This window comes from Chionomys nivalis, chromosome 12 (genome assembly GCF_950005125.1).
Source record: "Chionomys nivalis chromosome 12, mChiNiv1.1, whole genome shotgun sequence".
Taxonomy (NCBI): Eukaryota; Metazoa; Chordata; class Mammalia; order Rodentia; family Cricetidae; genus Chionomys; species Chionomys nivalis.
The window spans coordinates 55,423,417-55,544,128 of record NC_080097.1 but is presented as its reverse complement, the minus strand read 5'-3'; the positions used below and the strand labels follow the sequence as shown (position 1 = coordinate 55,544,128).

Below are 120,712 nucleotides of genomic sequence, written 5' to 3'. Positions count from 1 at the left end.
GGAGGAAAAAGCCTCTGGTCCCCACTGGCCAAAGTTGGAAGGAGGGAAGAAAAGAGAGTCGGGTAGGATCAGGCTGTTTCTTAGCCACCACTGTCACCACTCACTGCTGCTTTGCTCTCCCTGGGTCCAGGTGGAGGCCAGGAAGGGCTGGTGACAGAGAGCATATGATCCTAGGCTCACTGCTTCCCTTAAGGATGCTTCGTGATCTCTGAATCTGGCTGATATTCAAGGCTGGTAGTGTCTCTCGGCCTCTTGGATGGACTGGCCCTCTAGAGGGACCCTCTGGGTTGTTCAAACTAACTCCTGTGCCTGGGAGGAGCCCTCTGCTCCTTTGCCTGCCTTCCCTCCCTCAGACTTCCTGTGGCCTGTTTGCATGCACACTCTAGTGTGGGAGTCTTGCCGATCTCGGCGAACCTGTCCTCTTTGTCTGGAATCACATGGTCCCAGGGATCTCCCAAGTGTTCCTCATCTGTGTTCACTTCAAAAACTCAGAGTTTTGCTGAGCTCAGCCGAGCAACATTCTCTGCCTTTGCTGAGCTGCTTCATGCTTTCAGAGTCAGCCAACCACATGGCAAATACATTTTTGAAAAAGTACTACATCTGTAAGAAACATGTAGAGACTTTTCTCTTGTAACTGTTCCCTCAGCAATCAATGTAACGATTTCCATACCGTTGGCCTTCTTGTGGCACTGTAAGTCATCTGAAGAATGTACATAGTGGCCGGGTGGTGGTGGCGCACGCCTTTAATCCCAGCACTTGGGAGGCAGAGGCAGGCGGATCTCTGTGAGTTCGAGACCAGCCTGGTCTACAAGAGCTAGTTCCAGGACAGGCTCCAAAACCACAGAGAAACCCTGTCTCGAAAAACCAAAAAAAAAAAAAAAAAAAAAGAATGTACATAGGTTCTGTGTAAATACTATTTCATTTTATTTAAGAGTCCTGTGCATCTATAGATTTGGATATTTGCACACCCAACTACCACCACTTTTAAATCCACAGCAGAATCTTAACTAGAAAGAACAGCTAGCTTTAGATCCTCTCTCCTGCCGTCTGTCCTTCCTGGCCACTTAATAGTCACCCTGTCTCAGTGTTCTTTCTGCCTGTTGTCCTGGACCCACATATGTGAACTCCAGTGTGAAGACCCACACCGTCAGAATGGCTGATCTAGCTCTATCGATATCTATGGTCAGTCTCGATTCATGATATGTTTTCTTTGCAATAATGGTTGCTTTTTTTGTTTTTGTTTTTTTTTTTAATTTGGCTTTTTTTGAGACAGGGTTTCTCTGTTGTTTTGGTGCGTTTCCTGGAACTAGCTCTTGTAGACCAGGCTGGCCTGGAACTCACAGAGATCTGCCTGCCTCTGCCTCCGAAGTGCTGGAATCAAAGGCATGTGCCACCACTGCCCGGCAACTGTCCCAATTTCTGTGTGTACATGTTCATATTGTATGTAGGTATGCATGTGAGCGCACATCTACGCACCTGAGCGGAGCGATCAGAGGTGTTTTCCTCAATTTCTCTTCACCTTATTTTTCCCAGTGTGCTCCAGGGATTTGCCTGTCTTCACCTCTCAGGCACCGAGACCACATACACACGCCCCTGAGCTGGCTAATTATATGGTTCCTGGGACCCAAACCTGAGTCCTCGTGCTTATGGGACAAGCACTTCTATGGAGCCATCTTCCCAGCATCAAAGGTGTTTTGTTTGTTTGCTTTTCAACCAAACCAAGATACTTTACTGCCATCTTCTGGAAGATTGCTTTTTTGTTTTTACTATTACTATTATTATAAGTATCAGATCTATGATGCCCATGATATAAATAGGACCACCATAGGTAGTTATGACCCCATCAGACAATGCGCAATCTATCCAACCATGCATAACAAAAGCTGTGATCATCATAATATTGTTTAGGAAACTTGATAAGCTTGAATGTAACCATATTCAGACAGATGGTGCTCTTCATCAGAAAGTCCTGTTTCTAACAGCATGTACAATTACTATGACTTCTTTCCATGTAATCATTGAGTTCACTAAGAGGTGTCAAATCACATATATGTTAAACATGCGTGAATGCTCTGAATGGCAGGTGAATTGTCCGTAGGTGATGGACGTCCTAAGTGTGACATCTATCCAAAGGCGAGAAGTTAATTCAACACGCGCAGTCTTCGTCAAGGAAATGGAATGATTACACCATGACCCGGGGTGACTTCTGAGGTTGTTTGTTTGTGCTAGGAATGGGAGTTAGGCTTAGAGACTTCTAAGCAAGCAAGCGGTCCATTGGTAAGCTGCCCACAGCCTCCTTTGACTTTCTTTCCTGGGGTTTCAGAGGACAGATTAAGTGCCCCGTTTGTAGCTGCTAATGGTAGTGACGAAGATTTCTCACGGTTCTGCAACCACCACCACCACCACCCACGTGTATCTACCCCGAATTTGAAAACAGAGTCCATCTGTCTGTCTCTCCTCGTGGCCCACTGTAGCCATTTGGGAACTGTGCCTTCCCTGGCTGGCACTGGCTGCTCGCGGGACTGGTTGTTCACTGTCACCACTTGGGGACCTGCACCGTTTCTACCACTGCAGCCACTTGGGGATCCACAAGAATTTTACTTAATCCATTACAAATATTTCTTTGGAGATTCTAGTGTTCTTGTTTGTTGGTGATTTTGGAGGCTGAACAAGGGAGAGGGTGTTTACCTTGGGTTGGAAAGGACATTTCTGTTTCTTCCCAAACCACATACTAGTCTAGCCTTCACTGTTCCTACTTCAAGGTGAAAGTTGGATTTGCTCTATCATCATGAAAGCAGCTCCATTACTGACACAGGCAAGCAGAAAAAAACAAAAACACGTTATACTAGGATTAAGGCTTTTAATAGGCAAGCACATTTAAAGCAGAAAAGGGGAACACCCTTTTCTGGATATTTACTTTGCACATAAGATACACAGACCATCTTTTCATTGGCTTTAGACAGCACGAAGCCTAGGCTGCAACAAGGCAGCAGTGTGCAGGGCCCGGTGAAGGGACCTAGTATGAGCTCTTCACCGGGCTTCACTTTGCTCCAAGCACACTCAGGGGCTCGTGGGCAGCAATTAGAGGGCACCACAGACTCCCTTTTAGCCATTTTCCATCTATAAAAGCGACTCGAACATTTACTATTTTTCCATATGTCTTTTCCCCAGGTCTGTAACATTCCTCGCAGTTTTAATGAGCGCTCCCCTACACCCTGAATACTGAACCCGACCTATGTTCCCTTTGGCAATTGCAGAAATTCCTTCCCTTGTGAACAATGGGGCAGTTAAGTGCCTGCCGGGCCAAATTGCTTTCCTGACAGGTAAAAAGACAGATGAGATCAAAGGACCCAAAAGCCATTGTGGTGTCAGGAGGTCAAGTCTGACCCCTCCCTTTCACAGGTGAAAAGATGATTCTAGAACAAGAAAGGACTTGGCCAAAGATGCACAGTGCTGAAAAAGTAATGTTGAAGAGAGAACCGGAAGCCCCAACTTAAACAGGCTTTCCAACACACTTACCTGTCTGGATCAAGGCCCAGCCTTCCTCCAAGTCTTACACTGTCTCTGTTAAAAACCTTCCTTAGTTGTATCGGAGACCACCTTCAACAAGGATACCACTTACCTGGGTAAGGGCATGGGGATTAGAAAAATAAGTAAATAGAATAAAGACACAAGTGAAAATAATAAAACAGAAACATAGTATAGCATCAGGAGGGAGTTCCAGTGATACTGAAAACTGCCCATGTTTAATTTCCATTTGCTTAAATATCCTGACCCCAAAACTAGGATAAAATAAAAAACGGCATTCACATAATACAAGAAATGAATGAGCCGGGCGGTGGTGGCGCACGCCTTTAATCCCAGCACTCGGGAGGCAGAGGCAGGCGGATCTCTGTGAGTTCGAGACCAGCCTGGTCTACAAGAGCTAGTTCCAGGACAGGCTCCAAAACCACAAAAAAAAACAAAACAAAACAAAACAAAAAGAAATGAATGAACAGACCAGTTGAAGAATTACAGGCTACATTCTTAGTTAAACATTCTGTTGCCAGAACAAGACAAGTAACACTCACACCCTAGACCAAAGCATTCTGTAGGCAAGTCACTCCCTGGGTGGAATCCATTGCTATCTCCCTAAAGGCATAGCAATTTAGGTGGATCCTTAGACTTCGTGTGTGTGTGTGTGTGTGTGTGTGTGTGTGTGTGTGTGTTAGAAACAAATCTACTTCTTAATACCTGAAATACTAGGTCTGGATTTAACACCTGTTATTTGAACTGTTGACAATAACCTTGAAGGGACAGAAGTAAGTTCTAACTCTCTGATCTTTGGTTAAGGTAGATGGGCCCTGTCAGTGGTGGTGGCACATATCCTGGAGGCAGAGGCAGGAGTGCCACAAGTTGGAGACCAGTCTGAGTTATATAGGACCCCTTGATGATCTCTCACACAAGGTAGGCCTCTCTCTCTGTCTCCCTCTGTCTCTGTCTCTCTCTCTCTCTCACACACACACACAGAAATTAAATGTTTTTTAAAAGTGTACAGTAATATCCCCTTATCCACGAACAAGCATATACCAAAACCCCCAATAGTATTTGAAACTAATGATAGCAACAAACTCTACATATGTGATATATATATATATATAGTTTTTCCTACACATATATACATATAATTAAATTTTATTCATAAACTAGGCTCAGTAAGAGATTAGCAACAATAATTAATAATAGAATAAAACACTACAACACTCTATCATATAAGTTATGTGAGTGTGCTGTTTTCCTCTCTAGAGTATCTAAGTTTCTTGTTTCACTACAGCAATAGTTTCACACTGGGTTGCTGTGATAAAACACCATGACCAAGGCAACTTAGAAAGGGGTTTATTTGAGGAGTATAGTTCCAAAGAGTTAGGGCTCATAATGGGGGACAGTAGGCAGGGAACATGGCAGCTGGAGCTGGAAGCCAAGAATTCACATCTTGACTGCAAGTAGAAAATGGAGAGAGCACACGGGAAACACACACAAAGGATCTGTTATGGCCAGGGCAGGATGTCCAAGCCAGGAGGCGACGGAAAGGTATTGTGAGTGTCAGACATTTTGAGACGTCCAGCATCTGAACACCTTTTCCTTCCGAGAGACTCCCTGAAAGGGGGAATGGAAATTTAAGGGGAGCCCATACTCCTTTTAACTTCCTAATTTGAAGACCTTGGCATTTTAGCCTAAATTGGTCAGTTCATTCCCCACTACTGGACTTTAGCTTGAAAGGGCTTGAAAAGGCAAGATGGTGAGAAAGGCCCACCTTTCTCAGACTTTAAGACAATTCTGAAGCCATTTTGACAATTCTGAATCCTCTCAGCCTCCGTGCCATAGTGCTTCCCCTCCTCCCCTGGGAACCAAGGACCTAACAGCTACACTTGCACGTACTCAGTTCCTGAACAATTACCCATATATGTATGTTTTGATTCGGTTGCCTGGGAAATGGGGTCAAAATGACCTCTTACCTCATCTGATCTGGCAACAGCTCTCCAGCCAATTATTGGTAATAGTCCTTTTAAATAAGCCAATCACAACCCCCTTTGCTTCTGTGGCCTTCTCCTTTAAAAGTAGCCTGTGCCATCTTTTTGGGGTCTCTCGGCTTCCCGAATGCTCAGAATCTTCTGTTGCCCCATGGCTACAGCTGACCCTTGGCTCCTAGGCAAACTCTCAATTTCCTGGTGTACCTACATGTCTATGATGGTGTTATTGAGCCCTGTGGTCTTACTCAGAATTCTTTGTTCCTGCTAATGGAAGCAGAAAAGGATGTGGGAGTTGTTTGTTTTAAAAGGCATCAGGTAGCTTGGTGAGTTGTTAGAGAGGCTAAAGAGCAAGGCTTGGAAGAACAGAAGCTCAGTGAGGTGAGACAGCCAGATGGTGGCCCAGGAACCAGCTGCTTCTGTTACAGAACTTAGAACTCCCAGCCTACTCAGAGTAAGTTGTTTATTCTACTTAACCTGCTGTTGTAATGAATACCTCACCACACAGCGTATCCTACATGCCTGGCACTTTCTGCCTTGCTAATGACAGGGCTCCTTTGTGGGTACTGTTGGACTCTAGCGTCCAAACACCAAGGAGGAGTCACCCCCAGAGACCACCTCATACACCACAGCCGATGTGATCAAATTTTTCACATGAGTATGATCCCTCAGGGTAGTGTGGAACCGGCCGCATGAGGGTAAGATGCAAGACCAAAATGAAAGTCATGCAAACATCCAGGAAGTCCTGGTAACAGAAAGTCCTCCAAGTTGTAAGAGGAAGGAGAGAGGAAGAGTGATTGCCGGAAACATAGTTTCCTTTGGGTTGCCAGCTCACAAAAAACAACATGGAGACTTGTTGTAATATCTGAGGCAGGGCTGTGTCCCCGGCATCCGGCTGCCCGCATGGCTTATGCCCCGAAATAATTACACGGAAACTGTATTCTTTTAATCACTGCCTGGCCCATTAGTTCCAGCCTCTTATTGGCTAGCTCTTACATATTGATCTAACCCATTTCTAATATTCTGTGTAGCACCATGAGCTGGCTTACCAGGGAAGGTCTTAACCTGCGTCTGTCTGGAGTGGGAGAATCATGGCGACTCCTGACTCGGCTTCTTTCTCCCAGCATTCTGTCTGTTTACTCCACCCACCTAAGGGCTGGCCTATAAATGGGCCTAGGCAGTTTCTTTATTATTTAACCAATGACCTTCCTCCATCAGAGACTTATTATGTCTCCATGATTTTGGCTCCTTCTTGCAAACCCTCTGCACTATGCATCTCGGATCATCATAATGCTGTTTCAAGCCCATTCCAACTTCCTCCTTGTTTGTCCTCAGTCATTGCTATCTGGTTTGTAGTGGACTTTTCCACTCTAGTGACTTCAAACCTTGGACTCCACATTATAAATGGCTTCCACCAGACTATACCCATCAACTGTTAGACCTTGTCTCCCACTTCCATCATCCCTAATTCAAAAAGTCCAACGTCCAATCTGTTGATATCCTATTGCAACTGTGCTAACCTCATCCATACTTTTAGAAGAATTTCTACTTTACAATTACTGTGTAATGTATGAGTGCAGACATGCTTGTACCACAGCACACATGTGATCAGAGGACAACTATCGGCAGTAGGTTTTCTACTACTTCCAGCCTGGGTGCTTGCAAAGGAACTCAGGTTGTCAGGCTTGCGAGAGAAGCACTTTACCCCTCATCTGCACTGCTAAAGTGATTCCTCCACTCCCCCCCCCAACTCACCCACCATTCAATAGCTCTATCAGCTTCAGTTCCTTCAGTATTTATACTAAACTTCATGTCTATCACCAAAACATTTGCTCTTCTGTCCTTTCCTTGCAACTGTTTGCAGAAGTTCAACCCCACGCAAATCCTGCCACCTGCCTCTTACTTGTCCATGTCTACTGAAGGCTCAGTGAAGATGGGGCCATGGGAACACCAGACCATGGGATAGAAAAACAAAGCTACAAGCTCATTAGCACTGGTGTCAATCTAGTCCCCAGATTAAAACAGTTCACGTGCTCCTTTCCTCATGGATTCTTCTAGTCTTTCTCTGCCATTCTTTAGCCCCCTTATCCTCAGTCATCTCTCCTTCCTCCTCAGCTTCTTTCTACTGTTTTATCTCCAACAACATTAACATGCTCTAATCTCTTCCTTCTTGAAAAAGATACCCCAAATTATCCTCAGGCCCTCACCATACCCCACGGCCTTATTTGTTTCTTCCTATTCATAGCCAGGCTTCATGAGTTTCTTCATCACTTCTGTGGCCTGGAAGCAGTTTTCCCTCCAATGTCCATGTATTAGAAGCTTTGTCCCAAGGGCGGTGGTAATGAGACACAGTGTGGAATCTCTAAGAAGTGGGGCCACTGGGAGATCTGTGTGCTCTTAAAAAAGAATAAGAAATTTTCTTTAGGACCCTAATTTAGTTCTAATACAAAGAATGACATAAAATCCTAAACACCAGCATGTAGAAAGTTGGGAAAGATGAATTTTGAGTTTGAGAACAGCCTGGGTCACACATAACAAGACCCTGTATCGCCAGGTGGTGGTAATGCATGCTTTTAATCCCAGCACTCAGGAGGCAGAGGCAGGTGGATCTCTGTGAGTTTGAGGCCAGCCTGTCTACAAGAGCTAGTTCCAGGACAGGGTCCAAAACCACAGAGAAACCCTGTCTCAAAAAACAAAAACAAAACAAGACTCTGTATCAAAAAACAAAACAACAGTTGGGGATGTGGCTCAGTAGAATGCTTGACTAATCTAGATGAGGTCCTAGATTCAATCCCCAGCTTGGCATAAAAACTAAATGTGTTGATACAGACCTGTCATTACAGCACTCAAGGGGGATTGGGAATTCAAGGTCATCCTTGCTACTTAGGAAGTTTGAGGTCAGCCTGGGATACAAGAGACTGTCTCAAAAACAAAACAAAGACAAACCTCCACTGTCAGTTTTATGTCAACTTCACATAGGCTAGAGTGTTTAAAAGGAGAGAGCCTCAATTGAGACAATGCCTCCACAAGATCCAGCTGTAGGTAATTTTATTATTTGGTGATTAATGGGGGGGAGGACCCACTCCATATGGGTGGTCCCATCCCTGGGCTGGTAGTCCTGAATTCTATAAGAAAGTAGACTGAGCAAACCATGAGGAGCAAGTCAGTAAGCAGCACCCCTCCATGGCCTCTGTACCAGCTCCTGCCTCCAACTCCCCAACCTGTCTGAGTTCTTGAATTGACTTTCTTTGATAATCAATGCTATGAAAATGTAAACCAAATAAATCCTGGCCTCCCCAGATTGCTTTTAGTCATAGTGTGTCATCATAGCAATAATAACCCTAACTAAGATACCCACCCAAAACAAACAAAATCAACAAGAACAGAAGAAAACAGGGTGCAGCCAGGCCACAGCCAGTGGTGGCTTCCTGCCTGGTATTGTGATCAGTTGCTCATACTCACGCTGCTCCAATGTGTCATGAGGCTCTTCTCAGAGCCTGACTCATGTCACTCGTACGTTCATCCTCCAAAAAACATGTGCAAAATAAATGTCTCCAAAGTTAATTACCTCAGGTGTTTCATTGTAGTAACATGAGACAGATTAATACAATCCCCAATAACTAGCTAGCCCTGTAAAATCAGGCTTTTATTCCACTATCCATTGAGAGTTCCTGATAAATCAAAGGCGATCTTCAAGTTACTAAATATAGTAAAACATCTTTTGCTTAAACTTAATCCCTCAACCACATCCCTTCTGTGTGTTCAATTTCTTCGTGTTCAGCACACTGGCTTCCTTGTCTTCCAGTGCTTTCTCTGATTTTTGCCTTCATATGTCTAATCACTGAGGAGTCATTAAAGGCTTTTCTTCTGTAAGATCTAAATACTAAGGGTCGGTTCTAGGATTTTTAAAGAAGTGTTTTAAACTGCTATATGCTTACATATAATGGGTTCATTAGAACATTTCCACACATAGTCACATAATCTGTTCTGATCACACTTACCCACCCTGATTACCTTTTCTTGTCCTTCCTCTTTTGCCTTTCTACCTCCCCTTACCCTAAAATACATCTCCCTCACTCACAGGCTTCCAAACCATCTTTCAAACGAATTAATGACTCCCAAGTATGTATCTCTAGATGGGGTCCCTTTTCTGAGCTTTGTTTACTGCGACGCTGGGAATCCAGATCGGGGCTTTGTATGTGCGAAGGAAGTGTTCTAACACTGAGTTACATCCCCAGCCCTCTTTCCCGAGCTTTTTATCTTTATATACAACTGCTTACTCAGAATCCTTTCTTGCGCATTCTACAGGCACCCGACTCTCCGCGTGTTCCAAACTAAACTCATTTCCCCCTCAAACCTGCTTTTCCTCTGGTGTTCTCCGTATTCATGCACGGAACTCACTCTTACTCTGACTCCTGTCCAGGGACTCGCGCTTGTTTGCCTCCCACTCACCCCACTTCATATGTGAATAACTACAAACCTGGCAATTCACTCAATAATTATTGAGTGAACAAGTCGAAAATATCTGTTGCCTGAGGAACTTTTATTTTAACAAAATATAATGTTTTCTTCTCAGATGGGGACTGGGCACCCTGATGTGCAATCATTAAAAAAGATACAGTGCTGGGGGTGGAGGGCTCAGACAGAGGCAAGCAAAGTTCTGTGAGTTTGAGGCCAGGCTGGTCTACAGAGCATATTCCAGGATACAGAGAGAAACTCTGTCTTGAAAAACAAAAAACAAACAAGAAAATTCAGTGACTCTAATTTTTTTTAATCTTTCTGCATTGAAGTGCAGAACTTGAAATAAGAGCTCTATGATATTCACTATAATTTAGTGATATATAATTTAACATATAATTATTGACTATTTGCTCGAAGTGATGCAGTAGCCAGCTACTGTAACTGTAGGATTTATCCCACTTGCAAGCTAATACATTAGCTAAACACTGTTGCCTTCTGAATGCTGTTACAAAACACTTGGATCAGAACGAAGGGCTTTAATCTCCAAGGCATACCAAGTAACCTGAGCCTGATCAACCAAACAGTTTGTCCCCTATCCCATCTCCATCTGTACCGTGATGGGTAAGGTGGATGCTACAAACTCAATGACTTCCTGACACAACCGAGCAATTCAAGGTTAGGAAACCTCGGTCTTTTATAACGGACTTCAAGTCAACATGCCCGGCTTTTGTTCCGGAGGGAAACATTATTTTGCTATTAAGACAAGGTCTTGCGTCGCCCTGTTAGCCTTGTATTCCCATCGTCCGGTCTCCACCTCCCAAGTGATGGGATTACAGACGTGCGTCATCACACCTAGCATGGCACTGCTTTTATTAATTCTCCAGACTAAACTTATCTAGAAAGAACCCCGACACATCTGACAATTTATCGTGTTTTGACTATTATCTCTATAGACGCAACGTTCCACAGAAAACAGCCAAGGTTCCCAAGTTGTGGGTGATGGGTGACTCCGGGACACATTCCATTCACCCGGCCATCACGCTCTGGTCGCCCGCTCTCGAGATGGGATTGCTTCGAGGGTCACACGACCTTTGTTTTCTTCTGTGATTACCCCAGCGTACTAGGCAACTCCCGGCCAGTGACAAAGCCCGAGAAGCACTAGGCTGGCCGCCTCCGCGGTCCACAGTTCCCGGCAGCCCTGCATTTCCGGTCCTGAGCTTCCGGCCTCGCCCAGGCGGCGCAGAGGACTGTGGGAGCGGCTTCCTTGGATTCGCGCCTGGCAACGGCTGGGCGTCCAGCTCTGGCCTGCGGAGGCTCAGGCGTCGCGTCTTCTCCCGGCCCACTCGCGGTCAGCCCGCTCCCCTCGGCGCGAGGTAGGGGAAGGGCCCGGATCCTCGTGGCCGCCCGCCCTGCTCCTGCTCCCTGCCCGGTGCGTGAGCGGCCGGCGGGGTCGCGAGGACAGACGGGCTGGTGGCTCCCCAGCCACGCTCTGGCGAATGCGCGTCCGTAGCCAACACTTTGTACTTTGTTAGTGGACATCCCTGCTCCTCCAGGCGTGGCGACGCGGGCCAGAGTGACACGAGTTGGCGATGCCGTGGCACCAGTGAAACTTTCAGAGTTTCACAGTGGGTAACAGCGAATATTTCTAATACTTGCCTCAGGTCAACCTTTGAAATTTCCTAGTAATCAGGACCGAATACAGAAGTACAGAAAAGAAAGCAGTAAGCACAGTCTCACAAAGATAAAAGCATATCCTCTAGGGGTTGGTTCTAGACACCCACTTTCCCGGGATACCAAACTTCTCAGGTGCTCACTCACATGTATAAGGTGGTATGATATTTACATTGTTTCTAAGCCGTTTTCCAACTCTGTCATCTTAGATATTCATTGCTACATAAATAATCTTTATACTGAGTTGTTCAGGGAATGGTGAAAAGGAAAAACCAAAAAAAAAAGTCTATGTTTAGTAAAGATAAATTTTTCTCCCAAGTATCTTCAGTTTGCAGCTGGTTGAATCCAAAGATGCACAGATAAAGGTGGCTGAATCTACCTACTGTTTTCCCAGGATTCTACCCCTAAAATTCCACTGCTTTTTTTTTTTTTTTTTTTTTAAGGCAGGGTGGTAGTTCGAGACAGGCTTTTACCGTGTAACAGCCCCGGCTGTCTTGGAACTACCTCTGTAGACCAGGCTGGCCTCGAACTCACAGAGATCAGCCTGCCTCTGCATCCCGAGTGCTAGGATTAAAGGCATGCGCCACCACTGCCTGGCACAGCTTTTGCTCTTTATAGACTTTTTATTCTCTACTCTGATTATGAGTTTTGGAGAAACTACAATTGACATTTTGAGTCTGGACTGTCTATCATGGTAGAAATATATAGAACTTTCCCATGCAAAATGGTTTCATTGGCAATATCGAGATGACAGTATCCCAAATTATTTTCAGAACACTTTGGAAAATCTAGAAGCCCTGAGTTGTACTATTACTGAGTTGTTAGCCACTCATGGTTGTTTGTAAAGAGTAATTAATCCACTTAATCTTTCCTAACCTTGCTTTCCACATCTTTAAAACTGGTGTATTCCAGTATTGATCTGTTCAGCTGTCTATGATGTCTCCTAGGTGTGTTTAAATCTGGTTGTAACCCAGAAGAAAGGAGGTCTAGTTTTAAAAGCTGATTGTTTCAATGCCTTATGAATAAGTTAAATGGACATCAGAAAGGTTTGTAAGCAGAAAATTCTTCAGCTTGTGATTCTGAAAGTGTGGTCCCAGTTGGGCAGTGGTGATGCTCATCTTTAATTCCAGCACTCAGGAAGCAGAGGCAGGCGGATCTCTGTAAGTTCGAGGCCAGCCTGGTCTACAAGAGCTAGTTCCAGACAGGTCCCAAAGCTACAGAGAAACCCTGTCTCAAAAATCCAAAACCAAACAAAACAAACAAACGAAAACCAAAAAACTGTGTGGTCCCTGAACCAGCAGCGTCAGCATCACTTGGATCCTGTTTGGAATCTAGGACTGGGGAGATGACTCAGTGCGTAAAGTTCTTGCTGCAAAAGCATGAGAACCTGAGTTGGTCCCAGCATCCCACTTTAAAAGTGTCGTGTAGTCACTGGCACATGCTTGTAATCTCAGCTTTGGAAAGTGAAGACCGGAGGACTTGTGCTGCTCACTGCTCAGCCAACTTGGCTGAATCTGATCCAGGGCCCAGTGAGAGAGCTCGTCTCAGAAACCAAGGTAGGCAGTGCCTGCAGATGATGACACCCCAGGGTGACCTCTCCCCTCCACAGGCACACATACCCACATGTCTACACATGCATGCAAGAACAACCATACCCACAACACATAAAACATATGCACATGTGTATACTCACATGCAGGAACAACCATACCTGCAAAAAAGAAATTCATGTTCTGACTGGGCAAAATAACTCATATCTCTCACCCCAGCTCTTGGGAGATAGAAGCAGGAGTTCAGGGCTAGCCTTGGCTATGTAATGAGTTCAAGACCAGCCTAGGCCACATAAGACCCTGTCTCAGAAGCAAAAATACCCCCATTCCAAAGAAATCCCAATAAATTTATGTTCTGAGACATCAAAGGATCTTCTTAAGATTTCCTGAATCAGAAGCATAGATGGCTGGAGAGCGGCTGTCTGAAATGAAGAAACCTTTAAACTTCTGGAGCATGCTCAGGTTTGAGAGGTCCTGGTTAGCACAGTCTTTCCCTCTTGTGTGTAGAGGATGTAGTCCAAGACCTCATACCACGCTGAACCTTTCATATGCTTTTTGTTTTGTTTTTTAGGTTTTTTTGGCAAATAAACAATTTTATTAAGAGAATGATGACACACAACTCCAAATTATCGAGGAAATAGAGTGTTTTTTAGTTTTTCAGGACAAGGTTTATCTGTGTAAGAGCTGGCTGTCCTGGAACTTGCTTTGTAGACCAGACTGGCCTTGAACTCACAGAGATCCACCTGCCTCTGCCTTTTGAATGATCAAAGGTGTGCATCGCCATGCCTGGCCTTGCTGTTTCTGTTTCTTCATATACATATATACCTATGATAAAATTTAAATTATAAATTAGGCACTTTAAGAGATTGAAAGCAATAGTAAAATAGAAAATTATTGTAGTATACTGTAATGAAAGTAATGTATGTTCTGTTTTTCTAAACTTTTTTTGTTCTGTATTCACTCTTCTTTAATAAAGTGAGTTGGTACTTAAAGACGATACTTCCCTGCTTCTCTTTGGCATGTTTGAATTGCCAACAGCTCTGTTCTTGTGCTTTGGGACCAAAGAGAAGAAAAAACAAGGACTGCAATACCGAAACAGTTAATCTGACAACTGCGATAGCTGCTGTGTGGCTAATGGGCAGGTGGCCTATATAGTGTGTATATGGACAAAAAGCAGTGGCATTGATTAGGATGGTATAATATTTATCACTCTGCTCAGAAAATGGGCAGTTGTTTCATAAGCTAACAAAGTTGCTTTATGACCCAGCAATTCCATACCTTGGGTTGGCTCTACTTGAGAACTTTTATGAATAACCCTGTTATGAATGTTTATATACAAGTTTTTACATGAATACACTTTCTTTTTTAAATTTAGGTGTCTGCATTGGGAGTTGCTAACATGGGTGCTGGAAACTGAACTCGGGTCCTCTGGAAAAGCAGCAAGTGCTTACACCACTGAACCATCTTTCTAGCCTTAGTTGAATGTATGCTCAATTCTCCTGGGTATACACCAATGTTGTAAATTTGTTATTGAGCCATGCAAAAGAATGCAGTATAATGAAACTGTATCATGAACCCTGAAGACATGCTAAATGAAGGAAGCTAGACTTAACTGCTACATGCTGCATGGTTTCCTGCACATGAAATGTCTGGACCTGGCTCATCTATAAAGGCAGGACGTTATTGAGTGGCTTTCAGGGGCTGGGAAAAGGAGGGATGGGATGTAATTGCTAAAGAGCCTCAGGTTTCTGTTTTTATAGGGTGAAGAAAATGTTCTGGAATTGGATAGCAATGATGGTTGTATACCTTTTGGATATACTGAAACCCAATGATATAATTTATTTATTGAAATCTAAGCTGGTCTCTAACTTGCTATGTAGCTAAGACTGACCTTGAAATTCTGAGTCTTCAACATCTACTTCCTTAGAGTGCCACAGTTCTCTTTACGGTAGTTTAAAAGGGAGAGTCTTGATCTTTTTTTTTTAAAGATTTATTTATTTATTATGTATACAGTGGTCTGCCTGCACGTGTCCCTGTCTAGAAGTTGGCACCAGATCTTATTACCGGTGGTTGTGAGCCACCATATGGTTGCTGGGAATTGAACTCAGGACCTCTGGAAGAGCAGTCAATTCTCTTAACCACTGAGCCATCTCTCCAGCTCCCGAGTTTTGATCTTTTAAGAGAGCTGAAGAGAACAGTGGTCATGGTTCACTATTACATTGACCCAGAAATGCTCCACAGCTACACAAACCAAGAGATTCAAAGCTGAGTGTTCTATTGCGCATGGTGGCACATGTCTTTAGTTCAAGCACTTGGGAGGCCGAACCAGGCAGATTTTGAAGAGTTCGAGGCCAGCCTGGTGTATATAATTAGTTCTAGGCCAGCCAGGGTTACATCTCAAAAAAGAATAAAACAAACAGAAAACAACCAGCCCCCACCAAACAATGCAACAAAACAAAAAACACTTGTGAAACTGGCCAGGTCATCAAAGGTAGGCATATCAAAAACAAAACAAAAAAAGCCACCAAGTATGTGTGTGTGTGTATATTTATGTATATGTGTGTGTGTATACACACACCTTTTTGTGCTTTTATTTAAAATTTGTTATGTATACAATATTCTGTCTGTGTGTATGCCTGCAGGGCAGAAGAGGGCACCAGACCTCATTACATATGGTTGTGAGCCACCATGTGGTTGCTGGGAATTGAACTCAGGACCTTTGGAAGAGCAGGCAATGCTCTTAACCACTGAGCCGTCTCTCCAGCCCCTTTTTGTGCTTTTCAAAGTAAATTACAGACATTAAACTTTCCCTTAAATATACCACATGTACCTTATGTTTGGACATTTGTTTAGATTTTTTTTTCTTTTGATATAAAATTTCAAAGAATAACTGAAGCCGTGTGGTGGTGGCGCATGCCTTGCTAGTTCAAGGACAGGTTCCTAAGCTACAGAGAAACCCTGTCTCGAGAAACAAACAAACAAACAAACAAACAAATAAATAACATTGCTATAAACATTCTTACATTAATATTTTGGCACACATGTTTTCATTTCTGTTACAAAATTATTCTAGAGTAGACTCTCTAGGCCATAAAAGGTTAATAGTATGAAGCAGCAGACTTTTTTTTTTCTTTTTTTTGGATTTTCGAGACAGGGTTTCTCCGTAGCTTTTTGGTTCCTGTCCTGGAACTAGCTCTTGTAGACCAGGCTGGCCTCGAACTTACAGAGTGCTGGGATTAAAGGCGTGCGCCACCACCGCCCGGCCTCTGTACTTGATTTTAACCTCTCTGTTGCCTGTTACTTACATAGAAGATGTGGAACAAGTATGCAATGAGGGTAGTAGATGTGCGTTTTGACAGTTTGGGGAATTTGGAAAAAAACATGCTGTAAAATATAAATGAATTTAACTGAGCTAAGAATTGTTTCTTTGGGTGTGGCTTGTGAGGCTCTGGGTTCAGTTCATAGCATCTGGAAAGTGAATTCTTATACCAGGAATGCTTTTATACTGCTTTTATAGGCACAGATGATGGAAAATGTGCACCTGGCGCCAGAAACAGATGAGGACGATCTTTATTCTGGTTTTAATGACTACAATCCAGCCTATGATACTGAGGTAAAGACATTTTTTATATTGGTCTTTTGTTAACCAATTCAGCTGGTTCATGAGGATTTGGGGTGTAATTGATTGTTACTTTTTATGTGCTTCAGATTAAGTAAAGTATTAAAAGTAGGAAAGTATTTCATGAAGAACCTCATAATTCCTACCGTGACAGTGGCTACAGCAGAAGGGACAATCATGAGAAAGAAAGCTCCTGTGACTGAACCAGGGTAGCTGTGCCTTTGGACTCTTCAGCGCTAGCTATCGCAGAAGTGAAAGACCCGGATAACCCAGAGATACCTAAGTTTTGATTGGTTTGTGTGTGTGCCTGGTGCCTGCAAAGGTCAGAAGAGGACATCAGCTCCTCTAGAACTGAGCCATGGTGCTGGGAACCAAACGCAGGTCCTTCACAAGAGCAGCAAGTGCTCTTAATCAGTGAGCCATCTCTCCAGCCTCAGTTTGTTTTGCTGTTCCAGTCTCTACTCACTAATTTGGGATGTGTTGACATACAAGGTTGTCTTGTGGTCCCCAAGGATCATAAGGCTGGGAATGCAGCTCAGCTGATAGAGTGCTTGCCTGGCATGCACAAAGCCCTGAGTTCAGTCTCCAGCATTAGCTTCAAGAATCTTAGTGAAAACCAGCTCTGTGGTAAGATGAATTATAAAGGGTCTTGGATATAAATCAGAAGAGTTTAAATTTTGTCATGTTTACTTGAATTTGTCTTTTTATTTTAGGAGTTGGAGAATGACACCGGTTTTCAGCAAGCGGTGAGAACCAGTCATGGCAGAAGACCTCCAGTAAGCAACTTAAAAATAAAGCTATAGAAATCATGTGATAAAATTCACCATCGTAATCATTTACATGTACTCGTGTGCAACCCAGTAGTGCTAAGTTTGCTTACGCTGTCATGAGACAGCGCTGCAGAATGGCCTCCTTGCAGACCTAAGACTCCTGCACATTAAATAGCGCCCCTGCCAGCTTTTCCTTCCCCAGCACTCAGTAGCTCCACTCAGGTCTTTGTTTCTACACCCTGGACTACTAGACACCTCATGGTGGGATCTGCAGTATTAGTGTGTTGGGTGTGGCACACCCCTTTACTTGGTAAATGGTCTTCTGGGTTCACCATTATAGTGTCTGTTGATCTCTTTCAGATCCATGATTTTCAAAGTTTTCCTCCCGTTCTGTGGGCTATTTACATGTTGATTATATTCTCTGGTACTGAAAGGCTTTTGACTCGATGCAGTGCCATTTGTCTACCTTATTGCTTATGCTTTGGTGTCATGTCCTAGAAATCATCGCCGAGGCTAAGGCTGTAAACTTTCTTCTATATTTTTTCCCAGAAAATTTGTAGGTTTTGCTCTTTAATATATTTTGAATTAATTTTATGTGTGTGGTGTAAGATACAGGCTCAAGTTCTTCCTTTTTTAAAAAAAATATTTATTATGTATACAGTATTCTGCATGCATGTATGCCTACAGGCCAGAAGAGGGCACCAGATCTCATTATAGATGGTTGTGAGCGACCTTGTGGTTGCTGGGAATTGTCTTTAAACAAACATCTTTGTCTCCACCTTTTTTAGTTGTTCTTAGTAGAAAGATGTGGTAAAACGGTCCAAAACAGCAAGAAATAGAATTCCTTTTTTTTAATTAATTTATTTATTAAAGATTTCTGCCTCCTCCCCACCACCGCCTCCCATTTCCCTCCCCCTCCCCCATCAAGTCCCCCTCCCCCGTCAGCCCTAAGAGCAATCAGGGTTCCCTGCCCTGTGGGAAGTCCAAGGACCACCCACCTCCATCCAGGTCTAGTAGGGTGAGCATCCAAACTGCCTAGGCCCCCACAAAGCCAGTGCATGCAGTAGGATCAAAAACCATTGCCGGGGCTGGAGAGATGGCTCAGTGGTTAAGAACATTGCCTACTCTTCCAAAGGTTCTGAGTTCAATTCCCAGCAACCACATGATGGCTCACAACCATCTGTAATGAGGTCCGGTGCCTTCTTCTGGCCTGCAGACATACACACAGACAGAATATTGTATACAGAATAAATAAATAAATATTTAAAAAAAAAAAAAAAAAGAAAGAAACCCATTGCCATTGTTCTTGAGTTCTCAGTAGTCCTCATTGTCCGCTATGTTCAGTGAGTCTGGTTTTATCCCATGCTTTTTCAGACCCAGGCCAGCTGGCCTTGGTGAGTTCCCGATAGAACATCCCCATTGTCTCAGTGTGTGGGTGCACCCCTTGCGGTCCTGAGTTCCTTGCTCGTGCTCTCTCTCCTTCTGCTCCTGATTTGGACCTTGAGATTTCAGTCCGGTGCTCCAGTGTTGGACTCTGTCTCTGTCTCCTTTCATCGCCTGATGAAGGTTAATATTCAGGAGGATGCCTATATGTTTTTCTTTGGGTTCACCTTCTTATTTAGCTTCTCTAGGATCACGAATTATAGGCTCAATGTCCTTTATTTATGGCTAGAAACCAAATATGAGTGAGTACATCCCATGTTCCTCTTTTTGGGTCTGGCTTCACTCAGGATAGTGTTTTCTATTTCCGTCCATTTGCACGCAAAATTCAAGAAGTCATTGTTTTTTACTGCTGAGTAGTACTGTAATATGTATATATTCCATACTTTCTTCATCCATTCTTCTATTGAAGGGCATCTAGGTTGTTTCCAGGTTCTGGCTATTACAAACAATGCTGCTATGAACATAGTTGAGCATATACTTTTGTTGTATGATAGGGCATCTCTTGGATATATTCCCAAGAGTGATATTGCTGGGTCCAGGGGTAGGTTGATCCCGAATTTCCTGAGAAACCGCCACACTGCTTTCCAAAGTGGTTACACAAGTTTGCACTTCCACCAGCAATGGATGAGTGTACCCTTTTCTCCACAACCTCTCCAGCAAAGGCTATCATTGGTGTTTTTGATTTTAGCCATTCTGACAGGTGTAAGATGGTATCTTAAAGTTGTCTTGATTTGCATTTCCTTGATCGCTAAAGAAGTTGAGCATGCCCTTAAGTGTCTTTTGGTCATTTGAACTTCTTCTGTTGAGAATTCTCTGTTCAGCTCAGTGCCCCATTTTATAATTGGGTTGATTAGCCTTTTACGGTCTAGTTTCTTGAGTTCTTTATATATTTTGGAGATCAGACCTTTGTCAGTTGCGGGGTTGGTGAAGATCTTCTCCCAGTCAGTGGGTTGCCTTTTTGTCTTAGTGACAGTGTCCTTTGCTTTACAGAAGCTTCTCAGTCTCAGGAGGTCCCATTTAGTTAATGATGCCCTTAATGTCTGTGCTGCTGGGGTTATACGTAGGAAGTGTTCTCCTGTGCCCATGTGTTGTAGAGGACTTCCCACTTTCTCTTCTATCAGGTTCAGTGTGTTCGGACTGATATTGAGGTCTTTAATCCATTTGGACTTGAGTTTTGTGCATGGTGATAGATATGGATCTATTTTCATTCTTCTACAGATTGACATCCAGTTTTGCCAGCACAATTTGTTGAAGATGCTCTCTTTTTTCCATTGTATACTTTTAGCTCCTTTATCGAAAATCAGGTGTTCATAGGTTTGTGGGTTAAAGTCCGGATCTTCTATTCGATAGAATTCCTTTTTGAACGATAATCAGTTATGTCCAGCGACTAACCTGCTGAGGACACTTTGACGTACTCCCTTTTGATCCTAGTTCCAATTGTATGATGTGATATTTGTATCCTTTGTATTCAGTATCCATTTGGTCTCAAAGATAGTAAATATAGTGAGGGAGAAAAGGGATTCCAATCCCGTAGACTCCAGAGCCTGCGTCTGTTGTTGGGTTCTGTGGCTGTAGTACCACAACATGCATGCATGTAGTATGTAGCATGCATTTTGAATGAGTGGTGGATGCAAGCATAGAAACTGAACTTACTTGTTAGGATCTCAGTTCACCCCAAAGCCCCTTTCCTTTAAAATGAAGACTGAGTCTCCTTCTAGCACATTCAGTAACTAAACTCCCTAGTATTTAAGCAATTATTCTAAGTATGACATTTCTCTCTCTCTCTCTCTCTCTTTGAGGTTGTAATTACATTTTCTCCCTTCCTTCTCTCCAGACCCTTCCATATACCCCTCCCCACTCTCCTTTTAATTCATGGGCTCTTTTTTCATTGTTATCGCATGCCTGTGTGTGTGTGTGTGTGTGTATTCTTAAATATAACCTGCTCAGTTCATATAATGTTACTTGCATGTATGACCATTTGGCATCAGACAGCTGGTTGGTGTGCTCTTCCCTGGGGGAGGACCACCAAATAAAACATTTCTTTAGCACTGAGTCTGCATTTTCTAGTACATTGTCTGATCTGAGTACTGCTGACAATGCCCCTTTTCCTCCCCAAGGTAACTGCTAAAATACCAAGCACAGCAGTCAGCAGACCCTTAGCCACTGGATATGGGGTAGGTTCTTATGGAAAATATTAAGATGCTTCTTAAAATATATGTAAGTTCATATGCAAGAATTGTAAATAGTTTGGGCTTTGTCAAGTCATGACCCAGATACATAGTTACACATATTAAAAAGTCTAATTTGAGTAATAGCTTTGAATATTTTGGTAAGTTTGATTTTTGCACAGTTGTATTTTATTGCCCTTTCTATTTGTAGACCTTGTTTGTTACTGATTTCTGTTTCTTACATAATATAACCGACTCTTGTATACAGTCCATTCATGAGTTCTACATGAAGATGTTATATAAACATAACAGTGTTTATGAGAACTTAACCAATGATAAGATGAAATTTAAGAAAACGTTTCAGGGATGTATGTCTGGGTTTTATCTTCTCCACTGTTTGGGGAAAATAGTCCTAAACTCCCTAGGAGTAGTAATCCTTTTAATCTTGTTTAATTTACCTAAGTATGTTCTGACTTACACAAAATAAGAAAGGATGGTAGAAAAAAGCAAGACTGCAGTGGAGAAGCTTTTTAAAATATTTATGATCACGTACTCTAAGGTCAGCAAAATGGCTTCACAGCCCAGAGGCCCAGAGCGTTTGCCTTCACAGCATGCCTTACAGGGGTAGGAAAGCAGCTTCCTGCAGGAAGTCTGAGGATGGAGTTACATTTGGTCTTGCTTCACAGTAAGAGGTGGTGAAGGGACAGATATTTCCAGTTTTGCAGATCAAATGGTCTTTGTCACAAGTGTCCATGCAGTGGTGTTTGTAATACAAAAGCAGCCACAGGTAGTGTGTAAATGGGTGGGGCTTTGCTGTAGTCCAGTAAACCCTGTTCACAAGGCAGGTGGGCGGTTGTTTGCTGACCCCTGTTTAAGAGTTTTACAAATTGATCCCACACTATTAAATGACAGATGGGAAAAAATTGTGTTAAGGGTAGATAGCAAGAAATGCCTGCAGTTTGATTTGTAAAGTTTCAGGCAGCTGTTTAGGACTCGGTTTAACTTGCTCTTTTGTTTATTAGTCTAAGACATCCCTGGCATCATCAATGGGAAGACCAATGACAGGGACTATTCAGGTATGTCTGCCTTGTGGTTTATTTTGTGACTTAGACTTTATCCCCAAAGTTTTTCCTCTTCTTGTATTTTAACAGTTCTAACAAGGATGTTACTTACATAGTATCACCTTTACACTGTGTGGTAACATTTGGGCTGCCTTGAATCTTCAGAAGCACGCTTTCTTGGGATTGGTATGCTGCAGTCTCAAGTGAGAGTCTGGTGGAGTCGACATAGACCGATGCTTTACTGTTCTGGGGTATCTGGAACTCGTTCTCCTGTGCTACCCTGTACAACAGTTTCTATGGACTCTCTTGTAGCGTATGGGAGATCAGCCAGAAGCACAGGAGCAGCTGACAGATAAACTAGTTAGTCCTTTTATAGCCAAGAGGAGACTAGCTGAGTTGTTAGAGTCCGTGGGCCCCAACATAGATAACTATTTTCCCTAATTGGACTGGTACGGAGCCGCAAGGAATAATCAGACACAGCTTACATGGTCATCACGGAAGGGCATCTCAGGATTCTTCTCTCCTCAAGATCTCCCCGCGTTTATTATCCAAACAACTTTTATACCAACACATAAACTGAGCGAGAAAATACACCAGACCTGTCCTCCAGGTAACCAGGTGAATGGTGTTTTGTCACGTCCGCATCTACCTGTCTGCTGTGTATGCTAGCTGTCATGTAGGCTTGAATCAGCTTCTCTATAAGGCATCCTCCAAATTACAAAGAAAGGAGCAACAACATCCTGACCCCTTGTTAGGCAGAGATAGCCTGTCTGCAGGGCTACGTGACTACCTCAGATCAGACCTATGGCTTTAGTGCCTGGCTGCCACACCATATAGAAATATGGGCCTACACTGGGTCAAGGCATTGAAATTTTAGAGGGGAGCGACAAAGCAATAGGGTTGCTGCACGGGGATGCAGAAGTAAGGCTTGAGGAACAGGTTCCTAAAAATCAGGGCTAAAGGGGCTGGAGAGATCAGCAGTTAAGAGCACTGGCTCCTCTTCCAGAGGACCTAGGTTCAATTCCCAGCTCCCGCATGGCAGTTCACAACTGTCTATAACTTCAGTTCCAGGGGACCCAGAACCCTCACAGACAGAGATGCAAGCAAAACAACAATTTACAGAAAAAAATGTTATAAATAAATCATTTATTAAAAACCAGGACTAAAGTAGGCTGTGCATTATATGCAGAGCTGTCCATAAGTATAATTCTTATTCATAAGTTTTAAATGATTCTTGTTCTTTGAAGGATGGAGTTGCTCGACCCATGACGGCAGTGAGAGCAGCTGGCTTTTCCAAGTCAGCTTTGAGAGGTTGGTTCATTTCCTCAGCACCTGTCCCCATCATTGTATGTGCATATCATTTCCATTTTAAATAAGATCAAACATGCCATTGATTACAAGATGCACCATGATTTTAGGTACCATTGAGAAAGAAAGGGGTAAGCTGACTGCGGTGGTTCATACCTGTAACCCCAGCACTTGGACACTAACGGTGTCCGCAGGGTCTCTAGCCCAGACTACATGTGCAAAGCCTGCTCAAACAGACGGCCAAGAGGAAAGGACTGGTGACACTGTACTGTAGCTCACTTGGGGTAGTAGTTACACCACTGTAATTTGTGAAAATGTGTTGAAGTATGCACCTAATATATGGTTTATATAAGTTAAATTTGATCTTAAAAATGAAAGGTGGAAATATCCTTTAAATATATAGGTTAAATAATTAAAAATAAAACCAACAAAAAAATAGTGTTTATCATACTAGTAAGAAAACTTGGAAAGTTAATCCCAGGTTATACCTTACGTACTTGATAATTTAGAATTCACACTAGAAATACAGACCTATGAAGGGAGAAAGTAAATACAGAGAGAGCAATCTATTTTTGTTTTTGTTAATCTGTAAATTCTGTTTATCATTTCATGTGCATTAAAAATCTTAAGAGGCTGGCAGTGGTGGCGCACGCCTTTAATCCCAGAACTCAGGAGGCAGAGGCAGGCGGATCTCTGTGAGTTCCAGGCCAGCCTGGTCTCCAAGAGGTAGTTCCAGGACAGCTAGGGCTGTTATACAGAGAAATCCTGTCTCAAAACAAAAACAGAAACTTAACAGTTTCCATAAAATATTTTTGTGTGATAAAGTATTTTGCCTGTTGAGCTTATACCATATAATAAATGATAATTTATTATGTACAAGATTCTCTTCAACTTTGCTGGATCATAAATTCTTGAATTGTGTCTCAGGCTCTGCATTTGATCCCTTCGGCCAGTCCAGGGGCCCTGCTCCTCCTTTGGAAGCTAAAAACGAAGATAGGTACGTAAGGCCTCCTGCTGCTGCTGCTCCTGCTGCTGCATGCTTTTCTTTTCTAGGTAGATAATTTAAGCTTGTGTGAGCAGCGTGCTGATGAGACTCCATCCCCAACTCTTGAACGTAGCAGAGAAATAAAAATCTAGGAATAGACATGTGAAATCGTGCGATTTCGCTGGATTGTTAGTTGATTGAAGTTGTGATCTAACTTTCAAGAGTTAGAATTCTCTTGAAGGCCAAACAGGATTATAAATGATACACTTCTTTTAAAAGGGTATTTTTCAAAGAAAATTTAAGAGAAAAATAGCAAGCTAGTTTGCCATATTATTTACTGAGCAGTTTCATTTTGTATATGTGTGTGGTGCTGGCGTCAACCCAGGACTTTGCATTTGCTGTGCATGTGCTTTATTGCCAAGCCACAGCCTTAGCCTGAGCATTGCGTTTTCTAGAGAATTAACTCTTTATAGTTATCTAGACAGAAACCTGAAAGCTTCAGGGTTCACCCTGTGTGCACTCACGCTGCCTATGGCCCTTGATGCACACCCTGCACATGAAGAGCCGCTAGCAGTTAGTGAGTTTCCTGTGTGCAGGCACTGAGGAGCTTCACACATGAAAATAAATGTGTCACAGGTTGAGAGAAGGAGTGCAAGCCCAGGGACTTCACCTGCTGAGGTTGATTAAGGGTGTGGCTGAGACAAACTCAGTTTGTCAAGTTCTGGGGTGCACGTTGTTAGTTACTGTGTGTGAGAGTGCGAGTATGCACTCGTGTGTGTGTGTGTGTGTATGTGTGAGAGAGAGAGAGAGAGAGAGAGAGAGAGAGAGAGAGAGAGAGAGAGAGAGAGAGAGAATGATTGGTTGGCTTTGTGATGCTGAAGGTTTAGCCCAGAACCTAATACATGCCAGCGAGCACCCTACTACACTGCATCCCCAGTCCCTCCTATTGTTTAAAATTGTAATTCTTGAACACAGCTTTAGGGCTATTGTGTATGTTATATAAGTACCCTTTTGACTAACCTCTATAGATGACCAGTTTATTTTATATTCAGGCTAGTGAGGGGAAAGGTGTTACTTAAGTAGTAATGTAATTTAGGCTGTTTTTTACTGCTCACAAAGAATAGAAATCTGGAAACATATACACATAATTAGAGCATTTATTGTGTTACACAGTGTGAGTTCTGGAGGAAGGGCCGTTCTGGTGTGGCTGATTTTACTGCTCAATAACATCAGCGCTTGTTTGGCTTTTCCTCCACCCTTTTGGCTTTTCCCAAGAGCCTGCTTATCCGTGCGATGCCCAGAGAGTGGAGAGAGCTCAGAATAACACTTAATTGAAAAGTTGAGCAGCTGAAAGCTGAACATTTCAGTTCCTTTCAATAAAACTAAGAGCTTGGCAGCTCTCTCTACCACAGACTCTTGTGCCTTTGTTTCTCATAGACCTCGGATGCATCACACACAGGCTTAGGGCTGAGCCAACTGCTGGGAGGGAGAGGGGGGTGCTCTACACTATCTTGGGATCTGTACTAGCTAGCAGGTGCTTGTCAGATACCTAACAGTGTCTACGTATCCGTTTTATTTCATTAGTATTTTTTAGGGCATAAGTTACTTTGAGTGTCTTCTTAAAATTCTCTTACAGATTTTTAGCTAAAATTTTTTATTAATGTTTTTGGTTTAATATCAATCTATAAATAACATTTAAAAACATTTATTGGAGCTGGATGGTGGTAGCATATGCCTTTAACTCTAGCACTGAGGAGGCAGAGGCAGGTGAATCTTTGTGTTTAAGGCCAGCCTCGTCTTACAGAATGAGCTGCAAGATAGCCAGGGCTACACAGAGGAACCCTTTCTGAAAAATCAAAAAAACAAAACAAAAAACATTTATTGGAGTGTTTCAGACAAGTTGAGTATATATAGACTTCACTGTAAACCTATAAACTTTTAAATTTCTTTTTATTTTAAATATGTAAGTGTTTTGTCTGCATTTATGTCTGTGTACCACTTGCAAACCTGCTGTCCACAGAGGCCATAAAAGGACATCAAATCCCCTAGAACTGGTTTTACAGATAGCTTGTGAGCTATCCTGTGGGTGCTGGGAATTGAACCCTGGTCTTCTGGAAGAGCAGTTAATGCTCTTAGCCACTGAGCCATCTCTCCAGTCCTTCACTATTTTTTAATAAAAGTTTCCATGTTATGCTGTTGCTAAATTTGAATTTAAAGCTCTTTATAGACTACTAACATGCATAGTCTTAGTCTCCCACAGAATAGAAGTCTATAGATAAAACTGTACTGTATTCTTTTAAAAAGTCCATTTATAGTGAATTAAGAGAGTTATCTACTTGATTGTAGGTGGATTTTTCTTTGGGCTGCTAGCTCACAAAAAAATGACATGGAGACTTATTATTAATTATAAAAGATCCTAAGCGTGTAGCTTAGACTTGTCCCACTAGCTCTTATAACCCATTAACCCATGGCTATTCATCTCCACGCTGCCACGTGATGTATGTCTTTACCTCTCCTCTGCATGTTTTCCTCCCTCTACATCAGGCTGGCAACTTCTTCTTTCTTCTTCCCAGAGCTCTCTCTGTCCAGAAGTCCCAGCTATACCTAGCCATTGGCTGTTTAACTTTTTATTAAACCAATTAGTGACATATCTTTACACAGTGTAATCAAATATCAAATATCTCGCAGCACTTGGATGTAACTTCAGTGGGATTTTATTTAGGTATCAGTGTAAATATAGAGAGTTATACTATTTTCCTGGAAGAAAGTGGTAGCAAATCAACATTAACATTATTTTCAAATGTGACTGCTTTGGCAATTGTTTTTGTGTGTGTGTTACTAGAAATTGAATAGGACCTTGCACATGCCCAGCAATTGAATTGTTCTGCAACTGAGCTGTATCTACAGGTCCAGGATAATTTGTACTTAGTAAAATCAAGGCTTTTTAAAATTAATACATTATTTTTATTCTTTGAGAATTGCATACATGCATACAATGTATTCTGATCATATATACTTCCTCACTCTTCCACTCTTCCACACTTCTAAACCACCTTTCAACAACTTAATATCTTTTAAATATTTTTTATAATCCACTGCTGCATAGATATGAGCCATTTATTGGAACATGGTCGACCTATCAGTGACCACACCCATAAGGAACCTCGATGGCTGTTTGGGATTTTGTTTGTTTGTTTGCCTAGTGTTTTTGAGACAGGATCTCAACTATGTAGCCTTGTCTGGCATGGAATGCTTTATGTGCACCACGGGGGGCCTCTAAGTCATAGATCTGCCTTCCTCTACTGCCCAAAGGAATGTGCTACCACAGGGCCCAGGAGCCAAGTTTTTAAACTATTTAATCTCATTAGACATTTTCTTTATACCATTCTTAATTTTATAAATAATCTTAAATCTCTTTTATGAGCTTTTGTTTTCCTAGCCACAGGGGAAGTTTTCATTTTTTCATAGGATCTAAAAAACACAGCCACTTCTTTCTGGAGCAGCGATGCAGTGTGCCTGCCTGGTCCAGATCCTGCCTCTATTACTTGCTAACTTTGTGCTCTTGAGCAAAATTTTCTCTATCTTTCATTGAAATATAATTGCAAGTCGGCGGTGGTGGCGCACGCCTTTAATCCCAGCACGCGGGAGGCAGAGGCAGGCGGATCTCTGTGAGTTCGAGACCAGCCTGGTCTACAAGAGCTAGTTCCAGGACAGGCTCCAAAACCACAGAGAAACCCTGTCTCGAAAAAACCAAAAATAAAAAAAAAAAACCCAAAAAAAGAAAAAGAAATATAATTGCAGTTCTCAAATCATGTGTTTTATGAGAAGTAATTGATGTTGTTAGGGTGGCACGTTTAGTTCAGTGTGTGATTATTACACCTGGTGCTAAATAAATGTTCATTTTGCTTTCATGTTTATTATGAATAATTCACTAATGTAATTATTAAGAACAACAGTAGGGTTTTTTTTTTTTTTTTTGGATTTTTCGAGACAGGGTTTCTCCGTAGTTTTTGGTTCCTGTCCTGGAACTACTACCTCTTGTAGACCAGGCTGGCCTCGAACTCACAGAGATCCACCTGTCTCTGCCTCCTGAGTGCTGGGATTAAAGGCATGCACCACCACCGCCCGGCTCAGTAGGGTTTTTTTGTTTGTTTGTTTGTTTTGTAGTTCCATGTATATCTTAATTTGAAATCTAGCTTTAAAGCTTAATGGCATTACTAGGCAATGTCCAAAGGTAACTTGTGGTGTAGATTTTAGTGGTTGAGTGGTTTAAACGACACCCACTGTTTTCTCAACAGCCCAGAAGAAAAGATCAGACAGCTGGAGAAGAAAGTGAACGAGCTGGTAGAGGAGAGCTGTATCGCCAACAGCTGTGGGGACTTAAAACTGGTGAGTTCATAAGCACGGCTTATGACATATGTGTTGATGTCCGTATCTACTTTTAAATACGCACGTACATGTGCACATTTTCTTTTTGCTATTGACTGGTCTTAGGCTTTGACTAAGGCAATTATTTTGAGAATTTTGCTTTACAAATTCGGATACTACAATTGAGTGATTTTACAGTTTTTGACATAGTTTTTTCAAAGATTTACTAATATTTTATGTTTAAGAATGTTTTGCCTGTATGTGTATATGTAAATCACATGTGTGAAGTGCCTGTAGAGACCAGAAAAATGTGTTAGATCCCCTGGAACATGAGTTACGGATTGTTGGAACTGCCATGTGGGTGCTGGGAACGAAACCCTAGTCCTGTGCAAAAGCAGCAAGTGCTCTTAACCCCTGAGCCATCTGTCCAGCCCAGCACTGACACTGGTCTTTTTAAAGTGGAAACATTCTGTGTAGTACTTCCAAAACTCAGCTACCATGACTCCTGACACACACTGTGGGCTATAGAGGACTATTTCCCCTTTTCACTGAGACGGGATCTCACTGGAGCCAAGAGTAGCCTAGAATTCTTGATCCTCCTGCCTGCACGTTTTCATCTTCTGAGTGCTACCATGCCCAGTTTCCTGAGTTCTGTCTTCTCATCGAAACCTCACCGGCTTTTTTTTCTAAGTAAACCACAAATCCTGGTTTACCTTTCAGGATTTCATCTGCTTTTTAATGTGCAGATTAAATGCATTAGTGATTAATTCCCAAGTTACCAATAATGCAGTAAGAAATAAAAGCCCTTCCTTCCACTTTAGAGTCGTTTAACCAAGATTGCGTTCAGATTGGAATTCTCTGCTTCACATTCCCTGTGTCTTCTGTCCATCTTCTCTGTCTGTTGTATGAGTCTGAATCTGTGACTGCATTTGTATTCTTGTCTGTCTTGTGTGTCTGTCTCTGTGTGTCTGTCTCTGTGTGTCTATCCCTCATGAAGGACTTCACCTGCATGTACTAGACAGCACAGAAAGCATCACATGGGGGAAGGAATTCGATTCTTTACAGAAATTTTAGCAGAGTTTTACATGGGATTAAGTCTCTGGCTGCAACTGATCCCAACTGACCCAGACAACAATAATACTATACAAATTATTGTCTGTAGACCAATATCCACAACGGTTGCTTTCAACCTTGTTGTAGACTTTGGGAAGTCGCTTTCAATTTCTGGTACACATGCATTGTCTGGGTCAGGGGTGTGGAAGAGAACATGGCTTAAGATTGCAAATATGCGTTAGCTTAGGTTGTAAAGTTGACTACATGGGAAGCCCAAAGCAAGAAAGGTTGGTTGTTATATTATTCTCTTAAAGGCAGGTTCTTCAGCAAGTAGTTTAACTACACAGTAGGGTAGCAGTAGTCCTCTATAGCCCACAGTGTGTGTCAGGAGTCATGGTAGCTGAGTTTCAGAAGTACTACACAGAATGTTTCCACTTTAAAAAGACCAGTGTTGGACTGGACAAATGGCTCAGGGGTTAAGAGCACTTGCTGCTCTTGCACAGGACTAGTGTTTGGTTCATTTCTTGTAATATTAGGACATAATTATTTCATAGTTTACTGAACTTTGAATATCCCCAATGCCAAACAAAATCCATCCAAGTGCCTACTTTTTAAGATTGAATTAAAATACTCAAAACACTTAGGAATTGGGAGGGAAAAAGAATTACATAGGCGTAATCAAGTCCAAAAGGTAGCAGGAAAGAGTGGCACAATATTAACTTGCAGTAAATACACCCTTTTCCAACAAAGCAGTTCTATATTTCAGAGCACCATTTTAACAATATTCCGGGGAATTTTGTATGAGGCTACAAAGGGGCATCCGGGAATCTGAGGTGGAAGATGAATTCAGTCACGCATCGTATAAATGCATGAATATTGATGAAAGCATCAGCCTATCTTAACCAAGTATAAATCTGATCTCAGGCCTTAGAAAAGGCAAAAGATGCAGGAAGAAAAGAGAGAGTCCTGGTGAGGCAACGAGAGCAAGTTACGACTCCAGAAAATATCAACTTGGATTTAACGTACTCTGTAAGTATCCGTGTGCCTACTGAGTACTATGTTTACCAGGGTCTCTCCATTCCAAGTCTCCATTTTTGTCTGTTTTGTTTTTTGTTTTTTTCTCCAGTGATAAGGATCAAACCCAGGGCATTGTATATGCCTGTTCAGTATTCTGTCACATCCATCCCTAGTCCTCTTTTTTTTTAAATATTTATTTATTATGTATACAATATTCTGTCTACATGTATGCCTGCAGGCCAGAAGAGGGTATTAGATCTCATTACAGATGGTTGTGAGCCACCATGTGGTTGCTGGGAATTGAACTCAGGACCTTTGGAAGAGCAGGAAATGCTCTTAACCGCTGAGTCATCTCTCCAGCCCATCCCTAGTCCTCTTGTTGCATTTAGAAAAAGATTTTTTAACAAATCATAAAATTTGTTCAGACTTATGGGGTGCTGTCTTAGTACCTTTCTATTGCTGTAGCAATAGACCATGACCAAGGCAACTTATAAAAGAAAGCATTTAATTTGGGCTCTCAGTTTCAGAAGGTGGATTCATGACCACCATGGCAAGTAGCATAGCAACAGGCAGGTAGGCATGGAGCTGGAGAAGTAGCTGAAAGGTAACATTTGGGTCAACAAACCATAAGGCAGAGAGAGAAAAAAACTTACTGTGAACAATGTAAGCTTTTTAAGACCTCAAAACTCACCCCCCAGTGCCACACCTCCTAAATCCTTCCTAAACAGTTCCACCAGTTATGGACCATGCATTCAAATACATAAGGGCCATTTTTGTGTAGACCACCACAGGTTCCATGTGACATTTTGACAAATGATACTTAAATCAAATTAAGTATATCTATCTCTTCAAACATTGATCATTTATTAAGAACATTCCAATTCCTTTTTTCTAGCTTTGAAAAATACGAGGTTCTCTTAGTGTAAAGTAATACATCACACTAAAAATGTGTCTTTTGTTGAGACACGTTCTTACTACATAGCCCAGGCTGACCTTAAATTTCTAATCCTCCTGCCTCAGACTCTCATGTGCTGGGATTATAGGCATGTGCCATCATGCCCAGCTACGCCATAACTTCATACTATAACTAACTTGGCTAGTACCCATTGGCTAGTCCTCTTCCTTTCCTTTGTTTTTCCTGCTCTTTTTGGTTTTGCCTTGTTTAATTTGATTCTTTCTTCTGTATCCAGCATTAGGCTAATATATTTGGTCCATGAGACACTCTTGTCTTTGGTTTGCATAAGAGTTCTTTTGTTTAGCTGGGCAGTGGTGGTGCATGCCTTTAATCCCAGCACTCAGGAGGCAGAAGCAGGTGGATTTCTATGAGTTCGAGCCCAGCCTGATCTATAGAGCGAGTCCCAGGACAGGCAGAGCTATTGCACAGAGAAACCCTATCTTGGGGGGGGGGGGATTTCTTTTGTTAATTAGTTATTCAGTTGTTTTTATTGGTGACGAAAATTGAACCTAGGGTCTCATGCATGCTGCATAAGTGCCTCACCATGAGCTGAGTTCCCAGGCCTCAATTGTAAACACACATTCTTATGCCTCAATTTTTCAGACATTCTTAATATTTGTGCTACACCAGGGTTATCTTAATGAGGTGCTGATGTTGATTTTTGAGCCAGTAAATATGTGAATCTAGTGGGAAAATCAATGCCTTTCTTTAGTTTCTTTTTTTGGTTTTTTCGAGACAGAGTTTCTCTGTAGTTTTGGTGCCTGTCCCGGACCTAGCTCTTATAGACCAGGCTGGCCTCGAACTCCCAGAGATCCCCCTGCCTCTGCCTCCTGAGTGCTGGAATTAAAGGCGTGCGCCACCACCGCCTGGCCTTTCTTTAGTTTCTAACAAAATATCTTTAATACTAAAAAGATTCTTCCTTGATATTTATTTACACTGCTGTTTAAAAGAGTGGATTTTTAGTGGACTGAGTCTTATATGTCAAATAAATAAAAAAGGAACATCTGAAACGTTAAAAATATTAGATATAGGCCCATGCCTTTAATCCCAACATTTAGGAGGCTGAAGCAGGCAGATCTCTGCGAGCTGGAGACAGCTTAGTCCACATAGATAGTTTCAGGCCAGCCTGGGCTACATAGTGAGACCCTGTCTCAGAAAAAGTTTTGTTATACAAATCCTTCTCTGATATGCTTTAGAGTTTAAGCTATTTCTATATAATTTTTCATTTCTACTTGTAAGGAGAACTAAATAATCCTTTTCTTGATTATTTCTTTTTCAACCAGTAGCATTAGCAAAGCACATTTATTCTTTGTGGGTCTTCCTAAAATCACTGATGGTTAATACTACTCAAATTAAAATAAGAATACAAAGAAAATTAAGTGAAGTTTAGAGGTCAGCGCCCCATCATCTGCATTCTCTTTACTTGTAACACAAGGCAGGTTTGTGCTTGATGGGATATCTTGAGACACAGCTCTGTTCAAGTGTTTTAACCTCTAGAAAGACTGCAAGTGAACGGGGCCAAGGATGGTCATTATGTGGCTTTTTATAGTGTTTCTTTCCTAGGTTCTCTTCAACTTGGCCAGTCAGTATTCAGCCAATGAAATGTATGCAGAAGCACTGAACACATATCAAGTGATAGTGAAAAATAAGATGTTTAGCAATGCAGGTAGGTGTATATAACCAACATTTCACAGATACATAGTTCTTTTGTAGTGTTAATCTCATTTCCTCACTTTGTTTTCTTATAATAAAAGGATCCATGCTTTAAGTTAATTGTTATTTATGATGTGGTGTCCTGCTTAAAGATACTATGTTTGAAAAAACATACATGTATAGGAATAAATGCAGTTGACATGAAATAAACTGCCTAGTACTAAACACAAGATATATTCCAAGCTGGGCAAGGTGATGCTTGCTTTTAATCCCAGCACTGGTGAGGCAGAGGCAGGTGGATCTCTTGAGTTCAAGGCTACCTGATCTGCATAAGGAGCTCCAGGACAGCCAGGGCTACATAGTGAGACCCTGCCTCAAAACACATTCACGAGCCAGGCGGTGGTGGCGCACGCCTTTAATCCCAGCACTCGGGAGGCAGAGACAGGCGGATCTCTGTGAGTTCGAGACCAGCCTGGTCTACAAGAGCTAGTTCCAGGACAGGCTCCAAAACCACAGAGAAACCCTGTCTCAAAAAAAAAAAAAAAAAAAAAAACACATCCACGAGTACTGCATCCTCATAAGAAGAAGGAGCCATGCCAACCAAATGGAACATTTCTCTCATTTGACTGTGTTCCCACGAGACGATTGTATATTTATATTGTGTAGTTTTTGTGACAATATTAAGGTTTATTGGAATATTATTTCCTTTAATAAGATTAAAATTATGTGTCATTATAGAGTAATTTACAAATGTCTTGTATCCCTTTTTAAGTCTGTATAGTGTGTGTGTGTGTGTATATATAAATATAAATACATGAATGTTATGGTGTGTGTGTCGAGCCAGAGGACAGCTCGCAAGAATCTGTTCTTTTCTTCCACTCTATCTTCCCAGATGGAATCAGCTCCTCAGGCTTGCACAGCCAGAACTCTTCCCGTAGAACTCTCTCTCCTGCCTTGTGTTTTTCTTAGCATAATGCACTTCAGTTTTGTAATGAAAACTGTTGTCTAACCATATTTTCAAGAAGTTCCATTTCTCCATACTTAAGTGTATGAATGTATGACAAGGGTGTACTGTTTCAATGTTAGAATTTTATGTCTAAAACCTCTAACTGGGCCAGAACATTTACTCAATGGTAGACATACTTGTACCTATGGCTAATGACCTAAGTTTAATCTCCAGATCCTAGAAGTGGCAGGAGGGGACCAGCTTCCATGAGTTTTCCTCTGACCTGCACACATATACACAAAATAAAAAGTATTTAAAGCATCCTAACTTGGAAAAAAAGCTTTAGAGAATATAAACTAAGATTATCTAAAATATCATAGGAAAAGTACAAACATGAGAATGTTTACCCTCATTTTTTTTTTAATTAGGGAGACTGAAAGTGAATATGGGAAATATTTATTTAAAGCAGAGGAATTACTCCAAAGCCATTAAGTTCTACCGAATGGCCTTAGATCAGATCCCGAGTGTCCATAAGGAAATGAGGTAAGTGTGGAGCCTGGTGACTGTAAAGCTCAAGTGTCTTCTTGGGAGCAAGCTGGCTTGTGGTTTGCTGTCACTGGACTGAAGGTTTTGAACTGTGTGTAGATGGGAGGTATAGATTCATGGTTCAGATGTGGATTTTTGCTCTGTTCACTTGTGACTATTTGCATATCTCACATATTGGCAAATTAAAGGTTAAAGGATTAGTACTTGATCAATAAAAATAAAACTAAGCTAACCATGCGGCTGTTAAGAACATCATATAGCTTCATGCCAGCATAGCCCTACAGCGGTCGTGGCAGTAGAGTGGACCACAGCGCACACCTCCTACTGTTTGAGAGCACTGTGGAGTGGAAAGGGTAGAGAAGTCGGGGTATCTTCTACTCCTCCAATATTCAAGAACAGAAATAGTATATTTATTGACTTAATTTTGCTTCCGTTGTGAATCATAATGTAAATATCTGATATGCAGTATATCTGATATGAAAATCTTGCTCGGGGTGTGAGTAGTCGGGTCACTCACTACTCACAGGTTGAGAACTACTGCTCCAGAAACACCTTTAACCTGGCAACCACCAAGAATTTGAGCATTTCTTTTTTTTTTTTTTTTTGGTTTTTCGAGACAGGGTTTCTCTGTGGTTTTGGAGCCTGTCCTGGAACTAGCTCTTGTAGACCAGGCTGGTCTCGAACTCACAGAGATCCGCCTGCCTCTGCCTCCCGAGTGCTGGGATTAAAGGCGTGCGCCACCACCGCCCGGCTGAATTTGAGCATTTCTAGAAAGTGTAATTTAGGGACATACATTACGTGCTTAATAGTAACTGAGGCAGTGGGTACTATAGTAATTTAGCCAAGGTAGTAACTACCAAGGATTTGAGGTAGAATGCATTCTAAACAAAAAGAATACCATGAATGAGTGATTCTGATCCAGTCAGCTAGTTATGAATCAGCAGTGGGGTTATGTTTGGATACACTTGTCAGTGCAGTGGGACCATCTCCACAAGAATGGCCCTAAGGGACTGACAGTGACAGGTACTGATGCAGACGCTGAGACATTAGAAATCTCATGCACTGGATATGTGAAATGGTACAGCTACTTTTCAAGACAGGCAGTGTCTTAAAAGGCCAACAATTCTATTCCTGGGTATATACTTAAAAGAAATGAAAATTTACATTATTTCAAAGACTTGAATGTAAATGTTCATAGTAGTAGTAATCATAGTATCAAAAAAGTGGAAGTAACCCATTTCCACCAAGCAGGCGTAGGTAAGAAAACATGGAAAGGCCAGGTGTTGTGACACATCTCTTAATTCCAGTACTCTGAAGCAGAGGCGAACAGATCTCTGTGAATTTGAGGCCAACTTGGTCTACATAAAGTCCCAAGCCACCAAAGCAGCCAGGGCTACATAGTGAGACCCTGTTTCAAAAAATAAAGTGATGTATATCTATACTGTAGAGTTCTACTTAGTGATTTTTTTTTTTAAGAAGTGAAGCACTGATACTCCAGTATAGAGGAACCTCAGGATTGTGTCAGGGGGGTGGACCTCACACTTCATATGGTCTGTTTATAGGCAATAACTAGAAAAGGCAGAGAGACAGACAGTAGATTAGTGGTCCCCAGCCTGTGAGGACGGGAACAACTGTTAGTAGCATAGGTTTCCTTTTCAGGTAATAGAAATGCTTAAATATGCACTTATTACCCCACAAGTGTAAATATGGCTGTAATCATTAAATGTTGTGATCTGTGTGTTATACTATTTACAATTTAAATTAAATTTAAAAATAAAATTTAAAAAAAGAAAGACAAAGGGAAGTGCAAAAACTAGAATGTCATATCAGTTCAGACTTTCCAGACTAACCCGTTTCTCCTTGTTTAGGATTAAAATAATGCAGAACATTGGGATTACATTTATAAAAACTGGTCAATATTCAGATGCCATTAATTCATTCGAGCACATCATGAGTATGGCCCCAAATCTGAAGGCAGGCTTCAACCTAATTCTCAGTTGTTTTGCCATTGGAGACCGAGAAAAAATGAAGAAGGCGTTCCAGAAGTTAATTGCTGTTCCGTTAGAAATTGATGAAGATGATAAGTACATCTCCCCAAGTGTGAGTACGAGCATGACAGCCTCTTGGCTCTTCTGCTTGTCTGTCCGTGGAAACGAGCAAATGGGAGTGTCTTGAGTTTCCCAACAGGCAGTTCGCATACTTCATTTGCTATTTATTTTGAGTTAAGACTGGGACTTAGGGTTAGAGGTTATAGTTAAAACAGACCACACATGTGGGTGACAGCTGTGTAGCTTAGACTGTCTGTGGGGCCCCTAGCAGTGGGATCAGGACGTGTCCCTGGCGCATGGGCTGGCTTTTGGAAACTCATTCCCCATGTAGGGATGCCTCACCCAGCCTTGATGTAGGGGAGGAACTTGGTTTTGCCTCAACTTGATATGCTACGCTTTGTGACTCCCATGGGAGACCTGCCCCTTTTGAATGGAGAAAGAGTAGATGGAGTCTGGTAGATAGGACGTGGGGGAGGGAGCAGGAGGAAAGGAGGGAGGGAAAACTGTGACTGGTATATAAAATACATGGAAAAAATTAATAAAAAATAAAATAAAGCCCCCCCCAAAGATCAGACTGCACAATTTTCGTCAAAGCTTTTAGAAAAATTATTAAAAATAAGATTTGACTACACCTTGACCATGTGACTGTGGAACTACTTTTTTCCTGGTTAGTTTTTGTCAACTTGACACAACTAGGGACACCTGGGAAGAAGGACCCTCAACTGAGGAATTGCTTCCATCAGGTTGACCTGTGTGTGGCTGGATCTGTTGGGCATTTTCTTGATGAAGGTTTGGTATGGGAGGGCTCAGATATCTGTAGGCAGTGCCACCCCTGGGCAGGTGGTCCTGGGTTGTTATAAGAAAAGAGGCTGAACAACCCATGAAGAGCAGGCCAGAAAGAGCACTCTGTAGTTTTTGCTTCTGTCCCTTGACACCAGGCTCCTGCCTGCCTGAGCGTCCGTCCTGCCCTGGATTCCACTGGTGATAAACTGAAAGCTGCAAGCTAAATAATAACTCCCATATCATAAGGTTGTTTGGTTAGTGTTTTTATCAGATCACTAGGAAACAAACTAGAACAGTAGTACTGAGGAGTGAACCTAAGACTTTGCTCATGATCTGCCACTGAGCTATACCCCTGTCCATCTATCATGGAACCTAAATTCTTTTTTTGTTTGGTTATTTGTTTGTTTGTTTGGTTGGTTGGTTGGTTGTTTTTTGTTTTGTTTGACATAGTATCTCACTATCCCAAGCTGGCCTCAAATTTGCTGTGTAGCTAAGGATGATTTTGAACTTCTGACACTCCTAACTTCACTTCCCAAATGCTGTGATTAAAGGCATATGCCACTTGTGCCCAGTCTTACATAGTCTTGGGATTGAACTCAGGGCTTCATGGATCACAGGCAAACATTATACCAACTGAACTATATCCTCGACACCCTCAGCCTCTGGAAAGTCTTGTTTTTAAAGACTCAAAGGGATATTATATGATGTTAAGTGAAGAGTTATAGGCCCATACCCATGAGAAACTAGGGGAAAACACACCAAAATAGAAACAGTAGTTTCTGGGCAATTGGATGTTGTTGTTTTTTATTCTTCCTCCTCCCTCTTTTCTTCCTTCCCACCTCTTCTTTGTTTTTCTTAATACTTTGAAAACATTTTCCCGATTTTTATGCATAGATTGTTAGCATTCTATTACGTTAAGTCAAACCATATGAAATTGCCTGTATTTGAAGGGCAAAGTTGTATATTTTTTCAGTTTAATAGAGTTGAACTTCATTATTTTTTGAGGATCTCTTAAATTTGGCTGTCCTGAAACTCATCCTGTAGTCTAGGCTGGCCTCGAAACTCTGAATCCTCCAGACTCAGCCTCTATAGTGCTGGAATTGCAGGCATAGTTCACTATACCCAACAGAAGATTTCCATATTCTCTCTCTCTCTCTGGATATGAATATAAATATGTGTGTGCCTATGATATGAAGACCAGAGGTTAATATTGGGTGTCTTCCTCAGTAGCTCTCCACCTTATTTTTTGAGATAGTCTTAAAATCTGGAGCTTAGGGCTGGAGAGATGGTTAAGAGCATTGCTTGCTCTTCCAAAGGTCCTGAGTTCAATTCCCAGCAACCACATGGTGGCTCACAACCATCTGTAATGGGGTCTGGTGCCCTCTTCTGGCCTGCAGACATGCACACAGACAGAATATTGTATACATAATAAAAAAAATAATAATAATAAAAAAAAATCTGGAGCTTACTAATATAGGTAGAGAGGCTAGACAGGCTCTCTCTCTCTCTCTCTCTGTGTGTGTGTGTGTGTGTGTCTGTCTGTCTGTCTGTCTGTCTGTCTGTCTCTCTTTCCCTCTCTCTCTTTCTCTTCCTCCCTCCCTCCCTCTCTCCCTCCCCCTCTCCCTCCATCTCTCCCTCTTTCCTGGTAGTAGATTTTTCTTGATAGAATGTAAGGGTATTATTGCTCCTAGTAAAGAGAGTGTGGGCTATGAAGCCTGATGCCTGGCTGCCACTCAGGACTTATTCCTCTTGCAGCTCAGTTCCTTTATATATAAAATGGGACAGTTTGTATATAAACCAGCCTTGTAGGATTGTGAGGGTTAAATGGCCAATGTATATAAAATGTTGAAAGTATACCTGGAACATAGTACTGGATAAACATGGATTTTTTTATGCATTACTTTCATGCTGAGAAAAATGGTGTGTGTTGTTTAAAAACATCAGTGTATGGTTAGGTGGTGCTGGCAATTAAAGCCACGCCTTCCATGGTTGGTACCGTGCCACCCCCTCAGCCCCAGTCTTGTCTTCATTCTCAATGGGGAGTTACATGGACTATCTAAGCAGTGGCTAACCATGCACACCTTTGCATTTGAGTTTACAATCTATAGTATCACATATTTATATGAGCAATCCTAGCTTTGTGTATTTGATTTTATTCTTCCTGGCCTGACCCTTTTATCTACTGCTCAGGATATATATTAGTTCCATGGAGAGTGTGATAGGCAATCATAAAAACAGAACAAAACCAAGTTCTGCTCTATGTAAGGACAGTAAGCTAATTTACACAGCATTTTATTTTATTATCATAATATTTGGGGGAGGGTTTTGAGACAGGGTTTCTCTGAATAGCCTCACTGTCCTGGAACTCACTCTGTAGACCAGGCTGGCCTCAAACTCACAGAGATCTGCCTACCTCTGCCTCTCAAGTGTTGGGATTAAAGGCGTGTGCCACCACTGCCTGGCCATACACACCATTTTATAAAACTAGTTGTTGGGGTATTGATTAGAACTCTGAAATTTTTATTTCTGACTTCCTTTCTCTTTTCTTTTCCCAGGACGATCGCCATACTAACTTACTGATTGAAGCCATAAAAAATGACCATCTTAGGCAAATGGAACGTGAAAGGTAATATTTTGGCTGCAGTTTTTAGGAAAGTACTGCCTCCTCACTGGTTCTTAGAAAACTTGTCAGCTGCACCTGTCTCCTGGCCGAGCTATCACACCATCCTCTACTTTTTCTCCTTGAGTTTCAGCCCTCCTGCTGGCCCAGTTACCATTATCAAGTTGTGTGTTTAGCAGTAGAATGTTATGCCATGGCCCCTTTTCCACCCTGGCGATGTCTCTAGCATTTTCTTTGCTTTTTATTTTGAAGTAGGCTCACTAAGTTGCCTGATCTACCCTTGAGTTTACTCAGTAACTCAGGCTTGCTTTCAACTTGTGATCCTCTTGCCCTAAACTGGGATTACAAACCTGCTTCACCAGGGCTGGTCTTATGCAGCAATTCTTAACCATTTCTCTGTTATTTTCTTTCCCCACATTTGGTACTATATTGCAATTTAGTTACCTTGATTTTTTTTAATTGTCTTATGTATGTATGTCTTGCCTGCCAATTAAATATCAAGCCTGAAGAAACATATGTATTTATTTTATTATTTCCTTTTGCTAATATGGACCACATCTGTTTTCTCTTTTTTATTTTTATCTTTCACACATGTGTATAATGAATTTTGATTGTATTAACCCCTTTAGCATCTTCTCAAAAGTCTTCCTCCTACTGTCATGTCATGTGTGTCTCCGTGTGTGTGTGTGTGTGTGTGTGTGTGTGTGCTGTTTCTACTTCTAATACCAAAATATGGGACTTTACCACACCAAGATTGTTCAGCTCTCTGAACATCCAGTAGGTGTCCAGCAATTAATTCACTTTTGATGTAGACTCCACAGGAAAAGGCTCGGGCCCGCCAGCCTCTTCATTCCCCCAGTATGGTCAGCAGCAATAAGCAGAGGCCTTCCTTTCTGACTGGCTTCCTATGAGACAGGTTTTTACCAACCCTCCTTGGGCTCTGTAATTTGCAAGAAGAGCACAGAACTTGAAGAAACCCTTTATTTGCATGTGCCAGTTTGTTGTAAAGGATCCAGCTGAGAAACAACCAGATAGGAAGGTGCATAGCATGTTTTGGGGGAGACGTATAGGTTCCCTTATCACCTCTGTGTATTCACCAACCCGATCCTCCCCAAGCAAGGTTCTGCAGTGTAGACATGACTGATGGTGTCACTGGCCATTGGTGATGGTCTCTATCTTCAGCTCCTGTCCTCTCTCTGGAGACTGGGATGTGTCCTAGTCAATGTTCTATCCTTGTGAAGAGACACTATGCCCAAGGCAACTCTTAGAAAGGAAAGCATTTAATTAGGGCTTCTTGCAGTTTCAGAGGTTTAGTCCGTTATCCTCGCGTGGGGGATCCTGGCAGCAGGAATGGCAAACGTGGTGCTGGAGATACAGCAGAGAGCTAACCTGATCCACAAGGAGAGAGAGAGAGAGAGAATGCCTGGGCCTGGCATCAGCCCTCTCCCAGTGACTTGCTTCCTCTAACAAGACCACATCTTCTAATTCTTTTAACCCTTTCAGAGTTTCACTCCCTGGTGACTCAGCATTCAAATATATGAGCCTATGAGAGCCATTCTTGTTCAAATCACCACAGGATGTAAGACTGAAAATTCTGTTGATTCTTCTGTTTCTACCCTTTTGAGATGGGGTCTCACAGAATCTATGCTGATTTCAATCTTGTTCTGTAAGAAAGGATGACCTTGAACCCTGGTTCTCCTGACCCCACCTCCCAAGTGCTCATATTTCTACCTTGAACCTTTCTAGGCACATTCGCCTCATTAGCGTATCTCATGGTCAGCAAAAAGCAAACTTGTAGCATGGAGGAAATCCCAAAAGTTTTGGGGAGCTCTTTGCAACATATTTTTCTCTCTTATTTTGAGGGTTTTACTATCTTGCCTTCTGCCTAGCACTGTGACTATAGGCGCACACCATCACACCAAATTTTGTTTCTTATTCTAATGCATTCCTTCACACACCTAGCCTCCATCAAGTGTAACTGAAAGGGTTAAGAGTTATTGAACATGTTATATGTATATATCACATGTGTATATATATATATATATATATATATATATATATCATGTATATATCACAAGTGGTAAAGGACACCTAATGGTGGCAAAATAGATACAATGTAAAATATATCATCTTGAAATTTATTTACTTAGATTAGACATATAGTCCAGGTTGGGTTGGAGTCTTTGGTCTTCCTGCCTTCTAGGTTGTATGAACTATTATTCTACATTCTTCCTCTGTGATTTTCATTAGTGTAGATACCTTATAAGTGGAATTATATACTGTTTTTTTTAAGATATATTTTTATTTATTTTTGTTTTATGTGGATCAGTGTTTACCTGCATGCGTATGTGTATACCACATGCATGTCCAGTGCCAATAGAGCCAGAAAAGAGCATCAGATCTCCTGGAACTGGAGTTTCAGGCAGTTATAAGTCACGATGTGGGTGCTGGGAAGTGAACCAAGTCCTCTGGAAGGGAACCAGTGCTCTTTAACTACTCAGCCACCTCTCTAGCCCCTTGCTGTGTTTATAAATCCAAGAAAGATAGACAAAAATAAATATTATTGATCATTATAAATTGGTGCATAAATACACACATTTACATACTTTCAAAAGTAACATACACCTGGGCATGGTGACCCATCCCACATCGTTAATGTCATCATTTAAGAGGTAAAGGCAGGTAGATCTTGGTGAGATTGAGGCCACCCTGGTCTACATAACAAGTTCCAGGTCAGCCAGGACTACAGAGTGCAGAGTGAGATCCTGTCTCAAAAACAAACACAGGCAATATGTTATGACTCTTGTTTTAATAACACAGTTTTTTTGTGGGTTGTATGCATGTGTGGTTTGTGTGTGTGTGTGTGTGTATTTGTGTATGCCTGGATGTGCAAGCATAGAGGCCAAAAGTCAACCATTGCAGTTCCTCCTCTGTCATGCCCCACCTTTGTTCACTGATCTGGAGTGACTGCTCAGTGAGCCCCCAGGATCCTCATCTCTCTGCATCCCAGTGCTAGAACTACAGGCGCACTGGGGAACCCAGCTTAGGTCCTCGTGCCCACTGAGGCGCCTGCCCAGGCCCACACACCGTTTCTTTAGTGGCTGTTTACCCTCACTTTCCTGTCCACAGGTAGTTGTGTAAGGTAGCTGCAGAGCTCTGTCTGTGTTCCGTTGTTTCTTCACCTTGTCAGAAGGCGTCCTCAAGCAAGAGAAGAAGGGCACACTGGTGCCCAGGAGGCACACATTAGCAGTCGTGTTTGCTACTTGTTGTTAGTCTGATTTACAAGCTCCTTCCTCTGTACTGGGAGTGGCAGTGCTGGATTAAACCAGTTTAGTCATGCTGGGCCAGTGCTCGAACACGTAAACTACAGCCCTAGCGCTTGTCTGGGGGTCAGGGTTTTACTGTGTGATCCAGAGTGGCCTGTGACTGGCTGACCTCAAACTCACCGCCCTCCTGCCTCCACCCTCCACTTCCCTTGTGCTAGGATTGTATGTACAACCACTCCAAGCCTTTTTTTGTTTTGGTTTCATTTTAGTTTTGTTTGGAGTGTTTTTTGCTTGTTTTTGTTTTTAGAGATGAAGTATCTCAATATAGTCCAGGCTGTCCTGGGAACTTGCTATGTAGATCAGGCTAGCCTTGAACTCAGAGATCCACTTGCCTTTTTTTTTGCTTTCTCAGTGCCAGGAGACATGGCCTGCGCCCTCCTAACCTTTGTAAACACATTTCTTTCATGGCTGTCTGTCCTTTGGTTAGCTTCTGTGGTATGCTAGTTTTGATAGATAATCTTTATACTTACATTTTAAGAATTAAATATAACTTGCTTTCATGCCACATCTAAATATAACTTCTTTGTTTGTCTATATAGGAAAGCCATGGCAGAAAAATACATTATGACAGCTGCAAAACTCATCGCTCCTGTAATCGAAGCGTCTTTTGCTGTGGGCTATAACTGGTAAGGTTGAGACTCAGTGTGTCTGTGGGTGTGGTGTTTCGTCATTTATATTGGCGTTAGAAAGGTGAATACATGGCGGTCAGCATCAGTCAGTCCTGTCCATGCCGATTATCTTATGTTAAGGTTCAGGTTACCCACTGGGAAAGTTCTCATAAGGTAAATTTCTTATTGCTCAGGTGACTAAGCCCAATGCGCGGCCATTGTTATGATTCTTTTGTTGTAGAAATTCTGATCTGTTCTTTTTAAAAAAAAAAAAAATTCTCCTTTTTTTTCTGCCTTAATTTTGGCATTAGTATTAAACTTTCTATCCTGGGTAATAGTTCTAAAGAGGCCATTGTCCTCATATATAATCTATTTCCTGGAAAGAAGTAAAGCATTTTAGAATGGTTAAATCCTAGAACATTTTTTTACAAGAGCAGGGGATTAAATTGTTTCCTGCTCCTATACCTCGCATGGGGCTTTATTGTCTCTGATAGGTGATCACTTAGTTTCTGCATGGAATCTACTTTTTTTTTTAAAGATTTTATTTATTTATTATGTATACAACATTCTGCCTCCATGTATGCCTGCAGTCCAGAAGAGGGCGCCAGATCTCATTACAGATGGTTGTGAGCCACCATGTGGTTGCTGGGAATTGAACTCAGGTCCTCTGGAAGAACAGTCAATGCTCTTAACCACTGAGCCATCTCTCCAGCCCTGGAATCTACTTTTTATTTGCTTTGTTTTGTTTAAATATCTGTAAGGAGTTAAAAGTTCTTTCTTGATTGAATACAGATCTGACCTTTATAGAAACCTTTTGTTGTTTTGTTTTGTTTGTCAAGACAGGGTTTCTCTGTAGCTTTGGGGCCTGTCCTGGAACTAGCTCTTGTAGATCAGGCTGGCCTCAAACTCATGGCCTGTCTCTGCACCCTGTGTGCTGGGATTAAAGGCGTGTGCCACCACCACCCAGCTACAGAATTCTTATTTTGGACTTTTAAACAAACAGAGCACCTTACCAGAATATTTAAAACCTGAAGCACACACGCATGGTTTCTAAAAAGTGAAGGAAGTATGGACACATCCCCGGCCTAATTTTCTGAGTGCTTTTTCATTTCTCCTGAGACAAAGAACACAGTGCCCTGTTTATTGAAAGTCTTTGAGTTGTGGTTAGCGCTCGGAATCAACTCCTTCCCGGACCTATTGTCTTGTTCCAGTTTGTGCTGGAGGCTTCAGTTTGGCCCATGACATTTTGTTTTGTTTTCCAGTTGCCTATTTACCTTTCTTTCTGTTTGTCCTTCCTCCTTTCTTTTTCCCTCTCTTTCATTTCCTTTCCTCTCTTTCTTTAGACAGATCAAACACACTCTGAGCAGTCCTCCCTCAGCAGGGATCACAGAGCCACCCTACCTGACTCTGACCCTGCATCTTTGCTCCTGTGCACTCAGGTTTGCTCACTCTCCCTCACGGAATCTCTCTGTCTTTGCTTCCTTTTCTATAAGTGGTTACAGTTTTGACCTGGGGCTGAATGCCATCTTGGGGTCTGCTTTGATTTCTTTCCAGGTTTGAACTCTTATTTAACAAGGAGTAGCTTTGCCCGGTGGTGGTGGTGCACACCTTTAATCCCAGCACTCGGGAGGCATAGGCAGGAGGATCTCTGTGAGTTCAAGACCAGCCTGGTCTACAAGAAATAGTTCCAGGACAGGCAGGCTCCAAAGCTACACAGAGAAACCCTGTCTCAAAGCTTTGAGCACTTGTGTCTTTTGGGCTAGGTTTGTTGGTGACCAGATGTCTATTGCTACTCTAGTCTGTTATTTCTAGGTGACCTGTATTTTTTTTTCTAAACATTTCAATAATTTTTCCCTAGCTTTGTTTCTCTGAAATTCTATAACTGTGTGTTTAAATTTGTCTTTTTTTTCCCCTGTCTTTGTCTCATGGATTCTGTACATCTCTGCATAGTCTTGTTTCTGTTCAACTTGGGGAGCATGTGCTGTAATTCTTTGGTGATTTGCTCTCTTCACACCTGGTTATTAATTCCCACCAGATTTAGACTCCCAGGTCACTTCCTTCTGTGACTTGGTATTTCCTGTCTCTGGTGTTTCCTTGGTTTCTGAGACTTCGTTGGATTTCTCACCTAAACTTCCCTTTTTTGTATGCTTTTGTTTGTCCGAGGGCTCTATTTTTCTGTTTTGTTTGTTTGTTTGTTGGCAGGAGTGATTGTGGAAGATGGGGGGAGGGGCATCTTCAGTATTTTATGTTTCTTAAAAGACTATTATTGTAGTTGTCTTAGGATTTTTGCTGCTAGTTTATAAGTGGCATAGTGAAGATTTATCAAACTCACACTAGTGTGACTGAACATTTCCTCTAAATGAAAACTTCAATTTTTAATTTTTTTAATTGATTTTTTTGGGCAGTGGCATCATGCACCCCAATCCTGCTCATCTCCCAGTCCTTCCTTATCCATTCTTCACTCTTAAATTTCTTTTCCCAAAGGAAAACTAAAAAAAGAATAAAAATTAAATAAAAATAAATAATAATTTTTAAAAAAGGAAAACCCTTGACTCCTCTTTCCTTCCAGCCTCTTCATTGGTCTCAGTGGCACTGGGAGCTGCACTGTGTCAAACAGCAGACCCTTTTGTCTAAACAGCAGTATTTGTAAATGTTTTTTGTGTAATGTGTTGTTTGTCAGACTTTAATTCTTAACTGCTTTTGTTAAGTTAGACTTAGTTCATGGCAGGCTAGGCAAGTCTACTCCTTCATTGTGGGTTTTAGACAAAGTCTTTTGTACCTTAGGCTGCCTTTGAATTCCCTAAGTGGCTGGGAATGACCTTGAATGACCGTCCTCCCTCCGTCTCCTTAGTTTTAGGATCACAGGAGTGCTCCATTAAGTCAGCCAACTTGTTTGCCTGCCCCCTCCCCTTTTCTTTTGAGACAGGTTCTCATTCTGTAGTTGCATTTGTCAGGGTTCTTTAGAGGAACAGAGTGATAGAATGAAAAAAGACCGTAGGGGGCTAGAGAGATGGCTCAGCAGTTAAGAGCACTGGCGGCTCTTCCAGAGGTCCTGAGTTCAGTTCCCGCACCCACATGTGGCTCACAATCGTCTATAACTACAGCATATAACTGTAGTCCCATGTGATCCTATGCCCTCTTCTGATGCACAGATAAAAAACATGCAGAGAAAAAAATATACAAAAAATACATAGATAAATAAATCTTTAAAATATGTGTATATATATATATATATATACATGTTTATGTATATATGAGTGTGTGTGTGTGTGTGTGTGTACACAAAGGATGTTTTAGAGTATGTTACAGGCTGTGGTCAGGTAGTCAACAGTGGCTGTCTCAGTCCCTGCCTGGCACTGGAGTCTTGAGGATTTCTGCTGATCGTCACTATATATTGGGATCTCAAAGTTAGCTCTAATACAGGCGAAGAATCGCTTCAGTAGCAGGATAGATGAACTTGCCAGAGAGAGTGAGAGCAATCAGGCAAAAAACAAAAGCTTCCTTCTTCCGTGTCTTTTAATGTGAGCTACCACTAGAAGGTGTGACCCAGATTTAGTGGGAGTCTTCCAGTCTCAAGTAATCCAATCAAGAAAATCTGTCAACAGCTTGTGCTTTAGTTCATCCAGGTTAGTCAAACTGACAACCAGGATTAGCCGTCACAGTGGACCAGCTGGAGCTCACTTGCTCCTTCTACCGCAGCCTCCCAGGGCTAGGCTCACAGGCACAGGGGACAGTGTATACAGCTCCCATGTGGCATCTCTAATCCTTCAGATCACTCTAGACAGGTGTTTCTTTCAACCTAACGACCCTTGCTTCAAGCCAAGGTAAATATTCTTCTTGAGTCTATTTCTGTTGTGAAATGATAGCCTCCCAGTTAACAAAAAGGTAGGTTTGCTTAGGACATGTTAACAGAGGGCAATGACATAGGGAATGAGCTACTGCTAGTGGAGTCTGTCTAAAGAGACGCACATCAGTCCATCAATAGGAGGGATCTAGGTTCACCCTCATGCAGTTTTTATCTTGGCTTAACATTTTTAAATATGAATGTTTATTTGTTTTAACCAAAGAGCATAGTGTTCTATTATTTTTATTTCTTACATTTTTAATTATTATTTTATTTTCCATATGGTGTTTTGCCTGCATGTATGTCTGTGTACTTTGTGTGTGCCTGGTACTCTCGGAGGCCAAAAGAGGGCATCAGAACCCCTAAAGCTGGAGTTACAGAAGTGAGCCACCAAGTTAAGGTCCTCTTAAGAGGTTCAGAGGTGCTCTTAGCCAGAGCCATCAGCCCCTTACTATATTTCTTACCATGAAGGGCTTTCAGGATTTCATTTGCAACCTAAAATATGTCTTATTTTCCTATGTGTTATCTAGATAGGCACCCATTCCTTTTTTAAATTGGGACCGGCCAATTAAAAAAAAAAAGTGCTAGGAGGTGGACCTATGGACCTAGGGGACAAATGACGTATTGTCCCATTGGTAACAACCTGTATGGGCCAGGCTGAAGGGGGTGGCAAAGCTTCCCTGGGGAGTCAGAGGGATTGGTCAGTGTGTGTGAAGACAAACAGCTGCAGTTGCCTTCTCCAGCTTACTGCCTGAGCCTGGTCACCCACAGAGACTTCATGCCCTGTGTGCTGTACTGTACCGCATAAACACGTGTCTGTCTTCCAGATCCTCACTGCCTCTAGTCAGGGTTCCAGGACTCAGGCCTTGCAGGATTTGGAAGTAGTTGACATGTACATGTATATGAATTTGTGTTTATAGATGAATATTTTGTATCCATGTTATAATATACACATATAAGCTCTGTTTGTATGTATGACTTTTTATATGTACATAAATATACTTGCAGATAGAGCATAGTGGGTAATACTCTTTGGAGACAACCTTAGAGTTTATGACTGAGATTAGACTATCTCAGGCCTCTGTCTCTGAACCTGCTGTTTGCCCACCATCTTGGGATCCATTGCCGTGTTCCGTCCGTATTCAGGAAGTCCAGGGGTGTCTGGGCAGCCTCTGTCACTCTGTGGTACGCTGTTGTGAAGAGAACCTTAGGGCAGACACAGGTGTCGAGAAGCCAGAGATGGTAGTACGGGATGACCACAGCAGCCTGGTGGCCTTGGGGCACTGCATAGCCAAACCTGAATTGTTCTCCAAGCTAGAGTGTTAATTTGCACCATGGAATGTATCAGAAGTCTTAGTCCACAGCCTTCTAGAAAAACCCTAGGTCCAGGAGGTGAGTGAGATGTGTAAAGCAGAAGAGAATTAAAGGAAGAATTTGGGCGTAGTTGTCTCCTAGCTTGGGAAGAAGATGGTTTGTACAAGAAACCTGTGAGAATTCTGCTGTGTCTCAGGGCAAAGTGGGCAGTTTGAGCACATGCATTGGAGCCCTTTTCCTAACCTATATTCCTGTCTACATCCTACCAGTGGCTAGAGGAAGAAGGAGTGAAGGAGGAGAGGTTGGGTATCCCACGGCATTTTCTGTACACTTAATGGAATAAGAAATGGACAGGAGGCGCAGGGAGAGGAGGAATGGGTGAGAGTGAAGGAGGGCAGGAAGAGGCAGGCTTCTAGCATTAGTATGCAGGAGCACTCCACACGACAGTCATTGCTATGCTTCTGCCTTCTGCTTCTTCCCTGCACCTCACTAGCTGCCGATGATTAAGCCACAGTCTTTTCAAGACATGACAGCTGTTCAGTGTTTGGAGAACTTTTAAGACTTGAAATTAAATAAAACATTTAAATTACGCCATTTGATATCTGTTCTGTTTATATATAATTTTAAGCTGACATTCCTAAGAAAGATGCCAATCAACCCTTACGTTTAATTTAACTTCTTGAGCAGGTCTGTGTTTGTATGTTTAAAATTATTCTGTTAAAGGGAAGCTGCTTCGAAGTCCAAAGACTGCTTTCTGTCATTCAGACCAGCTTTTTGAGCTCATTTCTACTTAAAAGGATTTTAATGGTAGCCATGGGGTTGTTTTTTAAGTGGTTACTAGTTTTGCTGTGAAACACTTTAGCACATTGAAATCTGGACTATGGTGAGGGGATGAGCGGGGGTGGGGGTAGGGGGTCCCTGCAAGCCCTACTGCCAGCAGGGAAATGACCGTGTGAAGAAAACCGGAAAACTCGGTTTTGCTCAGCTAGGCGAGGCTGGATCAAACTTGGGGAGTCTGATGGCAGGAGGTTTATTGTGAGCCTATATGAACACAGTACAGTTTGGAAAAGAGTTTCCAGGCAACACATTGCAGTTCCAGCCCCTAGAAGATATCTATTTGTGCTGCAGGACAGAATAGGACAAGCATTATAAGTCCTCTCCTTTGTTCCTCAGGATTGCTGTATCTATTGTTGCTCCTTTAGAATCGGTTTTCAGTGTGTACTCTCTCTGTCTCTGTCTCCCTCTCCCCAACCACTGAGATTTAAGCCCAAGTCTATAAATAATATTAATTTAAGAAATTAATGGACGGGCTGGGGCAATGGCTCAGTGATTAAGAGCACTGGCTGCTCTTCTAGAGGACCCAGGTTCAATTCCCAGCATCCACATGGCAGCTCACAACTGCCTGTAACTCCAGTTCCAGAGGATTTGACAAACAGCAATGCATGTGTAATAAAAATAAATAATTTTAAAAAAAGAAAAAGAAATTAATGGACTTAATTTTAGGGCATGGCAAAATTGAACAGAATATACAGAATATCTCCACATAGCCTTCATCACCCCCTACCTAGACTCCCTTACCTTCACCATTCCACACTGGATTACATAGATAAGCCTACACAGACACACTGTTATTACCCCACGCCGATGGTTTAGGATTCCCTTTGAGCTGTGAAACAAAACAAGCTTGTATTTTATGTATCTACCGGTATACCTTTGCCATAAAACTTCCCTGCTAATTCCTTCATCAGCTCAAAGCTTCAACTACATGGATCTGTGTTTCGCTTCCACGGTTTTATCTTTTTGTGACTGTCATAGTGTTGAACTCATATATTATGTAGCTTTTTCATGTTAGCTCTGGCATGCAGTAGCCTGCCTGTAAGTTTTCTCCATGTGTTTTTGAGGTTTAATAGTTCATTACATTTTAACTCTTAGTAATGTTTCATTTCACAAGTATCTACTCATTGATCATTCAAGGACACCTTGGTTGCTTCTAAGTTTTGGCATTTGTGAATAACACTGTTAAAAGCATGCACGCATAGGTTTCTGTTTGAACCTACGTTTTCAACTCCTGAATAAATACCAAGGAATGCAGCAGCCAGACCATTTTGTATGGAACTACCCCACTGTCTTCCAAAGCATCTGTACCCTTCTGAATTCCTCCTAGCAGTGTTGCTTTGCATCCTTGCCAAAATCTGTTATTGGTGTCTTGAGTTTTGTCTTGTCTAATTGATGTGGAGTAGTATCTCATTGGCATTGTAATTTGTAATTTTCTATGAAATCAAGCATCCTTTCTAAGGCTTTCTTATTTGCCAAGTGGCTATCTTATATGATTAATTCTTTTGCTAAGTTTTAATTTTATAATTATTTATTTGCTGGTACTTGGGATGGAGCCATCAGCAGCCCTTGGATTTTTTTTTTTTTTTTTTGAGTCCCCATGTGATTCAGGCGAGTCTTAAACCCACCATATAGCTGAGGCTACTCTAGAACTTTCCATCCTCCTGCCTCCTAGGATTACAGGAGTGCACCATCCCAATTTTGATAGTTTTTGTTATTGTTTGGTCTCAGGAGTCCTTTACATATCTTTTGTTCTGGTCCTTTATTGAACAAGTGCTTCACAGCTCTCCTTCCCTACTCTGTAGATTTTCTTCTCATGCTCTTGACCTAAGGGGAAGTGCTCAGGATGGTGCTGCAGCCAGTAGATGCGGAGAGGGAGACACAGCACCTACGTATTGTGAGCCTTCCAGCCCATGACCATGACAGATGCCTCCATTTATTTAGGTCTTCTAAGTTTCCTTCAGTAACACATTTTAGTTTTAAGTCTAGTATATCATTTGTTACATTTGTCCTATTTGGTATTACTTTGGTTGTAAATATCTCAGTTGTTAAATTGAATTTTTTACTTGAGTTTTGCTGATACATAGTCATACAATTTTTAATGTATTATCCCCGTTGACCTTCACAAAGTAGTTTATTCTTTCAGTATTTTTAATGAATGTTTGTGTATGTGTGCACATGCTGGTGGTGATGCTGGTGCCTAAGAGGCCAGGATTTCCTGGAGCTGGAGTTAAAGGCTGTGAGCCATCTAGCATGGGTGCTAGGAATAGAACTCGGGTCCTCTGAAAAAGCAGTACATTCTCTACCCCCAAGCATCTCTCCAGCCCCCAGCAGATTAACTTACTAACTTGAGTAGCCATCTCTGAATGTTCTTTGAATATCCACAATTACACCATCTACGGATAATCACAGTTTCATTTTTCTTGTTGACCTTTATACTTTGCTTGGGGAGGATGTGTGTTTGTGCGTGTGTATGTTTGTGCGTGCTCACGTTTGTGTATACTGTTGAACCTCACCTTCTGAACCTTGTTTGAGGCAGGGTCTCTCTTCTTTTCCTCCCTACTGTTTATGGCAGGTTAGCTGGTCCTCTAATGTTCGTGGATTTTCTTGTGCTTTCCTCCAGTCTTCTCAGAGGAGTGCTGGAGTCACAGAGGCTTCTAGGGATTTGAACTCATGTTTTTGTGGCAAGCACTTTACTGACTGAGCTATCTCCCTTGTCTGTCTGTTGGTTTCTGAGACAGGGTTTTGCTGTCTATCCTAGGCTGGCCTCAAGCTTGCAGTCCTCCTGCCTCTACCATCAGGCCTATCTGAGCTCCTTTGCCTTAGTAGGGCCTTCATGTCAGTTGTGAGGAGAAGTGGTTGAGGAGATGTTTTGGTTTGGTTTCTCATATAATAGACAGGAACATTTTACCTCATTGTATTTTGAGATAATAATTATTTGTATTATTCAGCACGTTTTCATGAGCATATCAGACATTGTCTTTTCAAGTCTTGTTATTTTAGAATTGGGTTGTCATTTTGTTGTTGAGCTTTAGGAATTCTCTGTATCTAGATATTAATACCAGCTATGACTCATAAGTAGTTTCTTACATTTTGTGGATTGTCTTTCTGCACAAATTCTAATTTTTCTGTTTCTTCTTTCATTGTCTGTGCTTCTGGTTACATATCCAAGATATAATTGCAAACCAGATGGCTTAGTTTTTTACATGTTTATTTGGGAGGAAGGGCATGAACATGCCACTATGTGCACGTGGAGGTCATACTCATGGGAATCAGTTTTCTCTCCACCATATGGATCCAGGGACAGAACTCAGGTCAGGAGGTTTAGCAGCGTGTGCCTCTACCTGTGGAGCCGTCTCACCAGCCCTGTCTTAAAGCATTTGCCTTATGGTTTCTTCTGAGAGTTATACAGTTTTAGGCCTTACAATTAGGCTTTAAGTTAACTTTTGTGACTGAATTAAGGTTGGCCCTAACTTCATTCTTTTGCATCTAAAGAGCTAGTGTTGAGAAACCACTGGTTCTGAGAACCGCACCTAAACCATCTGACTATATGTATACGTATCCCAAACAACCTGAGCCCAGAACATGAGAACTAGTCCCAGTGTGCTGTATGACCCAAGAGAGGCTGACAGATCTGCAAGAACTGCACAGAGCGCCATTTCCTTGTGCTGGGGTGCTCACTAACAGAAGCATGGTCTGAGGGGTTTGCAAAACCCTATAATTTGAGTCAGAAGATTGGAATTTATAAAGTGGTCAAGACAAAAGTACCTTCTTAGCCAGGCTATAACTGGTTTAAAGCAAGCAGAGAGTATAGAATCAGGTTGGTTCCTGGTGCTAGGGTCAGCTGTTAAAGCTCCATATACCACACTAATGGGATTGTCTGTCACATGCTGGAAAACCACATAGGGAAAACAAGGATGCTCACTGAGGGTATAATTCAGGTGTTGAACTAGCAGCTTCGTTGGTAACAGTGATTGGGAAAACCATGGCTGATTGCCTCTGACCTCAGGTGTCTGAATTCTGAAAAAGTTTTAATCCAACAAGGAATTACTATAAATGATTTTCTAGGAGGACTTTTAGAAATGAAATTATCAGTCTTCTTTGTCATTTATGATTTACTATCATGCTTAGAAAGGCAACAGCTACACCAAAAGCAAATACTTGTTATTGAAGTTAATGATCAGTCAAAAAACTTTTTCAGTTTTTTCATTCAAGAAGTTCACAGTTGAACTAAGTTGACAAATGATTATATTAACAACAAAGCAATCTAAATGGTTATTACCCTGACATAGTAACACTTTCTAGGGCACTATGACGTCATTTGGTAGGAGAGCCTAATTTATAAATGGAGCCATGGAAATCGTGTATTGCTATCTGGGTTGAGAACTGAAACACTGGCAAAGATAACAGTGGAGGGAAGGACAACAGCCTAAGTAGAAGGGAGAGTGCTCTCGGTGTTGCGGATGTCTGCAGCCCTTCGCACATCTAGTGCTCAAAGTGCTGCGACTTTAAGGTGGAGGACCCTGCGTGCTAAGGACCCTTCCATATCTCACCAGGATGCACCGCGTTATCTCTTTATTTATCGGATGTGGATGCGGGTGGCATGGCACACACAGAGAAGGCAGAGGACCACTTTGTGGAGTCCATTCTCCTTCCTTTAGGTTGGCCTCGAAGTCACACTCAAGTTGTCAGGTTGTGCAGCAAGTGCTTCAGTCATTCAGCCATCTTACTGAGCCATCATCCCCTTCTTTATCCGTGTCCTTCATAATGCTCTTTGTGATGAGCTGGTACGATTCTGTGTGCCGTGACAGCAAGTAGTGGGTCCCGAGGAGCTGATGAGAGCCTCCTCTCTGCTGCTACATTCAGGGTGCAGTGTGAACCCGGACCCACTGCACAGCAGGGCTTGGAATGTCGGACAGCCCTGTGCTCATTAAGTCAGTCACAGAAGTGAGTTAAATATAAGACAGCTAGTTTTTGTGCTAAGAGAAACAGAAGCTCTCTTTGTGTAGAAGCCTCTAGACAGTCTGTGTTGGATGTGTGAGGAGAAAGGTTTTTCAGTTCAATGTTTCTGCCTCTTACTGTCGGTTATATCTGTCAAATCCCAAGTACTTTTTCTAAAACTCAGTGTTGTATTGTAGGCTCACATGCTCAACTGCCAGCTCAGCCTGTGTTCTCTATGTTCTTTATGCTTGTAATTCAGACTTTTTAGTCCCAAGCTTATCTTTTAACCTGTGTTAACGTGAATTTACATGCACCATCCTGAACTGCCCATCTGAGGCAATGATACCACTAATTAAGCAGCTGTCCAAGCCAGAGATCAAAGCTTAGCTCCATGTCCTTTATTCCAGCAGCCACCCATCACTTCTGCCTCCTTTTCTCTCAGAATGGCCTCCTGAAGCCTCTTTCTACCTGCCGTATAGGTTCAAACCTCTTTTTGTTCAGAACCCTCCCATCCTGCCTACCTATCATCTGATGGTTCTCCACCACTGTTAGAGTAATTCTTCTAAGTGCAGAATTTGCGCCGACACTCAGTTTCTTACTGTCCTCAATCCTTGTCCTGAACTTTGAGAGTACAGTGAGCATTCTTGTCTTGCCACAGTTCTGAATGACGTGACTTCTGCCTGCTTCTCAGGCCATCTCTCTTTCCACTTCCTAAGAGCTTTCTACCCCATGGAGCAATTGAGTCTCCTAAATAGGTCCAGCTTGCTGGTCTTCTGCATTGTTTATTCATCCTAGGATACCTTTCCTTTTCTCAATTCATTCATTCTTGTGCTCCAAACTGAGCTGCAGTATCTGTGGAAGACGAGTGTTGTTCCCCAGACTCCTTAAATTCTTTTGTAAAGAGCTTGCCTTACTGTTCTTTCCTATTCTCTACTGTATTCACTCTTGCAGCCCGTATACCAACACATAATGTCTGACATGTAGTAAACATTTAATAAATATTTGCTGTGTAGTTCTGAGTTTTCAGGTACAGTACAGAGATGACCTCGAGTCCCCTGTCCCTGTCAGGTACAGTGCAGAGACCTCGAGTCCTCTGTCCCTGTCAGGTACAGTGCAGAGAGACCTCGAGTCCTCTGTCCCTGTCAGGTACAGTGCAGAGAGACCTCGAGTCCTCTGTCCCTGTCAGGTACAGTGCAGAGAGACCTCGAGTCCTCTGTCCCTGTCAGGTACAGTGCAGAGAGACCTCGAGTCCCCTGCCCCTGTGTCAGGCAGGCAGACTCTTCTATATAAGGCTTCTCAGGAAAGCCTCTGTTGAAGAAAGGATTCTGTGTTTTGAATTATGGAATAGGCCACCGATCCACACCCTTAGGACAAATACTCCTCTTCTTTATTCCCTGGAGCAGGGGTAATGAAACAGCCCATGCCTTCTGTTGTTGTTGTTCTTCTTCTTCTTCTTTTTCTTCTTTTGTTTGTTTTTCAAAACAGGGTTTCTCTGTGTAACATCTTGAGCTGTCCTGGAACTCACTTTGTAGACCAGGCTGGCCTTGAACTCCTTGAAATCGACTGCCCCCATCTCCTGAATGCTGGGATTAAAGGCCTGTGCCACCACTGCCCAGCTAATTGTTTTTAAAATTAGTAAGTGTTTTTGTTTGAATAAGAATGACCCTGATAGGCTCATATATTTGAATGCTTAGTCACCATGGAGTGGCATTATTAGAAAGAATAGAAGGATTAGGAAGTGTAGCATTGTTGGAAGAAGTGTATCACTGAGGGTGGACTTGGAGGTTTCAAAAGCTCATGCCAGGCCCAGGCTCTCTCTGCCTGCAGACCAGGATTTAGCTCTTAACCATTTCAGCACCATGCCTGCTGTGCCTGCTGCCAGTCTCCCCGCCATGCTGATCTGAAACTGTAAGCCAGGCCCCAGTTAAATACTTTCTCTTGTAAGAGTTGCCGTTGTCATGGTGGAGAATGATAGAGGATGTCACTGACCTTGATCTTTGGACTCCGTATATGTGCACACACACATATGTATATGTATACACCCAAAAATGGGTATATACGTTGTGCAAACACACACACGTACACATACTTGGAGAGAGAGAAAATGGGGGGTCAAGAACACAAGTAAGTGAAATGAAAGCAAGTACCCCTTTTGTCTCGCCTTTCTTGTAGGTGTGTGGAAGTAGTGAAAGCATCTCAGTACGTAGAGCTGGCCAACGATCTGGAGATTAACAAAGCGATTACATACTTGAGACAAAAGGACTTTAACCAAGTAAGTTCAGCAGCATCTCATGTTTGTTGGTCCAAGTGGCAAACACAGGGAAACTCCTTTCTAGAACGTTATTGAAGTGCCCTACCCCTGAGCTCTACCCCACCCATAAAACTCTAACAATTTTTTATATGTTGGTTCTGTTTCTTGAAATACAAATACTATGCCGGGCGATGGTGGCGCACGCCTTTAATCCCAGCACTCGGGAGGCAGAGGCAGGCGGATCTCTGTGAGTTCAAGACCAGCTTGGTCTACAGAGCTAGTTCCAGGACAGGCTCCAAAGCCACAGAGAAACCCTGTCTCGAAAAACCAAAAAAAAAAAAAAAAAAAAAAAAAACCAAACACTTTCCTTACACATCATATTGTTAAATTACTAACCCTGGCCCAGGCCTAGGAATTTCCAGACTGCTCTGCAAAGTGCTAAGGCATGGAGAAGCAGGTGTGTGCGGGGAGCCCAAATAGCAGTCCGATGTTCCTGTCTTGTCCTCTATGAATAGCTTTCTCAGAGGCCATTTCAAATGCTTCTTGGGATTGAAGGGTTCCCTGTGCTAGACACTGGCTTAGAACCCTGGCATCCCTCACTGGCAAGCTCCTACCTGGTTGTCTAGGGGGTGAGGTAGAGTCTTTTGTTCCTTTCCGTGCTAGCTCAGGTAGAGCAGAGCTGAGACAGAAGCAGAGGATTGCAGGGTTTTAAGAAGAAGCAGGATAGCAAAGAGAGCAAGCTGTATGACCGTGGTTTCCTGGTTCCTAAGTTGGTGAGGGCATCATGTGTGCCTGCAACTCATAACTTCATTCGACCCAGGCAGCAAGGCTTGGGAAGCCATAGCACCTTCCCCAAACTGGCCGAGCCTGTGCCTTCTCTCTTCTTCCTGATTGAAGGATCCTCCTCTTGTCTGGAAGACAATAGAAAGGAGTAACTGCACTCCTGAAACTGGGGAGAACACCCTTTACTCTGAACATGAGAACAGAGTGACGTATCCCTGTGTTCATGTAGTAATTAATGCTATGCTGTAGGACCAGGAAGTGGGCAATTGTGTGTATCCAATCACCATACTTAAGTCTTTCAGTATTTACAAAGCACTAAAACTTCCAGAGAATCCTCTGGAATGTCTGTTCTGTCATTTTATTAACCCATCACACCTTTAACCATTAAACACGCTGCTGTCGGGGGCTGGAAGAATGGCTCAGAGGTTAAGAGCACATACTTCTGCAGAGGTTCTGAGTTTGGTTCCCAACACCCACGTCTGGAAGCTCACAGCTGCCTATATATCCAGCTCCAGGAGACCTGACACTCTCCTCTGGACACTAGGCCACCTGCACTCTCATGTGCATCACCACACAAGGACACACATACACATAATTAGAATAATAATTAAAATAAATCTTTTTTAATACCACCGTCAGCCTCAGTGGTTCATGCCTACAATTCTGGCACTGGGGAGGTGGAGGCAGGAGAATCAGAAGTTGAGGTCATCCTCAGCTATTGTTAAGTTTGAGGTCAACTGAGTTCCTTGAAACCATGTATCAAACAGACAGCTACTGTAAGCCCTGTTGCAGTGGAATCATAGGATGTGAGACAAATTGGTCTTTGTTACATTGCTGAAGTGATCTTGGGACCTGAAAAATAATCTATGAATATGAAGTATACTGTTATAGGAGACATAGTGGAGAAAATTCTATCTGTTTTATCTTGGCATTATATTTTTAAGTTTGTTTTTATTTTTTAAAAACAGGTTAATAGTGCATTGCCATAGTTCATATTTTTATAACTGTCTATCCAAAACTAACCATTCTTGCTGCTGGAGTGCTGGCTCAGCAGTTAAGAAACTGGCTGTTCTCCAGAGGACCTGGGATTGGTTCCCAGCACCCACATGACGGCTCACAACCACCTGTGATTCCAGCTCCATGAATCTAGTGCCCCCTATGACCTCTACAAGCCTCATGCATATAAGCAGTACAGAGTACAGACATACATATAGGTAAAACACTAACACATATAATATAATAAAATAAAAATTAAAAAAATAAGCACTCTTAACTTTTTCTATTAAAATTAACTCAGATCTTGTTATCTCCTTTTTTTCCTGTTTTATTTGCTCATTTTTTTGTTGGTTTGGTTTGGTTGGGGGGGTGTTTTTTGTTTGTTTGTTGGTTGGTTGGTGTGTGTGCATGTGTGTGTGGTTTTGTGTTTTGAGGCAGAGTTTTGCTGTGAAGTCCACACTGACCTTGAGCTCACTGTGGTCTGCCTTCCTTCCTCAGCTTGATGTAGGGTATTTCCTTTCTGGTGTTAGACTAGCCTAGAAATGACTAACCGTTTTTTAAGGTCATTGAAACTGTTTGAAATAGTGCTAGCATATGGGAACCAACATTATGAAATTTGGGGTTTTGTTGTTATTGTTGTTGTCTTGTGATGCTAAGCATCACACCAAGACCTTTCTACATTCTCGGCCAGCTGTACCTGCACAACACCAGTAGCCTTGGAATCCAGTAGTTTATTTATTTATTTTTTTTAAGACTCAATGTCCTTTATTTATGGCTAGAAACAAATTATGAGTGAGTACATCCCATGTTCATCTTTTTGGGTCTGTGTTACCTCACTCAGGATAGTGTTTTCTATTTCCATCCATTTGCATGTAAAATTCACGATGTCATTGTTTTTTTTTTTTTAATTAATTTTTTTTTTATTCTTTTTTACTTAAAATTTCCAACTGCTCCCCGTTTCCCATTTCCCTCCCCCTCCTCCCACATATTGCCCCCTCCCCCCGCTCCCCTCCCCCTATCCCCACTCCACTTCTCCTCCCCCTAGTCCACTCCCCCTCCCTCTCGATACTGAAGAGCAGTCCAAATTCCCTGCTCTACATGAAGACCAAGGTCCTCCCACTTCTATCTAGGTCCAGGAAGGTGAGCATCCAAACAGGCTACGCTCCCACAAAGCCAGTTCATGTATTAGGATCGAAACCTAGTGCCATTGTCCTTGGCTTCTCATCAGCCTTCATTGTCCGCCTTGTTCAGAGAGTCCAGTTTCAACCCATGCTTATTCAGTCCCAGTCCAGCTGGCCTTGGAGAGCTCCCAATAGATCAGTTCCACTGTCACAGTGGGTGGGTGCACCCCTCGTGGTCCTGATTTCCTTGCTCATGTTCTCCCTCCTTCTGCTCCTCATTTGGACCTTAAGAGCTCAGACGGTTGATCCAAATTGGGTCTCTGTCTCTCTCTCGATCCATCGCCAGATGAAAGTTCCTGTGCCATTCTCCTTGGCCTCTCGTCAGCTCTCATTGTCCACCACATTAAGAGAGTCCGGTTTTATCCCATGTTTTTTTCAGTAGCAGTCCAGCTGGCCTTGGTGAGCTCCCAATAGATCGGCCCCCCTGTCTCAGTGGTTGGGTGCACCCCGGAATCCAGTAGTTTAAAAACTCATTCTTATTCAAACCTGGATCAGCGTGCTTGCTGGCCCAGCATTAGACTCCAGCCCTGCGTGGCACATTCTCCTGGCTAGTGGCAGTAGGTGTAGCTGATGGTGGCAGGAAACAGAGGCAGGATTTTTGCTTGCACACAAGTGCTTGTCATAAATCGGAAACACCAAGATGTCAAGCATAAATATATTTTTTTAAAAAGGAATAAAATAAAAACCCACTATCCCTTTTCGCCTTTTCCTTCTTGTATGAAAATCATTTCTAGGTTGAATAACCACGCACTGTTCGCGTAAGGTGTCTAACTGTTCTACATACCATTTGTGTAGCATTATCAGACTTGGCAGGTAGCTAAACATGTACTTTCCTTTCTTGGGACTTGAAGATGTAATTATATTTATCTACTTTAGATAATAATTTGGTAACATTCCCAGAATTGTTTTCTATTATCGATTTTGAAAACTGTTCAGCGATTCATTTTCCTCCTCCTCCGAGCATCCCAGTTACATTTATAAAAGCCGTTTTTCCTGTGCTCGCCTCTGTCTTGTGTTCTTTTTAAAGAACATTTTTCTTAAAATATATTCATCCTTTTGCTGTACTTTATTCGGAACCCTTTGTGGGATCTTGGTCTTCAAGTTCTAGTTACCTCAGTAGCTCTCCAGTGCTTCCAAGTTGTTTATAGTGTTTCTTTAACTTCTCTGGTTGCTTTCTGTTGGAAAATAGTCCACAGATTAGTCTGTAATAGCTGTAACTAGAAGCCTCAGAATATTCGGTCACGAAGAAGTTATACCAAGTTAGGTAAAAGTTTTGAGGTCCTCATCCCAGCCATGCTGCAGGGTGAAGAGGGAACTGCTTCTCTGACTGACAAGGCTCACTATTCCCAGCTGACCGCCTCCAGTCATCTGTCCTTTCTTCAGCTCGGTCTGATGGGCTCTTACATCATCTGTGTGCTCTTAATGCAACTGTGATTCCTCGCGATAAGATTTCCACCCTTTCCTGCTTGAAGAGTTCTTGAATGAAATTTTTCTCCTGCCAACTGTCTTCTTGAATTTCTAGCTGCTCCCCTGTCCCCTCTGTCCCCAGTCCACACAGACCCCTTCCCCAACCGTACCTTTGGATACTGCTGTATGACGGGCAGTAATTTCAGACATGCTGTTTCTAGGCTGTAGACACTTTGAAGATGTTTGAAAAGAAGGACAGCAGAGTGAAAAGTGCAGCTGCCACCAACCTCTCGTTCCTGTATTACCTGGTAGGTTTGCTTCTCTACAGCTGAGAGCTGTTGATAGGATATTTTTGCATTGCTAAATCTCCGCCTAAGCAAGCACCTAAGGAAAGTTCTCCAGAGAAGACTGATGCAAAATGTGAGGGGAAAGAGGTAAACTGAGGGCTGCCTGGGACAAGTGCTGCGAGGGGCCGAGTTTGTAGACATGAGCAAGAAGACTGTCTCTAAAGAAGTGAGGGAGAGAGGCTGCCAGTGAAGACCCCAGCCGTCGTGGACTGACAGCCGCGAGACCGTGCTGAGCCGTGGTGCTGTGATGAAGAACGGGGTATCTCAGGTTAAATGACTTAGGTAGGGTTGCGGAACACCATCTGTAACAAGCATTCACTGGGTGCCTACTAGATGCCAATCACTGGGGCTCCTGAAAGTAGGTGGGCGCCACTTATGCCAGTTGCCTTCCAGCTACAGACTTGATTTGCCCTTTACTCCGCCTCAGATGGCAGCTCCTTCCCACCTCTGCAGGCTCCGCTCAGTTCCCCTCGGCAGTCCCAACAGCAGCCCTCTCAGCGTTTCTAAGTTCTTGTTGTTGTCCAGAAGACAGTCGTAGGGCTTAGCTTTCTCACAGCCGCACTCCACTTCCTGGTAGCAGCTTTTGTATAATTTGTAGTTCAGAGTCCACACATACATGTTCCTAACAACCAAAAGGTAAATGAAAGCAGCATAAGTGCATCAGTGACCGAGGGATAAACCCCGTGTGGTCCATACATGGATGCTAGTCGGCCATAAGAGACCTTACAAACGCACTAAGAACAAGAAGCCAGACCCAGAGGTCCCAGATAATAGCCAGCGTCCAGATAGGAAGGGAACTAGAAAGCAGAGCACAGGTTTCCAGAGCCAGGGAAGAGAAAGCAGAGTGTGGCTGCTGGCAGACACGGGGTTTCTCTTGAGGGGCAGAAAAGGACCCTGGAGGAAGGCAATAGTGGTAACTGCTCCAACCCTGTGGAGTGTTTGCCACTGCCTTGGGCATTTTAAAGGGGTTCTCAGTCTCACTGTGCTGACCTGGCTCAGCTGGCCATGTCCCAATGAAATGAAGGGCTCCATGGGCGTCATGTGAACCATGGCAAGGTCCTGATCAAGCTTGTGGCTGAGAGAGGAAGAGAAAGCCCTGCATGGGCAGAAATGCAAACGCCTGGTGTGTGCCGCAGCCAGGTGCAGAGCAGGGGACGCTGAGGCCCTTCCATCTATTTCAGTGCTTCAGGTGGGAAGGCAGTGCACAGCAAATGAGGACACGGGGCTTGGGCGTTGAACATGGAACCACCTACATATAAATACTGTTGTTATCAAAGCATGAGACTAGAAAAGCCAGTCCTACGATACTTGGCTGTTTGAGCTTGACAACTGCAAATAGCCTGTCAAAACTAAGATATTTAAAATATTTGTTTCTGTTCATCTTTGTTTATAATCTCAGAAAGTCCATTTATTGTTTTAATAATCTCAGAACAATCTGAGGAGATTTGAAATTTAGACTTGAAATTGTATATCTTTTATACTTTAGGAAAATGAATTTGCTCAAGCCAGCAGCTATGCAGACTTAGCTGTGAACTCAGATAGATACAACCCATCCGCTCTCACTAATAAAGGGAACACGGTTTTTGCAAACGGTGATTATGAGAAGGCAGCTGAATTCTATAAGGAGGCCCTGAGAAACGATTCTTCTTGTACTGAAGCACTTTATAACATTGGTGAGTTCAACGTGGCTCGCGACATTAAGGCATTGTCGACATCTTTTAAAAAATAGCATTATTCTTAGTGGAGTTAATGATTCAAAAGCCATGCTATGTAAAATTTGGGTCAGCATTGTTATGTTGTTCTCCAAAAAGACTTTTCTAACATCTCTGTCTACCACAGTTATAAGACTGACTGTGTCCCCAAGTTTTGATGATATGAGATGGTGTTTTTAAACGTTTCCCAAATGGGGGGGGCACCTATTTTCCTTTTTAATTAGGAAAAATGTCAAATATACAGAAAGTACTTGGAAGCTGTTTAGTGCCACAATTTGACACATTTTAATATTTTGCCAGATATTCTTCAGAATTTTTAATACTTTTTCCATGTTTATGTGTGTGGGTGTTTTGTCCGCATGCCTGTCTGTGCACCACTTGTGTGGCTGGAACACACAGAGGCCAGAGCAGGGTGCCAGATCTCTAGGAACTGGAGTTACAGGTGGTTGTAGCCACTGTGTGGCTGCTAGGAACCAAACCTAGGTCCTCCGGAAGAGCAGCCAGTGCTCTTAACCACTGAGCATCTCTCCAGCACCTCAGACTATATTATTTGTACTCTTATAAGACATGAAGGCTCATGACCATCTCATTCCCTTCCTGTCCTCAGAGGCTGTCTGATATGAGCACTGTTGCTTCTAAGGTGCTGCCAAACACATACATGTCTGCAGTATGGGACTAGTGTCTTTGGCTATCGGTGCTTCTTTTCAAATATGCTTCTTTTTGAATGTGTTTTTATTTGATTATGAATTTAGTTTGTATTTTTGGTTTTTTTTTTCTTTTCTGTTTTTTTTTTCTTGTCTTTTTTGCATTGTTACCTTTCCTTGGTTGTCTGATGCTCTTAAACTATTTCCTGGTGTTTAGGAATTTGCAAATAAAAATTCAGTCGGGGGTGCTGAGGAGATGACTGTTGGTAAAGTGCTTGCCACACAAGCAAGAGAACCTAAGTTCTGATCCTCAACACTCACTTAAAAAGTCAGGGAAGGCAACATATACCCATCATCCCACCGCTAGGCAGGCAAAAAAAAAGGCAGGTCACCTGGAGTTTGCTGGTTCAGTAACTTTATTTTTATTTCCAAAAAATAAAGGTAGAGAGTATTTGAGGAAGATACCGAGCATGATCTCTGGCCTCAGCATGTGTGTGCACATGTGCCTGCACACATACACGTACATACCACAGGAAGAGGGGAGGATGAATAGATCTGTGTTCATTAGAACGATGAACGGAGAGTTACGTAAGCACCCAGTCTGGACTGCTCTGTTTGGTTGAAGACTGGCCTGCCAGTCGATTGTCTGCCGGCCCTGGAGATGAGGTGTGGGACCAGGGAAGAAGTAGGGAGTGGAGACACCTCACTGAGAAATGGCAAGAAGAGACTGAGGAGGTGACATTTGAAATCTGGAAAGGGTTGTACTGGCTAGGTAAGAGAAGGGCACAGTCCTTCTGGTCACTTAATTGTCTGCTTAGATGCTGTTCTTACTTTATAAATTTGAGATTTTTTTAGACTCGCACAGCTTTATTTTTCCTATGTAATTTAAAAGTAAATTTTGAATTTTTAAAACATTTTATTAGCGAGTATTAATCATACATAATAATAGGTTTAATTATGACATGTTCATGACATTTTCATGAACACAAAGTATTTTTATCGTATTTGCCTTGTCTGCCCATTGTCCTCCCTAGTGTCCACACTCCTGCTGACCCCTTTCCTTTCCTAGCTAGGCCTCTTCTACTCTTGTCCTTTGAATTTTTTTGTAATAACAGAAGGCGTACCCTTGTCCCTGTTGTGTACAATCACTAGCGCAGTTCATCACGTTTATCCCTTCTGTTAGGTTTTGTGGCTGGATCCATGTCCGCAGTATGTATTCCATTCTCTGAGTCTATTTGTCGGTTCCTGTCTGCTGTCCCTGATGAACTGCCCCCCGTCGCCCCCCGATTTTAAAATCACAGGAACTGTCTATAGCATGTCTCATGTCTGCTTGGAGAAATCCCAGCCTATATGGTTCTTTATCACTTTCTCTTCTGGATGATTTTGCATGCATTTAAATATTTAACGTGTTGCTTTGAGTACAGTTCTGCCTGTGATGCTGCTGTTTTCTGTCTTCTCAAGGCCTCACCTATAAGAAGCTAAACCGTCTAGACGAAGCCTTGGACTCCTTTCTGAAACTGCATGCAATCCTTCGGAACAGCGCTCAAGTTCTTTGCCAGATAGCAAATGTGTATCTCTATTGAAAGCTTACGGGCATTATTAATTCCCTCAATTGGAAATTAAATATCAATTATTAAATAATATTAGCCATGGAGATAATTGATAAGGGTGATACGACAGGTTAACTTGCTGAAAGTAGTTCAGTTGGTGAAAGATCATTTGCATCCTAAGAAGAATTAGTTAATAATGGTCGTTTATTTTTATTTTAAAAAACTAATTGAAGAAATTGAGGATATTTTGAATCCATATAATCTCTGACTAGAAGTTAATTAGATACTTTAACGCATTGTACTAATTCTGATTTTGTTTTAAAAGCTCATGTAGGCTATTGAAGATTCATGACTAACTAGTACTATTGAGTTTGGATAATGGATTAATTTTAGCTGTTGTGCAGATATAGTGAATATAGCTCTCTGGAGACTTATCCTCAAAAATCTTCAGTGCTGCATGGCCTCGTTCATTAGCACTCTCGCTGGTGTGTGCTGTGTGCAGGATTAGATCCTGTGCTTGGCTCTCTGCATGCAGTAAGTATTGCTGTCATGTCAGCGTCTGCAGCACTCAGCTTCCTGTTTTCCCCACTCATGATTAGGAAAGTCGATGTGTTCGTCTTGTAATGCCCCTCACTGTATTGGAAAAGCACTGTGATTTCTCTCACTTTGATGAACTTTGGCCACGCCATTTGGAAGAGCTCATATTTAGGTAGGTTTTAATATACTGTTACCTTGATATATTTCATGTAAATATGTTTAGAGAAAGGTGGGGTATATTGTTAAACTAAGTACTATCCATTCTACTTTGGATAAAGTATATTTTAATTTTTTCATAAAGTTTTAGAGCAGATAGTATTATAGTTATTCCTTTTATTTATTTTTTTGTGTGTGTTTCAAACAGTGCTTAAGATAGCGCCTTGCTCTTGCTGGGTAAATGCTCTACCATTGAGCTACACCCAAGGAGGTATAATTTGTCCTTTTTTCCTGAAACTAAGCATCATGATTCTGCTTGTGCCTAGTTAGTGACTGGGCAGTAGTTAGTTGATGCATTTGAAACTCTTTGAATGAATCTTATGGTTTTTTTTCTTGTGGTATCACATTTGCTTTGCCATGTTCAAAACAAGGACCAAGCTGAGTGTGAGTCCCTATAACCCTAGCTGCCAGGAGGCTGAGGCAGGATGATCTGGAGAACAAGGCCTGCTTGGCAACACTTTAGCTCACCCCATCTCCAAAACAACAACAGAAACCAAACAAGACTGGAAACTGCAGGAGACTTCTTGCTAAATAAAAAAGAACCTTATGTTGGGGTGTGTTCATTTCATTCATTATCAGATATAAATAAGTAATAGTCAATAAATGTTGATACAAACAAAATGCTTGTGCATTTGCAGAGGCCTTACTAGGTATTAAAGGAAACTACAGAGAGAAAATGCCCTGTCCTTAGGGTTATACTATAATTAGGAAAAACATACAGGAAAAATGCAGGAAGACAATTTCTTTACTGTGCTGAGCTTAAGAGAGCTGGGGTCATTGAGCAAACATTCCGCCATTTTCTTCAAGTGATTCTGCTAGACATTTGGTCTTGGTTCCATTTCCAGCTCTACAAAAACATTGTAATAATCTAAAATTTTGTGAAAAAAAATTAAACCTACATCTAGAATGGGTAGTACTTAAAGTTTTACAGGTGTACCTACCCTTTTCCTAAACATATTTACATGAAACATATCAAGGTGACAATATATGAAACCTCTACCTAAACTTTTACTCTTCCCCAATGTCGCAGTCAAAGCTCATCAAAATGAGAGAGTCCCAGTGCTCTCGAGTGCCGAGTGCCGTGAGGGGTATCACAACACGGACACACGTCTGCTTTTCTGAGTGCAGGAGAAACAACTGAAGAAAGCCACAGGGAAGCAGACTAGACAGAGAGCAAGGGTGTTGCTGGGCAGCACTGCCCTGCCTCCCGCCTCCTGCAGAGATGTAGGGTTAACAATGCAGACAGCACAGTCCTGAGGCCTAGAACCATTTTCACTATCACATTCCAATCTCACTTATTGGTGCCTGAATCTTAACTGACATTGCCCAAGATACGAGCTAATGGAAGATCCCAACCAAGCGATTGAGTGGCTGATGCAGCTCATCAGTGTTGTTCCGACTGATTCCCAAGCTCTGTCTAAACTGGGCGAGCTGTACGACAGTGAAGGGGACAAGTCCCAGGCCTTCCAGTATTACTACGAGGTGGGTGTGTGTCTTGCTTCCTTACAGTTTCTCACAGACCCTAACTTTTCAGAAAAGCGTATTAGTTTAGAACTAATAATTATTTGTTAAAATTCAACTTTCTTAAACTATAGTTTTGATTATATTAATTAAAACGAAAAATACTAACTCATTTTCCTTAAACCATGATTTGCATCTTCTGATTCTCTTAAATTTTTTTTTTGTTGTTGTTGTTTTGTTTTTTTTTTTGTTTTGTTTTTCGAGACAGGGTTTCTCTGTAGTTTTTGGTTCCTGTCCTGGAACTAGCTCTCGTAGACCAGACTGGCCTCGAACTCCCAGAGATCCGCCTGCCTCTGCCTCCCGAGTGCTGGGATTAAAGGCGTGTGCCACCACCTCCTGGCTTGATTCTCTTAAATATTACTATGACTCAGATTATAACTGAAACTGTCAAGCTTACCTACGTTCTCTAAGTATTGTATACTTTTAGAACTTGTCAAGTTCTTTTGCTAGTTCATGCTTTTATAAATAGGTCCACTAACAGGAAAAGTAATCAGGAGTAGCTTCCGTGTTGCTGCTGATGTCACATTGTCGCTCTCTGGGTGTTCTCTAGTCATACAGGTATTTCCCTTCTAATATTGAGGTCATTGAGTGGCTTGGAGCCTATTACATCGATACCCAGTTCTGTGAAAAAGCTATTCAGTACTTTGAAAGAGCATCTCTAATACAGTAAGTAGCTGTTTAGATTTTATATTTAGTTAATGTCTTTCATTGAGACTATTTTTAATTCCTAAAAATTAAGTATCTGATAAGTGTAATAAATTCATGAACATCTTTTAATGAGTTTTTGTTTCCTTGTATTTTTTTTCATTTTAGTTTGTTTCTATTGTGACAGATATATTTGCCTTTGCATAAAAACTTTAAATACCTTTTATAGTGTACTTTGTCTGTTTTCCTTACCCAAACCTCAGTGAACAAGAAGTATTTATTCCCAGATCAGAAGGTGACTTTCTCAGCCTTAGGACAGGTTTGTTGCTAGAAGAGCCTTAATAGGAGGAGGCTGTGTTGGTCTCGGTTCACAGTTGCCTTTTGTTGAACATTACTCTTTGTTTCTCTTTTAATCTCAGCCTCCCCCTGGCTTCAGTTCTGAGCATGGCCTTTCTGGAACGTCTCGTTGCTCATATCTATTTCCTTTCTTGCTGACTCCTCAACTCCATTTCCTCTCTTGTTTTGCTGGCCTGTCTGCTCTCCCAGAGTTTTGTCTTGGGTTAATTCAGCCATTTATTCCACCAGGAACAGCTGTCCAGATAAGTTATGTGACCTGGTAAACAATGCCATATACATCTGTGTCACATCAGCGTCTCCTCGTTCCTCTCAGAGCTCCTCAGTTCCTCTCCATGCTTCATGCTTCAAGTTTCCCTGAAAATGGATGTCTTTCATGTAAAGTCCCTTTACACATCTTTCTCTACTTTTCTCTGCATTTACCTTCATTTGTTTCTGGTCTTACTTTTTTTTTAAGTGACAGAGGCATTCAGTATACATTAATTACATTTCCTCCATATTTTTGATCATGTAGTTTCTATACTATACACTGTAATTTCCTTTCTGGTATGCTAAATTATTTTTAAAATACATTTTTATTTTGCCAGGCGTGGTGACACATGCCTTTAATCACAGCACTCAGGAGGCAGAAGCAGATGGATTTCTGAGTTTGAGGCCAGATTGGTCTACAAAGCAAGTTTCAGGACAGTCAAGGCTACACAGAGAAACCCTGTCTCAAAAAACAAAAAATTATTTAAAAAATTGTTTTCAACTGATACATAATAATTGTAGCTATATGTGCTAAGTATTTATTGCTGTATAAAATCTGCCTCTTCCATAAGAACATAAGCTCTTAAGGAATGGGAATGTTCATTCCTCTGTCATATAACTCCTTACATGTTATGGCAACTTGGCAAATGGTTTAATTCAGTTTTATTGCTTCTTGTGATGCTCATGCTAGAAACCTCTCCAGTCGTGTCACTTATGTTTTGTGTCTTCGTGATGGAGTGGTTCTTACTGGTCCAAGCCTATACTTCTGTTTTCTATTTTCTGTATATCTATAAGTTACATATTAAAATATTATGAAATACTAGCCCACAATGATTATAGTCTTCCACATCTGTAATCCCAGTGCTTGAAAGCTGAGTCAGGAGATTTTTTTCCAAGTTCAAAGCCAGTTTCTTGGCATACAGTGTGAAAACCCATTTCAAAAAAGAAAGAAGAAAGGAATGAAGGTAAAAAGGAAAAGAAAAAAAATTCTATTCCTGTTGGTCCATTATTCAATGCAATTCTATTACTTAACTGTTTTAGAGAATGTTATTTTAATATGCTCATCGTGATCACTATCCTAAAACACCATCAGAGGACCAGTATTTGCCCATGGGAACTCCAGGAAGAGAAAGAGCAGAGAAACTACTGGAACACATTGTGGCCAGCATTTCCCACAGTTGAGCAAAGGTTGTGGATCTGTGAGTCTACAGAGCTCAGTGAACTCTGAGTGGAAAAAACTCGAGGGAGCTCCATGAGACATTTAGCCACACTATTGAGAAAGTCTTGAGAGCGTCAAGAGGAGGTGTCATCACATCCAAGGGATGCTGGATAAGATTAAGCAGAAACCCTGCAGGCCAGAAGACAATGCATAGTATATAAAGTCCTGGAATCTCTGATTGTAAAGATGACCATACATACAAAAATCTCTGAGGAATGTATGCACAAAATTGAAATACAATAAAAGAATTCAGTAAAATTGCAGGATGTAAAATCACATACAATCTTTTTTTATTTCTGTAGACTTGCAATAAACAATCTAAAATGACAACTATGAGATTAGTAAAAATAATATCATTTATAACTGAATTAAAAAGAATAAGGTAACTAGTTGCTGATTTAATTGTGTAGCTAAAAAGCATGCACTTAAAGCTATGAATAACTCCTGAAAGAGATTAAGGACATAAACAAATGGAAAGACATCATGTACATGGATTAGAAGACTAGGGTTATTAGCAATAATAATGATCAGAGTGATAACAATCAGAGTGATCTTAAGGTCAAGGCTCTCCCTATCAAAATCTCTATAGTATTTTATAGACATAGAAAGTCCACCTAATATTCATATAGAATCTCTAGGGACTCTGTATAGTCAATCCAAAAAGGAGCAAAGTTGGAAAATTCCAAATCCCTCTTTTCAGAATGTGCTTGCATACTGCCATAATCAAAACGGTGTGGCATTTCAGGGCTAGAAAGGCCGCCGAGAGAATAGGCACTAGATCCCCACAGTAACCCCTCTCATGTATGGTAAGTTGGTTTCCTACAACAGTAGTGAAAGCGTGGAGGAACAATGGTTTTTTAAGCTAAAAATGTTTGACAAACTAGATATTTACATGGCAGAAAAATGAAGTTTGAAACCAACCGATGGCGCACACCAGTAATCCGGTTACTCTGTGGCTGAGGTGGGAGGATTGAGAGTTCAAGGACAGCCTGGGTTACAAATCAGTCCTCCATCTCAAAAACAACAACCACAAAAAATTTAACACTTAGTTTATCCCATATGCAAAACTAAATTTAAAACAGATTAAAGACCCAAATAAATGTAAGACTAAAAACTATAAAATACTCACAAGAGAGGACAGGAGAGATAGCTCAAGCAGTTAAGAGCATTGGCTGCTCTTCCAGAGGATATGAGTTCAGTTCCCCACACCCACATGGCAGGTCACAGCTGTCTGTACCTCCTCTTCCAGAGATCCTATACCCTCACAGAGACATACACACAGGCAAAACACAAATGTACACAAAATTAAAAAAGAAAAACACTCATAAAAACTCTTAGTGGAAATTGTTCATGCCATTGAATGTGACAAAAACTCTTAGAAATGCCATCAAAACACAGAAATAGGCAATATTAGACTTCACCAAATTTTCAGTATTCTGCTTAACAAATAAGAGTACAAAAGCAACCCACAGAGTAGGTCGTTACCCAAAATGTATAAAGAGCTCCGACAACTCAACAGTAACAAAAATGAGCAAAGATTGAGGACATTTTTCCCCAAAGACAGTGTATACACCGCTGATAAACATATACAAAGATGCTTAGCAGCGTCCAGCGTTGGGCAGTGCGAGTCACACCCATGCACACATGGCAGCATAATTGGACTTAGTGAGTCATCTAAAAAGAAGATAGGAATAGGACGTGTTGGGAGGTGCCCTGGGAAAGTTGGAGGGGCGAATTAGAAATGGATCTGATCTTATTTTATTGTATACATGTATGAAATTCTCAAAGAATAAAAAAATGGGGTTGGAGAACAAGGTCTCACTATGTTGCCCTGGCGGTCCTAAAACAGTCCTGGAACTGGCTCTTCTGCCTCTGCCTCCTGAGTGCTGGGATTAAAGGTGTGCACCCCCACTGCCTGGCTAGAACCCTGGGTGTAACATGTGGGTAGAGAAGGTGGCAGGCTTCTTAGAGGAAAGTAATACAATTAACTGCATATTTTATTTAGATTGCAGTGGATAGGTGTGTGGGCAGTGGGCTTAAAATTAATAACTTGCACATCGCAGTGTTGAAATTGAAGCCCTTATGTGTTCACACAGGTTGGTAGGCTCGCTATCAGACTAGCTTGGCGTTGGAAGGCCTTCTGGAAGCCCCTGGGGAAGCACGAGGGAGATTTGGAGGGCAGGGAATCTTAAACACTTCTCTAGACTGCTCCTGATTCAGATGGGGGGGGTCTCCCATAGTAGCCCAGCCCAGCCCAGAACTCACTGCATAGCCAAGGGTGGCTTCAGAATCATAGCAATCCTCCTGCCTCAGCCTTCTGTGAGTGCTGAGAACACAAGCATGTGCCAGCATGCCTGTCTTGGGTGTTTGTAAAGTCAGTCTCTAGAGGTCCTGGTTGTGATTATTACTTTAGAAAAGAATGTGATTTTTGTTAAAGGTGAAAAGGGCATAGATTGAGTTCTCTTTCCCTCTCTTTGGATTAAAGCCTGGCTATTATAACACAAGATCAAGTATTTTTTATGTTCTAAATGTGTGAGCCTGTATGTTATTAATAAAGACTAAATAAACAAAAGGTCTGAAGTATTCAAAGGAATTAGAGGTAGAAAGCTTAATGAATGTTTCACCATCTCATTATTTTTTTCATCTCTAATTTCCACTAATTTCTTTCTTTTCTAGACCCACACAAGTGAAATGGCAGCTGATGGTAGCTAGCTGTTTCAGAAGAAGTGGTAAGCGTTTTGACTTTATTCATTTCTTATTTAGTTTCTGTCTTTTCTTTAGGTAGTTATGCATATAAATTTGTTCCAGTTGAATGTTTATTAAACATTAACTTTCTGAATAACCACACATAATTTATTATACATATTATGTGAAAAACATAGTAATTACTACATACAGGAAAGGTCATGCTTACAAAGTGGGGGTGTTTTGTTTTTATTTAAGGCAAGGGCCGTGAATTGGCACTGGGTTTGAATTTAATAGCAAACACTCTACCACTAAGTACACCATAGCCTGCAGGCTATTCCAGGAACTCTCCTAAAAATGAGTTCTTTCTCAAAATTAACGTGAAATCATTGCATGTTAACCACAAAATATTCTTTTTATATTAGTTTCTATTTCCATTTTCTGCCCGAGTGATTAATTCAGACCTGGGACAGCGAGAACTGTGTATTATTTACAACAAACGCCATTAGGTGCAGAGGTTTGTGCTTCTGTCCAAAGAAGATGCCTGTAGCTTAAATGCCAGAGAGTCGACTAGGAGGTCAGTGTTAAGTCCATGAACACAGACCATAGAACGCCCAGGAAAAGATAATCCTGACCCCACAGGAAGCATAAACTGAGGTTGTCCGTGTGCTTACCTGATAGCTGTCAGTGTCTTCAAAGTGGCCAGGACATCCATCACAGACTTAGTTTGGTCCTGCACTGGAGGGCTCACTCTTTAGCATGACCATGGCTCCGGTCAGATGAACAGTTTGAGATGCACATTCCTTTGCACGGGACCACTGAGCCACACCCCACTCAGAGTGGATCTTAACATCAGCTGGTCACTGCATTAGTTCTGTTGAGAAGCGAATACTAAATCTCAACCATTTCCTTCCACTCTGACCCTTTTTCAGTTTTTTTTTTTTTTTTTTTTTTTTTTTTTGGTTTTTCGAGACAGGGTTTCTCTGTGGATTTGGAGCCTGTCCTGGAACTAGCTCTTGTAGACCAGGCTGGCCTCGAACTCACAGAGATCCGCCTACCTCTGCCTCCCAAATGCTGGGAGTAAAGGCGTGCGCCACCACCACCCGGCTAGTTTTGTTTATTCATATATTTTGGGGGGTTTTGTTTTGTTTTTTGAAACCCAGTCTTACTGTGTAACCCTGGCTGTCCTGAAACTCACTGTGTGATCAGGCTGACCTCTACATGACAGAAGTCCCCTTCCTCTGCTTCCTGAGTGCCAAGGTTAGAGGAATGAAACAGCACACCCACATTGTATATATATTTTTCCCAGAAATGACTCAAGAATTGTGCAAACATGAAAAGTAAGCTTTTATCTAAACCATTATGGTATACCAATGCTTTGGATTAGAATCAACATTTTAATTAAATTTAGTAATATTTCTATAACTTTATATAGCTATTATTACATTTTTTTCTCTGTTTACTTACAGGTAACTACCAAAAGGCCTTAGATACTTACAAAGAGATTCACAGGAAATTTCCAGAGAATGTTGAATGTAAGTGACCTTGTATTTTGTAACTTTGAAGGCAAAGATACCACATTCTGTGTTCTAATAGATAGTTAAATTTGCTGTAGTAACAGTATTCATAAACGAAGCCTCATTTGTGCTACATATCTTTAAAGTTTTTATACAATCAGAAAATTTGACTCCTTAAGTGTGCATTTTTATAGAACTTATATGTTGATAGGTTTAAGTATAATACCCACATTCTATTTATTTTAAGCAAATCTGCATCTCAGTCCTTTATTAAAAAGTTTAAGGACAAATCTTGGGGAAGCAGCTGTAGCACTGTTGGTAGAATGATGCTTGCCTGGCATGAACAAAGTCCTGCTTTGACCCCCTCGCCAACTCAAAGCAGCCGTGCTCTGAGTGCCGGGTGGTGAAGGCGGGAGGGCTAGAGGTTCAGAGTTCAGGTCAGTCTCGGTCACCTGAGTTTATATAGCCGCCAATGCTGTATAGGGAAGGCGTTTGTAGGATTTTTATTGGAGTGTGTATATAATGTGTGGTAGGCACACGTACGCCATAGTGTGCCTGTGTAGGCCAGAGGGCAACTTTGTGGAGTGGGGTCTCTCGCCCATGTTTACGTGGGTTTTGAGGATTGAACTTAAGTTACAAGATCTGCATGGAAACCACCTTTAGCGGATGAGCCATGTTGCCAAACCCAAGAGAAGCACTTTTTAACTTTTTTATTTTAATGGTTTTGTTTTGTTTTGTTTCAAGATAGGGTTTCTCTGTGTAGCCCTGGCTGTCCTGGGACTCACTCTGTAGCCCAGGCTGTCCTGGGACTCACTCTGTAGCCCAGGCTGTCCTGGGACTCACTCTGTAGCCCAGGCTGTCCTGGGACTCACTCTGTAGCCCAGGCTGTCCTGGGACTCACTCTGTAGCCCAGGCTGTCCTGGGACTCACTCTGTAGCCCAGGCTGTCCTGGGACTCACTCTGTAGACCAGGCTGGCCGCAGACTCAGAGATCTGCCTGCATCTGCCTCCCGAGTCCTGGGATTAAAGACATGTACCACTGGCATGGGCGGAGGCGAGATTTCCCCCACTGACTGAGACAGGTGGGAGAGCTGTCCCCATCACTCCTCCGAACGGTCAGGGGAGAGAGATAAGTGTGAGAAAACTACCCTGAGGATGTGACGACAGCGGTAGACTGGCCCTCATAGCTGCAAGGGCTCAACTAGCCATGGCAGTGCTGGGGAGTGCACCCTGGTGGTGAAGACAGGGAGAGGTGTGGGCTGACCACCCTGCAACTACCCAGGCCCACCCCAACATCCAGCCCATCTGTGATCTGCTGGAGCATAGGCTGAGGCGGGGAGCAGTCCTTCCAGCCCAGGCCTCAGAATCTCTGTGAGACAGGGCAGCAACAGGATGTCTGGGAAGAGTCCCAGTGAGGGCCCGGTGTCAGTGGTGCAGCAGAGACAGGCCTCAAACCAAACCAGTGATTCTTTGTGATGAATGCCTGCGTGTAAAGATGGAGGGATAAAGGGTTTACTGTGACTCACTGTGTCACACTGCAGCTTCCATGTGGAGATTTCCCCTTCTTCCTTGTTTCTTTCTTTTTTTCCTTTTTTATCTTAAATTTTGTTTTGTTTTGTTGGGGGGGTGTTTCAGAGGGAACAGGAGATGAGTGGGATCAGGATGCATGATGTAAAAGACACAAAGACCAGCTTGTCTTTAAGAGTCTTTTAATGTATATGTGTGTATACCTGTGTGAATTCATATGTACCACATGTGTGCAGGGGATCAGAAAGGCCAGAGGGTGTCAGGTCCTTTGCAACTGGAGTTGCAAGTAATTGGGAGCTGCCTGATGTAGGTGCTAGGAACTAAACCCAGGTCCTCTGCAAGAGCAGTAAGTCCTGTGGGCAGTCCCGTGAAAGGCATTTTTAACTGCCCACTTTAGTGTTTAATGTTTTCAGGTTGGAAAAAAAAGATACTTTTACTATCTTAAAAAACAAAGCATGAATAATCTTGCAGGTGATTTTTTTTTTGTTTGTTTTTGTTTTTGTTTTTCGAGACAGGGTTGTCCTAGAACTAACTCTGTAGACCAGGCTGGTCTCGAACTCACAGAGATCCGCCTGCCTCTGCCTCCCGAGTGCCAGGATTAAAGGCGTGCGCCACCACCGCCCAGTTGCAGGTGATTTTTTTAGTGGCACTTAAATATATTTGTGTGTGTGGTCACTGTGCACACAGGCACATGCGTGTGCTAGAGGTCAGTGTCCGGAGTCTTCCTCGATTGCTCTCTACCTCAGTTCTTGGGAGGGTCTCTTACTGTCCGGGAGCTTGCCAGTGAGCCCCAGAGACCCACCTGTCCCCGTCTTCCAGCACTGGAACTCTGTGCCACCGTGCTTGGTGTTCCGTTGTGTGTTCCGGGGACCCAAACTCAGATCCTCATGTTTGCACAGCGAGCGCTTTACTGGCTGTTCGTCTCTCCCACCCCTAGATTTAAAATGCTATCCTGACATGTTACTTGCTTGTGAGTTGTGAAATGAGCTTTGCAGAAGCGTCCATGTGCCGCCTCTCTTGTCGCTGTGCCCGGTCCTGTCATAGTGACAAGGAGACGGATTACTGCAGGATTACTGCAAAATCTGAGCTAAGGAAAGAGAAAACAGCCATCTTCATTGCTGCATCTCACCACTAATTGTCAGTTTTGTCCTGAGTTGCATTTAGTCAAAGAGGAAAGTCAGCTGGGTGCCGATGGCTCACACCTTTGATCCCAGCAGAGGCAGACAGATCTCTGAGTTCAAGGCCAGCCTCTTCTACTTAGCGTAGTGAGTTCCAGGACAGCCAGGGCTACACAGAGAAAATCCTGTCTTGAAAAACCAAAAAGAAAAGAGGAAAGTCATAGTCAATTTAGAATTTTTACCATCTTTGTTAGGAAACAAAAAGCAACTCCTTGAGAAGAAATCTCTTCATTCATGGTGAGGATAGTCATTGAGAGGTGTGGGCGGTGCTGAGATCAGCGCTGCAGTGAAGAGAACATCTTTGAAAAGTCTTTTTCATCTTGTTCTCTAAAATAATAAACACAGGCAGCACATTACAGTAAACACACCTCTCCTGAGCTCGGGTTTCTGATGATGCAGCCTGATCCAAGGAGTAGGTGGAGTCTCTGCCTGGTTCTTGGAAGAGCTGCACTGCCAAGGACTGAGAAGAGATGCAGGATCAAGAAGTAGGTTCCTCACCTGATAGCCACAGGAGGCAGACACCAGAGAGGAAAGGGCCTACAGGGCCATCATTGTAGAACTCTTAAAAAGTACAGATTTGTAGTTTGCAATTGGCTCAAGCATCTATTTTCCCTGTTCCTTTTCAAAAAGAAACTTTCTGTGTGGTTTTTAGTCTCAGTCACTTTAGAGACCATTCAGGAGCAAGAAGTCCAGGGACAGTATTTGAAAGTGGAACCTGCCTGCCACCTGGTTCATTGAAGGGATCCCCTTCAGGTGTCAGACAGGGAAGCGAACCTCAAGAAAGACGAGAATGAAAACCTCATCAACCTGGATCAGAGACTTCTGATCACTGTTCACTGTCAGCATATTTAAAACATAGTATAATTTGGGGGAAGGTTTCCGGGCAACAATCAGTCAAGTGTGACTATATAGTGTTCTAGGGAAAGAAGAGTCTAGGATAATCATTCTGGGGAATTTGGGTGAGGTCTGTCTCTAAGCAAAAGGTGGGTAAGGTTTGCCACACCCACTTTCTTTCTCCACAGATAGCAAAAAGGTTACCAGCTTATTAACAAAATCCACTCCCAGTCTTCTGGGCAAGATATCAGGACCTTTGAGAAGAGAACCAGGTGTTTAACATTCCTAGTTTCCCTAGAGATCTGTGGGTGCAAGGACTTTTGTGCTCCAATAGTTGATCCTAGAATGTGGCCATCCAGCAGGTTTGTAAGCAGCATCCTCAGCCTTCACCTGCTAGTGGCACTCCCGTCCCGTTCGTTGAAACCTGAAGTCTCCAGGCTTGGCAAAATGCCCCTTCAAGGGTAGAATTGCTTCCTGATGAAAATCTCTGGAGCAGCCACAATGGCTTGGTGCAGGGCCAGCAAGGCCACATTGTTTCCCTTTACAGAGTGTTTTAAGAGTTACCCTAAAAGTTAAATGAATGACTGTGTACACTGTAAGGAATATCTAAGATGACTTTGGCCTATATAATTCTCAAAACAAGTGTAATCAATTGACGGCCATAGCTGGAGCCTTAGTGGGGGAAACTGTGGAATGTTATCTGAAACAGAATCATTTTCTGGGGAACCCATCAAGATTCTGAGGGAACTGTATGCATGTGGTGCAGACATATGTGCAGGCAAGACATCCATACACACAAAATAAAGTTTTTTAAATTTAAAAATTGGCCTATTTTACAGCCTTCCAGATGGACAACTACCTAAACTGGTTGGGGTTTGTTTGTCTAAGCAGGGTCTCATGTAGCCCATGCTAGGCAAGAACTTACTATGTAACTCAGGTTGACCTTGGAAATGGTCATTTTATTTTCTATAAATTGCCTCTAAGCTGCTCTTCTGTGGGAAGGGGGAAGGGAGCAACAATGGTATATTATTCCTAAAGCATAGACTACCTTTTCATTGTGGATTACTGAGATAAGTGTGTACACAGAAGACTTACCTAGTAATTGCGACATTGCAAATTATTTTAGGCCTGCTGCTTTCAGTGTCTTACTGATCAGAAATTGACTATTTTTGTACACATTCTTATGAATGAAGACTATATTCCAGACACTATTCAACACTGATGTAGCATAGACCACTGAGGGTCCACTGAGAGACCCTTTCTCAAATATAAGGTGGAGAGCAATTGAGGAAGATACCTGGCACCCACATTAATGCATGTACACCATACACACATGAATGTGTACACATGCATACATCACACTTGGCACCCACATAAATACACATATACCCAAACACACATGAACAGGTACACATGTGTGTATCCCATCTGGTACCCATATAGATAAACATATACTCAAACACACATGAACATGTACACATGCATATATCACATCTGGTACCCACATAAATACACATACACTCATACACACATGAACATGTACACATGCATACATCACATCTGGTACCACATAAATACACATACACTCATACACACATGAACATGTACACATGCATTCATCACATCTGGTACCACATAAATACACATACACTCATACACACATGAACATGTACACATGCATTCATCACATCTGGTATCACATAAATACACATACACTCATACACACATGAACATGTACACATGCATTCATCACATCTGGTACCACATAAATATACATACACTCATACACACATGAACATGTACACATGCATTCATCACATCTGGTACCACATAAATACACATACACTCATACACACATGAACATGTACACATGCATTCATCACATCTGGTACCACATAAATACACATACACTCATACACACATGAACATGTACACATGCATTCATCACATCTGGTACCACATAAATACACATACACTCATACACACATGAACATGTACACATGCATTCATCACATCTGGTACCACATAAATACACATACACTCATACACACATGAACATGTACACATGCATACATCACATGCACATACTCAAACAAGATATTTAATAGTCATAATGAGTAATTGTGAAAGTAGGCGAAAGAGAAGTGTAACTTAAGTATTTATGTAGAGGAAATGTAGGAGGAAGAGTTGGGGTGGTGATGTCAGCGTGGGGCAGGTGTTCTTGGGTCTTGTGATGTGGCTGAACTATCCAAGCTCCTCTAACAAAGTCACCATGATATGTAGAGACAACTGTGGTAAACACTGAGGAGAAATGTGCATTTGGAGTGAGAAACTAGCTTTAAATTATTAAGATGTAGCCTGACTGAGGTTGATAAGTGGGTGCGACATCTCAGGAGAGATGATAAATTAATAGTCCAAGAGTGGACCTGCAGAACAGCAACATTCAAGTGGAGGAGAGGATGCGTAGGGGATTGAGAAAGGAGGTCTGAGAGCAGACAAGAACAGTGCCCCCAAAGCCAAGGGAGATGGACTTCAGGAAGACATTATGACTTGTGGTACTTGAAGTTGGGACTGTCACTCAGTGGCGATGCTTGCATGATACTCAGATGCTCCGGATTTCATATGCAGCACTGAGAAAAAAAATCATAGAAGTTACCAACCAAAAGCCACTGACTTTGGAAAGTCATTGGGAAAGTAGAGGCAGAAACAGAAGAGCAGCAGGTTGAAATACGCAATGGGCGTGAGGAGTGCTCTAGGGCTGCTTCTCTAAGGATGGAAGAGGTGGCTGTTTGTCGACTGCAGGGAACAGTGTAGTAGAAAAGGAGAAATTAGAGATGTGCCAGGGAGCACAGCAATGAAAAACGACATCTGTGGGAATGGAGTCAACCATAGAGAGTGCAGGGTAATTCTGAAAAGTACTGGAGCCCTGCTTATAGAAGAGAGGACTTAATCAACCAACTGCTGTCATTCATATGAGGTCGCTTGTTCGTTCCAGCCCAGCAGTTCAGACCTGAAATAATCACACAGAAACTGTATTATTTAAAACACTGCTTGGTCCATTAGCTCTAGCTGCTTATTGGCTAACACTTATATCTGAATTTAACCCATTGCTAGTAATCTGTGTATCGCCATGTGGCTGTGATTTACCAGGTAAAGTTCCCAGCATCTGTCTCCAACTACATAGCTTCTCTCTGACCCCACTCTTCTTTCTCGCAGTATTCAGTTTAGTTTTCCCTGCCTAGACAAAAGTAAGAATTCAACTCAAACAAGAATTACAGTTACAATATTTATATATACTTTATCTTTTATTATTCGTAAATAAAGTTATATTATTACTATCTACTCTTCAACTCCTTCAAAGACTCCAGAAGGATATAATATTACCTAAGTAAACAGGAAGTGCATTGTAAGCAACTTCTAAAACTCTAGAATTGACAGAGACATCTTTTTTTTTTTTTTTTTTTTTTTTTTTTTTTTTTTAGTTTTTCGAGACAAGGTTTCTCTGTAGCTTTGGAGCCTGTCCTGGCACTAGCTCTTGTAGACCAGGCTGGCCTCGAACTCACAGAGATCCACCTGCCTCTGCCTCCCGAGTGCTGGGATTAAAGGCGTGCGCCACCACCGCCCGGCCCGACAGAGACATCTTGCTGCCTGGACAGTCACTCAAAGTTCTTCTCTAACATTGGGGCATCCATCTTCAGCCTACTGGTCCATAGTATCCAGCAGACTTTTCCATGAAACAGGAAATTTCAAAGACAGTTACACCTATATTGGCAGTTTGCCAGTCACTTTCTTCTGGTGGTATACACTTTTAATCCCAATACTTGGGAGACAGAGGCAAGTGGATATCTGTGAATTAAAAGCCAACCAGGTCTACAGAGTGAGTTCTGGAACAGCCAGAGTAGTTACACAGAGAAGATCTGTCTTGAAAAACAAAAGGCAAAAAAAGAAAAGAAATTAATTTTTGACATCTAGCTAATGATTATAAAGTATAATTTTGATGGTAGTTGTGGTAAGGGGAGAAGTGTGCTCTATACCCCCTTACTCTAAGGCTGTCAGGAAGTATGGTTGAAGCCTGGCAGGATGGTAGGTGCCTGCAGCCCAGCAGTACTAAAGGAAGCGAGACAAACAGCCTGGCAGCATAGTAGAGCAAGAGGGAGAATGTAAACCTGGGTCGTGGTAGACAGAAGCAGTACAGAGCCAGCGCACCTACTGTGTGTGCAGTACTCCGCCCAATAGAGAGGAACATGGTGACTCAGAAACTCACGTGCCTGGGAGCTGGTCCAGGCTCCCTGGAAGCTGGAACTGAGCTAGCTATCAGGAGCCTCTGAGTGATCAGATCAGAAGTTCAGATTTGTGGGGTCTTCTGCTTTGTAGTTTATCGCAAGGAAACGGGTACATTTTGGAACTACTTTTTCAATTAAATAAACACAATTTCATCACATTATGGCTATTTTTTAGGTATTAGAAATTTATTTTTAGGGGTTAAAAATATAATTTAGTTGGTAGAGAACTTGCCCAGAAACGAAGGAGCCCTGACTTTGATCCCCAGCATTGCTGAAGCTGGGTGTGGTGTTGCTTGTCTGGGAGGCAGAGACAGAAGGGTTAGAAGTCATAGGCTAGCCCCAACTACATAATGAGTTGTGGGCCACTCTGGGCCACATGCCTGACTCCCTGCCTTTAAAAGAAACAAAACAAAAAACTAGTGGGTTATTTTTCTTTTCATGTATTCTTTTCTCATACAGTATATCCCAACCACAGCCTGTCCGCCAGCTCCTCCCAGTCCCAAGCACACATCCCCTATCCCCCAGATCCACTGCTCCTCCATTTCCTTTCAGAAAAGAGCAGGGCTCCCAGGGACATCAACCAAAAATGGCATAACAAGACACAAAAAGACTAGGCACAAACTGTCATAGCAAGGCTTGACAAGGCACCCAATAGGAGGAAAAGTTCCCAAGAACAGGCAAAAGAGTCAGAGACAACCCCACTGTTAGGAAGGAGTCCACAAAAGCCCCAAGCTAAACAGCCTCAGCCTGTCTGCCGAGGACCTGGTGCAGACCTCTGCAGGCTCCTCTGTTCTTGTTGCCTCAGTCTCTGAGAGTCCCCATAGGCCCTGCCTAGTTGATTCTCCTAGTGTTCTCGACCCCTCTGGGCCTTGTAATTCTTCCTCCCCTCTTCCTTGGGGTTCTCTGAGCTCCTAAGGTTTGGCTATGGTGTCTACATCATCAGCTGATGGCAGTATCCCATCACCCTCCATAGGAAGCCTCTCTGATGGCAGTTGGGCTGGGCACCGATCTATGAGTGTAGCAGAATACCATTAGGAATCATTTCATTGACTTGTTTCTTTTGTTAATCATGTTTGGTTCTACCCTAGGTCTTTGAGCCATCCAACTCCAGATCCTGGCCATCCAGGAAGTGAGGGCATGGGCTCCTTCTCATGGCTTGGGCCTCAAGTTAGACCAGTCATTGCTTGGCCACTCCCACAAGCTCTGAACCGCCTTTGCCCCAGCACATCTTACAGGCAGGACAGATATGGGACACTGGATGCCTTGCCTGGCTACAGAAGATGGCCTATTCAGGCTATGTATCCTCCATCACTAGGAGTCCTCACTAGGAAGTTCCAGGAAGTTTCCACTGCACTAGGTTTCCACATTGCCCCTCATTCCAGTTGTCTTGCCTGTACTCTCTCCCTCCATCCCTCCAAAACTAGGTTTTAACTTAGCTTTTGCTTATTGTCTTGATAACTGACAAGAGAGTACAAAGAAATATCTAAAATGTTTAGCTCTGTCTGAGGGTAGAGGAGAAATGATTAACTTTTTTTTTTTGTTTTTTGTTTTGTTTTTTTTTTCTTGCTGATTTTTTTTATTAATTAATTTAATTATTAAAGATTTCTGCCTCTTCCCCGCCACCACCTCCCATTCCCTCCCCCTCCCCCAATCAAGTCATTAACTTTCATTTTTTCTTTGTACCTGTACTTAACTTACAGATGCTCTACCATGGTCTTCATTGCTCTGGTATTGATAGAAACCAAATCTTTTGAACTGACATAAAAGTGTCACAAAGCAACGAGACAACAAATGGCGGACGTCTTATGCATTGTGTTCTCATTGGTCAGAGAGAAATCACTTGGTTTCCTTTTCATTCTTTGCATCTTAAAACTTTGTTCTTTTGAGATGGGGCTCACTCTTAGTCCAGGCTGGCCTGGACTGTGGCAATCCTCCTGCCTCAGCTTTTCAATTCTGGGACTACGGCTATAAATCACACCTTTGCTAATTTATCAATACAATCTTAAATCCAAAAGCAAACTCTAATATACATACCAATAATAAAGCAGACTTGGTGGCTTGTGCCTGTAGTCTCAGCTCTGTGGAGGAAAAGCCAGATCACCCTCGGCTACCTAGCAAGTTTGAGGCCAGCCTAGGATACATGAGACCTTGTCTCTAAATAAACTAATCATTTGTGTAAACCCAACTAAATATGTTGAGTGAGATGTATAAGTGGTGAGAGGATTTTCTTGCTGTTTTATGATGTGATGATCATACACACAGTAGTTCCAGGAGCGGAAGTGTGGGGTGGGTGGGAAGAGCACAGGCTGAGGCAAAGTGTGGGACTCTTCCAGGGCCTCGCCTGGGTGTCAGCTCCGAGGTGTGCACATCCACCTTCTCTTGTAATTATCTTATACATATTTGATATTGGCTTCAAGCCCAACTATAAAGTGTGCTTCTTTAATGTGAATAATATTGATTAAAACAATGAATTTACCAGCAGTAAAAAGAACATTTACTGGAAATATCTTCCTCCTCCTTCCCTGTGCACTCTACATTTTGTAGCCAAGTCTCCCTTAGGAGTCTTTGTGTGTCTGTCATTGGCACATTAACAAACGCTGCAGCCCTGAGATGCCATCCTTGTGCTGTGCTCTCTCTGTGGTCTGGTGGCATGACGGGGCAGGTCACCTACAAGGAAGTTGGTGCTCCCAGGTCTAGAGACTGTGAGGTGTAATGAGTTTGGGTTGGGGTGGGGAACTGAGACAAACTCTCACTATGTTACTCTGGCTGTTCTGGAACTCACTCTGTAGACCAAGCTGGCCTCGAACTCACAGAGGTCTGCCTGCCTCTGCCTCCCGAGTGCTGGGGTTAAAGATGTGCAGCACCACCACCCGACTATATGTTTTAAGAGAAAACAAAGTGCTGTCAGCATCCAGCCTCTGCTAAATGTCAGGCTTGCTCTGTGCATCTTTCCTTTCCTAAATTTTTGTTTTGTTTTTGGTTTTTTTAATTTAGGTTTGCGTTTCTTGGTTCGTCTCTGCACAGATATTGGATTAAAAGAAGTTCAAGAATATGCCACAAAACTCAAGCGGTTGGAAAAAATGAAAGAAATGCGGGAACAGGTATCTCATGTGGGCCGGAAACTATTGTCTGTTAATTTTCAAAATGTCAGCCTGCTGTAGCTGAAATGCACGGGGTTAGGAGCATACATCACAACAGAACTGGAATTTTACTCAACAGTAGCAAAAAATGAAATTTTCTTGAAAATGAATTGAATGATTCATAAAAACTCAGAGAAATTGAAGTTCAACCTGAAGGTCAGAAAAAGCAGCCAGTCACTGGCTCTTACCTCAACCTCAGTCCGAAATGGCCATCCTGCCTCCAGGAATCTCAGAATGAGACTGAGCCTGAGAACTGTCTCCTGTTTTATATTCCTCTCTAGTGCTAGGATTAAAGGCAATACCCGGTTTCTATGGCAACTAGTGTGGCTACTAGGATTAAAGGTGTGTGTAACCACTGCCTGGTCTGTAAGGCTGATCAGTGGAACTGTTTTACTCTCTGATCTTCAGGCAAACTTTATTACAAATGAAATATCACTACAGTGAATAGATCTGGAAAGTATGTTTAGTGAGGCAACTTAAACTCTGTAAGACAGAAGCACGTGTTCTCTTTCATGTGTGCATCCCAACTGTGTGTGTGTGTGTCTGTGTCGCCAAAATCCTAGAAAGGAGACCAAGAGAGGGTGAAGATAGGTAGTGAGGAAGGATGGGGATAGGCATAAGACACATTAAGCTTGAAAAAGAGATGGGGTGAGGGGCACAAGAGAGAACCAAGGGTGGCAGGGGGAGAAGAGTTGATGGGAAGGAGATTACTAAAACCCGTTCTGTTCAAAATGCTGTGATATCTATACTGTGAATGCCAATTTTCACAACAAAAAATATCTTAGAAGTCAATACAGAACTTTACTTGTCAATACTAAAATCTGAGAATGGTGTGTACATTTGCAGGCACTTGAGCAGCATTTCCAGTGCAGCCATTGTGTTTTTACTGTTTAGATAGTGGTTTGCCCTAGAAAATAAAGTAATGCCAGGCAGTAGTGTGCATGCTTTTAATCCCAGCACTCAAGAGGCAGAGGTAGGTGGATCTCTGAGTTCCAGGACAGCCTCTAAAGCTACAGAGAATCCCTGTCTTGAAAAAATAAAATAAAAATTTAAAAAAATGATAAAATGAACAGTATTTAAAGCAGAGTTGAAGAGCTGGGGCTGTATCTCATGATAGCTCACTTTCTTAGTGAGCGTGCACAGGACCTGGGTTCAGTTCCTAGCATGGCAGGAAGAGGCAGAGTTGAACTGCTTTTTCCACTCTTTTAAATATTTATTACAATATTCTGTCTGTATGCCTGCAGGCCAGAAGAGGGCACCAGACCCCATTACAGATGGTTGTGAGCCACCATGTGGTTGCTGGGAATTGAACTCAGGACCTTTGGAAGAGCAGGCAATGCTCTTAACCTCTGAGCCATCTCTCCAGCCCTTTCCACTCTATTGTAATGGAAATATCTTTGAAATTATCTAAATAGGGCAGCTTCTAGGATAGGACTCCAGATGGCTTCTATGGAGTCCTTAGCAGAGGGCTACCGATAGATGAATAATTTCCATTTTTCCAGAGGAGGAAGTAACTGAGAATGTCACTTGCTGTGGCGTCAGGCTTTGTGCCTGAGGTGTGTCTGTGGCAGAACACGGTGCAGAGAAGCCATTGTCAGCGCATTTCTGCAGCAGATGGATAGCAGGGTTCCCGCTTGCACTACCTCCCCCACACCTGAGCCTAGAACATCTAGCGTGTACATGAGTTTTGAATATTTGCCCGTTACCAAGAAAACATATGTTCTTAAAGCTAATATTGATATATTGAAATTAAAACTCTTTCTTTGTTGTTTTGAGACAAGATCTCACTATGTAGCTCTGGTTGTCCTGGAACTCACTCTGTAGGCCAGGCTGGCTTGAACTCACAGAGATCCTCCTGCCTCTACCTCTCTAGTGCTGGGATTAAACGCGAGCACCACAACGTCCAGCTAGAAATAAAATTCTAGGCGAGGCTTAGTGTCGCTGCAATGACTTTTATGTAGTTATCCTGGCTGTAGAGAGGATCTAATTCTCACATGCTTGCAGAATGTGGCTGGCTGTCTTCGCTTCTCAGATGTGATCTAATATCCTGTAAAAATATTATGAGCAAACTAGTTTTACTTTAAAAGTCCTATAAAACATCAAGTTGTTTATTTGCCGAGCTAGGCTACACCATTAAAATGTGCTGTAATAGCCAGTCTGTGCTCCGTACCAAAGCTAATGAAATAGCTGAGAGGCTTGTGACACATGCACTGCTGTAAGAAGTTCAGGTGACTGTGTTTAATAGGAGTCGAAAAAGTATGTATTTAAATGAGGCACATTTTGGAATTGAATTCATTGTTGGGGCCCCTCATACAGAACCATGGGAGCATGTGCAAAGATGAGTCTCTTACTAAACAAGCATGCCTGAGTCGAGTCTTTACAGTCTACAGTAAGCCCAAACTTCTACTGTTGGGTCCCCCTCATCCCGCAAGGAGGACGCGCAACACCGGAGCTCTTCCTGCTGCAGTTTTATTCAGGACCTTTTGACAATTGTAAAATCCCTCTCACTCTCTCCCTCTCTTTTCCTCTCTCCTTCTCAGGCAAAACCTCCCAGCCCTTAAGTAGGCATGGGCAACCAACCCCAGATTGCCAGGTGGGCACTGCCCATAGGTCCACGCATATGCAAGCAGCTGACAATCATTGCGTGATCACAGCATAAGTCAGGTCTTAGCCATAATTAGGAGCTGATTATCAGATGTGGCTTCACGCAGCTCGCTACAGTTCCCCTTTTGTTTTGTAAAGCAAACAGGCAAGAGTAGAGGTCTGATCTCTGTTAAAAATGGAACATGTACTAGTGTCTGTCCAGGTGTCATCCACCCAGAGAACACTAGACCTGTCCGGTGTCCTTTTACAGAGGTGGGAGCTAGACACCAACCCACATGCAATCAGACTTGCTCTTCTTGAGGTTGATGTATGCTTACCTCAAGTGCAGTGCGCAAGCCTCGCATCCTGTGCTCAAATATAATCAAGCTTGAGGGGACTGTCCTGCTTCAATGACTGTGAAGGCCTGAATGATCATAACTGCATTGCAATGCTGTGAAACCCTTATGTGACAGACGCACCACAGGCATACCAGGGAGGCAAGCACCATTAAGCCTGCCAGGGTTCCTACTCCCGCCCACTCCTTCAGGTGATCCATGGAGTGATCCAGGAGGATAGTCCTTCTGCCAGGCTGGTATCCATGCGTGTGGAATCTGCAGTCGCCACTCGCAGCTTTTCCAGTTGTTTCCGAATTCACCAGACCAATTACCTAAAAGATATCTAGACAATTCTTTAGACAGATTAGCTGCATGAGTCATATTGAATGCTGGTCACACACAGCCCCGGATGGATAGAAATGTCTGACAGACTAGGGTATGGACTTGCCTCTCAACATACCCCAGCTGCCATACACCCGTGGCACATTCATTCTTGTCAGCTGAGTGCATGGAAGACACCTTCTCCCTCGTGCACCTCTTTGGCTTCCCTAGCAGCTCAGCTGATCCTGCTTCTGCTAAGTGACCATATGCTGCATTCTCATGGGTTGTCTGATCTTACACAGGATTTAAAGATAAATGCCCATGACAACAGGTGTTGAGATTGCCAGCAGTAAGGTTCCCAATCACCACTAGACCCAACCTCCCATTTGGGCTATGGTATTTTACCAACCCTTTGGCTAAAACAGTACACACAGGTACCGGCTCCTTCAATAGGGCAGTCTCTTGATTTAAATTCGCTCTGTTGCAGACTCTTCAGCGGCGTGCAGAACCTGAAACTGCCATTGCCTTTTCCTTGCCCTGCAGCTATGCTGCGTTCTCGGGCAGCCCTGTGGGGTCTGTGCTCCAGCTTGTCTCAGCTCCAGCACTTGTTGCTTTGCTGATACTCTTAGCACTGCTGTGGCATCCGCCAGGCTAGGCACCGACTGCTGAGGCAATGTGCCTTCCACCACAGCCACCTAGCAAAGCTCTGCTCCAGCTGCCTTTCTGCCCCAGCTGCATTCGTTCTGGGTCCAGACTGGTGCATGGAGTGGAGCAGAACTCAGGAAAGCAGGCTTGCTGCTCTGAAAGAACCCCGCTTAAATTATCTTATAGGGAATTTGGACGTTGTCAATGTCTCTGGCTACTTCCTGCTGAGCGGGGACGTTGCATTCTTGCTGCCATTTTCAGCCGCGCTCGGATGCAGGTCACAGCAGTGGGGGGTGGGGGAGGCGGAGACTCTACCTCCCCACAGAGCTGTAAGGTGGAGGCATAGCAGCAGCACAGAGCGGCCAGCCGGACCCCATCAGGGTAGGACGGATCCTGTCTAGGCCTGTTGCCTGGGGCAGGGACAGAGGTCCAGGCCTACAGATCTTATCACAGTTATGCTTCTATGCCCTGAGGCACACGCTGGGAGTGGCCTAGCTTTCTGGCCTTGTCCGTCCTCAAGACAGGTCCTGGGTGTTTGCAGCTTCGCAGACCCTCAGTGCTGCTTGGCCTTGGAGCCGCAGCTGCTCACACGCCACTGCAAACTCAGGAGGTCTCGGTAATTCAAACCACGTGAATCTAACTCCCTTCCTTAGCGTACCTTGTTCAGCGGCAAAATTCAGATCTCTACCAAGCTTGTCCCAGGACGACACATTAAGATTACCAGAGACGGCAAACCAAGAAGCAATTGTGTCACATTCAGTCAAAAATCTTTCCAATGCACTCCTTAACAGCTCATTAAGAGCCAGAAAAATCAGGTGTGATGTTGAAGCGCCCATTCTAAAATCCCATTCCTCCTTTTAGTTTTACTTTAAACTGTCCACTTTGGTCGTGGCTCTCACTTTGATCCGCGCTATAGTCGCGGCACTCATTACCTCCACTCTCCCTTCTACCGGCGAGAGCGGAAAACCCGCTTTCTTTCACGGATCCCCAGCCTTTACCTGAGGATTATCTGGTGCATCCCCTGACTGCAGCAAGTTCTGGGCTCCACGGAGAGAGGTTTGGAGGTTCCCCGTATGCGGCACCACTTGTCCCTGTAAGGGCCACCACTTGTCGCGGCTCTACCTCGTCCCGCAAGGAGGACGCGCAACACAGGAGCTCTTCCTGCTGCAGTTTTATTCAGGACCTTTTGACAATTGTAAAATCTCTCTCCCTCTCTTTTCTTCTCTCCTTCTCGGGCAAAACCTCCCAGCCCTTAAGTAGGCATGGGCAACCAACCCCGGATTGCCAGGTGGGCACTGCCCATAGGTCCACGCATATGCAAGCAGCTGACAATCATTGCGTGATCACAGCATAAGTCAGGTCTTAGCCATAATTAGGAGCTGATTATCAGTGGCTTCACGCAGCTCGCTACATTCTACAGATACCATTAGTCACTTCTGCGCCTCCGGCCCTGGTCCTGGTTTCCTAGACTTCCAAGAAGAATTCCGTCTCCACTCTCAAAAGTAGCCTCTTGGCTTCTTGGCACTTGTGGGTAGTTCATAAGCAACTTTTGTTTTGTTTTGGAGACAGGGTCTCACTATGTGACCCATCCTTATGAGTTACATGGAACTCTCTGTGCAGCTCAAGTTGGCCTCAAACTAATGGCAATTCTTTTTCCTCAGTCTGCTAGAATTATAGGAATGTACTGCTGCACCAAGGCCACAATGGCTTAACTTTATTGTAAGCATAAGCTTTAAGGAACATTGATTGTGGGCTGGAGAGATGGCTCAGTGGCTAAGAGCACCAACTGTTCTTACAGAGGTCCTGAGTTCAATTCCCAGCAACCACATGGTGGCTCATGACTATCTATAGTGGGATCCTGATCTGGCATGTAGGTGTACTTGTAGATAGAGCACTCATATACATAAAATAAATAAATAAACCTTAAAAAAAAGAAACATTGATTGCAAAAAATTTCTGAGCAATGAAATTTGGGGATTAAGTATACTTAGAGTTCATTTTCTCGCAACATTTTCAGTTCGCCACTAGTAAAATCCCATCTTAACTTTAAGCTGAGTTGGGTCAATGTGGTTGCTGTTCATTCTTCATTTCTGTGGGAGTCACTTTTGCCTCTTCTCTGTCTCCTTTGGCCCTGATATCTTCTCTTGCCCTCTTTTGCCTTATTACAGTTTCTATAGTAATGGGACCCTTCTTAAAATCTGGCTGACATCTTTAGACTGATAGTCCAGGAACTAAAGGACACTACTGAATTTAACTGACTAGAGAGACATCATTGGACCCACTCTTCCTTCTTGTTCCTGCTCAGCCTTCTCATTTCTCTGCATCAGAATGTTTATATGTTCATTAAGGAGCACAGACCTGAAGAAATAAAGCTCCCTTCTTATGGTGAAAAGAATGGTTTCTTCTGAGGATCCATCCTAATGGGGATTAGACCAGGATCTGGCAAGCCTTGTTGTCATCAGGAGGGTGCAATCAATCATGGAAACTGTACATCAAAGGAACAAACCGTTTGCCAGGGAACCTCAGGGATTAGAGAAATCTTTTTAACAAATAATTGATTTCTTTCTCTGCCGCTAATTCTTATTCCTGGATGGCTCCCTCAGACTCTTCTGTGTCTGTCTCACCTATCACCACATCAACAGCTCTGCCCACTCAGGGCCTCAGATACTGCATCACTAGGGTCAGGGTAACCTGTGGCGCCCACTGTCACGTAGACGTGCTCTGTCACTAGAGCTTTCCCTAAATGGTTCATAGTCTACCTCAGTCTTCAGTTTCCTCGGGACCTTCGACTTCTACACACTGTGCTCCCTGTGTTTCTCTTCTCCCGTCCACCCATGATTCTATTTGCATAAGAGCATTGTTTTTGGCGCACGCCTTTGATCCCAGCACTCGGGAGGCAGAGGCAGGCGGATCTCTGTGAGTTCGAGGCCAGCCTGGTCTCCAGAGGAGTGTCAGGACAGTCAGGACTATACAAAGAAACCCTGTCTCAAAAACATAAAAAAATAAAAAATAAAAAATAAGGAAATAAGGAAAAACAAAAAAGAAAGAAAAAAGAAAAAACTGTTTTCTTTGTTCTTCAGTGTTTCTTTTTGCATCATGCATCAAAGAAACATTTCTGGGTGGTCTCTTCCTTAAGTCTGAGTTATCAGCATGGAGTGGGGAGGAGCAGGGTCAGGGACAGGTGGAAGGAATAAGAAGGGCTGAAAGAGGAAGGATGGACACATGGGAAAGCCAGCTTCTTGAATAATTGGTGTGGGTCCCATCTCAGTTGGTTGGTCTTAGATTGTGAGCCTATGGGGCAGGTCTCTGTTTCATAGTTTCTACAAGGAAAATAAAAACATTATTAATGGGAGAAAATATAATAAACTTCTGAATTAAGGATGTTCTCTTCTAAAGTTGAAGCTTTATCTGTGTGTTTCTTGTTTACAATCCTTAGGGTTTTTTTCTTCTGTAATTAAATTTTCTTCAGAGGGCTGGAGAGATGGCTCAGTGGTTAAGAGCATTGCCTGCTCTTCCAAAGGTCCTGAGTTCAATTCCCAGCAACCACATGGTGGCTCACGACCATCTGTAATGAGGTCTGATGCCCTCTTCTGGCCTGCAGACATACGCACAGACAGAATATTGTATAAATAACAAATAAATAAATATATAAAAAAATTTTCTTCAGAGACATCATTGTTGATACCTATATAGGTATATTTTAATTTATTGAAACATTTCCACATTTCTGGGCTTTCCCATGTCTTTTTTTAATGCAGTTTTCTATGACCAGTCAGATTTTCAGGGTTTTGTTTGTTTATTTGTTTTGTTTTGCTGTAGTTCTTAACCCCTATAATTTTAGTTGTGAGCTCTTCCTGCAAGAGAAGTTGACCAGAGACATTTTGTGCAATGGCCATGTGACTGAATTCAATACTTTTGTCACAGCTGGCTTTTACCTGGAATTGCTGGAGAATCCACACCTAACTAACCCTGTGATCAGAAAGGAAGAGGGATTCAGGGGTTGGCAACAGGAAAGAGAGCCAGAGCGAAGAGCTTGGGTGACCCTAGCAGTCTTCTCCGTGTTCCTAGTGGCAGCTTTCCCTCTATTAACTTTAGTACGTTAACTGCACTAGACAGTGATTGTAACCATGGGGACTGGGGTGTAGCGCGAGCTGAAGTACCTGCTGAGTGTGCGGGAGGCCTGGATTCCATCCCCAGCACTGCAGATGAAAACAGCAGCTCATGTTTATGGAGCATTTTAGAGGCCGGCACTGTCTAAGCACTCGGCCTTGCTAACTAATTCAGCTGCTCTCACCGATACTGTGATACTGAATGAGAAAGCTCAGACCCACTGACCACAGAGCTTGTACCCAGTCCTGTGCTCTAGCTTGACCTTTCTCACTCTGTTCTCCTCTCCCCACCTACTAAGTGAGATTTTCAAATTAAGAGTGCTATCTCTTTTTCCTATTATTGAAACAATAAATATTCGTTTAAAAATTCAGAGCTGGATCTGCGGGCTAATCCGACACTGCTCAGACGGCTGAGGCAGGAGGATGACAAATTTATGGCCAACCAAAACAACAAGACTGTGTCTCAAATAATTAAAAGAGGATTAGAGGCTGGGCGGTGGTGGCACATGCCTTTAATCCCAGCACTTAGGCAGCAAAGACAGGAGATATGAGTTCGAGGCTAGCCTGGTCTACAGAGCGAGTTCCAGGACAGCCAAAGCTACACACAGAAAAACCCTGTCTCGAAAAACAAAAAAAGAAAGAGGAGAGAGAGAGAAAAATAGAGCTGATGGCAGTGTCGAGCACTTCCGTGGTGTGTCTGTAGCCCTGTGCCCAGTCCCAGCAGCTGGGGAAAGTCAGGCAGATTCCTTTGTAAACCACTCTGGTTTGCTGAGAAAGGATCTCAGAAGTTCCCAAGGTGATCTCACACTCGCATTTCTCCCACCTCCGTGTTCCAGCTGCCCACGCTGCAATCATGTGCCACTGTGACCCACTCTAAATAACTGTTGATTCAAATAAAATAAAAAGGTTGAAATCACTCTTGCTACTTGTAGAGATCGGTCAACATGTTATGCTTCCAGGCGTTTTCACAAATATATGTAAATGACATAATACATACATTCTTTTTTTCTTTTATTTTTTTCAAGGCAAGGTTTCTCTGTGTAGCCCTGGCTGTCCTGGAACTCACTGTGTAGACCAGGCTGACCTTGAACTCATAGATACACCTGCCTCTGCCTCCTCAATGTGGGCATTAAAGGCACACACATGTTCTTTTTTTTTTTTTTTTTATTAAGTTTTTCGAGACAGAGTTTCTCTGTGGCTTTGGAGCCTGTCCTGGAACTAGCTCTGTAGACCAGGCTGGTCTCGAACTCACAGAGATCCGCCTGCCTCTGCCTCCCGAGTGCTGGGATTAAAGGCGTGTGCCACCATCGCCCAGCAACACACACATGTTCTTAAAGGGAGTGACTTTTACAAAAACACTACCTTACAACTTTTAACCTCCACTTAGCCAAATAACACAGGCACCTGGCAGTACTAGCCAGTGTCTGTTGCTGTCGGGTTTACTCTTTATTCCATTATATGGCTGTTTCTCACTTAAGCACTGAGGAACGGAGAACCGTCATTGTCACGGCACCAATGCCTCCTGTGTCTGCCATCACACCCCACCCGAAATGAGTTTGACCCTGAATATTTACAAAACCCACATCTCCTGTGTGGCAGGAACATCACCATGATGCTGTTTAACAGCCGAAATGGACCTGGTCCTGGATGGGTCTGGGTTGGGCTGTGGACCAGACGTGGAGTGCTGCACAGGCCACCATGGCCAGGCAGAGCCAACTGCAGACTCCCATTTGCATTTACCCTTCATACATAAATTATATTTTTGTATCTATTTGATTTCCATAGCTAATGCTTTCTCCAGACAGCTTCTCTAATCTCAGAATTTGTCTAACTGTACAAATTCTAGATCCACCCCGTCATTATCTTAATACACTTTCCACCTGACCTTTGCTTTCTCATCTCAGAGGTGCCTCGGCTCAGCCCACTCATCCTGCTGGCTGTCACGTTTGTGTTATACCCTGTAACAGGGTCTCTCTTCCCCGGCCTAGCCTAGGCTACCTGTTAGGTAGCTTGGTAGCGCTGTAGCCTGGCCCTCCTGAGTTCTTTCTGGTTTTTTCTTGGCTCTACCTTGGCTGCTTTACCTCTCTATACTGACAGGGCGAGACCAACTCCCAGCCAGCTCTGGAACCCCTGGGGGACGAGCCAGAGTCGGCCCCATGGCCTGATGGGATTGCTGTTGTCACGGGTCTGTCCCGGGGGCTTTCCTCTGCATCTGCTGAGGAAGAATGCTCGGCTTAGATACTGTTGGTCAGACTTCTCCCCATGGTAAACAGCTGACTAAGGCTTCATGGTTCTTGTTCTTTGTGATCTTGGTGACATCTGTACAAACGCTTGCCATGGCTGCTAACACTGGTTGGCCCATTAGATTCCCTTCTGGTTGGATTTGTTGGTTTTTTTTAATTTTGTAAATGTAATGTGTGTGTGAAGAGAGAAGGAGCTATGGAAAGCCATAGAGAGAATGTGCGCTTGCCTGTGTCACAGTGCATGGAAGGTCAGAAGACAACTTTCAAGAGCTGGTTCATTGCTTCCGCTATGTGTTCAGGGATAGAACTCAGGAATCAGGCTTGCGCAGCAAGTGGTGTTACCCGCCGAGCCATATCCTGTGGCCATTACTTGTTGGGTTTGAGTGCACGTGGATGTTGAGCTGGAAGTAAGGATGAATATCGTTCTACAGACAGGGTGTTAGAGGAAACCTCGAGCCAGCAGACACACAGGGCATCTCCAAATAGAGGAACTGGAGGGAGACTTAGGGCCTTACAGGATGCTCTCACCTCCGGTCCATGCAGCAGCAGGACACACTTGCCACGGGGGAAGAGGAGAGAGAGTGGAAATCTGTGGGCATGGCTGAGATGCTGAGTATATCCTTGATGCCCTGTGGTGCCCATCTGCGTGCTTGGCCATTTCCCAGTGTCCTGGGAAGAGGAGAGTCACAGAAGCAGCCGAGGCTCAGGTTTCTCTTGGTGAATGAGCCAGAGAGATGAGTCAGACAAGGGGTGCCCATGGTGGGCCTGGAGTTCAGATGGACGGAACGCAGAGATTTAAGTGGTTGTTAGGAAAATAGGGTTCAAAGAGGGCTAGAAGGTTGTAGCTGAGGGCAGGGACAGCACGGTGGATTAAATAATTTGGTGGCTGTGAAAGCTCACACCTCCCTAAGTATCCTGCTCCCACCTAGGGCCGCCCGAGCAGGATGCAGGAGTCGTCTTCACACATGATGGGGAGACTCTGGAATTGGGTGCTGTGATGTTTAGCATTGCTCTTTCTGCGTAGGATTGCTTTGGCTGCTTGGGATCTTTAGTTCTATTCCTAGGTTCTTCAAGGCTCTTATAATGAAGAGATGTTGAACATTGTCAAACGTTCTCTCTTCGTGTATGGAGGTAATGTGATTTCTGTCCTCATGTCTGCTTATGTGCTGGATTACCTTTATTAGTTTGTGTCTGCTGGATTGTTCTACATCCTTGGAGTGGAGCCATCTTGGTTATGATGTGTCATCTTTTTTATGTGTTGAGTTTAGTTTGCAAACATTTTATTGATAATTTTTATGCCTATGTTTATTGGTGAAATTGTTTTATAGTGTTCTTAATGTTTTGTTCTGTCTGTACCCAGTTTTGGTATTAGGGAAATGTAGATTTGTAGAATGAGTTTGGAATAATGTTCTTTCTCCTTCTGCTTTATAGAACAATTTAAGGAAGCTCTTCTTTGAATGTGTGGTAGAATTTAACAGTGAATCCACCCAGTCCTGGGCATGGTTGTTAGACTCCTGTTGCATTTTCAATGTCATTGCTAGTTATAGATCTCTTTAAGTTATTTCTGTCTTCTTGATTTAATTCTGGTAAGTTGTATGTGTCCAGGAATTTATCTATTTCTTCAAATTTTTCAGTCTTTTGAAATGTAGGTTTTCAGTGTATTCTATAATAACCTTTGGATTTCACTGGACTCTGATAACCTTACTTTTTTAATTTCTAATGTTATTAATGTGAGTCTTTTTTCTCTTTATTTGGTTAAATTGGCTATGGATTTTCAATCTCTGTGTTTTTTCAAAGAGCCAACTTTTTTTGTTTAATTCTGTGTTATCTTATCTCTGCCTCACAAATTGATTGTATTATTTTTGTCATCGAGTGTGTTGGATGTTTTTCTAAGGTTCATCATTAGGTTGTTTATTTCAGCTTTCTTTAAAAAAAGGATTGCTGTGAGTGTGTGCATGATTGGGGGGAGGGGGCATGCATGCCACAGTACGCCTGTGGAAGTCAGGGGACAATTCTGTAGAACTGGTTCTCTTCTTCTACCCTAGAGTGGATCCAGGGATCAAGTTCAGGCCATGAGACTTGCAGGGCAGTACTTTCACCCACCGAGCTTCCCACTGGCCTTTGATGTTTCCTGTGCACACTCAGCCATAAACTTTCCTCCTAGAATTGCCTTAGCCATATTTGACAGGTTCTGATGAAGAGCAATTTCATTTGATCTAGGAATGTTTAAATTTCTCCTGATTTTCTTCAACAACCTGCTGATCACTCAAAGTCTATTGTTCAGTCTCCAACTCTTTGTGTGTTTTCTGTTTCTTTCTTCTGTTGACTTCTAGTTTTATTTAACTGTTAATTGGCAAGACGTTAACAGTTAACATTATTTTATTGTTTGTTGCTGTTAAGACTTGCTTTGTAGCCTAGAATGTAACCTGTTTTAGAGACTGTTCCATGGACTGCTGAGAAGAATGTATATCCCATATCCATTGGATGGAATATTCTGTAGATATGTGAAGTCTATTTAATCTATAGTGTAGTTAACTCTGCAGTTTATTGCATCCAAGCTGAAACTCTGAGAGAAGAATGGAGTGCTGAAGTCAGTTATTATTACTGTTTCAGGACCTACCTGACCATTTGGTGTTTGTTTTATGAAACCAGGAGCTCCAATATTTATTGCTCATATATTCACAGTTATTATATTTGTTTGATGAATTCTTGGGTTGGGCACTAATACATTATATGCATGTATGAATATTAAATAAAGTACTTAAAAAACAGCTCTAGCTGGGCGGTGGTGGCGCACACCTTTAATCCCAGCACTCGGGAGTCAGAGGCAGGCGGATCTCTGTGAGTTCGAGGCTAACGTGGTCTACAAGAACTAGTTCCAGGACAGGCTCCAAAGCTATAGAGAAACTTAGTCTCAGAAAAACAAAAGCAAAAAACAAAAACAAACAAAAAAACCCAAACAGCTCTAAATAAAAAGTTTGATACTTAGGCAAAACACAAAACAACCATATATTAAAACTATACAGTTTTCAATGAGAGTCTGAGGACCTGAGCTTGACACCAGTCCCCATGTAAAGGCTGAGCATGACACACGTCTGTAATCACAGCACAGAAGGGCAGAGGCAAGAGGATTCCCGGAGCTGTCAGCTAGCCAGTGTAGCCACACATCCCTGACTTCCAGGCTTAGAGATCCTGTCTCAAAATTAAGGTAAAGAGCAACTAAAAAAACATCCAGCATCAGCCTCTGGCCTCCATGCATGTGCACACACGCACCACCAACACACACATACATACTTGCTTGCTCACACATGGGCCCATCACAGCCTGGAGATGCCTATGGCCAAACCGTAAGTGCGTGTGAGATTTTAGTAACACTAAATTATATTTTAGGAGTATAATGTCAAAAGCCAGGATGCTTTTGTTTTGTTTTGTTTTGTTTGAACCCTCAAGTAGACTGGATTAACTATTGCAGATTAGGGATGGGGTAGGAATTGGCCTTTGGTACATGTTTTTCTCCTCTTCCACTTTTTCTTTCAAATTATTATAATGTCCTGAATCTTTTTGTCAATAAAGTGCTGTTGGAAGTTTTTGTTTTGTTTTTTTGAGACAGGGTTTCTCTGAAGCTTTGGAGCCTGTCTTGGAACTCACTCTATAGATCGGGAGTGGGGAGTGGGGAGGGTCGTCAGACCTTACTTTCAAAAGAATTCTGTCCAGCCAGGCATGATGACACCTGCATTTAGTCTCAACAGAGGCAGGCAGATCCATATGAGTTCAAAGCTAGTCTGGTCTACAGAGCGAGTTCCAGGTCAACCAAAGCTACATACAATACTGTCTTGAAAAACCAAAAAAATAAAATAAAAAGATTCTGTCCTTTTTTCTGTTGACTCAGCTCTTGGATAGTGATGAATTAGTCCTGAGGGCCATGTGGTAATGCTAGTTTTACATCACTCTTTTGTTATGTGTGGTTCTGAAGGAATGTCACTTATTCTTCTCTCCTTGTCCTGTTGCTTTAGCGCATAAAATCAGGCAGAGACAACAGTGGAGGCTCCCGCAGCAAACGAGAGGGGAGCGCTGGCAGTGGTGAGTATCTTCCATGCTCTAGAATGCTGGATTCCACAGAGGCATTGAGATCATCCCAGAGGGTCCTCTACATGTTTTATGTTCTTTGTCTGTTTATTTATGTACACAGTGAAACCTCACCTATTCTAACCTGGCAAGTGGTTGTTCTGATAGATATGTGTTTGTAAATGTTGCCATATTTGGTTCTTAATTTACATGCCTGTTTCTGCCCATTGATTAGTCAAATTCACGTTGGAGAATAGCATAGATGGGCATATGAATGAGGATTGACTGTTAATCCTAGTACTCGGGAGGCAGAGGCAGAAGGATCTCTGTGAGTTCGAGGCTAGACTGGTCTACAAGAGCTAGTTCCAGGACAGACAACAAAGCTACAGCTACAGAGAAACCCTGTCTCGAAAAACCAAAAACCAAAAAGAAAAAGATCTCAAAATTCCCTTGTAAAGAACTCAGCATGAGAAGCAATGTGGCCCTGGGGCTGCTGACAGCCCAGATCTCTAGTCCGACCTACCTCAGCGGCGTTGCCCTTCTAACAAGGGGATGTGTGTCACGTCCTGTCTTGATCTTGACAGCATACTTCTGCTTGTGAGCCAGCCTTTAATACTTTATATGCTTTTGAAGTTCTTGACATTTTTTAAATTCCTTGATTTTGGTTTCTTGTGGCATCGTTTGTTAACAAAGTATTATAATGCGTTTTCTATTTTTTCTCAGCTTCTGTCAGGTACTGGTAGTGGCAGTAGAAATGTAATAGTTTTAAAGAAGCTAATTTTTTTTTTTTTTGGTTTTTCGAGACAGGGTTTCTCTGTGGCTTTGGAGCCTGTCCTGGAACTAGCTCTGTAGACCAGGCTGGTCTCGAACTCACAGAGATCCGCCTGCCTCTGCCTCCCGAGTGCTGGGATTAAAGGCGTGCGCCACCACCGCCCGGCCTAAAGAAGCTAATTTTTAAAGAAATATAAATGCTACGTTTCCCTCCATCCTCTCATCCCCGCACTCAGCACTGTCCCCCACTCTGCCCTGCTCTGGCTGACAAGCCAGCAGGTTGCCTATAGTGTCCTAATGCAGGCGTGTGACGCTGGCACGTGGGGAGGAGTGGGATGCGGTCCCCGCTGGCGAGGTGGTTGACATCCAGTTAGAAAGACATGAACTTCAGTGCCACTGCCAGGCCTGCTTGGGCAGAAAAGCACATGGGTTTTCTGATTTTCCTGTGGACAGAAAACTGCAGTTGTGACAAAGAGTCTACCATGAATCCAGAGCTCTGTTTTGCTGTGTTTAGGCAGTTATAGTCATTGGTGACATATAGTTCTAGCCAGACAGCTTGGTTCCTCAAGAGCCAAACCATCCTCCCCAGATAAACCTCTACCTCCTGGCCTGTTCCTCCTTAGGCCACAGGAGCCATGACACACAGTCTGAGAAGTGAGGAGGAGTGGTTGGTGTTGAGCCTAAGAGGCAGGAGGTAGCGTCAAAGTCAGTTTGCTGTGTCAAGGAGCAGTCTAGGCCAGATTGGGCTACAAACCAAGACACTATCATCCCCACCTTCCCCTCAAAAGAAGAAACTTAGAAGGTTCCCCAGATCAAACTGATAGTACTTGTTCATAGAAACGGGAAGATATGTGACCTGGGCTCTTTTAAAACTGAGTATCCTGTTCATAGCTGACCTTTAGGAAAGAAGTCACCATGCACTATAATCCCAAGACCACACTGGGTGAGTGGCCCCCACGTGTAAGCCTAGCGCTTGGGAGGCTGATACAGGAGGATCACTACCACAAATCTGAAGCCAGCCTGTGCTAAACAGTGGGCTGGTTCCAGGTCTGCTGGGGCTACAGAACGAGACCCTGTCTCAAAAAACTAAACAAGAGGGCGGGCGGGGCAGGGGAGAGAAAGAGAAAAGAAAAAATTCTAGTAGCTCTGAGGACAACACCTCTGCAAACCTCAAGTTTTCAGAATGTTCCTAATGCCTGCCACCCTACACTCCGTTTCCAGAGCTGCTTGTTCATCTGGAAGCCTCAGCCTCCTGGGTTTCTGAAAAGCCTGCCTTAGATCTGTAAAGGATGCTGCAGCGGAGGGAGAGCTGGGGAGGCAGTCTGGAAAGGCTGCCCAGGTCTCTCAGCAGTCTCCAGGAAGACTGCCCAGCCCCCCAGTGCCCTCCCAAACTGGCCTTAACTCCTCTGCAGTCAGGCGAGAGAAGGGATGCCTGTGTGTCAGGGGAAGCTGCCCCAGCCCCTGCCTCCCCACTGCTCCACTGCCAGTTTTAACCAATTCTGCTTTCTCCCATCCAGTCCACTTCAGGCCAAAACAAATACTGCTAGCACACAGTGAGCTTTATACTCACAAAAAGCTGTTCCAAGGAGAAACTTGGCCCTGGTGACACTTTCCACGCAGGGCCTCATGTCGCTTGGTTTGCTTGGCACCAGTTTAAAGGGCTGCCCAGGACCTTCCCCGGGTGCTGCGGCTTCTCCTAGCGCTGGCCTTAAATGTTCCCTGTTTCTGACACCTCAAGCACGTCAGTCCCTACGTCTTCACTTCATCCTGCTGTCGGATGTGAACACCTCTCTCAGCACCCACCCTGCAGTCAGCATAAACAGGCTGTGCCTGCCTTCTTCTGTCTGCCTTGGGAGGCCCTCGCCCCTGCCCCAGCACACCCGCAAGCCCACTACAGCAGCCCCCTTGTCCTCAGGTGCTCCACCTTCCCATCCCCGTTATTCCCGTTTAGGGGTTCCTAGAGGGAACGAGCCTCTCCACATCTCCATGGTGAACCCATGATTCCTGGCAGTCTCTGCAGCAGGACAGCCCTCGGCCTCCACACATCCACAAATCAGGTGGGGAAGACAGGCTTTCAGTAGAGATCTGCACAAAGCCCTCCTGAAGCAAGTACAATGTGGTAAAAACAAATGCAGGAACCAGGCATGGTGGCGCATGCCTGTAGTCCCAGCACTTAAGAGACAGGTGGCTCTCTGAGTCCGAGGCCAGCCTGGTCTACACAATTCTGGAATAATCAGGGCTACACAGAGAAACCCTGTCTCAAAACAAAACAAACAAAAATACAGGGGCATAAAGTAGCTTTGAAAGTCTGATCGGAGAAGGATACAAGGAACCCACTGTGTCAGGATATGGTTGTACAGTGTAGCTGTCTGCAGGGTTCACCTCTGAGAGCTCTGGTGTGTTGATTGGGTTTGTGTTTTTGGATCAGACTAGATCACCTCTCCTTCTCCAAGTAGCTCCAGCCTCAGAGTCATGCAGAAGGCTCATCAGACTGCTGAAGACTCCTAGGGTCTCACTGTGGAGTCTAAGGAGCTGCCAGGTCCTGTCCCTGCTGCGGCACCCCAGCCCATGCTGGGAGAACCATGGCTCCACTCGGTTAATGCCAAAGCTAAGTGTGATGCAGTTACAGGCAAAGGTCATTCTGGTGTTCCCATGGCCGGTTCCCAGTGCGTGCCAGCGTGGTATCCAGCCTTAGGTCTCACCCTGGCACTGGCACTACAGGGCTCACCTTGAGATGCCTCTTCCCTTCTGTGCACAGCCATGGAGCCAGCCTCCACACTGCCTGGGACACATGTCCTCAACCATGAGACTTTCTGCTGTCGCTGTGGTGGCCCAGCTTTACCTTGAAACTCACGGCCACACTCCTGCTTCAGCCTCCCACGCACTGAGGCCATGCCCAGGATTTTCAGAACTATGCTTTTACAGAACTAACTAAAACCAAGTGAATTTAAATATTTGTAACTACTCAAAGCAAAAAAAAAAAAAATGCATTGCTTTTTATAAGCAGAATTTGGGGGTCAGGGTTTAGTAGCATATTGATAGACATGCAAAAAAAATTAAATCAAGAATGTCAGCATCCAGCCAGGCAGTGATGGTACACACCTTTAATCTCAGGAGGCAGAGGCAGGTGGATCTCTGTGAGTTCAAGGCCAGCCTGATCTACAAAGCAACTTCCAGAACAGCTAGGGCTGTTGTACAGTGAAACCCTATCTCAAACCAAACAAACAAACAAATAAATAAAATAAAATAAAAAAGAATGTCGGCACCAAAACGAGAACCACATGTTCTACAGTTTCAGCGAAGTCCCGGTGTTTCTGTTCTCTGTGGTAAACGGAGGAGAAGAACCCTGTTCTCTCCTAGTGTGCTGGCTCCACTTAGGAGGTCAGGAAACTGTTTGCGTGTCGTCTGCTTCTCGTGTACCCGTTCCCCTGGCCGAGGATGCTTCCTGGTAAAGCGCTGCCCGACGCTCCCTGGCACTGTCTGTGGGCTCTCCTGAGCGCTGTGTTACTAAAGGCTCTGTTGTGAATTGCTCTTTTTCGTTTGCTCTGTGTAACTGTAGTGGCTTGCTGTGCTTTTTCGTGTGATTTTTGACAGTGTCCTGAATGTGAACTGCTCCAGTGGAAATGTATGGTTTTGCTCCGAGTGACTTTGTAATGAACAGAAATCACTATGGCTCAGTGAACAGAAATCCGCTTTTCAGAGGCTGGAGAGATGGCTTAGCGGTTAAGAGCACTGGCTGCTCTTCCAGAGGACCCAGGTTCAATTCCCAGCACTCACATGGCAGCTCACAACTGTCTGTAACTCCAGTTCTAGGGGACCCTACACCCTCACACAGGCATGCACACAGGCAAAACACCAATGTACATAAAATAAAAATAAATTTAAAAAAAAAAAAGAAATCCGCTTTTCAGTCACTTTCTGAAGGACATCTTAGTTTTGTAAAAGTCCAGATTTGAATTGGAGATTATAATCCCAAAACAGGCCGGTTTTTGTTGTTTTTGTTTAGAAAACACCTTTCAATAGTTTTTCTGGGTTTTCATGGTATTACAAGCAGAGACTGAAAAGGCCACACTCCTATGCCTCCAGGAATGGAGAGATCCCCAGATTTGGTCTGGAGTGGTCGCTACAGTCTTCTTGCCAAGGAGGTACTACACCTGAGTCACCTGGAGGAAGGGAGTGGGCTACTCTTGTGGAGAAGCCAGCCCCGAGGGCCGGTCCTGTCGATTGCACCTTGAGCAGCCCCTTCACTCCAGAGATCAAATTGATGGTTTTGCTGGACACCCTAGTTTCTGACCACTTTGCAGCATGTATACCTTCTTAGGGATAAGCATTGGAGGATAGAGGGACACACATGCCAAAATCCCTCAGTATTGGCATCCAGAACTTTGCACATTAGTGCCCTCTGTTAAGATGCTCTGGCATTCCATTTGGCTTAGTAATTCTGTAAGCCAAGCCAGACCATGCATGGATAATCTAGGATTACAGACCCCATGTCAGTGATATACTCCACTCTGCCATTGAATTATGAAAGCATCTTTGCACATTATACAAATGAATGGGCATCAGACTAAATTATTAGACATAAGGATTTGAAGACCATGATATTCAAATGTTCCAATATATTCTCCTTTGCCTTTTCCCAACCCTTTTCCTAGCTTGCTGTGTGTATGAAAAGTCTCAGGTCTATAGTGTCAGGCCCTGCTCAGGCTGAGCTTTCTGTGATGGTAGTGGCATATGATACTGCCCCATGATCTAAGTGCCAGTTTCCAGCGATCTGAGCAAATGAACTTCTTGGGCCGTGAGATTCCATGTCCATGCCCTTCTCCTCAAACTTCATTAGCGCTTTACACCTCAGCTACCTCCAGAAACATCTCCCTTAACAGCTTTGTGGTTTTGCGATACACTTCTGTGTTTTTAGGAGAACGTTTGTGTTGACCGCCTTGGCGGGTCATTAGTCTAGGGATTGTAACCCGCCCGGCTGGTCAGTTATTCCAGGGTCCCGGAGAGGCGCCACCTGAAAAGACATGGGCAAGAGAGAGGAAGGAGGCCAAGCAGAGTTCTTGTCAAAGCCTCCGTTTATTAGCGTCATGGTTACAGCTTATATAGCCCCTGGATGAAGAGCTTGGGGAACTGGGGCACGGGATCTTGCCGCGTGGTCCACGTCGGTCACGTAGGCTAAGAGGTTACAATGGGTCAGGTGACAATTCCTCTGCCAGGAGTTCACGAGTTGACACACCTAGTTCTCTAGATAGTTTGGAATGTGAGGCGGGTTCCGCTAAAGATAGCTCTCTATTAACAGAGAATTTGGGTGTAGGATAGGCTTTGTCAATAAAACAATTCTCAATACAATTGGGAAGTGGAGCCCTCTGCAAACTCCTCAGGGCGATGATCCCTATAATAATTTTGGGGGGAAAAATGGCTCCTGACACGTTTGCCTCTCCTCTGGCCTTAGCTTGGCTGAGTTTAAGATCACTATGCGTAGTTCCCAGTCCCTGAACTCCTTAGTCAAACCATATTATAAGTGAGTCTGGGCAAGTCACCAAGCCTTTGGTTCTAGTTCCCTGCCAGTAACATGAGAGGAGACTAGGACCCACCTGCAGGGAGCTACCAAGAGGAAGAAGTGAGATTACACCGAGAGCTTTTAAAGTAATGACTGGCGTGGGCCTCCACTGGGTAAGGGCCAGTGCGGTACTCCGACTTCACTCGGCACAACTGAGACGCTGCTGTCCACCCTAGTACCACATCCATATTCTTTTCTATCGTTTCTTTATTGTGTGTGCTTATGTGTGACGGAAGGGCACCCCTGTGTCATAAAATGTATGTGGAGGCCAGAGGACAAGTTTGTTAAGTTGGTTCTGCGGGTCGAACTCGGGCCTGTGTTTTTACTCGCTGAGCCACTGTGCTGGCTCCACATCCATGCTCTGCCCGAGTTTCCGGCCCCTGGAGGAACATGTACAAGAACATGAAAGGCCCAGGAAAGAAACACATTGCTGGCTCACCAAGAGACCGCTTTTAACAGAGTGCTGACTGACTATCCCAGTAACACTGTGAATGGAAATGTCAATGAATCCACTTGGAATGTCAGAAACAGATTACTGAATCACAGACCACCCAAGATAAGAATGTTAGTTCTTCTTCCTGCTTCTGTGATAAGCCCAACACCCGACAAAAGCCGCTTCCGGGAGAGGGGGCTTTATTCCGGTTCACAGCTCCAGGTCACAGCCCTTCCCTGCAGGGGAGGCCGCAGCAGCAGGGGCTTGAGGCAGCTGGTGGCGTTGTACCCTCTGTGCCCAGAGTCCAGAAGTGGAGGACAGGGAGACAGGGGCAAGTGCACGCGGGCGCTCGACCTGTCTTCTCTGTGGTCTGTGGCCTCCTGTGGGAACGGTGGGTCTCCTGTGTCCGTTAACACATTCTCAGAGGCTGACTTAATCTAGACAGCTTCCCACAGGGGTACCCAGAGACTCGCCTCCCAGGCAAGGAGTTAGCAGTGACTGTCACAGCCTGTGAGATAACGCAGTAAAGGCACTTGCCCTGAAAGCCAGGCAACCTAACCTCAGTCCCCAGAACTCAGGCAAGGGTCCAACTGATCCACAGCTGTCTCTGCCCTCCACACACGTGCTGTGGCATGTACGTGTGTACACACACACTCACACACACGCACGTCTGTTCTCTCCTTCTACCACATAGGTCCCAGAGATCAAACTCAGGTTGTGAGGTTTGATGGACTGAGGCAACTCCCAGGGGAGGGAGCTTTGAAATGGAACTTTCTGCCCAACATTCCAAAATGGGTGCCAGGGGGCTGGGGTGAAGCCCCCAGCTAAACACTAACCATAGTTAACGCCACTGTCCTTTCCTTCCCCAACTCACTTCTCATGTCAGGTATCTAAGCTTTAAAATTCAAAATATGATTTAAAAATATATTAAATTCTCAGGCGGTGGTGGCTCAGGCCTTTAATCCCAGCATGGGGCAGACAGAGACAGGTGGATCTCTGAGTTCGAAGCTAGCCTGATATACAAAATGACTTCAGGACAGGCTCCAAAGCTACACAAAGAAACCCTGTTTCAAAACAAACTAAGAAACAAAACACTAAATCAGTGTTTCTTTTGCTTCTGTCTTTATTGAATCCCTGCATAGGCTCCCTCTCCTCTCATGAGTAGTGTAGTGACTGCAGCTGGCAGGGTCAGATTTTCCAAAGTCTCCCGTGTCAGCTGATTGTGTGTGACATGTTTAGATCAGCAGAGGAGAGTGAATACCTCAGCCCCCGCTGTGTAAAGATGAGCGTCCGTTTGCAGCAGTGTTTCTAGATACCAACAGTTCCTCACACTGCCAGACTGTGTCTCCTAGTTACTTTTATATCAGTATCATCTTGGGGGTGAAAGAAAGACCAAAAGTAGATGAGCGGTGGTGGCGCACACCTTTAATCCCAGCACTTGGGAGGCAGAGGCAGGCGGATCTCTGTGAGTTCGAAACCAGCCTGGTCTACAAGAGCTAGTTCCAGGACAGGCTCCAAAACCACAGAGAAACCCTGTCTCGAAAAACCAAGAAAAAAAAAAGAAGAAGAAAAAAGAAAATAGGAATAGAATTCCAGTTTTTACTAAATTTGGGTGTTTAATTCTTAAAAAATAATCAGGGCTGGAGAGAGAATAGCTCTGTCTATAAAGTACCCACCATGCAAGCCCAGGTGGCCCCAGAGCTGATCCCCAGGACCCGCATAAAGAGCTGTGTTATGACATAAACTAAACAATGCATTGATATAGTTATCAGTTTACATAATTATCTTTTTAATGTGGCTCAGTGTTAGAGTGCATGTCTTTCGTTCAGGAAGCACTGAGCTCCAAATCCAGTACCTCGTAAGTACTGGCCCTGCTGGTGCACCCCCAAGATCTCAGTACTTGAGAGGAGGATGCAGGAAGATCACAAGTTCTAGGTCATTCTGGGCTACAAAATAAGTTGTAGGCAAGCCTGGGGTGCAGGAGACTGTAAAAGCAATGTGAATGAGTACATATAAATAAAGCTTTTATGTTCAAAAAAACAAGGAGCTGTGTGTAGTGGTGCCTGCTTATGATCTCAGTGCTGGGGGCGTGGAGACAGGAGGGGACCCTCCCTGCAGCTTTGCTAGTGAGGAAGTCTGTTTTAACCAGTGACTGCCAGGCCAATAAGAGATTGTTTCTAAAAGCAAGGTCCAAGGCACATGGTGAAGAATGACATCTGGCCCCGTATGAATGTGCACATGTCCCCATTAGACAGAGAGAGAGACCCAGATGTGTAGTGATGAGGCGAGCAGGCCTGCTTTTCCAAGCAGTTTTCTTTATTAATTAACCAATGAAAGCAACAGATAGAAGACCCTCCTAAATCAAGATGCAGACAAAGAGTTAGAGAGACAGAGAGAGAGAGAGAGAGAGAGAGAGAGAGAGAGAGAGAGAGAGAGAGAGTGTGTAAAGTACCCACAGTGCAATATTTAGCACATTATTTGTGGTAGAAAACACTAAGGATGGGGGGCTGGAGAGATGGCTCAGAGGTTAAGAGTACTGACTGCTCTTCCAGAGGTCCTGAGTTCAATACCCAGCAACCACATGGTGGCTCACAGCCATCTGTAATGAGATCTTCTAGCCAGCAAGCATACACACAAACAGAACACTATATACATAATAAATAAATAAATCGTTTAAAAAAAAAAGAAAACACTAAGGATAAATGAGATGTTAACTACACATAGCCCCAAATGTAATTTGTCCTGTGGTGGTCACTGCAGGCCCCTGCTACCTACCCTGGACAGGATCTGCTATCAGACTTCCTAGCTATAGTTAAGAGAGGATTTTACCTCTGGGAGCCCTAAAACCTGGATGCCCTATCATAACTTTAGGGGTGCAGCCAGAGTGCAGTAATGATGTTCACTAGAAAGTTCCCAGAAATCAATAAAAGGAGAAAAATGCAAGGAATGTTAATGGTTGTTTAAAATGTTTTATGGGTGTGACTTCATGGAACTATTTAAGATAAAAGCCACCTTCAGGCTATCAGGTGGCCAGAGTGCGTCCTTCCCTCTTGTACTGGGTGCAGCAGGGTTTAGCACTCATGGCGGTCCACACCATCACTGGTTTAGCACTCATGGCGGTCCGCACCATCACTGGTTTAGCACTCATGGCGGTCCGCACCATCACTGGTTTAGCACTCGTGGCGGTCCAGACCATCACTGGTTTAGCACTCGTGGCGGTCCAGACCATCACTGGTTTAGCACTCATGGCGGTTCAGACATCACTGGTGCTGAAGGGGCACGTCCACGCATTGTTCTTGCTCTCATTGCTTATGTGAATGTAACACGTACTCAGTTCAGGCAAATCATTGCATCTGAATCTGATTTTAAAACCTCAGTCATGTCAGGTAGCGCACACCTTTAATCCCAGCAGAGGCAGGAGGATCTCTGTGGGCTCAAGTTCAGCCTGGTCTAAAGAGCTAGTTCCAGGACAGCCAAGATTACACAGAGAAACTCTAACTCAAACAAACAAGCAAACCCTCAGTATTATTCTAACCATTTAGAAAATTAACCAAAGAACTGCATTGCATTTTATGTTCTCTTTACCATTTTTCTTGCCTTGAGTTTATCAACCACTGTAAATAATTTTTATTCTATGTTATCACTGGGCAAGGAGCAGACTGGGTGTTTTCAGGTTCTTGGCTTCTTACTTGAGAATGAAATTAAAGCCCATGTAGATTGCAGAATAGTAGGAAAACTTGATGAAAGCAAAGAACTTGAGCAGTTGGGATAAACTCTGTCAGAGTGCTCAGGCTCCAGATACTGGTTGGGGGCTTCCTTTCCCAGAGTTTAACTGGAGGGGAAGTTTGGTTAGTATGGGTGCAATTTAGGTGCTTCTCTCCTCTGACCGGCAGGTTTGGATTACATAAGTCCTTGCTTACTGTGCATGTCCCTTCCCATAATGCATCTGATTTTAATCATATGGATGCCCAAATTATGCACAGGCATAAGACGGTAAGTAGAGAATTCTCTTTAAAAGTTCACTTTAAGGACACAGTTTGCCTGCTTGCACACATGTACCCAAAACCAGTCTAGGGCGGATTGGCCCATTGCCTGTAGTTCCCAGATGGTACAACTGAAACCAAGGAGTATCAAAAGGTTGCTCAGGAGAGTAGTTTATTCTTCTTGTTTAAAGCAAGCTCTATGCAAGCCGGGCTCCTAGGTTGCTAACAGATTGCTAGGTACATTGTTCAGAGATGGGTATGTGCGTAGCCCCAAGTTATTCTCTATGATTAATTGCCTCATTAGGAAGCATATTCTTTCTCAACAAGCAAAGACGCCTTTCTCGGGAATTGAATTCATTTTTATTTGAAGAAAACGTGATGGAAGCGTATATAGATAGGCCCCTTAGCCTTACTTAGTTTGGCGAGAGACCTTATATTGAAAAGATCACTATGTCATGAGAGGTGGTTTAGGGGTTGAGAGCACTTGTTCTTGCAGAGGACCCATGGTAGCTCACAACCACGGGGTGCCTTCTTCTGACCTTCACAGGCACCAGGCATTTTTTTTTTTTTTTTTTTTGGGTTTTTCGAGACAGGGTTTCTCTGTGGTTTTGGAGCCTGTCCTGGAACTAGCTCTTGTAGACCAGGCTGGTCTCGAACTCACAGAGATCTGCCTGCCTCTGCCTCCCAAGTGCTGGGATTAAAGGCGTGCGCCACCACCGCCCGGCGGCACCAGGCATTTCAAAGTTCACATACATACACACAGGCAAAACACGCATATGCATAAAATTAACTAAATCTAAAAAAAATGTTTTCAAGGATCACTTTGTCACAAGGGGAAAAGAGTGCATATGTAAAACAGCAACACTAAAATGTTACAATTGGTCACCAAGACGGTGGAGTTGGCACCAAGACCTGCTGGGAGCTTCTGCGAACAGTCCCGGGACAGTAGCCTTGCCTGTAAGGACAGGAAGCTGGCGCTGTTCCAGAGTTGGAGCTGGGTTGAGGATAAGGCAGAGAAAGAGCATGGTGTTTAGTTTGCCAAATGTTCAGCTACTGTTTCTAAGCCAGCCATGTTTTGTAGTGTGTTTAGTTTGTCCAAATGTTCAGCTACTGTTACGAAGTCGGCCACATTTTGTAGTCCACCAGCTTATTGAGCTGGAGCTGCAGAAGCTGGGGATATGCATATAAAGAAAGTCCACATTCTACCTTGTATACCTGCCTCAGCCAGACAGCTATTATGTGATGTGTGAATCTGGGTGGCATCCAGGAAGCCTGGGTTTCAGGGTTACTGTCCTGAGTACACCATACCAGAAACAGATGGACACATTTGTGTCTTTCCGCAGTGTCAGACTTGAAGACAAATTCACAAAAGTTATGCTGGCTGCAATTTGCCAAGTAGTTCTGAATTCCCTGGATAGCTAGCTAGGGCAAACACCAGTTGTTGTTGTTGTTGTTGTTTTGTTTTGTTTTGTTTTTTTTGTTGTTTTTTGTTTTTTGGGTTTTTTTTTTTTTTTTGCCCTGTATTAGCCTGCTAACACTGACTCTGAGCCCACAGTTGCATGTGACACAGAAGCCCACAGTTGCATGTGACACAGAAGTCATGTCTACAAGTCTGTGTATGTAGGTTACGGGATGACTACAGAAGAGCTAAGGAGGCTACAGCAGAGTTCAGAGACGCTTTCCTGAGGCAGAGGGCTGACAGAGATATGAAGTCTGTGGGGAGAGGCGGGGTAGGTTAAGAACCCTGTTGGAGAAGCTTCTGGAAACTCTTCATCTGCAGAAGTGGACATGCAGGACCATGAGGTGCAGGACTGATGGGTAAACAACTGGACAGATGTCAGAGGTTCTCTGCTTGTTGGTCCTGTGCACAAACCAGGTGGTCAGATGGCAGGTTGGTGGAGGCTTTGCTGTCAGTTATGAGTCAGGAGTGTTGTCCCCATCTTCAGTCCGGAGGTCCTGTGTGACAGTTCTGCCATGCCAGGGTCTCAGTATACTCAACTTAGCAGAGTAGCCCCTTTTACCTCTAGGAGGAAGTTACTTCGTTGTCAGTCTGTGCCTTGTCAGTCAGCCTGCCCGTTCATCTGTACTTAGAATAGAGTCACCCAGGGTAGGGCACCGCAGGAAAACCAGTTTCACAAACTGTGAGGTAACACAAGGCAAAGTGCAGACTTCTGCCTCTCTAGCCATGCCAGGGAAGGGAAGAGCTGCTCCCCAAATTTTTATTTCCTAAACTTATATAACTTCCCTCAGAAATACTGGTTACTGGTTTTTGATATAGTGAAATGAATATACAATTTAAAAAGTGATTTAATTTTATTAGTTGTATATATGAATGTGTGTATACCTCAGTGTTTACACATATGTAGAGACCAGAGCTTGTGTTTAGGCATTGTCTTCAGAAGCTTTCCATCTTGTGTTTTGAGACATGATCTTTCTTTTTGCTTTTTTTTTTTTTTTTTTTTTTTTGGTTTTTCGAGACAGGGTTTCTCTGTAGCTTTGGAGCCTGTCCTGGAACTCCCTTTGTAGCCCAGGCTGGCCTCGAACTCCCAGAGATCCGCCTGCCTCTGCCTCCCGAGTGCTGGGATTAAAGGCGTGCGCCACCACCGCCCGGCTTCTTTTTGCTTTTTTCAAGACAGGGTTTCTCTGTGGTTTTGGAGCCTGTCCTGGAACTAGCTCTTGTAGACCATGCTGGTCTCGAACTCACAGAGATCCACCTGCCTCTGCCTCCCAAGTGCTGGGATTAAAGGCGTGCGCCACCACCGCCCGGCGAAGACGTGATCTTTCATTGGCCTGGAGTCTGCCAAGTAGAGTAGGCTGGCTGACCAATGAGCCCCAAGGATCCTTCTGTCCCCACCCCTCATTGCTGGGATTATAAGCGTGGGTTTACCTAACATCCTGGCTTTTTTTTTTTCTTTTCTTTTTTTAAATTTTAGACAGGGTTTCTCTGAATAGCCCTGGCTGTCCTAGAACTTGCTCTGTAGACCAGGCTGGCCACAAACTCAGAGACCTTCCTGCCTCTGCCGGGACCCAGTGTTGGGACTAAAGACCTGTGACACCACGCCCTGACTTAATGTGAATTCTAGGAAATTGTCAGTCCACATAGCAAGCACTTCACCAACTGAGCCCTCTCCTCAGCTTTCCAGCCAGACTCAGTCATGAGTATTAACCTATTTGTTCCCAATGGTATGAATAAGGTACCCCTTAGACTGTAGTATGGGCCAAGCATGGGGAGCTGCCCATAGCCCAAGCTACTTGGGAGGCTGAAGCAAGGGGTTCATTTGACCCCACAGAAGTGTGAGACCCACTCTAAGCAATACAGTGAGATGTGTCATTTTGCTTTTTATTTTTTCCTTTTTGTTTGCTGATTGATTGATTGATTGATTGATTGATTGAGGCAGAGTTCATGCAGCTCTGTCTAGCCTGTGCCTCAGATCTACCTGCCTTTGCCTATGGAGTGCTGGCCGTGACAGTGGGTACCACTATACCAGCCGCATTTTCAAATGGACAAGTAAAGCTAATCAAACGATGTCAAGGGTTTGGTTGCTTGGTTAGTAATTTGTTGTTTTTGAGACAAGGTCTCATATGTCCCAAGCTGAGCTTGAACTCATTATGTGACTGAGTATGACCTTCCTCTCCTAGCCGGAACTACAGGCCTGTACCACTATACCCAAGTCAGGTTTCATTTCCTTAAAGGTTTCTTTTTTCACAGGATTTGAATCTTCTATGACTAGGAATTACATGTCAGGATTCTAGGAGAGTGCAAGGGCCTAAAGGAGATCTCAGAGTTCTGTTGTCAACTTGTATGTATGTGGAAAATGAAATAAATATCCCCAGTGTGGTAGCTGGTCAGGTGGCAGTGGTGCTTGCCATACAGTATGGTAGCTCGTCAGGTGGTGGCGCTAGCCATACCGTAGCCTGGTAACCTGAGTGTGCTCCCTGGAGCCCTCATAAAGGTAAGGGGAGGGAACCAACACCAGAAAGTTGTTCTGACCTCCACATATGAACCATGACTCAAGACCCCATACCACACAAACACACCATGCATACACATCAACAATAATGAAAACAAGTTTTTAATTAAGAAATACTGGGCCAGGTGTGGTATTGCACACCTTTGACCCTAGTGCTCTCTCCAGGAGACAGGAAGACCTCTGTGAGTTTAAGGACAGCCTTGATGAAAAATGAGTTCAAGCCAGTCAGGGTCATACTGTGAATCCCTATCTCAAAACAAAAACAAAATAAAACTGACTAGAACAAGCCAAATACGATGGCGCACGCCTTTAATCCCAGCATGCAGGAAACAGAGGCAGAAGGATCCTAGTTTGAAGTCAGCCTGGTCTATAGAGCATTCCAAGGCAGCCAGGGCTACACAGAGAAACCTTGTTTTGGAAAAAAAAGAAAGGAAAAAAATAAAAAGAAAAAAGTAAAAAGAAAAATAATACAGGTATTTCTTACCATTGTTAGTGTTCAGTCTCTCTGAATTTTTTCCCCCGAGACAGTGTTTGTCTGTGTAGCCCTGGCTGTCCCGAAACTTGCTCTATATACCAGGCTGGCCTCATCCACCGGCCTCTGACTCCCGAGTCCTGAGATTAAAGGTGTATGCCACCATTGCCCATGTCTCTGAAAATCTTGACTAACATAAATTGTGTTTTCCCCAAATAGGTGCTAGCTTTTGGCAGCCATAATCTTTACAAGCTTTTCCCGATAGTGAGTTAAAATCTTTCTCATCTTCAAATGTTTGAAGACAGTGCTTGTGTGGTACAGGCCTCCTTGCCCACCCTGAGTTCGTGATTAGCCTGCACTGCAGTCTCCAGATGCTAACAGCCCGTGTGGTGGCACACTCCCAGCACTCGGGAGGTGAGGACAGGGAGATAAGAAATTGAAGGGGAATCTCTCAGCTACTGAGTGAGCTCAAAGACAGCCTGAGCCCGGGACACTTGAGACCCTGTCTCAAAAACAAAGAGCACAACAGCACCACACCTACTGTTGCATCTTCAGGGCACCTCGCCAGCCTTGAGATGAGGCTGGTTTTGCACCGTCCGTTCGTCCTTCCTTCAGATGCTTTCTTTCCAGTTGTAATCTTCAGGGCAACCACTCAGCTTCTTACGGCTTCTCTAGAATTGAAACCTAGGGCCAACAAGAACTAGATGGCTCAGGGAGGGAAAGGCGTATGTCACCATGCCTGATGACCTGAGTAGAAAGAACCTACTCCCACAGGTTGTCTTCTGACCTCCACACATATGCCTGGCAAGTGCAGACACAAAACAGTAAATACACGTAAAAAATAAAACTGAAGCCCATGAGTAAGCGCACATTTGCAAGCTGCAGATGCTCAAGTGGTGTTTTATATGTGCTCAGACTTCCAACAAGAGATTTCCTTCAAACCTGAATTCCATCCCCCAGAGTCAGCTTCTGATGAAACAGACTATGTATTTCTTGGCAAACACATATGATTTAAGATGTGCAATGTGATGTCATGAATCCTTGACTTATTAAACAAATGCATTTTTATTTTTGTTTTCAGATAGTGGCCAGAACAATAGTGCCAGTAGTAAAAGTGAACGACTGAGTGCCAAGCTCAGAGCTTTGCCTGGGACAGATGAACCCTATGAAAGTAGCAGTAACAAAGAAATAGGCAAGTGCTGGTCGCCCCCCCCCCCCAGCTCCTCCAGCACAGCTGGTCTGAGGAAGACCCGGAGGTGGCAAGTGTGTCCTGCCCTGGGGAACTGCTGAGAACTGACATGTGCAGACTGGTCAGACCTGCAAGAGCATTTCTGTTCACTCGGAGTCATGGGGTTTGGGTGGACTGAGTCTAGATTGCTTTCAAGTTCCTTGTTCTTTCTATTCTAATGGCGTGATCTCTTTTGAAACCTAGATGCCTCCTATGTGGATCCACTGGGCCCCCAAATAGAAAGACCAAAAACTGCAGCCAAAAAGAGAGTCGACGAGGATGATTTTGCTGATGAAGAGTTAGGAGATGACTTGCTTCCAGAATAATACAAACTCTAATATGCTGTGAGTGAGTGTGTGTGTGTAAGCCAGAAGCCAGCCTCAGGTGTTGTTCCCCAGGCACTGCCCATCCGCCATTTGCCATTTTTATTTGTGAGCGCCCCTCTCTGGCCTGGAACACACCCTGTAGGCGATGGCCAGCAACCCCCGGGATCTGCCTGTCTCCACTTCCTCTTCCCCGGTGCTGAGATTGTAAACACATGCCACCACACCCATCTTTCCTTAAAGGGGCTCTGGGGCTTGAACTCAGGTCCTCTGGCTTGCAAGGCAAGCACTTTCCCAACTATACTCTCCCTGGCCCAGTAAGTCATTTACTAAAGAAAAGAAATCACCTTGTAAGATAATGCTCATGTTAAACCTGGGGTCAGATGTCCAAACTTTAATTTTGTACACTGTTGAAACTTAAATGTATTCTGTTCTCTGAAGATGGATTTGTGCTGTCATTTTTAATGGAATAAAAGCCATGAAGCTGCTACCTCAGGCCAATGACTTCCTTACCTTTCTAGTAACACTGACCAGCAATGAGAAGTCAGTTTTCTAGAACAGCATAGTATCTGCCCAGCCACAAGACAGCTTGTGTATACCCTTTACCTTTATTACTATATATAAAGTGCCAGTAGTGAGCTTACTGTATTTAATTGCTTAAGAATTACGAAGATAGATATATAGATACACACACACGTGTATGTGTTCTTTATTCAAGCTACATTGCTTGGAGTTTGGGGGGTTTTGCTTGGAGTCTTTGGGAAGTTTGTCTCACTGTTAAGATAGTTCTCTTCTGAAGGCAGCATAACAAAACGGAAATAGAGAAGACACCAAACTGTAACCTTGCTCTTTTTAATGGTCCCCACTGGTGTGTGCACAGTGAAGCAGGGTCTCAAGACTGGTGGGCCCACTCCTAGCTTAGAGCATGAGGCTGGGGCAAGACAGCTTGTGTTTTCCTTTAGACATGTCTGTGAGGGTCTAGACTGTCCAGAGCATTAGCTGCTCCATCTCACTTGTTCAGAATGGTTGGTATTGAACTTGTGGGCTCAAATGATCCTCCTGGCTCAGCCTCCTGAGTAGCTAAGACTGTAAGCAAATGCTACCTCACCCAGAAACATTTTAAAATATGAGGGTGTTGTGGGGGGCCCAACCCCAACTAATACATTTTCAGTGCAACCCCTATACCCAAAGTTCAGGGAAAATCAAAAGAGGGGGATGAATATAAGAGCCAGAGAGCAGAACATCTGCTGTGAGATGGTGTCTTCTGTCTATGATGGAGAAGCTGCACACGAGTTCTCAACAATACACCTGAACAGATCAGATAATGACATCAACAGCTGACATGCCAGTGTTATCAGGGACAGTTCCATAGAGTCCCACCTCTAGATGAAAAGCTACAGGTGATGGGGCTGGAGAGATGGCTCAGAAGTTAAGAGCATTGCCTGCTCTTGCAAAGGTCCTGAGTTCAATTCCCAGCAACCACATGGTGGCTCACAACCATCTGTAATGAGGTCTGGTGCCCTCTTCTGGCCTGCAGGTATATACACAGACAGACCATTGTATACATAATAAATATATATATATATAAATAAAAGAAGAAGAAAAGCTACAGGTGATCAGTGTCCGTTTCCTCCAGGCAGGGATGACTTCTCCTGCATAGGTTGTTCAATCCCAGGAGTGAGCCCTGGCTGGACATGTACATATAAATAAAACTAAATGGACTCAGTGGGTTATATATACACGTGTGTGTGTACGCATAATATATAAGTATATACATGTAGCAAAAAGAAAGAGATCATGAATTTGAGAGGGGGGACATGGGATGAGGAAGGGGAAGAGGTATAGATATGTTGAAATAGAAAAGGCAAGAAAAGTTCAACCCAACCAAAGGAATAATGGAGCAGTCAACTTTTTACACAGATATTCTCATAAAGGTATTTGATTTGGCAATAATTATATATTATTATATCATCTTATGACCTTGTCAAAGTCATTGCAATGAACTAGAAAGGTCCTCAGCTGCAGTACACTGAGAAAACAGGAAGTGAGACTTTTAGAACCAGAGAACAAAGACAAGCCAGAGCACTCTGCTGTCAAAGCAGAGCAGAGATGGTAGCTAGTTAATGCCTGGGGTCAGGAAGGCTCATAACATGCATGCATCATGGAAGATCCAAAGTGTATGAGTTTGAGGGCCAGCGGGTCAGTCTTTATCTGGTGGTGGTGACTGCTCTCCTGTCTATAGGAGAAAATGAGAGATCTAATAAGAACAGATAGAAAATAGTGACTTTGGGCTGGGCTAACACCTTTAATCCCAGGACAGCACTCGGGAGGCAGAGGCAAGCAGATCTCTGAGATTGAGGCCAACCTGGTCTGTAGAGCTAGTTCCAGGACAGGCTCCAAAGCAACCCAGAAACCCTGTCTTGGGGGAAAAAAAAAAAGTGACTGTGGAAAAGGGAATAGAGGTAGAGAGGTAGAAAATTCAATAGGGTATTTGTATTGAATGCTGTGTTAGTCAGTGTTATTGTCTGAATGTGACATGCTCCCCAATGGCTCGTGTGCTTGAACACCCAGTCCCCAGCTGGCAATGGTGTTCAGGGAGGTGGAATGTTTAGGCGGTGGCACCTCGTGGGAGGAAGTGAGTCACTGACACATAGGCTGCTTCTGTCTCCTGGTCCACTGAGCTCTGACAAGCAGCTGCCTGCCACACTCCTGCCATCACAGAACCGCCTGCCATCATGCCTTTCCTGTCATGGACTGTGTTCTCTCAAACTGAGCCAAAATAAATGTTTCCCCTAAAGTTGCTTTCTGTCGAGTATTTGATCAGTGATGAGAAAAGTAACTAATAAGCTTTTCACTACCATAACAAAATACCTGAGATAACCAATCGGTATTAGGGGAAAGGTTTATCATAGCTTGAAGCTACATTGATTTCGGTCTCTGATTACTCGGTCCTATTGCTTTGAACTTGTACTTACACCTGTGGAGTTTGAATGAGAATGGCTTCTGTAGACTCTTGGATTCAAATACTTGGTCACCAATGAGTGGCACTATTTGAAAGAGAAGTGCATCACTAGGAGTGGGCTTTAAGGTTTCAAAAAACCCATTCTTGGGGCTGGGGAGATGGCTCAGAGGTTAAGAGCACTGGCTGCTGTTTCAGAGGTCCTGAGTTCAATTCCCAGCAACCACATGGTGGCTCACAACCATCCATAATGAGATAAGATGCCCTCTTCTGGCCTAAAGGGATATATGCAGACAGAATACTGTATATTTAATAAATAAATATTTTTTTAAAAAAAAAAAACATTGTCAACTAGGCCTGGTGGTGTACTCCTTTAATCCCAGCACCCAGGAGGCAGAGGCAGGTGGATCTCTGTGAGTTCAAGGCCAGCCTGGTCTACAGAGAGTTCCAGGACAACCAGGGCTATACAAAAAACAACAACAAAATAATAAAAACAAAAAACAACCCAACAACAAAAAGCCTGTCCCAAGCCTAGAT

General features: G+C 43.3%; 1 protein-coding gene across 3 annotated transcripts; it reads left to right on the top strand.

Moving 5' to 3' along the window:
• The first annotated feature begins 11,229 nt into the window (after window positions 1-11,229).
• Ift88 (intraflagellar transport 88) lies at window positions 11,230-117,722 on the top strand. 3 transcript variants are annotated; one of them, XM_057786580.1, is made up of 26 exons: window positions 11,230-11,341; window positions 16,707-16,802; window positions 17,522-17,584; window positions 21,139-21,195; window positions 22,212-22,265; window positions 23,498-23,561; window positions 24,486-24,555; window positions 28,842-28,932; window positions 30,889-30,993; window positions 33,500-33,602; window positions 34,964-35,078; window positions 36,950-37,181; window positions 40,468-40,538; window positions 44,398-44,484; window positions 57,572-57,671; window positions 62,239-62,325; window positions 63,851-64,037; window positions 66,182-66,290; window positions 68,355-68,505; window positions 69,095-69,210; window positions 73,688-73,740; window positions 75,166-75,231; window positions 86,029-86,135; window positions 100,424-100,490; window positions 116,747-116,857; window positions 117,098-117,722. In XM_057786580.1, the coding sequence occupies exons 2-26, from the start codon at window positions 16,713-16,715 to the stop codon at window positions 117,217-117,219; spliced, it is 2,478 nt and encodes an 825-aa protein (XP_057642563.1). In that variant the 5' UTR covers window positions 11,230-11,341; window positions 16,707-16,712; the 3' UTR covers window positions 117,220-117,722. The 3 variants fall into 3 exon arrangements, with proteins under 3 accessions (XP_057642563.1, XP_057642565.1, XP_057642564.1); XM_057786581.1 differs by lacking the exon at window positions 11,230-11,341 and adding an exon at window positions 11,388-11,593; XM_057786582.1 differs by lacking the exon at window positions 116,747-116,857.
• Window positions 117,723-120,712: the final 2,990 nt, after the last annotated feature.

Coding starts and splice junctions, on each gene's coding strand:
- Ift88 (XM_057786580.1), top strand. CDS start 16,713: ATGATGGAAAATGTGCACCTGGCGCCAGAAACAGATGAGGACGATCTT. Junction 21,196..22,211: donor CCTTAGCCACTGGATATGGG/GTAGGTTCTTAT, acceptor TTTGTTTATTAG/TCTAAGACATCCCTGGCATC. Junction 37,182..40,467: donor ATAAGTACATCTCCCCAAGT/GTGAGTACGAGC, acceptor TTCTTTTCCCAG/GACGATCGCCATACTAACTT.